A 125,260-nucleotide genomic window follows, 5' to 3' on the forward strand; every position below is an offset into this window, starting at 1 on the left:
ACATCGTTTTTAACGACGAGAGCCACTCGCATGACTGACAGTAAAGAATACAACAGAGCAGAATGAACTGGGACAAAGATAAGTGACGATCTTGTGTGCATTGTCTTTCTAAGTGTACGTGTTCCAGTCAGCTATGCTTTTGTTCAAAATCATCCCCTACAGATTGAAATTGTGCAGATTTCCGTGATGTGGGAAACATGAAAACCTCCGTCCACTTTTTTTTGTACGATCGGGCCCTGGACACCCGACCTACCAGATCTAATCGGGGTAGATCGGGGTAATTCGTTCAGGGATCGGTTGAAATCGGGAGCATCGTCGTAATTTTTGAAACGTATTTTGCATTTGGGGGAGGGTAATATTGTATCAGATTATGTGTTATGTAATTTTTTTAGGCTATACATATGTTTTTGAACTGAATTATTAATTCAATAAGGACTATTAACAAATATTATTCAGTTTTATTAACGGTGAGCAATGAATTTTTCTGCAAAACTATTGAAGTACGATTTTGTGATTTCATATAAAAGGCTAATGTTTTCATTTTGTTTTGTTGTTACGAAAATTACCCGCCTGTCAAAATACTATGATTTTTTAAACAATTTTCTTTATTGCGAATAATTATTTGACTTTTATGAATAGTGTTTTTGTTGATATTGTAACATTTTTATAACATTTTGCAATGTTATTTATTACTTGTATGATTTTGATAAATACTATTACCAAAAAAAAAAACCCGACGTATCGCGACGTCGTGAGAGCATATCAGGGCATTATCAGAGACCGACCAGAAAATAGTTCCAATTAATTCGTTTACACATGGGATGTTCTCGAACAAAAGAATGGCTGGCAATGAGAAATGTTCGGATCAAATCGAGTTCATGGACGATCGGATGACTGGGTTATTTATACGCTGCTCGTCAATGTGGTATGGTTTTAAAAAATCCAGGTCACCTCTACAAGAGTTCATGTGACTGCTGCTTGTATTGAAACGAATGATAATAATTATGTTTCATAACCTCGTTGCATCATAATGAATAAATAGGATTCAGTGAGAAGCAAGACCTCTGGAGCTTTCGAAATCATGCCTATAGGCGCATGATAGGACTGATAGAAGTGGATAATAGAAAACGATTATTAAGTAGGGCCTACACTCTTGAACAAACGATTAGTCAAAAGTGACTAATCTTTTGGTCAGTTAGTAAATATGTGCCAGATCAATAAAATGGTCAATATCAACCCATATTCTCCTAGATTTTAATTTCTAACCAATAAATTGACTGACTTTGACCATATTCGTCGGTCGGACACTTATTCATCAACGGTGCCAGGTAAAATAGCAGAGGTAAATATGGCAGACTCTGAGGTAAAAATGGCATAGGTACAAATGGCAGAGGTAAAAATGGCAGAGGTAAAGATGGCAAAGGTAAAAATGACAGAGGTAAAAATGGCAGAGGTAAAAATGACAGAGGTAAAAATGACAGAGGTAATAATTGGCAGAGGTAAAATGACGGAGTTAAAATGGCAGAGGTAAAAATGGCATTGGTAAAAATGACTGAGGTAAAGATGATAAAGATCATCATATCAGTCACAATTACTGCCCTTGACCGGACTCTTGTCGACGAAACGGGCGGTAAGAACTGATTAGATATTATTTGTGTTGCTTTTCGTCATTTTAGGTGTATACGTTGATATGATTAAACTCAAATATTTTCTTGCCAAAATCATTTCAATCAGTGAATGATGAAAGGATTTATCTTGGTCAGTTCGTAAGTAGAACAGTGCTTCACATGCATACTCAACAATTTTTTTAAATGTTAATACCAATGTGTGCAGCCATTACTTCGAACTACTTGCATAACTTGGATAACAGAAAAATAAAACATTTTGAATAAAAGTAATTTTCTTTATTTCCACATCATAATGGATTCGAATAGGTATTGATATGATGCATATAGTTCAATGTAAATGATGCGATTATAGTAATTACTGTACAGTTTTTAGATCAATATCTCATTGCAGTTAGTCCAAGTGGATGTCAGGTTCCCAAACTATAGTGTCTATGGTAACGGTTACCGCATGAATTTGGAAAGGGATTCAAATTTGTGGGATGTTCTTATATAGCTGCCATTCTCTCGACCTGTTTTGAAGGGGAAGTTCGCCCTGATGAATAATAAAACTAGCAGAAAATATATTGGCAAAGAGTTGAGGAAAATCCATCAAAGATCAATAATTTTTTTTAGTCTATGACGTCATATATATAAATAATTCAGGAGCGGAAGTGCGATGATTTGTCTCTTGATATACTGAAAGATACAATAAAACCCATTTTCATTTTTTTAAAGACAAGTGGAATGCCTCTGGCCGTCTCACCTGCATCACGCGATTTAATATAGCAGCAGTGCTGATTTTGAAAACTACTATAACTCGCACAAGATGTTCAGTGATACTTGGTTACTCTTATTTCCACGTTTTATGAACTAGACCCATACACTTATAGAGATATGATGGTAATTCAACAAATACCCCCAACGTGGCCAAAGTTCATTGACCTTACATGACCTTTGACCTTGATCATGTGACCTGAAACTCGCACAGGATGTTCAGTGATACTTGATTACTCTTATGTCCAAGTTTCAAGAGAAAGATCCATCAACTTTCCAAGTTATGATGGTAATTCAACAGATACCCCCATTATGGCCAAAGTTCATTGACCTTTGACCTTGGTCATGTGACCTAAAATGCGCAAAGGATGTTCAGTGATACTTCATTACTCTTATGTCCAAGTTTTATGAACTAGACCAACACACTTTCAAAGTTATGGCGGTAATTCAACAAATACCCCAATTTGACCAAAGTTCATTGACCCTAAATGACCTTTGACCTTAATCATGTGACCTGAAACTTGCACAGGATGTTCAGTAATACTTGATTACTATTATGTCCAAGTTTCATGAATCAGATCCATAAACTTTTAAAGTTATGATGGTAAATCTACAGATACCCCCAATTCGGCCAAAGTTCATTGACCCTAAATGACCATTGACCTTGGTCATGTGACGTGAAACTCATGCAGGATGTTCAGTGATACTTGATTAACCTTATGTATAAGTTTCATGAACTAGGTCCATATATTTTCTAAGTTATGATGACATTTCAAAAACTTAACCTTAGGTTAAGATTTTGATGTTGATTCCCCCAACATGGTCTAAGTTCATTGACCCTAAATGACCATTGACCATGGTCATGTGACATGAAACTCAGGCAGGATGTTCAGTAATACTTGATTAACCTTATGGCCAAGTTTCATGAACTAGGTCCATATACTTTCTAAGTTATGCTGTCATTTCAAAAACTTAACCTCAGGTTAAGATTTGGTGTTGACGCCGCCGCCGCCGCCGTCGGAAAAGCGGCGCCTATAGTCTCACTCTGCTATGCAGGTGAGACAAAAATGACTGTCATTGATTTTTGTTATTACACCATATATGGGAAAGCTGCTCGCAAATGACGTCACCATTAAAATAAAATTCTAATAGCTTTTGAATTCTTCGATGGATTTCCTAAAACCCTCACCAATATCATTTTGATTTTTTTCTGCTATTTTTACAATAAACTTTGTGAGGTGATCCAAAGTGAGCTTAAAATGTGAATGTTAGTAGAGCGATTTGACATGAGAAGGCCACTCATGTAAATCCAGGAAAACAAAATAAACCAACCAAAGGGTTATCAATTTGGTGCAGACGATCTATCTATGATTTAAAAAATGTTACCCTTTCCATTAGTCAAACATTATGATCTTAATTTTCTTCTCAGAACCTTTCATATTTAATCTATGTGCATGCGGGTTTTTTTTGACAATTTTTTGCATGAGGGTTTAAGATTGGCAATTTTTACTTCTGCCGGTTATGCCATTACCATTTTTACCTCTGCCATTTTTACACCGAACCTTCATCAACGCAGTTTTTATGTTGATCAATCCTTTTTTTAGTGAAACCGGGTGGCCTATACCAGGAAAAGCACGTCAGTAGATGCAAACATTTTCTGACACCTACAAAAAGAGAGGGAAAAAATCATGTGTGACAGAGGTCACCACAATTCTTTTTTGAAAGCCTTTTCCAGGAGAACAAAATTCTGATTGCCAAAAGGGTACGTTAGTTCTGTGATGAGGGCATAGAGTAACAAAATCTCACATTCATGTTTGGGGACGTAACAATTAAGACGGTATCTTTGGAAAAGGTAGGTCAGACCGTCGGAGGGCAGTTTGATTCAAATCTGATACTCCATTTTTTCCCCAAGATATTAAAGAAGAAGAAGAAAAGGAGGAGGAGAAAAAGAAAAAAGAAGAAGGAGAGGAGGAAATAAATTTGAGGAAAGGGAGGAGGAGAAAGGCAAGAAAAAGGAAAAGATGAAAAAGGTAGATCCAAGGGGAACAGCAAAGGGACAGGAAAAGAAAGGGCAAACGAAAAAGAAAGGCAAATTGAGAGGGAAAATGAGTATCAGGATAAGAGAACCACAAACCCGACTCATCAGAGTATCATGCAGCGCTAGCTGATACGTTTTGACAATCAGACCTGGGGCCCGTTGCAGAAAGAGTTGCAATCAATCGTAACTCTAAAAATCATGCGCAACTTGATGTTCAACCAATCAACAGCGCGCATTTGGGACATGCGTTTTTTGACTTGCGTTTAAACGCAACTCTTTCTGCAACGGACCCCTGAAGGGACATTTTGAAAACTTTATGGAATGCACGAAAATAATAGGTACTTGACAAATCAAATGCGCGAGCTGAAAATGTTGATATTCAGACCATAAAACGAAAATTTTACAGAGCACTTTTTAAAAATCAATTTATAATATCAAACAAAGTAATGAAAGCTAGATGTCCGAGCTGAAATATGTTTTTGTATATTGACTTCAAAACTTGATATTTCAAGGTCCATATCAGCCTAATGATAAGACATGTATCTCATCGAACAAGCAATGCGAGCGCGAGCGAAACTTTTTGATAAAGATAAAGATTTTTGTTTTATTTTCCAATTCTTTCCCTCACCTAATTTCATTCACTCGTCTTCCTCCTCTTTTTTTTCTCCACTCTTCTTTTCCCCTTCTTTTCCTTTTTCTTCTTTCTTTCCCCCCTTTTTTCTTTTTATTGCTCCGCCAATAGGGGGGGGGGGGCGCCCCCTCGCCCCCTGGATCCGCCTATGCAAAGTTATATATGGCATTTTATATATTTGCATTTTTCCGGTGACACAGTTCTCGGCATGTCTTCATGAATATTCAATGAACAAACTGATGATGTAATTTCCCCACTTGTTCTTTTGTATTTTATTGAAGTAAGGTTTATTCATTTTCTTTCAAGAACCAAAAATATTGGAATTTATTCATTTTTTTCCTTCATGAACCCAAAAATATTGGAATAACAACTAATTAAGTGCATGAAATATTCCTTGCTGCATTATTTCATTATAAGGGAGACATATCATTCAAACATGTGTGAAAAAATGAAACAATTATGATTTCATGTTATATCATAAGAAAAAGGACAGTGGGGATGTGACATCATCAGCCCATCTAATGAATATTCATGACGATGTGCATATAACTGTTTTCACAATATATTGCTAAACTTTAAAATTCAATAACTTCGCTATTTGTTGTCAGATTTTGATGAAATTTTCAGCAGTTTGCGCTGTGAATTTTACTCTATTTATTGGGATATAAATATTTTAAGCCCGGAACATCCCTTTAATTTAAAGGAGGCATCTTACTCTCATACTCAAGGGCCTGATAAGGTACAATCCAATACAAATATTAGTAAGGACACTTATCTCAAAATCAAACAAGTTAAGAGACAGATGGTAAACAAATAATCCACATTGTATTCAAAATGATGCTTCCACGGTGACTTGGGATTTTGGGAATCCTCATTCTTGTCAAAGGAAATTTAAAGGACAAGTCCACCCCAATAAAAAGTTGATTTGAATAAAAAGAGAAAAATCCAACAAGCATAACACTGAAAATTTCATCAAAATCGGATGTAAAATAAGGAAGTTACGACATTTTAGAGTTTCGCTGAATTTCACAAAACAGTTATATGCACATCCTGGCTGGTATACAAATGAGGAGACTATGACGTCATCCACTCACTATTTCTTTTGTATTTCATTATGTCAAATATGAAATATTCTAATTTTCTCCTCATTGGCAAGTGATACAACGATTAATTCCTCCTTGAACATGTGGCATTAGTATTGTTTAATACTATATGTTTCAGTCAAGTTGGTCCTTATTGTCAAATCTAAAAAAAATGAAATATTGTATGATTCAAACAATAAAAAACAAAAGAAATAGTGAGTGATGGACATCATCGACTGACTCACCTAGTTGTGCATATCACTGTTTTGTGAAAAATAAGCGAAACTTTAAAATGTCATAACTTTCTTATCTTACATCCGATTTTGATGAAATTTTCAGCACTATGCTAGTTTGATTTTTCTCTATTTATTCAAGTCAGCATTTTCCTGGGGAGGACTTGACCTTTAAAGTTCCTAGCTTTTTTACGAAATAATTATTCAGATGCGCTGGAAAATGATGCATTTTTGTAATTCATGACATGAAGAAAATGAATTTTCATAAACAGATATAATTATATACCTAATTTGGATTTTGATATGAATTTGAATACATTTAGCGACGGAAAGCTTCTTGAATCAATTGACAGACTATTCCATAGTTTTGGGGCAGCAATAGCTAATGCCCCGTCGTCATGGGTCATGCATGAGAGTGACTCATTTTAAAGGGAGTATCTTGAAGAGTAATTTGTCTGTGGAGTTGCACAGAATTCGACTGTATTACCATGACTACTGTATAATTGGGATTTAAGTTTGAGTACAATTTGAAGCTTAATCAATAAATTATATATGATAATAATTACACTACTACAACTACTACTACTACTACTAATAATAATAATGATAATAATAATAATGATAATAATGATAGTAATAATACTAATAATGATAATAAAATAATAATAGTAATAATAATAATAATATGATAGTAATGAATAATAATAACAATAGCAATGAATAAAGTGCTTTGACCCACTGGTAACTGAAGAGGTATAGTTTATCCGAACTTTGGCTGAACTTTGACTAACGATAGACAAGACTTGTATGCATTTCGGGTTTGTTGGAACTTGGCCATCAAATCCTGCAAATCATCAGATATTTTAAGCAAACATTATAATCACAGCATGTGAAACCAATGTGATGCGCTTTTGCAGATGCGATTTTGCAGCATTTATTCGCAGAATATTTATATTTGCTGAATATTTAGAAGTTAGAAGTAAATATGTTGATTTTCATCCCGGTTTTACATACATTAATTTGTGATCTGTGTTTCAGTGTTCAAGTTTGTATCAACCTAGATTAACTAATCAAATTGTGTTAATAGCCGGCCCCTGTATTTTACTTATTTTGCTATATCACATGCTTTATGTATAATTAATTATCAGTCTTTGCCATTATTATTTATCTCTTCAATTGTCACATTTAACATGAATTCATTTACATATTTGTTATTATGTGAACATGTTAGTTTATTATTGATTCATAAATGAAATACAGAAACTCCTGCAAAAAATGTAGTTTAAGATTATCACTCAATATCCATGAACGAAATAAAAGCAATACATTTTCCAACATTGAAACACCTGTGTCTCCCCCCCCCGGGTATATACTGTTCTAGTGGAAGGTCTGAAAATGTAGAAACATGTAGTTCACTTACATATTGCCATTCCTTATAAAACGGAGAAAATATTAAGAGATTTACAGTAAATTACTGCACCAAGTTGCCAAGTAATTCGGTTTGTATCATCCTATAAATTTGTTATTCAAAGTTCATTTGTTGAAACCACACTCAACTTGGTTGCATTTCATATTGTTTTCATGTTTATGCGCTCATAGATGATGACAGACTTTGACCTGACAGCATACATCTTAGGATCAGCTGTCACAATATAGATTACCATCGATTGTTATGATTCTGACAAAGCTCCCATAAATATTAATTTCACGGCGAAACAATAATAACAGTAGCAGCCTTTATCAACTTAAGATGAGGGTATCAGTATCTTATTGACAATCAAATTCGTGAATAATAGAATATCGGACGAGACTTGTTTTGATTCGGAAGCTTTAAGACGAGAAAATGTGATTTTGACTCTCCTAAAATCAAATGGACATGGTACATAACAACCATTGACGTTTATTAGCTGACACTGGCTCAGGCACCCCTAAATCAACCTATTTTGTTGGCCTACAAGAGAATATTCATATTCATGGTATTTTCACTTCATAATCAAGATGTATCGCTCCCTGATTCGTCGAGTTTCATCCGTCGTCGATGGCATAACCAGAACCCAACAAAACCGAATAGGCAGGGCCATAGCATCGAGTGGATATCGACGGAAAGAAACTAATTCTCATAATGGCAACCTTGTTCGCTTCTCGTCTGAAACAGCAACATCCCCAGTGAACCAGGAGATGCCCAGACTTTATACTTTGAACAATGGAGAAAAGGTATTTTTTCCGGCGTACCAAATCTTTACATTAACTAGTCATAAATGGTTTATTTATGTATTCATGAAACAATATTTTAATTGACTCTCTCTTCGGCAATATTTATGATACAATTTACCTTATAGATCCGCCAATATTGTATCAGATGTATAAAATAAGGTTGAACAAAATTGTTAACAGTTTCAATCTTTATTCTTAATGTTAACCCTCATTAATAAAATTCAACATGAAAGAGGTAATGTTAATACTTACCCCCCCCCCCCGGTGTATCTTATTCTTATTTTCTTTTATTTTTCGAAAGGTCTCTCCGACTTTTTCAAAAGAAGAGATGGACAGCCGTATAATGATGGTAAGGAAATACATGGAAGAAAACCATCTCAGTGGAATCCTTTTTACCTCAATGCATAACGTTAACTACTTCTCAGACTTCCTCTACTGTTCCTTCGGTCGTTCCTACGGCTTGGTCATCACCGCTGACAAGGTAACGAGCATCTCTGCAGGAATCGACGCAGGACAACCCTGGAGAAGGACAAGCACTGGTGGTAACGTCATCTACACCGACTGGCACCGGGACAACTTCTGGGTCGCCGTCCAGGAGGAACTGGCCAATGTGCCTTCGGGAAAGATCGGTTGCGAATTCGACCACATGACGCTGGACAACATGGCGAAGCTGGAAAAGGCCGTTTCTGGCAAGGACATCGTTGACGTCGGAACGCCCATGATGATGCGGAGATTGATCAAGTCCGATGAGGAGATCGCGTTGATCACCGAGGGGGCGAGGATATGTGATCTCGGAGGAGATGCGGTGGTCGGTGCCATCGCAGAGGGGGTTGGTGAACACGAGGTGGCCCTCCGGGGTACTGAAGCAATGGTCATGGAGATAGCTAAGTCCTTCCCTCATGCAGAACTTAGAGATAGTGAGTTACCAGTATCAATTCATCTGATATCAGTCATGTCGGTGTTTCCACAAGTCATGCTTTTAGGCCAAAGAGGACGTATATTTCATTCCCCTGTCTATTGAACTTTTTGGTTCCGTCATTATCCCACCGAATCTTATACCACACCGACGTCAATTAAACAGCCGTTATTGTGGGGGCGTCGTGGTCTAGTGGTTAAGACTCTCGTCTTTCAATCTGAAGGACGTGGGTCCGATTCCAAGCCTTGGGGTATTTTCCTTCAGCAAGATATTTACTCACATTGTGCTGCACTCAACCCAAGGGAGGTAAATGGGTATCGGCAGGAAGTAATTCCTCAAAGAGCTGTGCGCATCGGATTAGCCTGGGATTTATGTGAGCGCCTTGAGCACCTAGCAAGGTGGATAAGAGCACTAGACAAATCACATATTATTATTATTGTTTATTTCTTTTTAACGATATTGTATTTCAGTTCTATTTCTGACAAAATTGATTGTTTGATCTTATAGTAGTATCGGCCGTTAACTAGCCCTATTTAAAGTAAACAAGTAAACAAATGTTCTTTTTCATCATGTTCATTCTGCAGCATGGATATGGTTTCAATCAGGTATCAATACGGATGGAGCACATAATCCTGTGACATCGCGCAAGATTCAGAAAGGTGACATTCTTAATCTGAACACATTCCCAATGATTGCTGGGTAAGATATTATTTCTTGGTACTGACACATCTGTAGCGTAGGCAGGGTATGAGTGATTTTGGTTTTAAAAATGTGAAAACGTGCAAATCAGGAAGCGAAGCGACCGAGCTGCTGCTTATATTGAAGAGTTAGACGACTCTCCTTAGCAAGTAAAAAAAAATCACTAAAAATGTAGGTTTTCTTAATTTCGAGGCCGATAGGTGAAATTCCTAACAAGACTTTCTAGCCCTGAACATTTTCTCCATTATCGAATTATAATTTATTAAACAAATAAATAATTCAAAATACTATTGCATATGTTCTGCATTGTGTAAGCAGTGGGGATGGAGGATCGGCCGATCAGCTCTTGACCCAGATAGCCTTAGAATTCTACTTTTTATATTGCAGTTTTACTGAAATGAATTCCACCAAAAATATATTGTGCACCAGATTCGTAAATAATTAATTGATCCCCCGCAAAAAGCCAAACCAAACCAAACAAAATTATCGAATAGTCAGCTTCACTCCCTTGCTCAGATGCGTTCCTAAATATCTCACATCACCCCTATAAACACTCCTGCCATGCCTGCGTTTGATTAGAATTTTATCGAATAAGGTAGAGATCATTTTCAAATTAAATTTCTGTATAGAAAGACTTTTGCATCTCACTTGCTTACAGGTAGAGAAGATTTAAAAAAAAATGATTATCGTCATTGTTATGGTACTGACATCCTCATCTCATTAATTATATCCATATTTTGCAATTATGATAAAGCTATTACACTGCTTTAGAACGAACCCTGTTCTACGACCACGTCCCCTCTGATCGACACATGGTGGTATGGGAGAAGAACTGCGACATTCACCGACGTGGTATGGCTCTCATCAAGCCAGGTGTTCGAGTATGCGACATCGCAGCCGAGCTCAATGACGTCTATCGGCAGTACGATCTTCTCAAGTATCGGAGCTTCGGGTACGGTCATTCCTTCGGTGTGCTGTGTCATTATTATGGCAGAGAAGCAGGTGAGGATGTTGTCATAATGCTACCATCACACTAACGAAACCGACTCCATACCGACCAAAGTAATTGGGTCATTTCGAATGGTAGATCATCGGTCGGTACGGAGTCTGTTTTCGTTGGTATGACTGTTCTGTAGGGATGTCTCACTCTCTTGAAATCCCGGGGAGCGATTCATGAGAGGACTTGCTGGATTTTTTCTTATCCGACAAAGTCCATTTATCCGACTTTTACCATAGTAACAGTCAGACGCTTGAGCTTAATTCTTAGTCAATCAAAATCAAGGAGTTTTTAGATCTGACTTCTTCTCAGACGACATCAAAATGAAACGACGGAACCTGTTCCTGCTGTACGTCGACCATAATTGTCCAGAGTCGACTACAATTTCTGGCCGGGTCTCTGACAATGTCTGATGAGTCGCGTGGAATTAAAAAGCAATACCGTTATATTATCATAATCTATAGCAGCCGTCTGCTTCGTCTCGAAAACAACTTCTTGCCACCCCTGATTGGGGGGTCATGGAAAAGTCAAAGTTGTCTACAACGCTTCCATGACCTCATAATCCGAGAACCATCGGAGAATCAGGGTGCCAAAGGGAACCACTGTTTTATTATTTTTTTAAAGAGGGCTGATGTATTTGATATATGCTTCAACAATTCAAGACAAACAAAAGGATATGTCTCAGGGCTTTGTCCGGTTCACATTAAACGATCCGGCTGATTTAGGAAAAAGTTTGTAGTAGACTAAATATGGTGAATATGGCCAACTTTTTGAAGGGAGAAGGGGGAGAATATAATCCTAAAGAAACCCTATTGTATTTTAAGGGATAATGGAGAGAATAAAGAAAACCATACTGCATTTTAAAGGGAAAATGGGGAGAATATCTTAAGGAAACCTTATTGTGTTTTTAAGGGATAATAGGAAGTATATAATCCTAAGGAAATCATTCTGCATTTTTAAGGGATAATGGGGAGAATATCCTAAGGAAACCTTATTGTGTTTTTAAGGGATAATAGGAAGTATATAATCCTAAGGAAATCCTTCTGCATTTTAAGGGATAATAGGGAGAACATAATCCTAAGGAAACCCTACTGCATTTTTAAGGGATAATGGGAAGAATATAATCCTAATGAAACCCTATTACATTTTTAAGGGATAATGGGAAAAATATGATCCTAAAGAAACCCTACTGCATTTTTAAGGGATAATGGGGGAGAATATAATCCTAAGGAAACTCAACTGTATTTTTAAGGGATAATGGGGAGAATAAAAGTATGATCCTAAGGAAACCCTACTATAATTTTAAGGGATAATGGGAAGAATAAATGAAACCCTACAGCATTTCTAAGGGATAATGGAAAGAACATAATCCTAAGGAAACCCTACTGCATTTTTAAGGGATAATGGGAAGAATATAATCCTAATGAAACCCTATTACATTCTTAAGGGATAATGGGGAAAATATGATCCTAAAGAAACCATATTGAGTTTTAAAGGATAATGTGGAGAATATAATCCTAAGGAAACCATACTGTATTCTTAAGGGATAATAGGGGAGAATATAATCCTAAGGAAACCCATCTGCATTTTAAAGGGATAATGGGGAGAATATAATCATAATGAAACCCTACTGCATTTTTAAGGGATAATAGGAAGAATATCCTAAGGAAACCTTATTGTGTTTTGAAGGGATAATAGGAAGTATATAATTCTAAGGAAATCCTACTGCATTTTTAAGGGATAATGGGAAGAATATGATCCTAAAGAAACCCTACTGCATTTTTAAGGGATAATGGGGGAGAATATAATCCTAAGGAAACTCTACTGTATTTTTAAGGGATAATGGGGAGAATATGATCCTAAGAAAACCCTACTGTATATTTAGGGTATAATGGGGAAAATATATTATCCTAAGGAAACCCTACTGTATTTTTAAGGGATAATGAGGAGAATATAATCCTAACGAAACCCTACTGTATTTGTAAGGGATATTGGGGAGACTATAATCCTAAGGAAACCCTACTGCATTTTTAAGGATTAATGGGGAGAATATAATCCCAAGAAAACCCTACTGCATTTTTAAGGGATAATGGGAAGAATATAATCCTAAGGAAACCCTACTGCATTTTTTAAGGGATAATGGGGGGAATATAATCCTTAGAAACCCTACTGCATTTTTAAGGGATATTGGGAAGAATATGATCCTAAGGAAACCCTACTGCATTTTTAAGGGATAATGGGGGAGAATATAATTCTAACGAAACCCTACTGTATTTTTAAGGGATAATGGGGAGAATATAATCCTAACGAAACCCTACTGCATTTTTAAGGGATAATTGGGAGAATATGATCCTAAGAAAACCCTACTGTATTTTAAGGGATAATGGGGAGAATATAATCCTAAGGAAGCCCTACTGCATTTTTTAAGGGATAATGGGGGGAATATATTCCTTAGAAAACCCTACTGCATTTTTAAGGGATATTGGGAAGAATATGATCCTAAGGAAACCCTACTGCATTTTTAAGGGATAATGGGGGAAAATATAATCCTAACGAAACCCTACTGTATTTTTAAGGGATAATGGGGAGAATATAATCCTAACGAAACCCTACTGCATTTTAAAGGGATAATGGGGAGAATATGATCCTAACGAAACCCTACTGTATTTTTAAGGGATAATGGGGAGAATATAATCCTAAAGAAACCCTACTGTATTTAAAGGGATAATGGGGAGAATATAATCTTAAGCAAACCCTACTGTATTTTTAAGGGATAATGGGGAGAATATAATCCTAAGGAAACCCTACTGCATTTTTAAGGGATATTGGGGAGAATATAACCCTAAGGAAACCCTACTGCATTTTAAGGGATAATGGGAAGAATATGATCCTAAGGAAACCCTACTGCATTTTTAAGGGATAATGGGGGAGAATATAATCCTAACGAAACCCTACTGTATTTCTAAGGGATAATGGGGAGAATATAATCCTAAGGAAACCCTACTGTAGTTTTAAGGGATAATGGGGAGAATATAATCCTAAGGAAACCCTACTGTAGTTTTAAGGGATAATGGGGAGAATATAATCCTAACGAAACCCTACTGTAGTTTTAATGGATAATGGGGAGAATATAATCCTAAGCAAACCCTACTGTATTTTTAAGGGATAATGGGGAGAATATAATCCTAAGGAAACCGTACTGTATTTTTAAGGGATTATGGGGAGAATATGATCCTAAAGAAACCCTTCTGGATTTTTAAGGGATAATAAGGAGAATATGATCCTAAGGAAACTCTACTGCATTTTTAAGGGATAATGGGGAGAATAAAGGAAACCCTACTGCACATTTAAGGGATAATGAGGAGAATGTAATCCTAATGAAACCCTACTGCATTTTTAAGGGATAATGGGGAGAATAAAGGAAATCCTACTGCATTGTTAAGGGATAATGGGGAGAATAATATATTCCTAATGAAACCCTACTGTATTTATAAGGAATAATGGAGAGAATAAAGGAAACCCTTCTGCATTTTTAAGGGATAAAGGGGAGAACATAATCCTAACGAAACCCTACTGCCTTTTTAAGGGATATTGTGAAGAATATGATCCTAAAGAAACTCTACTGTATTTTTAAGGGATAATGGGGGAGAATATAATCCTAACGAAACCCTACTGTAATTTTAAGGGATAATGGGGAGAATAAATGAAACCCTACAGCATTTCTAAGGGATAATGGAGAGAATATTTTCCTAAGGAAACCATATTGTGTTTTAAAGGATAATGGGGAGAATATAATTCTAAGAAAACCCTACTGTATTTTTAAGGGATAATGGGGAGAATATGATCCTAAGGAAACCCTTCTGTATTTTTAAGGGGTAATGGGGAAAATATAGTCCTAAGGATACCCTATTATATTTTTATGGGATAATGGGGAGAATATAATGCTAATGAAACCCTACTACATTTTTAAGGGATAATGGAGAGAATATAATCCTAAGAAAACCCTACTGTATTTTTAAGGGATAATGGGGAGAATATAATCCTAAGGAAACCCTCCTGCATTTTTAAGGAATAAGACTTAAAGAGGAATAAGACATTATTATTTTTCTAAATATATTGTCAAAATGTGTCACAAATTTAATTATACTTATTATTGTAAAAATAGAAAAATCGTGCTGCGTACCCCACTGCTTTCTCCTACTCACTCGCAGTGTAATAGCTCCACTGTTTGAAGTACATTTGAGTGATATTTATATGCACCTTTCGCCATTTATATACAATCGATACTGTTCCTTCACAGTTTATCAAAATAATAAGCATGAGATCTGTCCGTCATTTATTATTTGCGTTCTTAAGTATTCTTTCTATAGGATTTGAATCTATATCTATACATTTCATAGTGGTCCGTTTCATTAAGACTTAAATGAATGCTCCGGGCTGAAATTATTTATATCTAAATAAATAGAGTAAAATTCACAATCAACAAATAATGAATGTTATGAGTGCAGTGGACAGAATACTTAATGAGGTGAAAGATGAAATGATCCATTCAACGAGGCGTAGCCGAGTTGAATGGATCATTCATTTCACCTTTCCCCGAATCAAGTATTCTGTCCATTGCACGAATGGAAATAACATTCATTATTTGGTTTATATGACACCTAAAAAATGTTCTTTTTCATATGAATTTTATGAATTTCGATGTAAAATATGCGAGCTCGGTCTTTTGATTGTCGCGTACATACAGCATGCGCGCTGCAAGCACGAGTGAAAGTAATGACAGTAATGCACTGGCGTAAATCCGTGTTGATGGGTGGGGGGATGACTGAAATATTTTGGCTTTTTTTTTGCAATCATGTTTTTAGATATGCAAGGAATTGTCATTGATATGTCCACAGTGGCTTACCGTGGGTCACGGCATTTGGGAGGGGGGCACCAGCAAAATGTTTGAATCACTGAGTGAGCGCGCTCAGTTGCCAGTTATACTGACCTAATAGAGACATTTTCTGGACAATGTCATTAAACGCATATGCATCTCACTGATCAAATAATGCGAGCGCGAAGCGCGAGCTGATTTTTTTATATTCACACCTATAAAAAGAGACATTGTAATCAAATTTGTGTAATCATGATAGGTACCTGTCTCGCTAAACAATACGAGCGCGAAGCGCGAGCTGAAGTTTTCGTATATTTTGACCCCAAACAGCGAGATTTTGAGGAATATATTTTAGGAATCCATTAAGAGTATGCATATCTCACCATAGTCATCTAATGCGAGTGCCAAGCGCTTGCTGGTTTATAAGAATTACATCTGAACACATGAAACACTTTGTAGTCATTGCAATCATGATTATCATACGCATCTCACTAATCAAATATTGCGAGCGCGAAGCGCGAGCTGAAAATTTAGATAATTCAGACCTGAAGTGGGGCATTCTAAGGTTTCTTTGTAGGAATTAACTAGGACCATACGTATTTCAATATCCAAATGATGCGAGCGCGAAGCGCGAGCTGAAATTTTTTGATATTTAGATCAGAAGAAGGGACATTTTAAGGACTGATTTTAGGAATTCATGAAGAGCAGACATATCTCACCAATCCACTAATGCGAACGTAATCACGGACAGGAAATGTTTCATATATACGAAGACCTTAACATGGGGCAATCACTTTTGAGTCATGAAAAAGAAGCATATGTCACTACATAAAACAATGATAACTCAAGTGCTAGGAAATATATTTGGTTTATATTGACTTGAAAACGGGATGTTTCAGTACAACAGGATTATATATCTCGTTCACAGACAATGCAAGCACCAGGAACAATGAATACGTAGGCCCTGGGCAAATAATGTTTAATGAAGTTATGATAAAAATGTTTCTTATGTAATATGTAACATAACATAATTATAATATAACATTATAATGAATAATATTTTCTTCTTTCCCACTATACGCTTCTCTTCCTTTCTCCCTCGATCTTTTCTCCTTTTCCCCGTGTTTTTTTTGGTCAGCCGATTGGGGGGGGGGGGGGGCACGTGCCCCCCATGCCCCCCCCCCCCGTAGTTACGCCACTGTATGTCCATATGGCAAATACCCCTCTAATATTTTAATCTTTTTTACCCCATGATGGTGTAATGGTTTTATTAGAGATTACATTAAAACAAAATTGACATTCCATCTCAATCCCTTCCCAAAGACCCCAATATTGATGAATTGGAAGAAACGGGAGTTTCTCTTCATTGTTATAATAAGGGCATAAGTATTTCGTTTGGAAATGGTGAACTGGCTCTTTATTTGCATTTTATGATTCAATAATATTGTTTTATTTGTTAAACGGTATTTCAGGAAGAATTTTCACCAATAAAACAATTATCTCTTGTGATTTTTTTTAATTTCTTTCGTAAAAAGTGGGGGGATGTTTGTACAGGCCACCCCCCTCCTCGAAAAGTGGGGGGATATATACCCCCATCCCCCCCGGGATTTACGCCAGTGCAGTAATGACAGTATATTTATTCTCAGATCACCCCAACGGGTATTGGAGAACACAACAACATTTGAAACATATTTACATTTGAATTTTAAACATATTTACAAAAAATATAAATGATCAAAAAATACAAACAAGAAACCCACATATTTCACTGGGTGGTTTTACTTGTAGTACCTGCGCGGTCTCAGTGCGCGCGTGCAATAAACAAAATCGTATGGATCCAAAATTGCACGATGTATGGATCCAAAATTGCACGGTTGATGACGTCATTGTAAAGTGGGCAGAATGATCGATATCAAACAACCAATCAAATCACAAGGATCTATCTAGGTGTCATATAAAGCGAAATGATGACAATTTCATCAAAATCTGATACCAAATAGTGAAGGTATTGAATTTTAAAGTTTAGCAATATATTGTGAAAGCAGTTATATGCACGTCGTCATGAACATTCATTAGGTGGGCTGATGATGTCACATCCCCGTTTTCCTTTTTCTTATTTTACTACATGAAATCATGATTGCTTCATTTTTCATACATGTGTGAGTGATATATGTCTCCCTTATAATCTAATGAACTTAAACAGTTTTTATTCCAATATTTTTGGTTCTTGAAGAAAAAAATTGAATAAACCTAATATCTTAATTTCTTATAATAAGATACAGAAAACAAGTGGGGATATGACATCAGTTTGCTCATTTAATATTCTTGAAGACATGCCTAGAACTGTTTCTCCGGAATAATGCAAGTCTTTAAAATGCCATAACTTCGTTATTCCTTGTCCGATTTTGATCAAATTTTCAGTGTTTTCTTTATCCGATTTTTCTTAATCTGTTCAAATCATATTATTTTCAGCCTGGAGTACCCCTTTAACGTGGTAGCTTTGCCATTACAGCTGATCCTTGCCATGGTGGTTGTTATCATAATGGCAAAGATTTATGGAACGACACCATGGACACAACAGCCGATCAAATCCATGTCATGATTCAGAATCGTTCATTAAAGGACAAGTCCCCCCAACAAAAGTTGATTTGAACAAATAGAGAAAAATCCAAAAAGCATAACACTGAAAATTTCATCAAAACCGGATGTAAAATAGGAAAGTTATGACATTTTAAAGTTTTGCTAAATTTCACAAAACAGTTATATGCACATCCTGGTCGGTATGCAAATGAGGGGAATGATGACGTCACTCACTCACTATTTCTTTTGTATTCTATTATATGAAATATGAAATATCTTAATTTTCTCCTCATTGGAAGGTGAAATAAATTTTCTTCCTCCATGAACATGGGGAATTACAATTGTTCTAACATTTTATGGTTCAGTAAAACTGGTCCTTATTATCAAATCTGTAAAAATGGAAATATTGTATAATTCAAACAATAAAAAACAAAAGAAATTGTTAGTGGAGGACATCACCGACTCTCTCATTTGCGTGTTGCCGAGTTTCGCATATAAACTGTTTTGTGAAAAATAAGCAAAACTTTAAAATGTTATAACTTTCTTATTTCACATCTGATTTTGATGAGATTTCAACGTTATTCTTGTTTGATTTTTCTCTATTGATTCAAATCAACATTTTTCTGGGGGTGGACTTGACCTTTAAAGGGGAACGAATTAAACCATTGGAACAAATAGGCTTGTGTCGAAACAGAAAAATCAAAGAATAAAAACAAAGAAAGTTTGAGAAAAATCGGACAAATAAGAGAAAGTTATGAGCATTTAAAGATGGCAATCACTAATGCAATGGAGATCCTCCTATTGACAATGCGACAAGGATGTGTGATGTCACATGTGAACAACTTTCCCTTTGATGGACTATAAAATACCCCCCAAATGTCTCTTTTTGCTTTTTCTTATGGTGATACAAACTATATCCATGGTGTATTTTTTTTAATCTGTATTACATGCCCTCCTATAGAAAGAACACGTAATCTACTGATAGATGTGATAAAAGAGGCAGTTTAAGTGAAATATATATACTAAAGTAATGGGGAAAGTTGTTCACATGTGACATCACACATCTTTGTCGCATTGCCAATATAGGAGGATCTCCATAGCATTAATGATCACAATATTCAAATGCTCATAACTTTCTCTTATTTGTCCGATTTTTCTCAAACTTTCGTTGACCTGTTTATTTGATTTTTCTGTTCTCACACAACCTACTTGTTCCAAAGGTTTCATTCTCCTTTCATTGATAAATACTTTATATGTTACTTCTATTCCAAAGCTCTTGAAATTCGTGAAGACATCAAGACAGTATTGGAACCCAACATGGTGATCTCAATGGAGCCTATGGTCACCATACCGGAAGGCCAGCCAGGCGCAGGAGGATACCGGGAACACAACATTCTGGTAGTCACACAAGATGGTGCCCGAAACATCACTCATTTTCCGTTCGGCCCCGAACACCTTGTTGTGAAAAAGTGATAATCATGCAGCACAAAATGTAATGTGAATGTATTGTCTTATTCTATATGCAGTTCGAACGATCGTGACTGTCCCATGACTTTGTAAAAACGCAGTTTTAAATGTTATACAACGATGCTTTCTATTTGAACTTAACAGTAGTTGTTTAACAGTTTAAACACGTGTTTAAAATTATATCTTAGGCAATTAATGTTTAATCTTTGATAAATCTTCAATGAAATAAGCATGGTTATTTTAAACATTTTCTGTAAACTATGTAATGTTCATGAAGTAAACAGCGTTGTATAACAATTAAACTGTACGTTTTCATTGTGTCTATGAACCCGCGTCGGGGATGTTTAAACATGTGTATACTTACAATGGAGATATGTGTCGGCATTAGCAACATGGTGAGTTACAATATATCCAGTATATATGAAGGGATTTGGCGAGAAAGTGTTGCCCGTTACAGCGAAACATTAATTCCCGCTACACATATTCAGCGAGTTAGAGGCAAACAGGGTGAATATATATTCAGGGAGTAGGCCTATACTGTTGTAAACTCATTTCATTTTTTATTAGGGGGCCTATTATATATAAATTTAGGATGTAATTTAGGTTTGAGTATAAAAAGTTTTGGATCAACTTAGGGGGAAGTGGGGGGGGGGGGGGAATTAGCCCAATAATCAAGGCCGTACGCCTAGGCAAGTAAAATTTTTCGAAGAATCTCGAAAGCAAGGGAGCGAAGTGACCGAGCTTGTCACTGGGGCACTGTTTGCATTTTCATTAATCATGTTAATGACATTGAAGGATTTTTGTGCGCACTCTTGGTGGATTTTGTGAAAATTTTCACTAAAAATTTATGTTTTCAAAATTTCGGGGGGGGGGGGGCAGCTGCCACTTCTGCCCCCTGGCCCCTGCTGCGTACGGCCATGCCCAAGATTAAAAATTGAAAAAGAGGTAAACACGGTGATGGGATATGGTGCTAAAATTCCCTATTCTATTTAAATCTCCCTTCGCATTTAGTTTCACTCTTTCATTTAGAAATTAATGAGTTCATTAATAATGTTTCGAAACAAGCATAACGACAGTCGAGGAGCTATAACTGATTGAAATATAGGGGAAGAGAATGAGAATTTATTTCCAATGTTGTACATAATCGTCGGACGGGAAGTTCATAATTATAATTATGATAATTGCATTCATGGCAGCGCTGGTAGATCTATAACTACTATTGAATTATATACATGTGGCTATGTATCATATTCTGCATATCCTCAGATGAACTTGCTTAGTTGTGCAAATATATCCGCTTCTAGGAAGTTATTAATGACATTACAACAGCAATTATATGACAATGTTATTCTGTATAAAATCATGTAGATAAATCTAGAGAAATATGATTGATAAAATTGTTTTTGCTTAAGTTGAACGAATAGAGAATAAGTGAACGAAAAAGTCAGTCATGAATTCTGAATGCTGAGAAATGTGAAAAAGAAGTGTACGTACGGCATCAAGGTTTATTTCCAATTCCTCTATCATCATTTGGTCTACCATATTCAGTTCGTCCACTGTCCACATGGTCTAATTTCCAATTCGTCTACTCATCATTTCGTTTAATAACCAGTTGGTCCAATAGCCATTTAGTCCATTTGGTCTAATTGGACTAAGTGTTAATTGTACAAAATAAATGAAAAAGAAATGGATATTTGACCATCTGGTTATGAGACGAAATTGTAATTCACGAAATGGTGATTAGACGAAGTGATGATTGGACAAAATGGTTATTGGACCTGGGTTGTTAGACAAAGTGTTGATGGACGTAATGGCATTAGGCTTTAAAGGGATGCTCCGGGCTAAGAATATTTATATCTAAATAAATAGAGTAAAATTCACAAAGCAAAATGTTGAAAATTTCATCAAAATCCGATAACAAATAACGAAGTTTTGAATTTTAAAATTTGGCGATATTTTGTGAAAACAGTTATATGCACGTGTCATGAATATTCATTGGGTGGGATGATGATGTCGAACCCCCACATTCCTTTTTTTATGTCATTACATGAAATCATAATTGTTCCACTTTTTCATACATGTGTAAATGACGTGTCTCCATTATGATGAAATAAGTTGCAGCAATAAATAACTAATGCACTTAATCGGTTGTCAGTCCAATTATTTTAGTTCTTGGTAGAAATTTTTTGAATACACCTAATTTCATATAACAAAATACAAAATAACAGGTGGGGATAAGACATCATCAGCCCACCTAATGAATATTCATGAAGACATGCCTAGAACCGTTTCACCGGTATAATGCAAATCTTTAAAATGCAATAACTTTGTTATTTGTTATCTGATTTTGATAAAATTTTCAGCATTTTGCTTTGTGAATTATACTCTATTTATTAAAGTATAAATATCTTCAGCCTGGAGCATCCCTTGAATGAAAGTAGACCATGTGGCGAGTAAACGAGTTGGCAGTAGACGAATTGGCAATTTACCGACATAAAACTAAGTATTTTTAAAAGAAATATCAATAATGAATCGCATACACATAGACAATATGGCAATTCGTGAGGACAATGAATATGAATTCTTTCATGAATATATCCTATATGAGAGCTATTATTGATCACCATCAATGAAAAAGAAAATATTAAGATTAGGGCAAGTATACGATTGGTATCACCTTCCCTCCGAATTAAATGCAGCTAAGCTGTTGGAATTACGTTCCATTTTTTGTGTTCCCTGCAAAAGTGATTAACAACGGTAATGCCTTATTTGAGTACCCAATTTGTATCCGATTCTGATTATTTTGAATGTCGTAACTGTACATTTCTGTGTATATGCATACATATTATTCCAATGTTTCTCAGGCTCTTCGTTTTGGTGGAATCCATTTATTTTTGCTATCGGAAATCATGTCGTATAGAAAAGAATACAGAGAAACTATCGAAAAATTACGGTTTATTGTTTTGTATTAATTGGTATGATCTGGGATCGTTTCCCACAGACTTGAACGCGCATTGGCCCGTATTCTGAAGTCAGGTTTAACTTAGACCACGGTCTATAACTCTTTGCTAAAATTACACTCTTAAAACAAATCAGTCAAATTGACTAGACCAGTAGTCAGCTGGGTGCAAATGATAATGACAATCACTGTTTATCACATTTCTGACATATATTTGAGTCAGAAATAACTCTGTTCTAGTAAAATACGACTAGAAAATAGTCAGATATGACTAGAATAACAGTTGCACCCTGCTGACATTATTAACCAGTCATTTTTTACTGATTTGTTTTAAGAGTGTATGGGGAGCTGTTTGTCTTGTATATTTTTTTGTTTACTATTTTGTTTCCTGTTGCTTTCATAATGAGGAAAAATACTTCAGTTATCATTCCAAGACAACAGTTTGGGTGTCATATGAGTTAATAAATTGGATGTGTACTGTAATTTGCTCTCCATAGTTAAACCACAACTTTAAACCAGGGTTTAATTTAAATCCGAGTTCAGAATACGGGCCATTGTAGCTTTGCCATTATGATGGTAGTAACCTTGATTTTGATTGGTTGCTGAGATCTGTTACGTTACATTTAATGGTAAAACTAGTCTGTGTTATGAAAAGGGTTTGATATAATTCTTTTTCTCATTCTCTCTTATTTATTCATTTGAAAGTTTGATTAAGACCATGGAGGGTAGGACTACAAAATCTTAATTGAGTCAATAAAAAATTGCAACAGTAAAAAGAGGGACAGAGACACACATAGGGAGGAAGTGAGAAAAAGGGAGAGGGCGGTAGAGGGAGAGAGAGAGAAAGAAAGACATAATCAGGGTCGGGGTAAGGGAATAACATTGGCGTAAATCCGGTCAGACCAGGCCTGGGAGGGGGGGGGTAGCTTTAGCTGAAAATTACAAATTTGGAATGAACATGTCAAGTGTAACGTCTTTCAAGCGTTGTATGTGAGAAAATAATGGCCTTCAAATCTAATTCTAATATTGCGAAAGGATGTATGAGAGCGCATTTGAAAGGTTGCATGTTTCAGTCATTTAATGTGTATACTATTAAAGAGGAAGTTAATGGTTATTATCAATAGCGAAATAAAACCTAGAAGAAAAAAAAACCCGAAAGAAAAAGAAAGTTGTTATATCAAAGGGGGATTAAACAGTCGATTTTTTCAATGAAATCCTGTTTACTCACTAGTTAGAAATTAGATGAGAATGGGGGAAAATTGGATCATACTTATCAGGAATAAGGGTGCTTTGAAAAATGAATAGTATGCCCCCACAGACATGCGTATTTACTTCGAAAATGTGTAAATAGCACATCGATGAAAATGAAATGGAAAAAGGTTTCAGAAAGAAAAGATTTCGAATAATATTTAAGATAATGCAACATTCAGAATTCTCAATAAAATCCCATTCATATTTGAAATCCTTAAAAAGATCGTTCCATATAGTAAGGATTTATTTCAAGTCTCCTATAAATTAAGAAAGATACGGAATATATTGCTGTTATATCAACATAATTGATTTGATCAAGGTTATACTTTAACATTATTCTGGAGCATGGATTCAGACGTGTAATATTTGTGCAAACGTACTATCCCCCTTTCTTCCCCAATTTAAAGGTACCAAGACATACAGGGTCCTCTCCCGCCCCTGTCATTCATGCCACTTCATTGGTTTATGATCAGTTGTAAACATACTTGAAATCATATAACTTGTGATAGCAATTCTCTTGTTGTGCTGTGCGTATAACACCTTGGTCACATTTGCTCTACGGCGGCCGTACGTCGAGTCGAAAACAGCCGTTTTATTAAAGGACAAGTCCACCCCAACAAAAAGTCGATTTGAATAAAAAGAGAAAAATCCAACAAGCATAACACTGAAAAGTTCGTCAAAATCGGATGTAAAATAAGAAAGTTATGATATTTTAAAGTTACGCTTAATTTCACAAAACAGTTATATGCACATCCTTGTCGGTATGCAAATGAGGAGACTGATGACATCATCCACTATTTCTTTTGTATTTTATTATATGAAATACGTAATATTCTAATTTTCACCTCATTGTCAAGTGAAACAAAGATTAATACCTCTCTGAACATGTGGAATCAACATTATTTTAATAGTACATGGGTCAGTCAAGTTGGCCCTTGTTGTCAAATCTGTAAAACATGAAAAATTGTATAATTCAGACAATAAAAACAAAATAAATAGTGAGTGAGTGACATCATCGACTCTCTCCCTTTCATGTCACTAAGTTGTGCATATCACTGTTTTGTGAAAAATAAACGAAACTTTAAAATGCCATAACTTTCTTATTTTACATCCGATTTCGATCAAATTTTCAGCATTATGCTAGTTTGATTTATCTCTATTCATTCAAACCAACATTTTTCTGGGATGGACTTGACCTTTAATTTTGATGCAAACCACCTATATGTAGTTAGTACAAAAATGTTAAAACGGCTGTTTTCGACTCGCCGTACGGGCGCCGTAGAGCAAATGTGACCAAGGTATTATGTTTGCAATAAAGCCAAACGTATGAACGTAGCCAGGGGCGGATCCAGGATATTTAAAAAAAAAGGGGGTCACATTTTCCCGATGAAAATTTGACTAGCAAAAAAATATAAGGTTTTCACATAAAATTGAGTGTCATTTCGTCCGCGGAAAATTTGACAAGCCCCCGAAAGGGTCCTCACTATCAAGGGGAGGGGGGGGGGGCACGGGCCTGCTGTGCCTCCCCCTGTTTTTTTTTTTTTTTTGCGGTTCTTTTGCGTTTTAGGATGCAATAATTTGGCTAATTCGAGCATTTTAATTAATAATTACACATGTTAAAGATCAATCCACCAAATTTGATGACAAAGAAAATATTTTTTTTTTTTGTGTCTTGAAAAGTGTGCGTGTATGTGGGGTCACATTGCTATTCGGCACTTAAAAGATAAATGCAACTCTGTCAAAACAAGTCACGATATCATAAATCATGTTTTAAAGTTAATGGTTACACGGGCCTAATCACTAGAGGCAGGTCATAGATATTCATTCGACCCAACCCATTGCTATTTTTTTTATTTTGATATGGCTGATTAACAAAGTGTATGCATATGATTGTCCATCTAACACTGATTCTATTTTTGGTAATTATTGAAATTCCTTTTCCCAAATTGGGAAGAAATATCACCAATTTTGGACTATATTTTGACTGGCGGAAGGATTAGGGCTATTTTGCTGTTTGAGGTGATGAATCTGCTCCCCCCGACGGTGTCTTCAAACACGCCAATTTATTTTTAAAATGAGCCGGTCGAGGGACCCTTTTCTGGTCAGATATGGATTGCCAGATATATATCCTATCCACTGGTAGTAAACATTCGACCCCCGAATTTCACCCTTATTTTTTATGAATTTTTTAAAGTGCCAATTTAACACACGAGTCTATGGGGAATGATTTAGGCCTGTGATACCTGTACACCTTGACCATAGCCTATTACAAGGAGAATTCCCTAGTGGATGAAATACCTGCCCAAACTCTTCAGTAGCAGATTGCTTTCACTAGTATACATGTTTCAATCATCAAGAGGTCCAAAAACTGAACTTCATGGCTATATACAAGGCTACATAGGGGTATAACAGGTAACAAATTGTGATTAGTAACTCTGTGTTTGTGTACCTAGGCTAGGCCGTGTAGGCTGTGTGTTTGTCTCTGTGATTCATGTTGTCGTGTGTTTTCGTATACCGACGAGCGCTGATGTAAATCGTGTATAGCACCCATCACAAGATAGGCCTTGCATCAATTGCACTTGTGAAATTGGTTCATGGGGAAGGGAAGGAGAAGAGAAAACTTTAGAATTTGGCTGAAGAGTGGTGGATTCAATAGGGAGGGGGGGGTAGCTAGAGAAAAGCATAGTTAGTATGTTTGGGGGGGGGCTGAGAATGAGTGCTACTGCTATCTTGTTCAACTTTTACTGACTTCTAGCCAGACTAGCCCCCATCCATTTAGAATACAAGCCATCTAACCCCCCTCTCTCCCTGTCTCTCTCTCTCTTACATCCCTTGGCTTGGGCCCTTGTCATAGGAAGATGTGAATGTATAGTATGCTTGTATGTTGATTCTCATTTCTTTTTATTGTTATCTAATTTAACTCATGTGAATCTGGTATTTATATTGTGGGCAAATCTTGAATCCAGATATGCACACTATTCATATCTACAATTTGCATTATAGGATTTGGGCCCTACATTGCATCCATTGTTGAGCTACATATAGGCAGGTAGGATGTGTGTAAATCCATAGGGCACTAGACATTAGGAGTAACATTAAAATTGGTCATTACATAACACATCTGTATATTTCATGCATTTCTTTGTGATAAAGTGAGTGTACAGATGTTAAAGAAAAGCCAGGAAGGTAAATTAAAAAGAAACCTTCATGTGCCATACAATACAGGTTACACGGGCCTAATCACTAGAGGCAGGTCATAGATATTCATTCGACCCAACCCATTGCTATTTTTTTTATTTTGATATGGCTGATTAACAAAGTGTATGCATATGATTGTCCATCTAACACTGATTCTATTTTTGGTAATTATTGAAATTCCTTTTCCCAAATTGGGAAGAAATATCACCAATTTTGGACTATATTTTGACTGGCGGAAGGATTAGGGCTATTTTGCTGTTTGAGGTGATGAATCTGCTCCCCCCGACGGTGTCTTCAAACACGCCAATTTATTTTTAAAATGAGCCGGTCGAGGGACCCTTTTCTGGTCAGATATGGATTGCCAGATATATATCCTATCCACTGGTAGTAAACATTCGACCCCCGAATTTCACCCTTATTTTTTATGAATTTTTTAAAGTGCCAATTTAACACACGAGTCTATGGGGAATGATTTAGGCCTGTGATACCTGTACACCTTGACCATAGCCTATTACAAGGAGAATTCCCTAGTGGATGAAATACCTGCCCAAACTCTTCAGTAGCAGATTGCTTTCACTAGTATACATGTTTCAATCATCAAGAGGTCCAAAAACTGAACTTCATGGCTATATACAAGGCTACATAGGGGTATAACAGGTAACAAATTGTGATTAGTAACTCTGTGTTTGTGTACCTAGGCTAGGCCGTGTAGGCTGTGTGTTTGTCTCTGTGATTCATGTTGTCGTGTGTTTTCGTATACCGACGAGCGCTGATGTAAATCGTGTATAGCACCCATCACAAGATAGGCCTTGCATCAATTGCACTTGTGAAATTGGTTCATGGGGAAGGGAAGGAGAAGAGAAAACTTTAGAATTTGGCTGAAGAGTGGTGGATTCAATAGGGAGGGGGGGGTAGCTAGAGAAAAGCATAGTTAGTATGTTTGGGGGGGGGCTGAGAATGAGTGCTACTGCTATCTTGTTCAACTTTTACTGACTTCTAGCCAGACTAGCCCCCATCCATTTAGAATACAAGCCATCTAACCCCCCTCTCTCCCTGTCTCTCTCTCTCTTACATCCCTTGGCTTGGGCCCTTGTCATAGGAAGATGTGAATGTATAGTATGCTTGTATGTTGATTCTCATTTCTTTTTATTGTTATCTAATTTAACTCATGTGAATCTGGTATTTATATTGTGGGCAAATCTTGAATCCAGATATGCACACTATTCATATCTACAATTTGCATTATAGGATTTGGGCCCTACATTGCATCCATTGTTGAGCTACATATAGGCAGGTAGGATGTGTGTAAATCCATAGGGCACTAGACATTAGGAGTAACATTAAAATTGGTCATTACATAACACATCTGTATATTTCATGCATTTCTTTGTGATAAAGTGAGTGTACAGATGTTAAAGAAAAGCCAGGAAGGTAAATTAAAAAGAAACCTTCATGTGCCATACAATACAGGTTACACGGGCCTAATCACTAGAGGCAGGTCATAGATATTCATTCGACCCAACCCATTGCTATTTTTTTTATTTTGATATGGCTGATTAACAAAGTGTATGCATATGATTGTCCATCTAACACTGATTCTATTTTTGGTAATTATTGAAATTCCTTTTCCCAAATTGGGAAGAAATATCACCAATTTTGGACTATATTTTGACTGGCGGAAGGATTAGGGCTATTTTGCTGTTTGAGGTGATGAATCTGCTCCCCCCGACGGTGTCTTCAAACACGCCAATTTATTTTTAAAATGAGCCGGTCGAGGGACCCTTTTCTGGTCAGATATGGATTGCCAGATATATATCCTATCCACTGGTAGTAAACATTCGACCCCCGAATTTCACCCTTATTTTTTATGAATTTTTTAAAGTGCCAATTTAACACACGAGTCTATGGGGAATGATTTAGGCCTGTGATACCTAATGCCATTTTTTTACCAAGCTTGAAGAGCGCCACCTTAGGCTCAACACTAAAATAACTTCATCCTTTTTTCTACGGTACACACATTCTGATACTTCTTTTTCTCACACTCTACATCCCATAACAGCAATGACGATGATTTCAAATCCTGCATGCAGCCAACACCTCTCTACTCTTCTTCTAGCTTATCATGATATAGATTCTCTCGCAAGAAAAATCTATATTTCAAGGAAGTAATTTTTGTCTTTATTTATTTTCATGAAAAATAATAATTCAACAATTCCTCTCCCAGGGGCATTGATTTCATTTTCTGCTTGAATATAACATGTTTGTTTTTACACCATCCATCTTTCTTCATTCTTTTCTATGAATCTCATTTGAAAATTCAACATAGATTTTGGAGATGGCATATATATTGCTCCAAGCCACTTTGTGGACAAAAGCAAAGTTCATCAGCCACTTTGTGGACAAAAGCAAAGTTCATCAGCCACTGACACAAACTCACAAAACAATAGAGATAAACATCTAATCACCTATCAGCATAAAAAATATACAAATCGTTCGTGAGAATTAAGTGATTTATGGTTTTCATTTTCTTGATACCTCAGTCACATTTCCCCTACGGCGAGTAAAAAAACAGCCGTTTTAACATTTTTTGCACCAGCTACATATAGGTGGTTTGAATAAGAATGGATAAAACGGCTGTTTTCGACTCGCCGTAGGGCTGCCTGCCCGATGTAGAGAAAATGTGACTGAGGTATTATTTTCGATACCTTGGACATATACAGACAAATTGCAACATTAGGGTTTTTCCTCAATGTGGATGAAAGTGAATACTGGTACAGATGATTTCTAAATTTGATATGTTCAACATGCTCTCTCTCTCTCTCTCTCTAGTTGCCATTATCTTATTGACAATATGTTGCTTGTGGATTGGCATTGGTCAAGAGCCAGTCCTGGGACTAATCACAGTTCTACCACAGAAATCAAAATTCATCTGAGATTGACAGAAGTCACAACATTGATGACGGCATTCACATTACTGTTTTCACAAAATATTGTGAGACTTCAAAAATCCACTTTGTAATGAGATTTCAATAAAATTATTAGCATTTCACTCTAACTTTATTTAGATATTATTTTTGTCCCAGAGTATCCCTTTAATAAGAGTATTTTAATTCAAGAGTTGGAATAAACATTCAAGAAATGCCAAACAGCAATTTGTATTTTAGTAACATTAATCTCTGTACAAAATTTTACAAATATAGACCTAGTATTCAACATACTGTCTGCAACTCACGTAGGCCATGGATCAGTGCTTTGAAAAGAAGGAATAAAAGAATACTTGATGGACTACAAAGCAATTATGGTGCACTGCTATATCAAATTATCAGTTTTAAGGCATAACTGAAGCCCTTGAATATGAATTCAGAAGAAGAAAAAACACACACAACAAACAGCTGCAATCAGTGGCGGATCCAGGGGGGGGGGGCACAAGCAGGATGTGCCCCCCCCTTCCCCCTTGAGAGCCATTATAATGCTGTTTTTCCCCAAGTCTGTCCCCTCCTTTTGAAAAAGAGGACCCTTTGCTTTTTGCTTGTCAAATTTCTCGCAGATGAAATGACCTCAAATTTTAGGTGAAAACCTTTTTTTGTGCCCCCCCCCCCTCCTTTGGAAAATCCAGGATCCGCCCCTGGCCGCAAAAACATAAAAATTGAGTTACTGATATACACAAGGTATGAAGGTATAATCTTACAAGTACATGAGCTTATAAATCACTATTACTCTTTTCCAAGGAAAATACAAAATGCAAGGATATAAACTGTCTGTGATTACAGATGAGATCAACATTAAAGCAAATTTATGGAATTCAAATCTCAAGCTTCATAATGGTTTGTTTAATCTTCCACCTGAAATTTTTCTGATCGGTGACAGTAACTCCAATTCATTCTGAAAGTCCCCTTGACTTTCAGAAACCCCACTATAGTCTTTGGTACGCTTGGTTCCTCTAACCCGGTTATCCTGACCCTTGGTAGCAGCTCTAGATGTCTTTGAAGATGATCTCTTGCTTCTCTTGCTTCCACTGTAATCATCCACGGTTGCTCTGCTGGTTTCACTATCACTTAATGTCTGTTGGCTTCCATTTGCTTTTTCAAAGACACCACTCCTTTGCACATCCTTCCCAAGTCCTTGGCCACGTTCCGATCCTGGACCCATGGCTGGATTCCTTTCTTCATTCTTTCGAGAAGCAAGATTCTTGGCCGATCCACTTTGTAACCCCTCTTTGGGTTGGTGAGGGTTTGAAGACAGTAACCCTGGGTTGTTTTCTAGAATTCCTGCCATGGACTGAAGAGGGTTCTCTGAAGGATTGGTGTCCTCGATCTCGAGTGACTGTTCAATGTTCTGGATACGTTGATGCATGGCACACATCAGCACCTGCAACTGTTAAATGAAGTGGCGTGTTGTTTGTGAAAAGTTCCAAAAGTTCCGGGTTTTATGCGTATTGTCACAATTAAATTAAATTTACATCAACTGAAAAACACATGTATGTATTTATTTATTCATATATTTATTTCAAGGAATAATTTTTCTGGTATCGCATCGCAATTTGCTCCTCATTTTTGAAAGACTGCTATGCATAAAGTCTTTTGTATAGCATATTTTTACATATGACTGTACATTACTTAGTTGAGAGCTTTTCTCTTATGACCAAAAATACTATTCAAATTTGTAAAGCAATATTATTCCCTGTATTTATTTATCTTCTTTTTTTTTTTATTGGAGGGGGTGCAACCTTTGGGCCAATACATTTGTACATTAATTTAGAAACACATTTAGTACATACACCCTGATGTGAGAAGGTCGAGTGTGGAAATAAGTTCTCTTTTTGAGTGAAGAATACCCTTGTCTAGCTTGTCAGATTTTTCATCATGTCTCCATGGGGAAAATTTTTAGTAATGAAGTATTTTATATTTGCTTGTCTGCTTATCTTGATGGCAATTAGGTCCTTTTTTGGCACCAAAATATTTCTTTTGCCAAATAAGAAAATGTTTCAGGACTCCCAATTATGAAATCTTGGATTCCTCTCTGAGCTAAGCATGAAAATTACAATTTTTATTAAATTTTCATCATACTCTTTTTAAAGACCTCCCAACTTCTTATATAGCAACTTAATGGTAAATACCTTAAGTGTTGTTTCTTTCAATGTTTTCAGGTTGGTGAACTGTTGGAAAGGGGTATCTGACTCGGGGAGAGACGATGAATCAGTAGAACCAACCTGGTATCTGTGGTGTGAGATTAATGGGTTAATGCAAAAGATGATTGTAAACTTCAGCAAAAACTGATAGGCCTAATGAAAGGGTTTTGACTTGGATCAGATTTTACTCATTCACATAACACATAGGGAGAATGAATTTACAACTACTGTTATGTCTATGGCAAATTAAAATGAATTTTGTATTCTTTTCAAAATAATGTTGAGTATCAAAAGAGGATCGTGTGGTATCAGTAAATGTGCCTCTTTTTTCATTTGTTAAAGAGTAGTTATATTAGAAGTGTAAAACATGTGTGCATCTCTCATATTATGTAATGGACAGAAACACAAGCTGGCTGTGCCCCCCTTTTTGAGAGGCACAATTAAAATTTATAATGTAAATATGGCGTTCTAACACAAGTGTGCCCCCCCCCTTTTGTCATTTTTTGTGGACAAAATGACCTTAAATTTTGGGTGAAAATCTTTTTATTTTTTGCTTGTCAAATTTCCTCTGGAAAATATGCCACCCCCCCTCCTTTTGGAAAATCCTGGATCCGCCCCTAACAGAAAGAAATCAAAGGACAAATTGAAATGTTCAAAGTCTAATGACAACTTACACTGAAAGTTTGTTGACATCGATTGTGAAGTAATCTCTGAGGTCGTCCAAAGGTCGTGGTGTTGTCTTGTAAACCTTCCCAAGCACTGTTTTACATCCTCGGCAAACAAGTGGGCTGAAAGTACTACATGAAAAATATGAAGAGAATATGAACTTAATCATCGATACATGTATCTCCATTAGAAAGAAAAAAAATTGCATCTATAACAAAGTATAAATAATAAACAATGTATAGATCACAATAAGAATAAGAAGCATAAAAATAATCCTCATCAGGAGAAAAATTGGAAGAATGCAAATATAGGGAGAATAAGAAATGGAAAATAAGACGACAGTAGAGAGGGTGAAACAAAAAAAAAAAGATTAAACAAAAATGATGAAAAAGAAAAGGATTAAGAAAAAAATAAAGGGAGAAAAAAGGAACAAGAGTAAAGAAGAAAAAATGAAGTTACATGTAGAGCAAAAAGAGAATAAAGAAAAAGTAATCATATATAATCATAACGATAGGCCTATAAACTCAAATATTCATCAGTATAGATATTTTACTGGCCACACATAACACAACAGAGAATTATTAGAATTAAAACTAAAAAAAAGGCCTATTCAATTTATAAAAATAAAAAAAATTGAATACAAACCTTCCTTGGTCAATACCATCTGTTGATGTGATCAGCTTTGTTGATAATTCTACAGATGCATTCACACCTGAAGTAAGAAATCAAAGAAAAATGTAACGATTGCTTCTTGAATTCTATAACTAACCCCCCCCCCAAAAAAAAAAAACACCAACTAATGCTATAGTATATAGCATTATTTGTTAGCATTGTTAGCAAGCTGTATTCGGAGAGTGCAAGCGCGAATCAAGTTGGAAAACACTTGATCGGAAAGGATGGAAGTGTTTACTGTAGTGTTAGTCCCTTGTTTAATAGTAAGTCACAACCTATGCATGTTAAAATTATTGGTCAAAAAGGAGGGTGTTCACCAGTTGTATTCCACCTGCCAGTCATTAGTATTTATAACTGTAACTATTTACTAAAAACAGAAGAGAACGACAAGAGTTGAAAGTAAATCACAATAATGTAATTGCAACTTCCAAGGCCAAGGGGGGGGGGGGCTGACAATCGACAGGGATGTGTCACAGCCCTTTCGCAATAAATTTTGTGAGATAGATCCACTTTTTGTTTAATGACAAGATCATAATTTTGTCATTTACTCATTATAATTTTCCCAAAATGTTCTGCCCCCCCCCCCCATTTTGATTCACCATTAAAACGAACAATATATCTGCAGACCCTATCACTTATTGTAAAGTTATTATCAGATTGTATGAATCAAAATACTGAATTGACATAAGTGTGTAACTCATGACATGAGCAATTTGTTAAACTAAACACGAGAACGTGATAATGCATGCTCTCTTGTGTGCACGAGAAATCGCACGCGCCGCGGTCTTGAATGCTATACCGGTACGCTATTTACTCACTGTTCAGTGTGATAGATTTCAAATCATCATGAGCAGCGATGAATGCAATAGAGTCACTTATTATCACATTACAGTGTTGACACTGGAAAACAGCAGGTAGATCCTTGTTAGATTGATCATGTTCCACAGTCTCAGGATCAAGAGTGTATTTTCCCGTCACAGACTCCATTCTCGAATTTGAGCTTTTTTGACTTTTCGCGGATGTTTACAACTTTGTCTTCTTTCCAGTCTAAGGTTACATTATTAATGTAAATAACCAAATTTGAGTAGGCCTAGATCGAGTTTTTTCCGAGATATTTTAGTAAAGTTCAACTGACATTATTTTTTATTATATCAACCAAGGTGTGTATTTCTAAAGTTACAGGATTGTAGCTGTAAGACCACTATTTGAAAGAATAATGAAAAGTTCGATTTAATTTATAGATTCTCTCGTGAAGTTATGGTCTGACTCAAGTCTAGCACACTACGAATTTCTGCTACTCAGCATTTATGACACGTTCACGTCAAAAATAGAAATATTTAGACTCCTAACTTACTAGTAGTGGATCGTACTCCAAATGTGTTCATTTCCCCGTGGGAACTTTACTAAATGGCTAAATGGAGTAATTTAAATTAAACTTTTACCAGTCTTTGTACGCAGCAATCTGGGCAATAATTGAAAGATCTTTCTCGGCCGCGACTTCCGTCGGGAAACAATAGACATTGTCGCCTTAGGTTTCGGCGGAGAATCTTGTCGTGTGCCGCTGGGAGTAGCCAGTATCGGCAGAGGTTTCATGATGGGTGTGCCGCTTTATAGACTATCATCGTTTGTCTTACAGGGAAAGTCTTCATTTCTGTTACAGCCTCCCGTCTTCAAATATACAAGATTTTTCTCTTTGTATTCTGCACATTCTTCTGCAATTTGTTTGCCTTCCCAAAGTTGCCAAACACATGGTCATGGAAAATGCCGAGAAGTTGAGAAGAGTGCACAGATAAGGTGTGGGGTCATTCCCAAGACCACGTCCATGATGAACCAATGTAAATTTTTACTTCAGAACCAGCTTGTGTGCTATTATTCAAAGAAGTCGAAATCAAAACAGAAAATTTTAAGAGCTGATGGCACAGATGATGAAAGTGATTTGGACGAAGAGAATGGCTACAAATCTGATTCTGAAGATGAAGACGAGATTGAAGATGGTAGTAAGAAAGATTGGAAAGATCTAAAAATTAATGTACCATCTCGGAGGATAGATGCTGTTTTGAGTGCTGGGCTCGGAGTATCCAGGAAGTGAGTGATTAAATTTTTCATTTATTTTATTCGATCATTTTGAATATTGATGTCATTTTTTTATTACATCCCAATATGCGGTTCTACACTGAGTACACCACATAATACAGTAGATCTACATGAAGTTGGAGTTTGTTTAGCTTTTCATATCATAACTAGTTTCTACTATAAAGATGTTGAAATGGCATGAAAAATTATAAACATTCAATACACAAATACGAATTTATAGTTTGGAATAATATTGACTTGGACCATAACTATATCATTAAAACACAATTATCCTACAGCTACATGTACATGTATTTGGGCACCTATTCCTATTGTACCTGTGTATGGAGTAATAGGAAATGTAATTTGAATTCTAGAGTGTTTAAAGATTATTTTGATCATAATATAACTCTTTTATTTCCAGGAAAATTGAGGAAGCATTCCTGAATGCAAAACTGCTGCACAATGGCAAGAAGGTGATGAAAAAGAGTCGACAGGTAGGTATATATGTTTTAATGATTTTAATAGAATTTCAAGTCACTAATCTTCAAATAGACGACCATCATTTGTCCTCTTTTTTTATCTTGGTGCGAGGCCCGGAGGAGGGGGTGGGGGGAGGATTGCTGTCTCAAGATCACAAATGATGTGAAAAGAAACATTGAGATTGCATTTAGAACCACTCTGGGACATAATTTTTATGAGGATATTTATTGAGGCACATCCATAAAACAACTCTTGTGAACTAATTAATTTCTAATTATTTTGCCTTTTTGATTTGTCTGTCAATAAGGGTAGCATCGTGAAGGGGAGGGGTGCAAGAAGACCAGATGGTGGTTTTGTTTTCTGTTCTTGAGTTGGATTATTTCTAATTCGTCTAATGCCAATCCAATTGCCAACTCGTCTACTATCATTTGGTCTTTCATCAGTTCATCTACTCACCACATGGTCTACTTTCATTTAATCTAATGCCATTCTGTCTAATAACCAGTTGGTCCAATAGCAATAGCCATTAAGCATTTGGTCTTATTAAAGCTAAATGATAGTAGTTGCAGTAAACACTGATTTCGTGAGAAAGTCTATAAAACCAAGGTTAAGTATTACTATATCATCGTGGATCTAGATCTGGTACAGTTACATAAACTGAACTCTGTGAAATCATAAAATCTAAGCTGAAAAACGATCACACTGAAGATCGCCAACACAGATAGGCACACGTGGGACAGTGTATTATTATTGCTGGAATAAAGACCCGACGGAAGTGCCCGAATCCGGGCTTATTTTGCTTATTTCTCAGCAATTACACAATCTCTTCCAGAATCCTTTGGCACATATTTTTTATTCATACAAACAGACACTTGGGTGGTCATTATATTGGATTCTGTAAAAAGTCATTTTGAGATCGTTACCAAAACTGGCATTTACCTTTAAACTAAAGTGTTGATTGTGCAAAATGAATGAAAAGAAAGAAGGTATTAGACCAACTGGTTATTAGACGAAATGGTAAGAGACGAAATGGTGATTAGACGAAGTGATGATTGGACCAATATTGGACCAAATGGTTGTTGGACGAAATGTTGATGGGCGGAATGCATTAGACTAAATTAACCCTAACTAGGCCGGGCTTTTTTGGCTGTTCTGTGGCTGGGCCCCCCCTGAGATCTCGGCCGCCGATTGCGCGAGTGCCGCAAAAATTTGCACGCTGGTAGTGTGCGATGTAATCTACAAGGCTGTATGGTAAAATTTTCCAAAATAATGAGATTTTATTTTATATGAATTAATTATGCTAATTTATGCATAAATCATACTTTTTGCTCTAATTCACTAAATAAAGCTCCTAGAATGCTAATTTTTGGTAAAAATATTCTTTGTAGCATTCTTAACAATGGCAATTGAAAAAAACTTCGGTTTGGAAATCAATTTCTTATGTATTTTATTGTTTTATGAATTTCTTATGTATTTCTTTGTTTTTCAACCTTTTGTTTTTCTTTGTTTTTTTCACCAGATTTATTGCACAACCTTTTTGAAGTATAATTATCCTAAAATCAATTGCTTTCAGCTTTTTAAAGTAAAAATAATCATATCTTTATGAATAAGATGAGAAAACTCAATTTGCATTGACTTTGTACACAAAATCACGTTTTGGAAAAATTTTTGGTCTGACATGCACTTACAAAATGTTGCGTTATTTCGGAACCGTGTACCCGGGCATCGTAAATTTGGTCTCAAAAGATGCGCGAGACTTAAATGTATAAACTCTGCGAGTGGCGCGGTAAAAAAATTTCGCGCGGCGGAATAATCACAGAAAATGTTGAGGGGGGGGTTGATTCAACCCCCCCCCCCGGCCATTTTAGGGTTAAGTGAGTGGATGAATTGGCAATTTACCCTTGATTTTATGGGCTTTATCAAGTTGCATTTTACCCAGTGCTCATACTCTGCTCTATTCCTTTTATTCATCAATTGGTGGTGGTGGTTGGGGGGGGGGTGTCACCCAGGTGCCTGGGAATGATTTTCGAAGAGGGGATCCTGGATTGTTAAAAAATTGACAAGCCCCCTCCCCCTAAAAGAAAACCCAACAAGATCTTCATTCCACAATGAATGTGTTTTTTGTCAGCAAATTGTGCGGCAATTGCACACTTCAATCAAGTAACTATTAAAGGCAACTTGCTAATTATTTTTCTTGCAGGTACAAGAAGGAGATGTGTTGGATGTTGTGAAGGAAGACCGCATCACCAACAAGGAAGGAAACCAAGTGTCACTTGTCATGAGGGTGGAGATGAAGAAAATCAAGGAGGAAAAAACGTCAACGGACAGGACGCCTGTCAAGCTCCGGAGATGGAAACATCTAGAACTCCCAAGGGAGAAGTGATGTACCATTATTCCTTATTCAAACAGTAAAAAAAAATATGTCGAAATCACTGTTAAGAGAGAATTCATGCATCTTTTTCTTATTTTTCGAGTTGTATGTAGCCTTAAGTTTTGTATCTAATCAAGATTGCAGAATATGAAACATTTTGTTTTTACTTCAGAAAGTAGTCTGTCATCTTTGTACCCTTTTTAATATATTCTCAGCAAATTCAGTGACAAAATTTCATGCACTGATATGATTAGCCAGAAAAGTGTCAGAGGTTAACATTATTTACATATTTCTCTTGCACCACTTTTCAGGAATGTAGTAGGTTGAGGGAAAGGATTTTTAAATGTTTTCAAATTAATTTCATGCAGGAAAGTACATTATGAATTGAAATCATGAATGACTTGTTTTCTTCATTTATTATAAGTAGTAGTAATATAAGTTTTTTTTTTTGGGGGGGGGGGGAGTTCACCCCTATGTACTCTGAATGTGCTTTATTTGAGTTATATTTGTTTTAATTGATTAAATTGATCTAGATTTCTCTCTATAAAAGCATTTTATTTCATTTTTCTCTTGTACATGTAAACACTTAAGAAATCCATACACTTTTAGATTATCTACATTAAAGGGCAAGTCCACCCCAGAAAAAACTTGATTTGAATTTTTTAAAGAAAAATCAAACAACAATAACGCTGAAAATTTCATCAAAATCGGATGTAAAATAAGAAAGTTATGACATTTCAAACTTTGGCTTATTTTTCACATAACAGTTCTATGCTCAAGTCAGTGATATGCAAATGAGAGAGTCGATGATGTCACTCACTATTTCTTTTGTTTTTATTGTTTGAATCATACAATATTTCAATTCTTAGATTTGACAATTTGGGCCCTCTTGTTTGAACCACAAAATGTTAAAACAATCGAATTCCACATGTTCAGGGGGAATGAAACTTTAGGATATTTCATATAATAAAATACAAAAGAAATAGTGAGTGGGTGATGTCATCGGTCCCCTCATTTGCATACTGACCAGGATGTGCATATAACTGTTTTGTGAAATTTAACGAAACTTAAAAATAGAAAGTCAAAAGGGGCCTAAGCTTTTGATCCTAGCAGAATCTTCGTCAGAGGGAAACTTTAAAATGTCATAACTTTCTTATTTTACATCCAATTTTGATGAAATTTTCAGTGTTATGCTTGTTTGAATTATCTTTTTCTATTCAAATCATCTTTTTGTTGGGTTGGACTTGTCCTTTAATGGCAGGATTCCTGAAAAAAAAACAGACAAGAAAAAAAAAGAAAAAAAAAACCCACTGTACATATTTTACTATTATGAGAGTGGAGAAAATATGAAAAAAAGTGAAAGTTTGAAAGAAATAGGTCAAGAGATGAGAAAGTTATGGCTGTTTTAAAGTTGAGATCCCTAAGACTGTCAAATTGGCAACTTGGTAATTAATTTATGACAAGTGGTGGGGACAATTTTCCCATAGTATTTGGGATATATGGTTTTTCAATCGTACCTAATCCCCTGGGGTATCAATAGAAATATTGCTATCATACTAGTATTGTTTTATGTCTTTAAAAAAATTAAAGTACAATTTTTGAAAGAAAGTTTCTTAACTCTTAAGAGTATCGGAGCAAATGGAAGTGGTCTCTGGCCTATTGATGATGCCCATATAATTTGTATGGTTCTATTTCAAATAAAGTGATTACAGATTTTTAAACTTTTCGAATATTCAGTTTTCTTGTTCATGTAATATCATACAATATTTTGCTGATTTTTCTTTTTCCTCTAAAAACTCATTCAGGTTGTATATTGGTTGCATATGAATTTTAGGCTTTTGGTGTCTTGTTAACTTAAAGGGTATTATCGCAGTTTGAACCAAAAAATGTTTTCAGTTTAGCAATTAACCTTTCATGTGGCAGTTTTCTTTATTAGAACATATACATACCTACCATTGCATCTTTAAAGCCAAGTAAAAGGCATATTGTGGACATTATCACAATGTACATGTAAATATTATCAGTATAATTATTTACATTATTTTTTGGTGTGCAAACTCTAAATTATTTCAAAACTTTTTCAAAGTGAAAAAGTACAATAATAATAACGCTAATTTTCAACCAATATATTTCTGCAACTCCTGTAGGAACTTGACACCGACAGGACAGCTTTCTGCTGCATAATGCCTAGCTGGTTTAACCAATTATATAGGAAACATTTTAAATGGCTAAGTTAATCAGACTTACATGTAGTGGCTGATCTTATAGACCTAAAATTCTCTTGGACCTTAATTATAATCCTACTAGAAATGATTTGGAAAAAGAATTCTTGCTTGGATTTTTCTCATACATAATTCAAAGTTGTTCAACCCAACATATATAAGAAACAATATATTCACACTACAATACAAACTAAGTTAAAAAAAAAGTGGGTATTGGTAGCAAATAAATATATTTATTAGGAACTTCATATCATCACAAGGGTACACACTGTATATTGCTTGGATATTTGTAGAAATTAAAATGTGCAGGTAAAAATGTGTAATGTCCTTTGAAGGCCATGTTCTATATGGGTAGAGCATGGAGGGAAATAATATTTTACTAATAGATCACAATTACATGCATTTCAAGGTGACTGCTCTTGTGAAAAAGTATAGTTCCCCATTCACATTGTACATGATACTGTTAGCACCTATTTTGAATTCCAAAATCCAGTATTTGTGATCGATATGGCAAAAGAAATGATTTATCTCTTCAGAATTATGTTGCCAGACAGTAAATTTCACTCGTACATCACTGTAGGCATTTTGTAGTCAAGCAAAGCTAAATTTTGTAAAAAATGATTTGCCCCACTCAAACTGTTCATAATATAGTGAGGGACGTATGGCAGCCATTTGGAATATAAAAACAGCATTTATCACATACATGAGATAAGTAATGATATTTATGATATTTTGTTAGCAATCATCATGTTTTCACTCAAAGATCACATAACAAAATTTTACATACATTTTAGTGCTCACTTTCGTGAAAATGATTTTTTTTCTCATTCACACTGTACAATGTACATAATATGATTATACAGGGGTCAATGGCAGCAATTTAGAATATCAAGAAAATTAAAAAGGGTCCCCTTTTACCTTTATTTGCATACACAAAGGCAATATCAGTAATGCCAATGGGGGGGGGGGTGCAACCTTCAGAGAAATTCCTCAATTTTGAAATGTATTAGACTTTCTTATTTGAAAATTTAAATCATATAATATTAGAATCATTTTAGTTAGAAATTCAAAATAAAAGTCAAAAATTCTAAAAATTTACAATATCTACACAAAGTTCAACATAACTAATATAAAGTTATGGAATGTAGAAATATAGATTGGTAATACTGTTTAAAATGAAAAGAGAGACCACTATTCATTAATAACGAACTAGAGGGGCTCGTCATAATCATGATACCTGATGCATTATGCTCCACCAACAATACACTTTTGCACAGAGAGTAAAATAACAATGTGTAATAAATTACATGACTAGAAAATACATTTCAATATTGCCCACAGATAGTAAACAAATATATCAGGCTATGAGAAAGTATAGTGGAATTATTTATCCGAGGTTGGTCTGGCAATTACTATTTTTCCCGAGGGGCAAAGCCCCGAGGGAAATATAGTATTTTTGCCAGTCCAACCGAGGATTAATAATTCCCACTATGCTTTCGAATGAAACGCCTGATATATTTGTTTTATGTCCTACTTTTAATAATTTATGACCAAAATCTATGCGCTGAGCATGCAAAGTCCTGTTACTTGCGTTGAATTACCTACTTTTCTCCGAGCCACCGCGCTCAGCGGAACGCAGATTAGTGTCTGCGCTGACGCATCGCGCTGGACTTGCGCGCCCGGGAGAGAGAGCGCGCAAGCCGGTGCGCCGAGATATCTAGTTTTGTGAAATAATGACGTCAGAATATTGGTATATCCAAAAATATATCGAGGTCTGACGTCACGCAACATCATAGTTGAAATATATTCGGTCACATGATGCTACTTGAACCAATCACTATACAGGATTCAATCTATGTAGGATATAATAATGCATAGATAACTAGAATTATTGCAAAATAAATAAAAATATCCATATTTCATCATACTACATGCTTTTGAGACTATTCTTCTTGAGCACGATTCCTGCTTCAAGGTCTTGTGAGTGAAGAGCTTGGTTTATAATACGGTTATAAATATTTTAAACCAGGTTTGAATATTCCAAAATTTCAATATTTGGAAGGTTTGCAAAAGCAAAGGTTTATGCTGAAAACGGATGGGTTAAAGCTCATTTTGAATTCTAATACATTATAAAATGTATTGTATTTTTGTCAAGAATCTCGATCTCATGATTTACATAATCATTCTAAATACGTAAAAAAAATCAATTACAATTGATATTTCCATTCCCTTCAAATGAGGGTGGATAAAAATATGAATTAAAAAAGACAATTTTCAATGAATGTTAAATAATTATAGTCTAGTATTACAATGGTAATTACTAAATACAATACATAAACACCGTTTTCAAATTTGGGAGGAGCAGATTAGTCTAACTGAATCCATACCCCACTATTTAGTTAAAAATATTCACTTTCTTTTTCATCCTTGTGATGTGTTACAAAACTTCCTTTGTAAAAGTACCCATGATTAGAAGTAAAAACACAAGACATTGAATCTGTATAACTTGGAATACATCAATGATGCAACATGATTTTTGTAGCAAGATATTGATGAAGTTTCATCTAAAAAATGCATATCATCTATCTAGGCAGTCAATAAATTTGAAAAATATGAATGCTTGCTATTTATTGCACAATGTAAACTACAGCAGTGTTTACTCGACATTACCGACACACCCGATTCATGATTTGCCTACATACATACTACACTTCACACCAATCCTTGGTGTCAAGACCGCCCTAATTCACATGCACCATCCAGAATAGCTGGATATGCCAAGTATTCAGTCTTCTATGCCTTTATCTCCCTGACTTTGGGATTTACTACTACATAGGACATCTGATAAGATCTTGTGTTACATGTAAGCATAAGCAAGTATTCCGATGCTTATTTAGAAATTAGAGTATCTGCAAACTTGGATGTTGAAAGAGGAATTGTGACAGTTCCTCATCTTCATCATCATCATCATCAAAACCACCACTTGTTCCTAGGCAAGGACTTGTACCACTGGAAGAGAACACGGTTTCATCTGATGAGCAGGATAAAAGAGTGTCATCACTCTCATCACTACCATCATCATCATCACCATCTTCTTGGCATTCTTCCAGTCTGTTCAGCAGAGGATGGACCTGAGGGGCACATGGTGGCTGCAAGAGAAACTGGGATAATTCTATATCTTCACTATCTTCAAATGGACATTCTTCCTTCCATCCAGTTGACTTCCTATGCTGGGATGATTGGTCTTCGCTGTCTTGACTGTAGAGCCGTCTCACAAACCGGAATCGCCCTCTATATAGACCTGGAACACATATTTGGACCTCTTGGCTGTTTTCTGATGACTGTTGCATGGACTGAATCTTGGAAGAACACGTCTGCATTTCGTTGATCTCAGAAATCATTTGAGATTTCTCCTTACCCTGTGGATATTTAGAGGAAACAGGTTTTAGAACATTACTAGATGTAGAAGGCAGACTTCTCAAGGGTGATCTGGAGCAACTATTCAGCCTTTTAGGAGACTCTCTGACATCCACTGCCCTCCTTGGGCAAATGGATGTATCATTGTGGCTCAATCTGTCATAGTTAGAAGATGATACTGTTGATTCCTGTCCATCAGTAGCTAATCTCTTCACTTTGCTGCCTGTAGCCACACCTTGAACATCTTCGTTTAGGGTGTCACTTGAACGCTTCAAGTGGCTGCGGGGTGATGTGGAGTGGGGCTTTTTCTCATCACCATCTGTCCTGCACCTGGATGGAACTACCAAAGTTTGTTCCCTGGGAAGAACAGAAGTGAAAGGCAACTCTCTTTCATCCAGTCCTGGCGATGTCTCTTTTGCTCTTGCCTGTTCTCTACCATTCTCAATGGATGTTGGATCCCTCTTCAGCTGCATCTGCCCCCCGGCTACATCAGACTCTGAACTCATTGCAAGAGATGATCCCCTTGCACAAAACTTCTTGGGTTCTCCTGAACCCACTGGCACAGCACCACTGTTGATGGACGACACCTGTTGGTTGACCATAGAAGCAACAGTTCTGACTTTACGCTTCCTTGACAGTCTGTCTCGGTTGGGTTTGGCTATTAATAAGGACAAAAGAAAAAAAATATATGAGAATCCTGAATGGTTCAGAAATGTGAAAATATGAGAGTGGGCAACATATATCTGTATTGCTCAGTGGTTCTGCCCTTCACTTTATATTATTCTTCTTGAGGATATTATCAAAGAGTAGCTTGATTGATTTATGACTTATATATGTTCACTTTAAAATCCATCTCAACATTATAAGACCTCATTATCGTAATATCAATTACAGAAATTGTACTGAATTACAAGTATCTAAACCAAGTTCGCCAGAAATTATCAAGCCAAAAGAAAAATGCTGACATCCAAATGTGAACATGAAATATCAATCATTCACATTTAACATTGAATATACCATCCTTACCTCTGACTTCTGGCTGAATATCTTCTGTTGCTACTGGTGTAGGAAGATCCACTGCCATGGATTGATCGCCCAGAGGGACATGTCTTGATGAATTATGAGCAGATGAGGCTCCTGCTACAGGGTTGCATGCAGGCAATGTTCCTGATGAGATGTATGCATGTGAGGACCTTGGTGGTTGGTATCCAGGTGAGGGCCTTACTGACTGGCTACGACCATTTGAGGTTCCTGGTGGTGGTTGGTATCCAGGTGAGGGCCTTACTGACTGGCTACGACCATTAGAGGTTCCTGGTGGTGGTTGGTGTCCAGGTGAGGACTTTACTGACTGGTTACGGCCATTAGAGGTTCCTGGTGGTGGTTGGTATCCAGGTGAGGACCTTACTGACTGGCTACGGCCATTAGAGGTTCCTGGTGGTGGTTGGTATCCAGGTGAGGACCGTACTGACTGGTTACGGCCATTAGGGGTTCCTGGTGGTGGTTGGTATCCAGGTGAGGACCTTACTGACTGGCTACGGCCATTAGAGGTTCCTGGTGGTGGTTGGTATCCAGGTGAGGACCTTACTGACTGGTTACGGTCATTAGAGGTTCCTGGTGGTGGTTGGTATCCAGGTGAGTACCTTACTGACTGGCTACGGCCATTAGGGGTTCCTGGTGGTGGTTGGTATCCAGGTGAGGACCTTACTGACTGGCTAGGGCCATTAGAGGTTCCTGGTGGTGGTTGGTATCCAGGTGAGTACCTTACTGACTGGCTAGGGCCATTAGAGGTTCCTGGTGGTTGTTGGTGTCCAGGTGAGGGACCAACTGATAGCCTAAATGTACATCCAATAGGGTTTCCTGCAGATGGTTGGCAACCAGGTGAGGGCCTTGGCGATGGGCTACATGTACCTCTATTAGATGTTATTGGTGGTGGTTGCAGTCCAGACGAGGTCCTGACTGACTGGCTACATCCATTAGAGGTTCCTGGTGGTGGTGGGTGTGTAGATTGGTATCCAGGTGACGGCCTTACTGATGGGCTACATCCACTAGAGTTTCCTGCAGGTGGTTGGTATCCAGATAAGGGCCTTACTAATGGGCTACCTCTATCAGATGTTCCTGGTAGTGGTTGGTATCCAGATGACGGCCTTACTGATGGGCTACCTCTATTAGATGTTCCTGGTAGTGGTTGGTATCCAGATGAGGACCTTACTGATGGGCTACATCCATTAGAGGTTCCTGGTAGTAGTTGGTATCCATGTGAGGGCTTTACTGATGGGCTACATCCATTAGAGGTTCCTGTTAGTGCTATGGAGGGGTTACTTCTATTAGAGGTCACTGGTTGTGCTTTGTGTGTAGATGACGGACCTTCTGATGGGCTTCTCTTAGAGGTTCCTGGTGGGGCTGTGTTTGCAGTTGAGGGACCTACTGATGGGTTACCTCTGGAGTTTCCTGGTAGTGGTTGGCATCCATGTGAGGGCTTTACTAATGGGCTACATCCAATAGAGTTTCCTGCAGGTGTTTGGTATTCAGATGAATGCATTACTGATGGGCTACTTCTATTAGATGTTCCTGGTAGTGATTGGTATCCAGGTGAGGACCTTACTGATGGGCTACCTCCATTAGAGGTTCCCGTTGGTGCTATGGATGGGTTACTTCTATTAGAGGTCACTGGTCGTGATTTGTGTGTAGATGAGGGACCTACGGATGGGCTTCTATTAGTGGTTCCTGGTGGGGCTGTGTTTGTAGTGGAGGGACCTACTGATGGGCTACCTCTGGAGTTTCCTGGTAGTTGTTGGTATCCAGATGAGGGCCTTACTGATGGGCTACATCCATTAGAGGTTCCTGTTAGTGCTATGGATGGGTTACTTCTATCAGAGGTAACTGGTCGTGCTTTGTGTGTAGATGAGGGACCTACGGATGGGCTTCTATTAGTGGTTCCTGGCGGGGCTGTATTTGCAGTGGAGGGACCTGATGGGCTACCTCTGGAGTTTCCTGATAGTTGATTGCAAGCAGGTGTGGCTCGTGCTAATGGACCACCTCCACTTACAGGGACCACTAACGACATGCACCCAAGAGAAGATGACCCGCATCCAGCGTCAAGAACAGATCTTGAGGTTGATGGACCATTGGATCTTGAAAATGACTCACATCCAGAGACTGGAACTGCTCTTGAGGTTGAATGGCCATTGGATATAAGACTGTTGGCGAGCTCTTCACATCTCCACTGGTTTGGTTGGTGTTGACCAGATGCAGGAGTAGCTTGAATTGAACCTGCTGGTAGGAGTAAAGGTGATCTCCTCACAGACCATTCTTGTGCCTGACTCCTCAGGCATGGGCTTGATGCTGAAACTCCTAAAGAAAACCAAATAAAATGGGAAAACAAACTAATTAGTGCTATTTTAAAACAGACTTGGCCTTTAAGAGATATCTGAACAAAAAAATAAAAAATAAATCATAATATCATTATTTTTCAAACTTACATATATTTTCAGAGTCACAATTCTGGTACTAAAACAGAAATCATAATCGGTTCATGATTGTTTAAAAATGAAATGCTCCCAAATATGTATATGTAAAGATAATAAATTGTTTTCAGTACTGGATCACATGCCGATCACCTCTCACTACTACTATTGGCTACAGTGGATGGCAACTTTTCAGGGATTTGTAGTAAAGATACTAGTTCAGTCTACAAGGATTCATTAATTACCTGTGTTAGACCCAGAGAAGTTGTTTGGTGCTGGTCTTTCTGGTGTTCTTGGATCCGCCTGTCCAGGATAATTACACCTTGAGAACTGTAGGATATCAAAAGAAATTTGAACATATTGTAAATTAGTAAATCATAAAACAAAAAGAACCCTTTAAAACAGAATAATATAATGTTGGTAATTTTTTTGGTAGAATATATAATGTACTATTGAGAGGGTTAAAAAAGAACAAGTTTATTTAAATAAAGTAGTGAGAACATCATTGCTTTATAACGAGGTATTCTCTTGGGGGTAAACAAATACATTCAGAATATGCAATTATTGACAAAACATCTGCTAGTTTAGAAAATGTAGTAATAATAATAATAATAATAAAATGTAGTCATAATAATAATAAAAATAATAATATCGATTATCAATTAATTATAATGATAATAATAATATAGGTATATTGACCTAGGGAAGCCATTTCAGTTCTGAAAACTGTTCTCCCAGTGGGCCCTGTTATTATTAATGTAAAGCCTAATTGCTAAATAGAAATAATACATGAAACCAGTGGAACGTTTCATGAAGGGACTTGAAGGATAAATGTACAATTCTCGCTACCCCAAATAGGAACAAAAATCTCATAATGCGCGAGACGAGATAATTTTCACTCCGTCGGGTCGTCATCACCACTTCCGGTTTAGAGTCATGCTCGTGCGAGGTTCGCGATACTGAGTTTTCCACCACGCTGAAATCGATGCCAATCAGCGTAATATGTACAGAGTATAATACTTTTTATTACATTTGGTCAGTTTTGATTCCATTTGAATTATAAATAAAAATAAAAAATATATTTCATGTGAGAATAATTTTTATTCATGTTTTTATTTGGTTATAAAAAAATCAAACAAATAATGAATATCTTAAAATTTTGCATTTAGCGACCGGCCTGACATCACGATCGTATTCAACTAGACACTAAATATATTCAGCATTCATTTCGTTCAATTTTTCGTCGACCACAAAATGGATAAAAATCAGTTTCGGAACTTAAAAAAATCTTAACTGACAGATGAATACCGTGCAATGGAAAGCGTCAGGCAGAATTAGTGACTTTATATAGCAGAAAAGGCTGTACAACTGTTAGTGAAAGAGAGGGTTGTGATCACGAACTTTCCGAGCGAAAGCTACGTTGTGTTGTTGTGCATGACGGCACTGTTGATCTAAATTGCAAAACAGTGCGTTGGACTTCCGAACAGGAAGTTGTAATACCGAAAAAGCTATCCCATAATGCAATGGACGTTACAGGGATTTTCCCGGATCTCGGCGAAATCGCTATTTGGGGTAGCGAGAATTACTGTTTTATCCGACAGTTACCTTAGTAGCAGTGCTTCTCAGCCAATCAAAAATAAGGAAAGTTTCAGATCTGACAACGTGTCAGACAAAATTTTTGATAAAATGATACTCTGGAGCTACACACCATGACAAACTTTTCTGATTTACAAGTGTATTCAATTCACCAGAACCCCGCAAATTGAGGGGAAAATAATCAGCACTGTGAAACAATCATTATTGATTTTCATCAATTAACTCATTGTTTCTAAAGGGACTTTGAAATAATGTACATGGAGTACATACCAGGGGTTCAGCAAGGTTCTCTGTTAGGAACCTTGCTAGACTTGTGAGTCTATCTCTAGGATCCTGCTTGATGACTGTGTGTAGGCGGGATCGTGTCCCGATGATGATGCATCCTTTGCGCCCTCTTGTGATGGCAGTGTAGAGGTGCTGCCGGTTCTCGTAAGAAGAGTTCGGACTGAGGACGTAGACGATGTGGTCTGTCTCAGAACCCTGAGTTATAAAAGAAAAAACAAGAATAGGGGAAAGCGGGGTAAGTTGTGACACTTTTTGCTTGTTAGAATTGATATGACAAATAATCTTGTAGAAATAAGTAGCTCACATTAAAATTCAATTCTCAGGATATATTTTTTACCTATATATAACTTTCTAACCCCATAGTGAAAGTCATTGTCACCTTTGAAAAAAATTATGTCAAATGGATCAACTTGCCCCATCTGTGGGGTAAGTTGAGCCACAAAAACTATGTACAAGATGTATGGGGGAAGAACCAGCAAGTAATTTTTTAATTTAAAGTCTCTCACTTGCTAATTCTCTATAAATATTGACATCCTCTAATAGTAAAAGAAATGTCATGTGAATTAGCTCCTTTCTGCCTGCATATCAATGGCTTTTTAAGGTTTTTTTTATTTATATATATACATGTACATTACCATAACAATTACCATGGCTCAACTTGCCCCATGTTGGCTGGCTCAGCTTACCCCAGTCCGAACTTTATGCAATATTTTCATATCCACACATTTCTTATGCATCCATCATGTAAAAGACTATGAAAAGAATGAGGATCCATACCTGGACTAACAATGTTGTTCTAAAGTCTTTATTATATGTAAAGACGTGTGTGGGTAAAAAGCACTAATATATTTCGCACCCTTCTTTTACTTTTGGGCTGAAATTTGTATTTTTCCCTCTAAAAAAAGTACTTTTTGTTTCTACGTTGAAAACAATGTGGTGGGGTTAGGGGTTGTGCAATGGGTCATCAATACATGACACCACCACAATGTCTGACTCATTCATTATTGGCCTTGGGGTGGCGGCTCAACTTACCCCGCCTTCCCCTATAGGGTGGTTAGCTGAGTAAAAGATGCCAGCCAGATAGTTATGAAACATACCATTTGAATTTACATGTCTTAGGAATTAGCAAAAGGAGCAGCCATTCAACAATACTAACTAAAGTTGGAATGTATCCATTGATAACACAAATTTGCGGTAACTTGGGAAAATATTATGCACGAGTGAGAAGTATACTTGAGGATTTGTTGTTACACCACTCCTGTGAAGAAAAATATATTATAATTGAGAATAATTCTAAAAACTTTGAAATACTTTGGCAGTACTTTTGTTTGTAAGTTGACATTTATTTTTGTTTACTCTTAGCAAATTGAAAATAAAATGAAATGAAATAGTGGTAATCTGAAAAAAATTGTATGCAGGATTTACCAATATTGCAACATGTTATATATGCATACTGGCTTTCAACTACATCAACCCCAGGTGAGAGGCATCCATACATCTTAATAGCAATGTAAATGAAGCAGGGCTGAAACAGGGTCCCCACAGGTTTTTGAAAACAGAATTCCATGACCTTTCCATGACTAAATTGCTGCTTTCCATGACTTAATTCCAGTGACATCCCAAGTGTTATGCAGAATTTGGGATGTCATAAAACTGGGAGAAATATAAATCATGAACACCGATTAAAATAGCAGAGTATGGTCAAAGAGAGCTGCGAGACATGACAAACTAGAAAGCTGCCATGGCCAAGAGGTAAATGCAAATCCATGACTTTTCACAAATTTTCCAAATTCCCTGACTTTCCATGACCACAAATTTTCCAGGATTTTCCATGACTGTGGGAACCCTGTTAAATTAATCTAAGATCGTCCAAGATCATTTGTGGATGATTGGCTTCAATGTCCCATTCACTGGCAATGGATATGCTCTTTTTACTTTTTATGCTGTAATATAAAATGGGCCTTTTACAACTTGGATCTGCACACTGTTTTAAAAAACAAGTAAACAGTAATACCATGTTGTGTTTCATAAAGAATTAAAGTGTGAATACATGTACATGTTGTACATAAATTCCTAGTTATGTTTGGTATTAGAAACGTTGCAGAGGTTAATTTGGGCGTTTCATAAAACTTATAACATACAATAACAGATTTGCTCTAACAGTTAAAAGCTACTGAAATCCTTCTATCTGGTTAGCTGATGGTAGATCATGGTACAATTGTTATAGAAATTGTGCATTTGTTATTATAACAAGTCTTTATAAAAACGGGATCCTGATCAACTTCACGGGATAATTGTCTGACATAAGCAGGGCTTTAAGTCATATTTAACTCTTTGTGAAACATGAACATTTATGCTGCACAAAAACACAAATATAGAAGCAACCACCTGTGACGTTAGGATTGGTCTGATTAAAGAAAAAAAAAACCCAAACAGAACATATGTATTGCATTCATAGCCTCAAACCTGGATTCACAGAGAGTATTAATTAGTAGAAGGTTGAGGAGAAACATTTAAGCAAACTTGTGGAGCAATTCATGAGCTCTATATCACACCAATTTTTTTTTAATATTAGCTTAAGTGTTTGATATGCATTTTAACATATTTGCTACACATTTAAAATTGGCAATTCCCTACAAAATAATCACATCACTGTACTCACTAGCTAACTTACTTCCCATAAATCAGCTAAATAAATACCCAACACTGGTTTACACAATGCCCTGCCAATGATAACAAAATTATTCTAATCCACAAGAAACATAAAAAGAGAGAGAGAGATATCAAATTTGACCTAACCAAAGAACCTTTCTCTCACAAAAGTAGGACTCATAATTTACAATGATAACCACACTTCCTTGGTATATTCATGCTAACCCCAGCATGGGGACTTTGATTCTTCGTCTATTCATTAACTTCCTGTGTTTTCTATTTAATGAGTGTACTGGAAGAAAAAAGGTGCATAGATATATTTTTTTTCTATGCATTGACTTTCTGAGTTCACAATGTTCAATGAGGGTGTATTGATTTTATTCTTCTGTTCATTAACTTCCTGTGTTTCCTGTGCACTAGATGAAGAGGATGGGTGCATATATTTTTGCAGCATTGACTTCTGAGTTCACAATGTTCAATGAGGGTGTATTGATTTTATTCTTCTATTCATTAACTTCCTGTGTTTTAGTAATTAATAATAATAATAATAATTGGTATTTATATAGCGCTTTATCAATCTACGACTGTCCAAAGCGCTTCACAATTATTATTACCCGGTCACTGGATTCATAGCATTTCAAGCAGCCTGTTAGGCACAAACTTGCTAAACCAACCACAATGACGGTTGTTTCCTACCGGTACCCAATTAGCACCTGGGTGAGAGTGGCAAAGTGTGGATTGACGCCTTGGCGAAGGACGCTAGACCATGGTGGAATTCGAACACACGACCCTCTGATTACAAGGCGAGAGTCAGAACCGCTACACCACGGCGCTTCTATTCAATGAGGGTGTATGTATTGAGTGAAGAGGTTGGAGGTGCATAGATTTTTTTTCCTATGCATTGACTTTCTGAGTTCACAATGTCCAATGAGGGTGTATTGATTTTATTCTTCTGTTCATTAACTTCCTGTGTTTTCTGTGCACTAGATGAAGAGGATGGGTGCATATATTTTTGCAGCATTGACATCCTGGAGTACACAATGTTCAATGAGGGTGTATTGATTTTATTCTGCTATTCATTAACTCCCTGTGTTTTCTATTCAATGGGGGTGTATTGAATAGGTTGGGGATGTTAATAGATGTTTTTCTATACATTGACTTCTTGAGTTCAACTAGGATGTATTGATTTTTTTCTCCTATTCACTTGAACTTCCTGGTTATAGTCAATGAGGGCCTTTCAAATATTTTTTTTTTCACTGATCTCCTGGGATTTCTTAATTTAATTGTTATGTATAAAGATGAGGGTACCTACCAATTTTTGTAGTACAAATGTGCATTTAGAATAACATGCAAAAGGGGTGTGGCAGTGCATTGGTGAAAATGAAATGTAAGAGGAATTAACACCAATAATGGAAAAAACATTACATTTCCAAGGAATGGAAAATTTGTGGAACAGAAAATTCAAAAACGAATAAAAGAACATAAAAACATGAGCCCCCGCCCCCCATAAGGGGGGGGGGGTCATCAATTACTTATATCACTATTAGCCCACAATTCCAAGCAAAACACCCACATTTTTAAATCATGTAATCTGAGTTTGTTGTATAAAATCTATGATTACGGTATCTTTCAAGAATTCTTTGATTTTGTTTGCTGCTGAGTATTTTGACCATATGGTAAAAATACCATAAAGTAAACTTTCATTCATTGGATACAGATTAGTACTACAGGCTATGGAATAAGAATATTTCAGCATTATATTCGTGCCTCTGCTAATGCGAATGCTACCTCTAAACCGATGGATATTGATAAAACTTCAAAGTTACTTTAAGTATGGATGGTCAATATTTACATCTTAGAAAAATAACGTTAAAGATTCAATTTCAATTACATATACCTTGTCCAGAGCTGCCAACCTGAACAAGAATATTTCGATATATTAAAATATGAAAACCAGTATTTTAGTGAGGAATGAGTATTTTCAAAGAAATATCACAGGGAGGCGCGATAGCTCAGTCGGTAGAGCGGGGGATTTGTATTCTGGTGATCCGGCACATGGTGCGTTAGTGCCCTTTGGTAAGGCATTAATCCTCATTACCAGGTCCCTCGGAGAGAACCTTTAAGCCGTTGGTCCTCCAGTGCACAGGGAGGCACGATAGCTCAGTGGGTAGAGCAGGGGATTTGTATTCTGGTGATCCGGCACATGGTGCGTTAGTGCCCTTTGGTAAGGCATTAATCCTCATTACCAGGTTCCTCGGAGAGAACCTTAAGCCGTCGGTCCTCCAGTTGCTTGCTTACAGGACTCCATGCTTTCTTAGCAATCAGGTAAAAAATAATCACCATAGGACAACACATAAAACTGAAACTTTATATATCAATATGTGCATGGTTTAGCTCCAGGATACGTGACCTCCCCTATTGAACAACGCCGTGTATGTCCTGGCTTGTGCTCATCTGGTACTGGTGTCACTCTTCATGTACCCATCACACACCTAAGGGGATTTGGAGATCGTGCCTTTTCTTCTATTGCTCCATGCCTTTGGAACTCCCTCCCGATCACTTTGTGAAATTGACAGCATAGAACTCTTTAAACCGTCTCTCAAAACTCATTTATTTCAGCAGATGTGTAGTGATTAACTTATTGGATGAGCCTGTGCCTATAAATGTTTTTAACAGATATATGGCCCAATATAAATGCTGTGGATCATTATCATCATCATCATCAATATTTTGCAAGTATTCTCATTTTTCAGTACTAAATACTGAATATCCGTACTAGTTGGGTAGCACTGCGTGTCTTGCCTGAAAAGTTGGCCAATTTGGCCTTGTTGGCTCATTTGACAGACTGGGGAAACCCAGCATATGTAAGAACATCTCTGAGGATCACTGGAAATAAACTTACCTGGTAGGTATTGATAGTCCGAGCCCAAGCATACTCTATCTTAAACTTTCGTATCAGATCTCTCAAGTCGACCTCAAACACCTTCCCTTCTTCTTCATCCAATGACTGCAGAGTAACGATATCCCTCTTCTTGTTCTTTTCCTCCTCTACCCTCCACTGATGGCAATAACAAACAAATATATTTTTATTTGGTTTCAGGCTTTGAAAACTCTTGTCAAGATAAAGCATTATTAAATATTTTCTAAGAAAAAAACAAACTTTGATCATTTTTACTGAGGAGTTTAATAAAGAGAAGAGAAAACTTATGTGGGATGAGCTTTTTGTGCAATATCACCATCAGATAACTAGTACAACTTCTTATCAGTACTGGTACACAAAATGTAGGTAATAATTAATTCATTAAATGAAAAAAGAGAAATACCTCTTTTCACTGATAAATCAAATCATCTAAGAAAGTTTTCCCATGACAACTAATTCCTCTTTTAAGGAAACATGCTATATAGAATTATCCATATTATATTATGTAACATCAGCATCAAAATGAGGGATGGCAAAAACAAAACTGTGTGTAATAGATAATGATGATGATGGGGATAATAGTAATAACTGGCGTTATCTAGCGCCCTCTATCGAGAAACCATAAAACCTAATCTGAAGTTAGTCCTCTTCATTCACTCACATTTTTGATGAAGAAAGTGTCTCCATTATTGATGCGTCTGATTCTACAGCTATCATCCCCATTATCCTTGCTTGTGCCTGCCTCACTGTCCCTCTCTCTGTCTTTCTTCTTCTTCTCCTTGGCCTTTGGATCATATTCCCCATGGACTACAATAGTGCCGTTCTTTCGAGCACAGATCTTGTCGTGGATGTGGAGGTCAAGCCTGCCTCCTTTCTTATACGGGGCATGGGCAGCGTAGCGACGGCAGCAAATCCCATTGATGTCCTTGACGTCAACGCTGAGCAAGATTAAACAAATGTAAAGAGGAAATATAATTCATATTGCAATGGTAGAGAACCACTGAATCTCTTTGTTGCGAGATTTTGTGGCCATAGATTCCATATTTCAACCAGACTCTACGGTGGAGTAAAAAACAAAATTGACACCTTAAAAATCCCAATTTTAATCACTAGTCTATGTATTGCTGGATCAAGTATCTTCTCCCAAATAATTTAATATCATATTCATGTGGTATGTCTTCACACTTGGATGATCAGTAGGTATTCTTTGCAGTGATGTAAATTTTGATTTGCGTTAAAGTAAGGCAAGACTGCAATGAATTAATCCAGAGGCCAATGATGTCATAATCCTACATGAGTTAGTCAACATATTTGCAAATCTCTTTTTAACTAAATTAACTTGAGAATTGATACTAAAAAGTGTTAATTAAACAATTATAATGTAAATTACTGAAAAGGGATTTAGAAATGGATTTTAATACAACCCTTGATTATGACATCATTGACATCTGGATTCATTCAATGCAGTCATGCCTTACTTTGGTTCAAATTGAAATTTACATCACTGCAAAGAATACCTCCTGATCATCCATGTGTTAACACATACCACATAAATATGGTATCAAATTATTTGGGAGACCATACTCTTTCGGGCCATATATAATAATTACGTGTTCATGACATATTTTTTTCTTAAATTGGGGATTTGTGAAGTGTCAATTTTTTTTTACTCATTAAAAATCAAGTTATGGTGTGACACTTTACTCCACACATGACATTTATCAATAGACCAAATTGATCCCTTTCCTTTAAATGTACATGTATGATCTATTTCCAACTTTATTTTCAAGATTTCAATCTGGTTTCTATAAATTTATGAAGAACTTTGAAATATCATCATCATCATCCAATAATGCTTTCAGAAAATGGTACAATTATCTTCAAAGTAATGATCTCAAACAAATATCAGGGTTGTTTTGTGAATTTGTTGTTGAGAGGTTAACAGTTTAATCCCCTTAACAAAATCAAACTCAGTAAACAAATGGATTTATTTCCAATTGATCTAATACCAATTTGTCCACTATCCACATGGTCTAATTATCATTTTGTCCACTCACCATTTCACCTAATAACCATTTGGCCAAAAACCTATTAGTCCTTATACCATTTGGTCTCATTGTGTTAATTGGGTGAAATTAATTAAAAGAAAATGGGTATTAGACCAACTGGTTACAAGATGAAATGGTCATAGACGAACTGGTGATTAGACGAAGTGATGATTGGACCAGATGTTATTGGACCAAATGGCCTTTAGACGAAATGTCGATTGACGAAATGGCATTAGACTAAATGAAGGTAGACCATGTGAAGAGTGGACGAATTGGCAATAAACAAATCGGCAGTTTACATGTATGTAGAATCACTGATCTTGACCAAGTAATATCAGTAAGTCAATTTACTGTATAGTAAATGTATACAGATTAGATTTTGTACACCTCCATAATACATGAAACTTCTAAATTAAGCTTGGTTAGGTGTAAGAATTGAATATTTGGCATGTCTAGCTGCCAGGCTTGCATACTTACTTTCTGAATGCGACAAACTGTGAGTTTCTGTCATCTTTGAGTTGGGGCTTGCTTTCGAGCAAGGTCTTTATCGTTTGATCTAGACCTACAGAAAATGGGAAAAGGGAAAGAAATCTCACAATCGAACCATGTTGTGTATAATTAGCGTTTGGCTGGATCATATCTGAAAATTTAATTCTAGATAATTTGGATGAAGGGAACTTCAAAATAACACTCTGAAACACTGATGCCATTCTGACATAACTGGCATATGTGTATTCTACTGAGATTCATATATCTATATATACACACAGGTCACTATATGCAGACCTTTAGCATAAAGCAGGGGTGAACAATGATAAATTGTAAAGAGAATCTGCACAACATAGATGCCAGCATGAAGCTCCCATTACCACCATACCAGCAATTGTCTCAACAATGACTCTCTACTTCTTTTTGCTCAACACCTGACTATTTGGTTTTCTGTATGCCATCCTGCAAAAATGAACATGAGACTTCCCCTACCATCACTAATGCACAGGTATCACTTACCATTTCCAGCTTGACGTGCTGAGGTGTCCAACGATTCAAACATGTCAGGTTGAAATTGAAGGTCGCTCCGTTTCTCTTCGGCAATTTTCCTCGAGTTCTCATTGATAAGTCTGCCGCCCTCATCGGTCCTGTGGTTTTTCTTTAGTGTATGGATACAGTCACTGTTGGTTTTCTTAAACACTAGCAAGAACGAGGAAATTGTGGATGCAAAATGAGCAAGACAAAATTGATGTTTGATAGTAGCGCAAGAAAATTATCATTAGCAATTTATAGAGATACATTGTAATTTGCAAAAAAACCCAACAAAAAACAGAGGGTGGAATGTTTTACAGCCAGCATTAATGCACCAATTAAGAATCTTTTTTTTTTTTAATACCACATTGAATTATAAACAAAATTAAGAATTTTGAATAAATTTAGAATATTATCTAATGAAATTTTAATTACTTTATCACCACAATGGCGGATATTTTCTGAATACTGGTAACTTTAACCCAAGTTGAATCTCTGGGGACCATAGAAAATTTGTTTCACTTAGAAAGGGTTTATAACCTATGTTTCACATAACATGGTTTGAATTATTTTGCAAATAGGTTTGCCTATGGGATGAAATATCAATCTCTATTAAAGACATTCAGGTGAGTGTCTCATTAAGCTGAAGTTATAAGCGACTTTACGAGTGACCGGTGATTCATTCCTAAGGGCTAAATCCACACTAATGAAAATTTGGTTCTCAAAATTTACCACGAAAAAGGATCACCAGTCGTTTGTAAAGCCACTCGTTACTTATGAACAGCTTTATGTAACACCTACCTGAATGAATAGCTTATTGGCTTCTGAAAAAAAAACAGGGCCCCGTCTTACAAAGAGTTATGATTGATCCAATCAATCGTAACTCTATGGAAATCCAACAGTGTCATGATTTTTTCTACAGGAAATTTGCACAATGTCCTTTGTAAACAAAGAGAAGCACAGTGAAATTTCAAGAAAGCAATGAATGAATATATACATCAAAGCTAGAAAATATTTTGAACAAACATGCATGATAGATGTTGACGTTGCTGGCCGTCCATACATGCGATTGATTGGATCAATCGCAACTCTTTGTAAGATGGGGTCCAGATCTGATAGAGTACCTTTTATAATGTCTTGAAGGAAGTTTCCGGGATCGATGGAAGGAAGCTGATGAGGGTCTCCAAGGAAGATGACCTTCTTGAGACTATGTCTAAGAAGTGAACTCAAGACTCCTGACAAGACAGAGATTGGAACCAGACTGCATTCATCAACGACAAGGATCTCAACCTTCTTGTAGATGAAGTACTCTGGTTCAGACATGCGGGCGGTACCCGAAACGCTATGAAGCGTCTTCGCTTTAAGACCGGTGCGTCTTCCGATGATGGAGGCTGCACGGCCGGTAGGGGCCGTCAGGAGGACCAGTGGTTCATCCATTGCCTCAATTCTTACTCTATTTCTGTTATCGTTGCTCTCGTCCTCTTCTTTGTCTTTCTCCTCCTTCTCCTCTCCATCTGAAGCCTCATCAGTAGCTTCCTGGTTACTTTCTTGTGCAGCTTCATTGAGTAAAAGAAAAATAATATTGAATTTCAAAATGCATCCAATACAGCAGAAAAGTTTGCAGTAGTTTGCAAATTACAATGATAAAGATGGGGAGTGTTTCATAAAAAGGACTTGTCAGATGTTTTCTCTGACAAGTCCTGTTTTCTCCGACAGTTAACACAGTAACAGTGGTTTTCAGCAAATCAAAATCAAGAAGTTGTCGGATGTTGATGAAACCCTCACCAGGGGAGTGTTTCATCGGCATTTTTGGCCGACAAATTGGCAGATCTGACAACTTTCAATAATGTTCATTGTCTAAGAAGCAGTGTTACTATGGAAACTGTAGGATAAAATGGTACTTGTTAGATAAAACGTATGACAAGTCCTTTCATGGAATGCTCCCCAGATCTGCAAACTTTACTGATAAAATGAATTAAAGAACTGTACTTAACATTCCATTTTGCCTTCTCATGCAACTCTATTCCACAAGGAATTGATCCATACTAAGAAAATTTCTTAATTGAATTCAAGTATTTTATATTTAGCAAGCCTAAATTCTTACTAACAAGCAATGTGACTTCACACTATTGTTGCTTAATAATGCACAATTTAAATCAATCGCACCAAAAGAACTTGATTTCGTACAAATTAAGCCTTCGATGGTTAATCGAAGCCTTGGAATAAATATCAAGATATTACAAAAATACGAGTCAGAATTCTGGAAATTGGTGGTATTTTACGACAGGGCAATTCCATAGTCAACATATTTGTACGTCCATCCCCCAATATTTTCATTCTTCCTTCATTTCATAAACTGTTCAAGGCAATTTAATCTGAATGCAAAACAGGAAACAAACACAAATTTCTTCAGGAAGTTTCCACAAGACATTAGACATACATTAACCTTATCTTAACTGGGCTATTTCGGACCAGTATATACTGGGGGGGGGGGGGGTCAATTTGACCCCCCCAGATCTCGGCCGCTGATTGCGCAATCGCCGCGAAAAATTTGCACGCGCGCAGAGCCGGATGTAAACTACAAGACTGTGAAGTCAAATTTTTTTACAATTTCTTGTTTATATTTTTTATTACCTAATAACAAATAAGAAATATGAAATTTGCCCTAAATTTGTTTTTTTGTGTATTTTTTTACCCTTTAATGCAATTTATATAGCTACTAGATTGCTAATTTTTGGTGGGAGTATCAATTATTACATTTCTAACAAATATCTACAACAAAATTGCAAGATTTTATTAATTTCTTATGTATTTTTGTTTTTTATTGTTTTTTTCCAATGAACTTTGTCGGGGACCCTTTTGCGATCATAAATAGCATAAAATAAATCTATTTAAACCAAAAAAGTAAAAATAATCATACATTTATGATTTTTGGTTGAAAAACACAATTTGCATTGACTTTGTACACGGAATCACGTTTTATAGCAATTTCGGGTCTGACATACACTTACAAAATGTTGCGTAATTTGGGGACGGCGTACCCGGGCGTCGCAAATTTGGTCTCAAAAGATGCGCAAGACTTGAAAGTAAAAAGTCAGCAAGCGGCGCGGTCAAAACATTTCGCGCGACGGCGTAGTGACAAAATTTGTTGGGGGTTTAGTAAGGGTTAATGTACCTTATGGAATCTCTCTACCGTAAACATAGAAGTCGTTGTGTCGGTGCAAGAACATCCTTAGCACCACATTTTCGCGGCTTGCATGCGTGCAGAAACGCTATTTATAACGCGCATATTGTGCAATGTGTAGGCGTTTTCGCACCGGTGAGGTGCGCGTAAGTGGGGGCTAAGGGCATTCCTGCACCGACACAACAAAGTTACATACTTGTTTTTATAAACTTGATTTTATTAATGATTGAATAGCAGCCCCGGTGCTACATGTACACGTGTGAAGCACTGATTAAGTCATCAAGTACATGTAGTTACATTATTAGCTCTTGATTCAAGCTCCGAGAGCTAATGATCCTCTAATGTATATATAATCTCTGCAGATTGTAGCAATGACAAATTTTACGTAATGTTGACAATGACGAATAAAATCACATCAAAATCAAGTGAATTATTAGAATCATCAAACCTTTCTCTATCTCAAGCTTCATTTTATTCTCCCTGTCTTCGAGGTACTTGGTAACAAAGGAGGCTACAACATGAGTCTTGCCACAGCCTCCCCTGCCGAGGATGATCGACACGGGAGACTTCCACATATGCATGACAGCCGGGAGTTGGTATTCATCGAGGTTGAACTCTGAGAATTCTTCTGTGGGTGGGGTAGACTGATTGGTAACAGTTTGGTTAAGCAGATCTGATACCAGTGCATATGCAATCTTCTCCTCATATCGGCGATATTTGGTCCAATGGTACATTGTTTCAAATTGGGGTATTCTTCTGCAGACAAAGGGGAGAGAAAGGCAACAAAATCAGATAAAGATAAAAATTTAGCAATTTGTTAGAATTTTCAATAGCATTTATTATTCATTTTGAATCGCATTACCTCCATATTCAATTACATGTATTCAAATAAGTAAAATGAAAAGAAAATCATATTGTTGCCAATTTGATGAGCAAAGCAAAACAAAATTTACCATATGCAATTACACATCTGATGTATGTAAAGCTACTGACTGAAACTCTCTCTTCTGCCCACGCCAATTTATCAACATTAGCACACTTGTCAATATAGAAAGCAGCCGAGGCAGATCAATGAAATGCCAGTACAGGCAATCTTGGACTTGCTCTACATGAAAGAGATACAAATACCATCCTCATAAAATTTTCAAATACCTATATCCCTAAGTATATGAGAATTCATGAATGTATAAAAATGGTTTCATTTATTATGAAATCAGCAAAGCAGGTAAGAGAGCTTAATCAGTTTAAACTTTGAACGAGAACACTATAATACACCTGAATGTGCAAAGAAAAGGGATAATATGAATAAAAAACACCCCTCCAAAAATCAAACCAAACATACTTTTCGATAGTCACCACCTCTCTCTTCTGAAGCTCCACAAAATGATCCTCTTTGATGCGATCAAACGTAACATTCCGACAGGCATCTCTATGCCAAGCTTTTCTCATCATGTCATCCTTCACAAATGTGTGTTTTCCTTCCCTGCATAAGAACTTGACCAAGTCATAAACCTTCAGGATCAATGCCATCGTGACGGATAAAGGTAATGGTCTTTTAGTTTGTCTGGATGATGAGGTCCCTGCATTGTCCTGGTGAGCAGTGGATGTAGAGGGTTCATCATGGTGGCACTTCTGGTTACTGGGTGGTTTGGAGGATGGGCCTTGTTGTGTAGAGTCTTGGGTGCATTTGAAGAGGTTGGCTGGAATCAAGCCAGCTTTCACGAAGCCTTGGAAGGAAGCCTCTAACCCTCCCCAGCCGTGCTTTTGCATGGTCTGTGGTTTTTAATAAAGAAAGTGTGGGACAGAGAGGGGGAGAAAGGGAAAGAGAGAGAGAGAGAGAGAGAGATAGAGAGAAACGAAGATAAATACTGTAAACATGCATGATTTATGTACTGCTCCACTGTCTTTTCACAGGTTCTTTTACTAACAAATAAAATTTCATCCAAATTCAATCACCTTTATACCTCGGTCACATTGTCTCTACAGCGGCCGTATGGCGAGTCGAAAACGGCCGTTTTAACATTTTTTGTACCAGTTATATATAGGTGGTTTGAATAAAAATGAATAAAATGGCTGTTTTCGACTCGCCGTACGGCTGCCCTAGAGCAAATGTGACTGAGGTATTATAGGAAATGACATTGTACGATAATGAACTTTAACCAGACTTGAACGACATGAACACCTGGGGCCTGTTGCATAAAACTTTTTACCTGAGAAAACTTGGCAAAAACTGAAAACTAAGGTTAGTCTGATTTCTGCCATTGACTTTTACACAGGGCAAAAACTCTGGTAAAAAGTTTTATGCAACGGGCCCCTGTATTCACTTTTATTCAAGAACAATAAAATAAACTCATTCATGTTATTTATCAATCACAGTTGGACATATTTCATAATATCTCATTGTTCAGTACAGGCTCATCGTTATCTAGCTTTATCCAATACAACCTCTGCATTCAGGCACAGAGAGGCAAATCTAGGACCTCTTCCATAACGGACTGGTGATAGGAAACCTCAAATTTGAGTGGCTATTGAGTCCTATTACCATGGTACATGTACAGTAGTTACCATAATTACTCTTTAAAGGAAAAGTTACGCATTGAAGATCATCTCACAAACATCTTACCGTATAAAACCCTAGGTCTTCTGGGGAGTTTTTGAGCACCGATTCAAGCATTTCCAGGTCGCTCAATCTATCTGTTGACAGGATAGCCAGTGCTTCCTTCTCCATCAACCGAGGGAGCACTCTGAAGAGTACCGGACACTTGTAACATCTGTAGAGGTACCGTAGGTCAACTGCGTAGAAACAGTTTGAAGGAATATGAATGCAAGGATGTGATAATGAAAAGTATTAGAGCAGGGTGAGCACTAATCAACATTGTATTTTGTTATGATTTTGAATTCCATGGGTGCTTAATTAAAGAAAAATCTTTAAAACATAACACAAGACAAGATTCCTCCTCTTCAAACTTGTTATGAGCCCCCCCCCAAAAAAAAATAAGGTTAACAAATTTCTCTTTTATTCCAGGTGATGTGTGATTTGGACACTATTTCTTTTCTTTTTATTTCACCATCACAATCAGAATCACTTGCATAAAAAGATGCATTTGTTTCATGCTGAGCACTTTAATACCCTCTGCATTTATTTTCATGAAGCCACATGTGACGAGTTTCTGCAATCAATTTTTCTTCTTCAAATGTGCTGGATTTAAGTTTTGGGTAAGGCTTATAATATAAACTATTGTGTATTATTAACCGTATCAGACATCTGAGCAGGGCAACTTTAATATATCATTGCCTGCTTAAGACTAGGATCAAGTGGTCGGTCAATAAGTTTCCATTTGTTTAACCACAGACAAATTTATTGCCCACTCAGGAAAGTCTATGAGAAAATGCGTGGAAAAGTAGCGGGCAATAAGGCAGAGCTAACATCCGGGTATTCTATGCGTTTTTGTACGCGGCCTTGAACCACGCAGTGCTGTACGTCAAGTTAGACAACACAGGATACTGCGTCCCCAGGCCAGTGATGCGCCGTACGTCAATTAAGGCCCAGTCTGCTCAACATAGATTCCCATTCTTAAACTGTAAAATATCAAAATTTTCACGATTTTTGCTCTAGATGTCTGATTGGTTAATAATAGCAATATTGACTGGCCTGGGGGCGAAAGGACATATAACGCCCTCACTAAATTGATATCATCCTCGTCTACGACTTGAGCGATATGAATAAGAGTTTGGGCGATATATGTCGTATCGCCCCGAGGCCAGTCAATATTGCTTCAATGTACATGTACACAGCTGATGTGGCATTTAAGTGCAAATAAGTATATACTCCCTAAATATTTGGATTGGAACATCGTATGCATACAAAACTGGAAGAGATTACTTTCAAGATCAATCACACAATACAGAATTCACAGATGTGGATATTTTTGTCCGCTAGTCACTCACATTTGGATTGCTTCTTCTCCTCCTCCTTCTCCCGGTCATGAGGTACACCACGAAAGCATTCGTTAAATGGATCGAACCGATCGATCATTGTCTTAGCTGCCCGCATCAACTGTACGTCGGCTACTACCTCCATCTTCAGGGCTTCTTCCAATGCCTTGAAGAACTGATTGAAGGTGAAGTTCTTCACCTTATTCTTACTACGGCACTGATTGAAGTAGGTCAGAAAGGCTTCCTTCATCTGGTCCCCAGGGCTTGGAAAGCCCAAAGCATACCTGAGCAGCTTGTCCAGGATGACCTCGCCATTCTTCCCCATCTCCATTCGGAGTGAGTATGTAGGTGTCCCCTGAACATGGTAGACATTGTTCACCAAAATAGCATCAAAGGAGATGATGAACCAAGGTCCATCCAGCAGGAATTTTCCCTTGACTTTGATCTCTTTGTTCTTGCCCCCTTTCTTTATCATGGTACCTGAAAAAAATGTTATAGGTAGTTGTAAGGTAACCTTGTCTAAAATTGAAAATCAAAATCACTGAAAAATAAAAACCATTCATTCAATCTTGACTACAATCCAATGGTTCGGGTAGGAATATCCAGAGAAATCAAGTAGTCTACGATTTTAAGATCAGGGTACCATCAAGACTTCTTCTTATGGGAGCCCATGTCATAAAACTTAATACCACAATGACAAACTTGCCATACAGTTAGCTCCTGAAAATTTCTTAAATCTCATTGGTTGATAGTAAATTTGGTATATACAGTAAGCATTGAGCATTAATGTTATCATAACAAGACTTTGTGAAGTCTATCGGGACCCTGGTATATGTATCAAATTTGGTAGTTGACTGGTAATTTGGCCTACTGTGTGTGATTTTGCATATATTGTGAATACCCAAAAAATAATTTGCTTGATAATTTTAATATATCGGGAGTATGAATTCATAGATTCAATAAATTTTTTTTAAACATCTCTCCAAGTTACACGGATGCTTTGATATTAAAAATTCTCAACATGGCTATCATAATGTTCAGACATTTCTCTAATCACTGAAGCGTAATAATCATGACGTTTCTTTTTTTTTCTAAATGATGAGATGAGATACTTTTGTTTACAATAGATTCTGATACTTTGATGGAATAGTAACCCATGTATCATCTGTCATTTTGAATACAGTCCTCAACAAACCATGCATCAAGCCTATCGGCCAAGACTGGTTTTTACTTACGCTCCCTTGTTGGAGTGGATATACACTCAAAGTCTTCATTGAACTCATTAAAGTCATCCTCGTCATAGATATAGTTATCCTCATCTTCGTCATTAGGTCTCCCCTGTGGTCTTGATTCAGAAGAATTGTATCTAGGGAAATACCCAGAGATTTTGACTGTTGGGAGGTCCTTCCCGTCTTGCTTCCCTTGTTTAGGCAGGGGCATGATGATTTCTTCTACATGTACTTAAGAGTTAGCTTCAAAGAAATAAGAAAAGTATATTATTTATTTAAGATCTGATGATAATCCATATCTTTTATTTTTGTTTGCTTCCATCAAATTTCAGTTAAAAAGTACACACAAAGTAAAACAATAATTCAGAGATACTGGGAAAGAAGATGGCAAGAAGGTTTATAAAGAGCTACCACCTAACTCCAACCTAAGTAAGCATATCAAATTAATTTCTGTTTCTCTCTTTATGGTAACTCCCAGAACTCAGCAGGACAGCTTTTTGCTGGTAAACGCCAAGCTGGTACATCACCAGTTACATAGAGAACTTTTGACGTTTTTACATCTAAGTTAACCAGGCATGGCGGCCAACTTTATAGACAGTACTCACTCTTGGGTCTTTCTTATTGAAGTGGAGACAATGACAGAGTGGGGATTTGAACTCAAAACCTTGTAATTATGAGTCCAATGCTCTAATCACTAGACCACAACTTATTCATAATACTACAATATTGACGAGCACACACTTTTAACCTCAACAAGTGGAATGCCTCTGGCCGTCTCACCTGCATCACGCGATTCAATATAGCAGCAGTGCTGATTTTGAAAACTACTATAACTCGCACAAGATGTTCAGTGATACTTGGTTACTCTTATTTCCACGTTTTATGAACTAGACCAACACACTTTCAAATTTATGGCTGTAATTCAACAAATACCCCAATTTGGCCAAAGTTCATTGACCCTAAATGACCTTTGACCTTGGTCATGTGATGTGAAACTCATGCAGGATGTTCAGTGATACTTGATTAACCTTATGTATAAGTTTCATGAACTAGGTCCATATATTTTCTAAGTTATGATGACATTTCTAAAACTTAACCTTAGGTTAAGATTTTGATGTTGATTCCCCCAACATGGTCTAAGTTCATTGACCCTAAATGACCTTTGACCTTGGTCATGTGACATGAAACTCAGGCAGGATGTTCAGTAATACTTGATTAACCTTATGGCCAAGTTTCATGAACTAGGTCCATATACTTTCTAAGTTATGCTGTCATTTCAAAAACTTAACCTCAGGTTAAGATTTGGTGTTGACGCCGCCGCCGCCGCCGCCGCCGCCGTCGGAAAAGCGGCGCCTATAGTCTCACTCTGCTATGCAGGTGAGACAATAAAAATTGACAAAATCATCAAAATTGTCATGGGAAGCAGCGTGTATTTGTCTTATAAAAGACGTCAGACTGTGAAAATTTTCAGGAAAATACGAGCTTGCAGCAAATCTATATGGCATGTCTATGACTTTTCAACTGACATGTATAGCTACCTCATTTCAAGTCAGGCAAGTGGTACATTTTTTTTAAATGTTCAACATCAAATGAATTTGTCATTTTCAAGATGTTAGAAAATTACAATTGACCAATAAAAATGGGTGTTCATGAGGGTCTAAAGACTGACCAATAGAAACTGGAGTTCATGAGGGTCTAAAGACCTTTGACATAAAATCGATCCGGTTTTATTGACTAATCAAATAAAATTGATTACTACATATAAGTGCAAGCCACCAAATTTAAGGCCTAAAATGTTAAAATCGACTCCACTGTGAAATTATTGATTGAATCTCTGTTAGAGATTTCCTTTCTTAATACATTCATCCCACCGCTGCCACCAAAATAAATACATGTATAGCCTTGTTAGTGGGAGGACATGTGGATGAAATAGCAACTTACAAGTTTAAGTACAACATGTAAAAGTAAAAGTTAAAGGACAAGTCCACCCCAACAAAAAGTTGATTTGAATAAAAAGAGAAAAATCCAACAAGCATAACACTGAAAATTTCATCAAAATCGGATGTGAAATAAGAAAGTTATGACATTTTAAAGTTTCGCTTAATTTCTCAATTTAACAGTTATATGCACATTTATACTGGCTGGTATGCAAATGAGGAGACTGATGACATCATCCACTCACTATTTCCTTTGTATTTTATTATATGAAATATTCTAGTTTTCTCCTCATTGTCAAGTGAAACAACGATGATTCCTCCCTGAATATGTGGAATTAGCATTGTATAAATAATACTATATGGTTCAGTCAAGTTGGTCCTTCTTGTTAAATCTGTAAAAAATGCAATAATGTATAATTTAAACAATAAAAAACAAAAGAAATAGTGAGTGATGGACATCGACTGACTCATTTGTATGTCACTGAGTTGTGCATATCACTGTTTTATGAAAAATAAGCGAAACTTTAAAATGTCATAATCAACTTTCTTATTTTACATCCGAGTTTGATGAAATTTTCCGCAATATGCTGGTTTGATTTTTCTCCATTTATTCGAATCAACATTTTCCTGGGGTGGACTTGACCTTTAACGGTAACCTGCACTGGATGAGTGCAATGTACATGCAGACACTGTTCATATCAATAGTGTAATGCCTCCATGTATAAGTCGACATATGGCAGCCTGCCAGTCAATCCATTTGATATTTAGGCCTATGTATTGATTGTACACCTACATGAGCCTAATGTTCCAAATAATAAAAGGTCTTGTTGCCATCAACCCAAAAACTTCATCCAGCAAACCAACCGGCAGACTAGAGGAAATGCAAGCTCCGGCGTCTACTAGTACTAGTCAAAAGGGATGCTCATAAATACAGCTTCTTCCTTCGAACTACTAAAGATTGGAACAAGTTAAACATGGACACATTAATAAACTCATTGGACTCTTTCAAATCCAAAATCACTCAAAGACCTAGTAAGTGACCTGGGGCCGATTGCACGAAAGGGTCTTTCCAAGGACCATCTTTCGTGTCGCCCATCTTTTATGATACGCCATGTGAAACGCATTTCAAATAAATTATCTGCAAATATATTTTATTTGTCCGTTAAAATAAACAAAATATTTGTTTATAAAATGATGTGATATCTCATGAAATCGTATAAATTTTGATTTAAAAGCAAGCTTACAAATTTTATTTGTTTATCATAAATTTCAGAAACACCCCGCTTATAGCGCATCATAAAAGATGGGCGACACGAAAGACGGTCCTTGGAAAGACCCTTTCGTGCAATCGGCCCCTGCTTACTTGGTGATCTCACACTCATCAATAAAGTTGGCGGAGTACAGCAAGTCTGCATATGCCACTTGTTCACTGAATGAGTGGCATATGCCGACTTAACCCAAGACAAGACAAGACCTAGTTCAATCTTGGGATGTTTCAAAACAAGTTTAGATCAAACCCTCTTTCACAAATTATATCTATTCTTTCAAGTTTATGAAAATAAAGTAACTTTTCTATCAAATTTAAACATGTTAATATAAGGTTAGATAATGTAATTTAGTGTACCTAGGCTACAATGTACTATTATGCAACAAGGTCCAAATCTAATGTCTATGAATATAATCTATAGATCTAGAAATCTATATATGTAGATTTCTATTTCCAAGTTTTTTTTTAATACACTGTTTACAAACAATAGAACTTGACTAAACAAACTTTTTATAGTGTAGACATAGTAATTATAGTGTAGACCTAGTTGTACATGAATGAGTGAGGGGAGTGAGCTCAGGCTGGTTGCTGTCCATCCAAACCACACTTAAAAATGTCATAACACTTGTTATACCAAGGTTGTTTTACCTGACTGCTAAGAAAGCACGAATGCCTGTGAGCAAGCAACCAGGGGACCAACGGCTTAAGGTCCTCTCCGAGGGACCTGGTAATGAGGATAAATGCCTTACCAAAGGGCACTAGCGCACCACTTGGGAATCGAACCAGTCAAGTAAAAAAAAAATAGCCAAGCTATGTTTAGTTATTAGAAGTGGTTCATCAGTGTAACAAACTTTCAGACAAAGTTGTGTCTGCACCTACAGTGGCTACCTTTAATTTTAAGAAACGATTGATCGAGAGCCCTTCCCTTAGGATTTGAGCCTTTTGAGGGCTTATCTACCAATGATCACCAAGTACGTTATACATGTACATGTACCAACATGACCAAGTACTATAACTTACTGAATATGTGAACAAGTGAAGGTGACGCTGTGCCGCCTGTAGTGTAAGGCTGTAGCTGGTAAAATCTGACTGATGAGTAGTCCAACATCATGTTCCGGGAACTCTTGCCATAATTTCGATTGTCTTGTCAAATTTCCATGGATCTCAGCAGCTCGCAATGCACAGTACTCGATCTACGTGCTGTTCGAAAAACACAATTTAAATTGTTTGTCGTTTTGTTACCACACCCGATTGCACCAGTCCCTTATTGTCGGAACCACCAATATGCATCACTGCACTTACTCAAAGTTCCCGCCGCACCGCGCCCGCATTAATTGTATTTCCTACCACTACCAGTCAACACTAGTCTTGAGAATAAAGACCCTGATATTCACGTCTTTTTCTGTGTGTGTGAGGCCTGTGTGTGTTTTTTTTTTACAATTCACCTTTTCCTCATTTTGAAATTTAAAAGAGCAACTCCAACTTTTTGTTGACACCTTTGTACCAATACATGCATGACTGATTGAATTGGAGGACAAGGGGTATGGATTTAAGTTTTGACTTTTAAGTGAGCTAAATCCAGAACACGTTTATTCCAAAAGGAGCTAAATCCACTACCGGGTAATCCACTACCGGGTAATTTAAAATTTGTCAATTTTACCACTAAACATAAATGGATTCAAATTTGTAGGTTCATGTTGTGGGTACAAGTTTACATCATCTCCGCGAATTTCGATGAAAATTACAGAATTTTATTATTTTTAATGAATTTTTTTTAATTTATCTCATGTGGGAAAAAGTTTAACATTATTTAATCAACTTATACAAAAAAAAAACAGCAGTGGATAAAGGAAAGTGGTGTAGTGAAAAACCTTGATTTACAGGAAAACGCCAAAAGTGGATTTATTTCCTTTTGTAATAAAACTCTTCAAATTAAATATGGAATAAAGGCTAGAAAAAGACCCAATAAGGCGAAGTTTTTATTAACAACACAATTCCATTTTCTTTAATGGATATAGCCATATTTTCTTCTGTTTAGGAAGAAAATAACATACTTTTAATATACCAATACTTGGCTTATATCAATTTTATGTAAATTATATTTTTTACGAGTGTGAGATGATTTTTTTTTAGTATTTTGGAAATTTTTGGTGTTGGCATCGCATTATTTGTTCCGTAAAATACATTTCGTATTTATATTTGCAATAATAGTGCTCATTAAACTTTGGGTTTAGGTTTTAGCCCGCGCTTCGCGCTCGAATTATTTGTTTAAATGAAGTATGTTTCCTGTTTTCCATTACAATATGTTCTTTTTAATGTCATGTTTTAGGTCAGTAGGCCTATATAATAAAATTCAAGGCCGCGCTTTGCGTCCGCATTATTTGTGTCGCAAAGTATGGACAGAATTTTATGATAACAATAAAAGTGTTTAAAAAATAATCTTCTTTATACCGGTAAGTCGCTTCGCATAAGCATCATAAGGCACTCAGTTTTTAAAAAAATGTGCTTGAAATGTATATATAAAAATCCGTCAGCGCGCGATTTGCGCTGTTACCTTTCATTTTAGTGAGATTTGTATCTGTTCAAGAATTTCTTCAAATCGTTGAAATTATTAAAAGTGAAATAAACATGTACAATAACGCTTTGAATTAATGACGAAGTATCATACATGTATACGTAAACAACAACAACTTCAGCAAGAGCAAACGGGAAAATCGGAGACATGCAGGGGGGAGGGCGGGCCGGGGGAGGGAGGGAGAGAGATAAAGAGGGATATAGTTGAGAATTAACGTTCAGTCGATGGTTCAGGTTTCAGGGTAGGGGCGACTCCAGGAATTCTTCGAGATGGGGGGGGGGGTGGTCCTCAGGGGGACGTCATTTTCTATATACTTTCTCCATCCTGATTCATCAATTTTGAAGAAAAAAATGGGGGGGGGGGGGAGTCGCCCGTGCCCCTTCCCCGTTTCAACGTGATCTTTATCTTGATTATTCTCTGGAAAGATTCTCAGAATCCCGGCCTAAACCATGTCCCTGTCATATCCAGATGGACCCGTTTGTGGTCATCACGGGCCACTATTATTCTTTTGAATTTGAAATTTCCCTTCTTGTTAAACTTTTGATTGATTTGACTCAAAGCCATTGACCCAAAGCCTTTAAATCTTAATCCGTAGTCCATGCGGATTAAGAAACATCGATCAAAAGTAGCACAAAGGTTTAAGTTTACTCGCTAATTTTTCACGAACTTGAACTACGTGGAAGGTGATCATTATCTAGTCACTTATACCTTAACATGCCAGGCAACTTTTACACGATTTGTAATGTGATCATTTCATGTTTATCATCATCATTGCTTTTGAACGTGAGTATTATGATCGTCGCTATCATCATCGAGATAGATTGTCTTTAAAAGTGATATTGTATCATTGATGGTAGTTGCGTGTTTTTTTTTTCATATATGGTAACCATGATAAAGAAGAGTAAACGACATGAACGAGAGTGGATTTTCACTATGAGATTATTTTTTCTGCCGAAATATGTTTTATCAGAGGTGGCTATAGTATTGTGTCATCTTCATCTTAATTCTCGTTTCTTTTTTTAAATCAATATAATTGTTATCATTATTTCATTATTGTTGTTTATTATTTTTATTGCCATTATCATTGTGGTTTTCTTCTTTATTTAAAGAACCAATTAACTTATTGTTTACTGCCAACCACGGTCGACCCCCAGAGACCGGGGGGGGGGGGGGTACATGCCATTACAAGGAGGGTGCACCTGCCATTACAAGGAGGGTGCACCATGTACGTGTTCACCTTGTGATTTTCCGGTACTTTGAGGAATATGAAGTTATTCGTCAGTTTATGATTTACGTTTTTAAATGTTGATGTCACTGGAATGGTCAAATAAAAGAATACTTTGAAGTTTTAAAAGCACTTAGAATAATGTTGTTTTTCACGATCGGGCGATGTATATAGTGCAAAGGGTATGAAAATCGCCTATAGGCCTATCAAGAAAGAGCCATATTTTAAAACAGATTTTGAAGTGCGCATGGTGCGTAAAAGGGTATATAATATATATATATTTCACCATATAATGAACACTGGAGATTTGAGGTATTATTTAGCACCCTGAGATCGAGTGATAATTCATTTTGAATGGATACGGGGTGTCCACCTTCAAAGTTACATCATCAATATCAGAATTTCGACAACAGTATAAGAATTATAATTGTAAATTGTCATGTTTGTGTAACATTTTACCTCAAAACTATTGATTAATGATGATGGTCCTGACCAACAAATTTACCCCAACCTTACTCACGAAACCGGAAGGCTCATGCCAATATTCTAAAACCTAATAAACTTTTGATTTTTAATTATAAAGGTAGGAGTATATTATGATGTAGCTTCTTTTTACTGGCTGTTTATTTTGTGGAATACAGGATATTACGCAGTCCAAACAATCTCATCATAACGGTATATGTTCTCTTACGGGAAAACAAGATAATTCAGAATTTCAGACAGGTGCCATTATGATTTCCGAACATGCCGACTCCGATATCTGTGGAAATCATATTATTTAATTTAGTGTTTCTGAGCAGACCCGCCAGTCGTGGTATAGTAATAATGTCACGTGTCACGCTACAGTCACATAAACGAAACCGACTCACACCGACAGATGGTATGTCATTCGTATATTGTAACAGTTTTGATCGGTCAGGAGATGATTTCGTGGGTGTGACTAGAGCACAAAACTTCGTCATCAACCGCTTTCACGACTGTGAAAATGACGGAAAATTAGATTTGCTTTTTCTTGTATTTTTTTACAGAACATAAAAAAAAATCATTATATTTTACAGAATGTTGAGTATATATAAATGAGGGAGCAGACAGAGCTAAAGCAGCATTATTGTTTTCCATCTGAAAATATATGCCAGTTTTTTTGGATTTTCTTTTCTCTTCTGAATCATTTAGATTTCGCGCCGAAATATTATCGAATTTTTATTTAATGTATCCGGTGCATATCAACGATGTAGAGAGGAGCCTGCTTTTTTAAAACATTGATATTGCCTTTGTACTCTGCTTTTATATTTTGGACAGGAAAATATCATCATACCATCAGAGACTAAGCTACAACATAGAGGAGAGGAGACACAATCATCTTTAAATGCAGTTTAAAAATCGGGAAACTTTCTAACCTGAAGATTTGTCTGGAATTGATTTGCGATTAACAATAAATTTGAACTTAAAGAAGATGAATTCAGATGTATCACCTTCAAGATCGATGAACTCGCAGTTTTTCATTCTTATCATGATGACGATAAGTCATCCGTTGCCCATTGGAAGCCGAGCCGTGATCGATTGGCCACTCGTAGCCGGTGACCTGACCTCGATGGATGTCGATGACCACCGTCAAGTGAGAAGTGTTTCTTCGATACAGAGGTCGATGACAAAAGCAATGTCGAGCACCGAAGCCGAGGAGTCAAGAGAACCGTGGCAAATAAATCAAAGTAAGGATATTCATTAATAAGATTTTTACTTTTAAAGTCGACATCAGGAGCTATATTTCGGGGAAATAAATCTGGGAGCAAGCCTTCTCCCCTATACACAGTAAAAAAAAATTATACAACGCTGTTTACTATATGAACCTTACAGTAATATTGTTTAAACAGTTTAAACAACTGTTTAAATCTTAAGCAACAAAGTTTAATTTTCAATATCTAATTTTCAATAAATTAAACATGATTGTTTAAACGGTTAAACAAATATATACTGTAAGGTTCATATAGTAAACAGCGTTGTATAAAATCTTAAACAGCGTTTTTACTGTGTACAAAAACGAACAAAATGGAGACCCTATGTTAGCAGTAAACTTTGAAATAGATTTTATTTATAGAACTCAAACAGGACAAATCTTTAAAGGAATTAATCAAATGGAAGTTATGTTCACGATTATGTTGAAATATAAATCATCACAATAATTGAATAGTAATATTGGAGATTTTTACAGAGGACTTGGGATCACCACCCCCCCCCCAAAAAAAAAAAACCCAACATGATTGCGAATTTGCGTCGACGTTCTTTATCTTGGCTATATATTTTTTTCTTGTTTTGAAATCTTAAATTTTCAGAACATAATTTGCTGGTAATTAGTTTGATGTTTTTTTTACTAGGAATTTTTAAATGAGTCTGTGTTTGCTTGTTTGGTGTTTGACTTAATTGTTCGTTAAAGGCCAAGTCCACCCCCAAAAAATATTGATTTAAATAGATAGCGAAAAATCAAACTAGCATAACATTGAAAATTTCATCAAAATCGAATGTAAAATAAGAAAGTAATGACATTTTAAAGTTTCACTTATTTCTCACAAAATAGTGATATGTACAACTTAGTGACATGCAAATGAGACAGTCGATGATGCCATCACTCACTATTTCTTTAGTTTTTATTGTTTGAATTATACAACATTTCATTTTTTTTATACAGATTTGACAATAAGGACTTGCTTGACTGAACCATATAATATTACACAATGCAAGTTCTACATGTTCAGAGAGGAATTATTCGTTGTTTCACTTGACAATGAGGAGAAAATGAGAATATTTCACATTTCATAAAGTAAAATACAAAATAAATAGTGAGTGGATGATGTCATCAGTCTCCTCATTTGCATACCGACCAGGATGTACTTATAACTATTTTGTGAAATTAAGCTAAACTTTGAAATGCAATAACTTTCTTATTTTACATCCGATTTTAATGAAATTTTCAGTGTAATGCTTGTTGGATTTTTATATTTTTATTCAAGTCAACTTTTTGTTGGGGTGGACTTGTCCTTTAAAGAGCCCACCCCGCCCCTTTAATAGAAAAAAATGGATAAGGCTAATGCAATATCACCATCAGTACATGAGTCTCGCTACCACACACCGGATGACTAATAGCTTGTTTTCCTTTGATGTAAATTCAATCAATTACTTTATCAAGTTATCAACGTTGGCATGATAGACAAACTTTCACATTCGCTATGTTTTCCGCGTAATGGAAGTCACTCGGATAAACCAATTAAACCATGATGCAGACTGCAAAACTTAATTTACAATTCATAATTTTGCGACTGTTCTTTCTTGGAATGTCCATCAGATCACTAAAAACTCAATAATCTATTTTATTAAAATTTGATGTTTTGATTATTTTTCCAATGTTTTCTTCCAGATATTTGTCCACCGCCCCTTTCACATTTGTGCAATATTCAGCTTCAAACTCGAAATGGTGAAAGTAAGTTGAAACGAAATTCAGTTGGCATTTACATATATAGGGATTGGATATAAGAATAAGGAAGTTATAGATTTAGATCAATATCTCATGAAGTAGCCCTTTAGGGCATGATATATATGGGCGATATATCGATATTGACTTTTTATTATATTACCATCGTTAACTATTTGATATTTGTTACTAACATTTTTGACTCATCGTAGATTCATGAACTTTAGTTATAGCTATATAGCTAGTTAGATAGAAAGAGAAAAATATTAGAGAGGGAGAGAGCTTGTGAGAGAGTGAGTGAGTGAGAGGGGGAGAGAGGGAGAGAGACACAGAGAGGGAGGGGGAGAGACAGACATACATACAGAGGGAGAAGGGGGGGTGGGAGGTGGACTGGAGTGGTGGGTGGATGGGATTAGTATTATAAGAAAATAATCAATAATACTGACAACGGTGATAACAATATTATTAAGGATGAATGATATTTAACAGAAAACAGAATAAACCCAATGAATAAGTCAGCAAAATAAGAGGATTCGTTTCAAGTTCTATCTATCTATCAAGTTCATATTATTTTTTTTACAGCCCAAAGCTCTTTCGTCTCTCCTTTCTTCGAGGGTGACATCATACTGGACTGGGACCAGAGAAGACAACTGGGACTGGCGAGTATGCGTCAACGGTCGTCTCGATCTCGATCACGTCGTGCTATCATCGAAGGCCGTGATCGTCGATGGCCGGACGCCATCATACCGTACACAATAGATCCGGATTTCAGTAAGTATATACGGTCCATTTGTGGATAGACATGATAGAGATCTCACTTAAGCCACTTATAGGCTGAATAGAGATCCCGGGGGTGAGGGAGGGGATGGGAGTGAAGTAAAACCGTTGAATAACGTAGGAAACGTAATGTATATATGAACATGATGAATCGAGGCGAAAATTCACAGGCATTTCATTTCGAGGGCAACTGATTAAACATTTAAAAGCAACGAAACTCAGGAACGTCCTGGATTCATTAGATTCTTGCAATAAATAGGCAGAATAATATACTAAAGTTAAAGGAGTTTTAAGGCTAGAACGAGGAAGAGAAGAAGAACAAAATATGAAACAAAACGATCAAGAGCAATTAGAACAACAATGACAAAAAATAAGATGATAATTTATAATGATGATGATGATGGTGGTGATGATGATGATGATGATGATGATAGATTCTTGTATAGCGCCGGTATCCGCCACTGCTGGGCACTCATGGGGATGGGGAGGGAGCAGTCATATTCTGTGATGATACAACATGTTTCGGTAAATATACTTTTAAATAATGAAGAAAATATTCATACAAGTCATGTCATTCCCCTGACCAGTGGCGTATCTGAGAAACATAGTCAAGATGGGCAACATTTTCCTGACCAATAAGCAGGAAATTTAAAAAAAGGTCAAAGGTCACCGTCATTTTGGGAAGCACATTTACAAAAAAAAACTGAAAAGGCAACAAAAAAAGTAATTAACAATTATGCAAAAGGATAGGAGGGATGCACTTGTTTATCACCCCCCCCCGAGCTCCGGCATGATATCGACCCTTCACCGTTCTTCATTGGGCCCATGAAAACTATATAAATATGATATCATGATATATAGTCAGATACTATATACTGTTCCTTTTGTTTACACAGATCATGAAACTGTTCGACTGATCAAATCGGCCCTACGTCACTGGCAGCAGAATACGTGCATCAGATTTGTTCAGAGGGAATCATCTCACCAAGATTATCTCAGATTCGCTTATTTTCCAGGGTAAGTAAAAGACCATTGGTACACTGTAAAAACTGTGGTGTTAAAACTGACACCAGTGGGTGTTGATAGAGGACCACACCCTCTGGTGTTAAAATTACACCCTAGAGATTGAATATAACACAAAAGAGTGTACATGTAACAACCAAAGGTGTTGCAATAACACCTATAGGTGCTAAACTAACACTGTAAATTTAACACCGGTGTAAAATCACTGGTGTGGTCCTCTATGTACACCGGTTAACACCGCAGTATTTGCTGTGTATATTTGTAACGATTTTTTTAACTATATACAGTGCACTTTTTTCTTTTTTGAAGTTTCTCATTTCATGTTATCTTTCTACGTGCAATTAATATTTTCCCTGTTATTCTTCTTGTGTTTACATACTTCACCCTCCCCCGTTCTCCCTCTTCTTACTTCGTTTTAAAAGTAGTTCACTGAATATACATTTCCCTGTGTACGCTCAATATGTCAATGCGTTTTTGATGAACAAAGCATCTTAAAAATTCATTTTTAAATCCTTGAATATATATACACGAATTTGAAATGGAGATCAGATGGATAACATTTTTGTTAAGAACGATGTTCTGAAAACTGATGGATAAAATATTCAACACGTGACATTTTTTTCTAACACTAAGTTTAAAAAAACCAAACCACTCTTCAGTGTGCGTGGAAATGCCAGTAGTGTAAAGCGTCATCAAAATTAGGGGGCGTATGGTGTTTACGGGAAAAAATCGAAAGGGAGCGACAATTATGTCCTTTTTATAATAAAAATCTAACTTGTAATAGATTTTACATAATACAAAGAAGCAATGTCATTGCCTTTTTTAATATCATTTTATCTCATTTAAAAAAATATTTTGCTTCTCGTTTTTCTTGGTCGTGGTATTTTAATTGTCAAGCGCCCCGAGCCTCTATATGTCAGTGTAGACTGCAATCGTTATCTAAAAGAAGATTATCTATTTTCTTCCTTATGTTGTAGATGTTGGTCATTCATTGGTCGTCAGGGAGGGGAGCAGTTGATATCCATGGGACCAGGGTGTAAGGTATTCAGTACTATCGTCCACGAACTCGGACACGCTATCGGATACTGGCATGAACAGGTAGGCATCGGTCAATCGTGCTCCAACTTTCACTGATTGTTAAAATGTCTTTGCATATACTATCTCACCTGCAACAACTTCGTTCATGCTCTCCAACTACGTTTGATACATCGTGAGACAACTGGTTATTTCTTCTACTCAATCCTTCACCACGATGAACCTCTTCCACATCAACTTCGTTCATGTTTGCAATTACCATTAAACTTTTAAAAGAGGGCAATATGACCGTCTTTAAAGGGGTGCCAACATTGGCGGCATAGGCGGTGATTACAAAATTCGAAAATAAAAAGAGGGCACGTCCCTCATCATCCCGGGATTGTCGCCAATGATCATATAGGATTTACTCCAGTGTGGGTGGAAATGCGAGATGGCAACCACCACGTTGGTAGACCTTGGTTGAAAACTTTAGGACATCTCTCTTCACTCTCCTCTCTCTCTCCCCTCTCTCTAGACCCCTTCTCTCTCCTCTGATCCGGGCATTCCCGTTGTGTCTAAAACTTATCATGTGTCATGATTATGCAGGACTTTCCAACCCGACACCACTGTCTTTGCTTGCTAGCTCATAGGGGGGGGGGGGGAGGCAGAATAGCGACAATAATGTAAAAAAAAATGTCCGGCATACACGAATGAAAATAAAAAAGGGAGATGTTCTCAAAATAGACGACACGCACTCTGCCCCCTGATACGCGCCTGCTTTGTCATATTCCATCACGATTCATTTTCAAGTTTTTTGTTTGTTCGTCTGTAGAGTCGTCAGGATCGAGATCAGTACATCCAGATAGTCCAGCGGAACATTGCCCAAGGAACAGAAGAGAATTTTAACAAGATCGACGTCGACAACGTTACCTCCCTGGGCTACCCCTACGACTTCGCGTCCGTTATGCATTACTCCGCCAACGCCTTCAGCGCCAATGGAAAGCCAACGATACGGATGAAGAAGAGATACCGCGAACTCCTCCCCGAGGTCAGAGCAAGCATGAACCGACCTAGCAATGGGCTGAGTGAGCTGGACATTGCCCAGACTAGAGGGTTGTATGGGTGCAATGTTAGAGCAGCCAGGAGACAGAAGAAAGGTATATAAGTTATATTTAATTCAACTATTTTTTGCTAATTTATTTGAATGTTAAAATATGGATTTCTGAATATTACACCCACCGTGAATAAATCATACATTCCTTGATAGGAACTATGGTTGTTTCAACCATGGACCTAGTAGGTCCATGTTTCAACTAAAAGTCACTTAGTGTAACGTTCATTTATCATTATCTTTACAGTCCTTGCCATTGCGGAACGGGTGGGGTGGCGTCATTAAAATTAGCAACTGGCCTTTATTTGTATTGTGATGAATTGGCTAATGTCCCATATTTTAATGTGTATTAAAATATCAATAAACAAAATCATAACCAGGATAATCCTATAAATCAGCATTATAGAATCGGAGGTGGCATTTCAGGGGTCGGGGTCGGGGGGGGGGGGGGCAATCACCCATATGATTTTTTTATAGTGATAAAAATAGAAAAAGGAAGATAAAATTTTAAAAATAGAAAAGGGAACATATCATTAGAGGTCCTTGTCATGTAATCATATATTACTCCTATAATTCAATTGAGAACAGGGTCCCATAACACAGAGGTTAGCAATTGATTGTAAGCTTGATTTTTATGATTTATTGTACATTGTAGTCAAAGCTTTGTGTTACGGGTCCCAGATCATATCGGTCATCTCAATTGCCCCATCAAAATACTCAAGAGCCACCCCACCCCTACATAAAAGTAAACATTTGATACTATCCATTTTCATTCTTTACCAGAGCCTTGCTTCAATAGCGAAAGCGGCGACGGACGCGATTACCGCGGGAATGTGGACTTCACCGAGAGCGGCATCACCTGTCAAATATGGACGTCGAAATACCCACACGAACACGACTACGTGTCGGAGGACGACGCCATCAATGAGAGTATGGGTATTGGACATCATAACTTCTGCCGGAATCCTGGGGGACGCGAGAGACCATGGTGCTTTACCACACTAAAGGACACCGTCTGGGAGTATTGTGATATAAAAATATGCCCATCTTCATAACACATGAATTTAGAGGCTATATATATATGATAGAAATACAAATAAGATAATTGAACATCACCTGATTTCGTGGTGCGCCAAAGGTACAGATTAACAGCTGTCAAGTTATTGTTTGAAAAACTTTGGCATTCCTGAGATATCCCTGTGATTCTGTTTGCTTAGATTCCTTTTTTTTTTATTGCCACCACTTCTTTCACCATATCTTCATATAGAACAACATTGTCTTTCTTTCAAATACAAGTTTTTCATATTTTCTTTCTTTCTTTTTAACTTTTCCTCGGACCATATTATTTCTATCATTCCTCATATTCTCTCCCTTGCTCTCTCTCCAAGCCGTTTATAATTTTTCATGCCAACTATTTCCCCTTACCTTTCCCTCTCTCTTCTTCCATTTCCTTCAGACCCTATTCTGCCAAATCTTCTCATTCTAGTCTCTCACATTCTCTCTTAACCTTCCTCCCTCTCATTATCCTCTCTCACTGACTCTCTCCCCTCTCTTTTGTTTTTCTTACAACTTCTCTTGCACTACTCTCTCCCTCTTTCTCAACAAAGTTAACTTCTTAACTTTCCTGTATCATTAACCCATTTGATATGTTCCTTATTAGCTTTTGCTGCTTCTGTGAAAGACCCTCCCCCCAGAAAAAAGGGGGAAAAAAAGACAGCATAAAATTACTCTTATTTTAAAAGCTTAACTGTATATTCAATTCAATATGTTATAACATATATTATTTATTTGCACTAGCACCACACATTAATCTGAAATAAAACATCATTTTGTACATAATTCCATTCTGTCTTGTTGATCTGTTCTTGTATTCACCTCTAATTTAAAGGGGAATCCAACCCAAATAAAAACTTGTTTTTATAAGAAAAAGAAAAATCAGACAAGTTGATAGGTGAAAGTTTGAACAATATTGGACAAACAACAAGAAAGTTATGATTTTTAAAAACTTGTAAATATTGGTAATCACTATACCCATGGAGACTTCAAATTGGCCGCATATGGGATGTCATAGTGATGTAAGGCAAGGACTACTCTTCCATGTACTCCAATACATATTGTGGCTAAAATGTCATTTTCCCAAAAAAAATTATTTCAAATTATATTTTTCTTTCATCATGAGGACATAAAACAATATACCTGGATTATAATTAGATTACTGCCCCAGGGGAATGGGTACAAATCCCTGATAATAAAGTACATGGCCTATGGGAAAGTTGTCCTTGCCCCTTGTCATAATTTACTTACCCAGTTGCCAATTTGAAATCTACATACTTATTAGTGATCTCAATTTAAAAGCAGCTATAACTTTCTTATCCCTTGTCCGATTTCTTTCAAACTTTCGCCATTCTATTTAATTTATTTTTCTCCTTCCCAACACAACATTTTATGGCAAAGGCTGGATTCCCCTTTAAGGCCACAGAGTTTTCCCTTATATGGGCTACTATCACTAGAATGGTATATGAATCCATAATTCTTTGCTGAGTTCTGATTTACCATCAAATAACTTAATCGAATAATGATGCCATATTAAACGGGAAAGAAAAATAAATAAGAAATATGTAACAAACATGAATCAGAACACATGAAATTATCATACAAATGATACCACATCATGGCTTGGACTTTGTAACACGATTAGCGATCAATCGCTAAATTAACTGACCAGTAAAGATCAATTTCACACACGCATTAGGCTCAAAATACTGACCAGGAACCAATCAGAAGCATTCTTTCATATTCGCTATTCGTCACTTGTGGTACAGGGCCCAGGCGTATGGTTGAACTCTTAAAGGACAAGTCCACCCCAACAAAAAGTTGATTTGAAAAAAAGGAGAAAAATCCAATAAGCAAAATGCTGAAAATTTCATCAAAATCGGGTGTAAAATAAGAAAGTTATGACATTTTAAAGTTTCGCTTAATTTCACAAAACAGTTATATACACATCCTGGTCGGTGTGCAAATTGGCAGACTGATGACGTCACCCACTCACTATTTCTTTTGTATTTTATTATATGAAATATGAAATATTCTAATTTTCTCCTCCTTGTCAAGTGAAACAAAGTTTATTTTCTCCCTGAACATGTGCAATTACCATTATTTTAACAGTTTATGGTTAAGTTAAGTTGGTCCTTATTGTCAAATCTGTAAAATTTGAGATATTGTATTATTCAAACAATAAAAAACAAAAGAAATAGTGAGTGATGGACATCATCGACTCTCTCATTTGCATATCGCTGAGTTGCGCATTGAACTGTTTTGTGAAAAATAAGCGAAACTTAAAAATGTCATAACCTTCTGATTTTACATCCGATTTCGATGAAATTTGCAGCGTTATGTTTGTTTGATTTTTCTCTATCGATTCAAATCAACAATTTTCTGGGGTGTACTTGACCTTTAACAATTTCTCACTAAAACTCATCAAGATTTTACAAAGGAAATAAGCATTAGTTTGGATTATGATTTACGATCTACTTTTCTAGGTGGCAGGAAAAATAAAACAAGATCAACTTTGAGTGCAAAAATTTTGTCTGTGATAGATAATCAAACAATAAAAATAGAAATAAAGAAGTATAATTATGACCAAACTTCTAATTTTTATCCATTATGGTAAAAAAGCATGTTGTAATGTGGTTGCAAATGCAGAGTATGGATAAAATGCTGTGTTGAGTTAGTAGACCTACATGTAAATATAAGGGTTGTTGGTCAAATGCAAGTAAGGATGCCACTTTATAAGCATAACGTTCCTTATGAAAGAAATCAATAACCAGATCATCAATGAAAGGATTACTCTTTAGTAGAGCAGGTGCTCTTTGTTCTGTTGTTACCTATTCCTAGAGCTTCTGGCAAATTAAGGCCTATTGAGTTGAGTTACAATGTAGTTAATACATAATAAGATGGTGTGGAACATCACCCATATCTCCCCTCTACTGCTTCCAGAGAAAATGCAATAAGCTCAGTGCATAACATGTGATCATGGAGTCCGCCTTTGTTGAATTTGGGGGATCACAAAAATCGGTTTGACTAAAAAGAATTTTTTCTTGGAAGTACATTATATCACGCTTTACATAATCTGGTACAAATGATTGATTACAATCTGGTAAGGTCAACACATTCAGACTTAATTAAAGCAGATTGATGCCATAATAAATGAATAAGACTTTCCTATTTATATGAAAGTGTCTTGGTGTTTGCTATATTTGTTGATATGGACCTCCGCATAGATGAAGCTGTGTCTGGGGGTAAAATCTAGAATTGTTTTGAATTATGGATTTCATTAGTAGCAGGGGATTTATGGAATTTACCCAGCTGAAATCCACGACTACCATGTGCCTCATGAATATGAAACACAAGGTTACTTTGAACTCAGCGTGGTTGTAATCTTTTAGGTTTTAGTCCCCTCGTTTAAAAATAGCCAAGGCCTATTGAGTGAGTACATTATCACACATCTTGGTAGTTGCAGATGTCTCATCATGCACAAACTTAATCATTTTTGATGCACTAGGGTCAATACTTATTACTACATCCCTCAAAAGAAGAAGAACAGTGTTTGGTCTTCTGGTTGCTTACTAATGCTACAGTCCTAATGGTAGTAAATGGTAGTTATTTTTTAACCCGATTGCTAAGAAAGAATGAATTTTTGTAAGTAAGCAACCAGAGGACTGACATCTTAAGGTCCTCCCCAAGGGACCTGGTAATGAGGAGTAATGCCTTACTAAAGGGTACTTGCGCACCAAGTGGGAATCGAACCTGGGTCACCAGAGTCCGAAACCCCTGCTCTACCGACTGAGCTATCGTGCCTCCAATCAGTCGACAAAACAGACTAACCTGGTCGAAGCTATTTACATTATGTCCAATGGCGTACCAACGATCTCTTTTGTGTTACTGCTAAATAAAGAACATTCAAGTTTTATTTGCAGCCACTATGGTAATACTATTTTCTCTAAAGTAACTGTTACGTCGTTCAACAACCCATTTTGCCAATGGAATCTGCCATCTGAAAGTCATCTCATCTTCCTCACCTTACTGAAGATCCTTGCTTCACCGAGTCCTGAGAACTGCACCTGACAGAATCAATGATTTTCGTTGAAATCATCTCCTTGGAATAACCTTTGAGGAATTTACTTCAAGATCCCAGAATTTCACCCCGAGTTGATATTCAAATTGCTCCAACAGTATGCTCAGTGAGTCCTGAGAAAAACTGTTCCTGACTGAATCAACTATTCTAGGTTTTGATCCTCTCCTCCGGATATTTGATTTATCAGTTTTCTTCAGTTGCATGATTGTAAAATCCCAGGTCCAGGATTTCATCCTGAGCTGATGATATCCAAATTGCTCCAACAGTGTGCTCAGCTGAATATGGAGATCCATGCACTGGCTCATAGCTAAATGGTCATCTGAGGTCAATGATTACCATCACCTAGCCATATTGACAGTCTTCTGGAGCTCTCTGAGAGATTGCCGGCCTTGCGTCAGCAACATCTTAATCACCATCTACATAAAAGAATAATAATTTAGGAGCATTTCATTAAATTTTTCATCTTTAAAAAGAAATCAGTGATCAAATTTTCCTGAAGCACTAAGAGAATTTACAAATAGAATTTTCATATCAATTACAACCAAATGTTGAATTGGGGAATATGATTAATTGAAACTACTTTCAAATAAAATTTCTTCCAGGAAGCCTGCAATTCAACACTCCCAATCATCCAAGGCAGTGACAAATTTTGATAAGTTTTTGTTCATTTGTTGTATTTGACTTGTCAAATTCTTCATTGCATATTGTGCCTTGAAAACTCACAATAACCATAATAAGAACATTTACCTCATCTTTGTGATGTTGATTGCTGCGGAACTCTTCCTTTGCCCAAGCTTTAACCTCTTTCTTCTGTGCATCATCAGGCATAGCACGTAGAGCTCTGAAAACATCTCGGTAAAGTGAAATCACCTGCTGACGCAGCATAAACTACAGTCAGAGAAAGTGAAAAGACAATATAAACAAAAATAAAAACGAATCAAAACAAAATGAGACCCGGGCCTGGACTGCATCTCTGGTCAAATACAATCATTTGGGCTGGAACACGTTACAACCTGCATCAAGTTTGGTAAACTTTATTTTTTCCCCTAAAAGTACAATTCAACGTTAAATGAAATGAAAGGAAAGGACATGAATTTAGGGTTTTGAAATTTGAGAAATAAACTAGTCACTTTGATATAAAAAAAAGAGCGATGCACATATGCAGTCTAGGTATAGCCCAAGATAAGTTAGAACAACTAGATCGGCAATAATTGCTTACAATATAGTATAGGCCTAGATCTAGTCGTCTAAAAGTAAAACTCTATGATGCTGCACTGTTGAAATGTCTGGCACAAGTTCATTGGCCATCAAGAGCAGGATTCGAACCCATGTCATGACTTTTAATTTTATTTAAGATCAAATCTTGGATGAGTGATCTTATTCTAGTATAAAATTCACTGGAAAAAGGCCATGATTCATGAAGATGTTAAAGGCAGCAAGGTTTCTTCACATATCTTGCAGAAAGTTTAACCATGTTAACAATTAACTAGAGTCTAGTAACAGGAAGAATTTTAAGCTTAGAAAACTAAGCCCAGCTATAGACCCTAGTAACTTAGTTGAGTCCGAGTACTCTTAGTGTTAGTCAGTATGTTTGTTTTGGTAACCACATCCAGGGTGACCAGACGTCCCGTATTTTCCTCCTTTGTCCCTGCGTCCCGACAAACCCTTCCCAGGACGCCTATTTGTCCCGTATTTCAGAATATTGAACAAAGTATAATTAATACATACAAAAGTGAAGAATATTCATCAAATAACCAACAGATGACGAAGTAGAGATAACAATAAAATTGATAACTGTTAACTTTTGCAAGTTCTAAGGTGATTTTCTGGCTACCTAATACATTGCAAACGAACTGGCCTCCTGCCTGTGTGTGGCAGGCTACTATAGCTAGGCATGTTGGATCAGAGCAGATTCTCAATGGTGCAAAAAATCTCACACGATAAACGGTTTTTCCACCAAAATAATCACAAAATCAGCAGGAAATTTGTATAATTATATTATGGATTCTCAGATTACTGATTTGTTGATGTAAGTTTTCATAACTAGATCTAGTTGTTTCAGTTTTCGTTTTGAGTCTTGTTGTGATCGGTGCGAACTTGTAATGGGATGAGAGATGCCTGTGTGTGATGCTGTGAAGTTTGACAATGTTTTATTTTGAATTTTATTCAATTTCTAAAAACATTTTTTTTTTTTTTTTAATATATTCCAAAAACCCAAAATATAGATTTTTGCTAAAATGATTGGATTTTTTTGTCTGCTTGAAGTTTGAACTTTTTCCTTTCTTTTTTTTCATTTTTCTTTCTTTTCTATCCTTCTTTCTTCATCCTTCTATCCTTCCTGCTTGCCTTTTTTTGTTCCATCTATCTTTATTTCCAATCTTTCTTTTTCTGATCCTTTCTCTCTCTGTTCATTTGTCTTTCCTTCTTTCTCTTACTTCCTTCTTTTTTAAAGTTCCTTGTTTTTATTTCCTTCATTCTTTCTTTCCTTAAGTTCTTAACACTGCTTAAAGTTAAACTTTTCTTTGCTTCTTTCTCCGCCTTCCCCCCTTTTTTCTTTTCGTTCTTTCTCTCCTTCCATTATTTTCTCTTTGTTCATTTTCTCATCCCTTCATTCTTTCATCCCTCTCTTTAATTCATCCTTTCTTTCTTTCATTCTTTACTCTTCAGTTTTATTTTTCCCTTCCAATTCTTTTCCCTTATTCTAATTCTTTCTTTCCTCCCCTCCTGATTTCTTCTTTCTTTCAAAGAATGAAGGAAACATCTTTCTTTCCTTCATTCTTTAATTCTTTCTTCCTCCTTTTTTTTCTTGCTTTCATTTTTCCTTTCTTTACATGTTTGTTCCAGGTCCTGGAATTGGAATCCAGCCTGATCTCGATCTCCAGCGCATGCAGAGAGAAAAACACAACAAAAAACACAGTGGATGGGACTGGGAAAGAGAAATCGGTTAACATTAACACAGTCAGTAGTCAACATTAAGTAAAGGAAATCCACTGACCATTGTACAATAACAACAATAATGATTCAATGGTCAAATGACGTATTCACATAGTCTCTAATATGGAAGTAGTAACTCTACCTGCTTCAAACTCATCGCAGCGGGTGGGATCCTGGAGGCTGCCATCTTGAATTGTTATATAATTTTCCCTAGCTGAGAGGGCGCACAACTTCGGTGACCCTGGTCGAAGATAATAAGAGCCATCCCCAGCGAATATGATTTTTATTTTCTTTTTTTTTTTATGGGATGGGGGTAAGGGGATTTTAGTAGCGTTATTTGCCTCTCTGTTTCAATGGCCTGCGCATCTGAGCTCTTATTCTCATTTTCCTCTTCGTCTTAATTTTTTTCCACAGCTATTATTCCATTGTGTTTTCTTCTTCTGACATCACCCCTTAATTCTAGGCCTTAAAGAAAGAAAGAAAGAGACATAAAGAAAGAAAAGAAGGAAGAAAGGAAGGATCGAAGGAAGAAAGAAATATAGATAGATAGATAAATAGATAGATATATAAATATATTGATAGATAGATAAATAAATAGATAGATAAATAGATAGATAGGAAAGTAAGAAAAACCAAACAAACAAACATGATGAATGACCCAAGGACTTATTTGTTAATTTGACCCAGCCCAGTTGTCTATGTGGTTACCCCAAAAATATTTTACTGGTGATGAAAACAGCGCAGCTTATTAGATAAATGACAAAATTAGTAAGCCCCCTATTCTATTCATAAAAGTGACACTTTGTTACTAAACTTATTTCACTGAGTATATATCTCGCATTTGTTATATACATAGACTTGTAAAATCTTTGCATTATAAACCCATCTTTTTATCCTAATTCATTCTTTCTGCGGTAAGCTTAAACTACTAAGTAGTATCATCACCGTCACCACCACCACCATCTTCATCATCATCATCATCATCATCTATCATCACCATCATCATCATCATCATCATCATATCATCAACATCATTATAAATTATCATTTTATTTCTTGTATTATTGCTGTTCTATATAATTGCCCTTGATCATTTTGTTTCTTGTTTTTGTCTCACCTGCATAGCAGAGTGAGACTATAGGCGCCGCTTTTCCGACGGCGGCGGCGGCGGCGGCGGCGGCGGCGGCGACGGCGATGGCGGCGGCAGCGGCGGCGTCAACACCAAATCTTAACCTGAGGTTAAGTTTTTGAAATGACAGCATAACTTAGAAAGTATATGGACCTAGTTCATGAAACTTGGCCATAAGGTTAATCAAGTATTACTGAACATCCTGCCTGAGTTTCATGTCACATGACCAAGGTCAAAGGTCATTTAGGGTCAATGAACTTAGACCATGTTGGGGGAATCAACATCAAAATCTTAACCTAAGGTTAAGTTTTAGAAATGTCATCATAACTTTGAAAATATATGGACCTAGTTCATGAAACTTATACATAAGGTTAATCAAGTATCACTGAACATCCTGCATGAGTTTCACATCACATGACCAAGGTCAAAGGTCATTTAGGGTCAATGAACTTTGGCCGAATTGGGGGTATCTGTTGAATTACCATCATAACTTTGAAAGTTTATGGATCTGATTCATGAAACTTGGACATAATAGTAATCAAGTATTACTGAACATCCTGTGCAAGTTTCAGGTCACATGATCAAGGTCAAAGGTCATTTAGGGTCAATGAACTTTGGCCAAATTGGGGTATTTGTTGAATTACAGCCATAAATTTGAAAGTGTGTTGGTCTAGTTCATAAAACTTGGACATAATAGTAATCAAGTATCACTGAACATCCTGTGCGAGTTTCAGGTCACATGATCAAGGTCAAAGGTCATGTAAGGTCAAAGAACTTTGGCCACGTTGGGAGTATTTGTTGAATTGCCATCATATCTCTATAAGTGTATTGGTCTAGTTCATAAAACGTGGAAATAATTAAGAGTAACCAAGTATCACTGAACATCTTGTGCGAGTTATAGTAGTTTTCAAAATCAGCACTGCTGCTATATTGAATCGCGTGATGCAGGTGAGACGGCCAGAGGCATTCCACTTGTTGTTCTTATTCCCATCCTCGTTCTAGCCTTCATTTAAACTCCTCTAACTTTATTATATTGTTCTACCTACTTATTGTCATTTTGGCTTATTTCGTTCCTTTTCATTCCTTTCATTCGACAAAAAATATACATATATAGTAAAAGCTCAACACAATTTGTATCTTTGCTCTACGTAATTTATTAATCTATACACTGTAAGAACGTTGTTTAAAATATTTTAAGCACGTTGTAGAATTTTAAGCTTTTAAAACTTTTAACTTTTTAAACAACTGTCAAAACTTTTTAAACAAGTTTTTTTTAAAGTGTAAAGTTTAAACAACTTGTTGTTAGAGTGACAGGCTTAAACAATGTGCTATTTTTTTACTGTGTATAGCAGCATACAACCAACATGACGAAACAGCTGAAATTCACAATGGTGTGTCATTGTTAACCAATGCATGAAATAGTTATTTGACGCCATAATAATGATGACATTTCACAATGATCCCCCACCCGGCGTTTATGATTTGCAAATTAAACATTCATGTGTTAAATTTACTCATTTAAACCATTGTTGAAAACACCTTTGTGAATTCGGGTATATGTATATTGAATACGAACATACTAATATCTGTTCTTTTCAATATGGTATTTGATTTAACCAACACACTATACGTACAATTACATGAAAGGAAAAATTGAAACAAACAAAAACGAACGAATTAATATGTAAAAATAATTATGAAAAAGTTCGTACTTCTCAACTTAATTTTTAGCTGGTAAAGACAATTTGCTAGCTTACGGGAGATTTTACAGAAAGTCAAAGAATAAAAGTGTTTCTGAAATATAATGATTATGGCGTAAGGAAGAAGTCCCTCGAACACGTAAAAAGGCTTATGATGAGGGAACTAGACGTACATTATAACTCAGGAACAATGTATTCGACTAGAATAGTACTGGGTCGAGTAACAATTGTGTGTATATATTTTTGTCTCATTTGCGAATACGAGGAAAAAAGTTTGCTTAATCGTTACGAGTGAGGGGGGAGGGGGGTGGTCATTCTCCGGCCTTATCATCTCTATAGTCAGGAATTCCCGACATATTGGAAGTCACTGAATCTAAATGACTAAACAATTGGGAGGAGGTACACAGGAAGTATGGCATTATGCTGACAACCAACTGAGTTTGAAATACAGAAAATGATACAGTATAGTCTGAAATTACCAAAAATGAATACTCCTAAAATATTTCCAACTGATTGTACATTGCATATATTGTTCAAGAATAAATATGACTTATTATATGTACATCTTAACCATTGTATTAATTACCTTACGTTAGAATATACATAATCACATTTAAACCCTCAATCTTGATCTCTTTATCTGGTGACACGTCCGGGATTTATTTCGTCTAAGATATAGGGTTAGGGTTGAAATAGGGATATATGTTATATTTAGGACACGGTTCAAGATAGAAAAAAACCCAGGGTTGAAGTTGGTTATTCGATTAGTGTGTGGAATTTACAGCGGAGAAATTGTCGCCCGAGCAAATGTCATGGAATCCCTTTATCTCGCATGAAACCTGCAGTGCAGTTTCGGCGGGTCGCCTCGATGTAAAATGCACATTTCCCATAACTTCACTATACTTATCTTCTTTCATACATAAAAAAAACCCAGTATATTTATGAAAAACAAAATGAAAAAAGCTTATGTAGATTATTTGGAAGGGTCTCGTGTCATGTCGTCCTCATGTTTCAGCTTTTTACGGCTTATGAGTGCATCGATCTTCCTCTCCATTCGATCGAAACGATCGCGAATACTTCGGATCTCATCGTCTCTCTTCGGGTATTCGCTGGCCGTTCGGCTGTTCGTCGTCATCATCTTTCCATCAATAGATTCCAGTCGCTGCTTCATGTGAATGTACAAGTCATCATTGGTAAGGCGCTCCTTGAAGTAACCTCCCTAAATATGAGGATTAAAACAGTAGTTAACTTACACAACTCGCCTTCCATACATGAACTTAGTTTTGAGGAATCGAGGAGTCAATATTCGTCACAATCGCCCTCTTCGTAGTCATCATTATCATCATCATCGCCTCCACAATCAATATTATCATACGACCGTTATCAGGAGCGCTTCCAGGGGAGGGGTAAAAAAGACTGCATGCCTCCTTTTGGAAGGCCTTTTCGAAAGGCATAATATTGTTCGTCCTTGTCCGAACGTTTTTTTTTTCGACGGGAAAGTGGCCTAAAGAGTAGTGAGCTTTGGCAATATCACCCCCTTTATTATGGTAGATCCAAGATCCATTCCTGGGGTGCGTTTCATAAATGGACTTGTCTGAAGTTTTATTCGACAGTTACCATAGGAACTGCACTCTTCAGCCAATCAAAATCAAAGAAAGTTGTCAGATCTGACAACTTGTCGGACATAAACGTTGATGAAACGCTCCCCTGAAATTAACAAGCACCATCACCACAAGCACCACCTCAACCATTAACAAAAATAGTAAAAAAAAATGGTAAAGCGCTCCATGTGTAATTATCTCGATTATTCCCATTGTTATCAACATTAATCATTATTTTGCTTTTTTATGTCATAATTCCAACCTTCCCCCATAACTGCCTCACCTCTGCAGCAGTCCTCTCGGAGACCAAGATCGCGTCTTTGACTACCCTCCTGTCCCCCGTCATCACTCTGCACCCACGCCTCACCCTCGGGCAGCATCCGTTGTTAGGGTAATACCGCTTCTTGGATCGCATCACCCGCCTCCAGATACAGACCGGAAGATACTGCTGGACCTCCATGATAGTCTCCACCTGATTCATTATGAAAATAAAGGGAATGTTTAAAATAGTTCACTGCAGTCAAACAATGCGTGATGAATACGAAATTAGGGTATTTCCCTTCAAACTTTATTATCCATTAATCGAGTGACTGATCTAGGGAGGGAGAGGGGCATATTGGAAAAGTGGCCCGGCTGAAACCAGACAAATTATTTATTTATTTGTTTATTTATTTATTTATTTATCTATTTATTTATTTATCTATTTATCTATTCATTTATTCATTCATTTATTTAATTATTCATTTATTTATCCGTTTATTCATTTATCCTTTTTTTTGGTGGGGCACTTGTTATAAAAGAAACGACAGGAAAATGCACCATGAAAGTGTTTTTGGGGGAGTGGGGGCGGGGGATTTCGATTGTTAAAGTTTTCTTTATAAATCATGCCCCTGCATTGTGAATCCTGGATCCACCACTAAAACCAATCACCTTAATTCCTTATCAGGAAACGTCAAAAGAATCGAATTCAAGTGACAAGATGAATATATCGATAATAATTATAGTACATACGAAATAAAAATCTATGATTAATATTTGACCTACTCGCATGGCAAGACGATGGTACTTGGCCTTCCGTCTGATCTCGTGTACGTCATAGACAGCTAAACCAATCTGTACGAGACAATGATAACAAAAGCTTATCAGAATCATTCAAATTAATCAGAAGTCGATATTAATTATATTTTCCATGAAAAACACCAAAAAGTAGGAATAATAACAATAATAATAAATGAGGCTGTACAACCATCAATGATTTGTCATGATAATTCAAATATAATACCAATGTTTTTTAAATATTGCTTCAAACACGTTGACAAGATATACTTAGAACAGATGTATTGTATTCACTTAAAAAGGGGGAAAAATAGAGAAATGCTGAACATATTCCGGGTACAACAGTAATTAAAGTATATTAATGGTGTAATCAGGGGCAAAATGAGGTGCGGACATGGATGCGATGTATTTTCGAAAGGGTGATGGCAAGAGTTTAATCGACCACAAGTATTACAATGAAATCGATAATGACGCTGAATATTCGGGGGGGGGGAGGGTGCGAACTTGCGGTGGTCTTCAGACCCCCTAAAAAGGGCGATGCACTGATAATATATTTCACTATACATGTTTTTAGAATCGCCAAAGATTCAAGCATATAAAAGGCAACATACCAAAAGATTGACGACGACGATCGACATCACTGCAACAAAGACAGCAAACATGACGTAAGTGATGGCCTTGTAGAAGACGGATGTCAGGAAGAAGTCATCTTCGTCAACATCCAGAGTATTCTCCGTTCCTAGGTAGTTCTGTCTGTGGAAGATCCCAACGAAGTCAAAGTCACCTAACATCATGGCCATGGTCTTCACTAGGGATTGCTCAATGCGGTTGAATTGAGGCTGTATAGGGGAGGAGTGTAAGAGTAAGATATGTCAGAAATATGCATTCTCTGAAAACAATGATGACAATAACAATAACATGAAACATTTATATAGCGCCTAATACAATGTTTACAATCGCTGCAAGCTATTGCTCTGGCGGCTTTATTAAGGTTACCAATGTTTGGTTCGAGCTCGAGCATTCAATGAATTTCTTCCCCCGGCACACATGTACTACACCTTGATCATGTTGATCGCGAAAATGGTAAATGTAGATAAAAGCCGAGTGCCCCGGTGTGATTTGAACCCCGGGCCATGTGGTTCCAAGTCCGAAGACTCATTTGTATCAACCTTTGAGAGCCATTTCTTTCGAAAATTCTACCCATCTTTAGGGTTTTTACGAAAAGATTATATTGGCGACAATATTGAAAAGATATTGGTTTGATCCACGTTTCTGTATTTTTCACTGTCATTACAAAAATAACAACGTAAACCCTTACTGATTTGGCCTATGTGAATTCATTTGACTACATCTTTGAAAAGAATATGATAGTACATTGTTTAAAAGAACACATGGTAACTTCCTGTTCTTTCAGTCGAAAACGTTAACATTCTTAATTTAAAAGTATGACCTCGTTGTGTAAGTGTGTTTATCAATCTATTTTATGTTTTAATATGAATGAATTCAATAAAACTGAATGTCTTATTACCTGATTAAGGAGCAACATGTAGAAAGCAAGGGCAAAGGCCATCAGAAAACAGAACAAAACCAAGATGAATTTTAAGAAGCTTCGAAGAATATCTGTTGGATCGAAAAGTCAGAAAAGGAAGGAAAAGGTTGAGAGAAACAATTTAACATTATTTTGAGAATGTGCCCTGCGGTTGCAAAGTATACATATGCAGTGAAATCATGACTAATATCACATTTTCAGCAGCAACTACATATACAATAAGTGCTGTTGATGGTTATCTTATAGGTTCCTTAGTCACCTAAAGTACACATATATCCTGATGACGATTGTAATTCAAGGTTACCATGGTAACTAAACTTACCCATGAACATGAGGACATAAAGACCAATGAATGAGAATCGTCTGAGGAACATAATGAAGTTGATCCATGCAAGGCATACTGCTACTGAACCACACTGCCACTGCCATCCCTGTGTCAACATGTCAATGGAGATAGATTTTATTCAGAAACTGGGAATCCATAAGTTTAAAAAGCTATCATTTATACAGTACCGAAATGTGACGTCAGTTGCCATGGTGTCATGGCGGGCTGGTTCTAAACAGAGTCGCACCTGACGATCGTCTGTACACATTTGTATGACTTTGGCTCGTCTGAAAAATAGGTTGCAAGCGTTCAAATTCCGATAGCAGCCATTTTCTCCGATGATATGTATGAGAAACACACGCTTATATTCGGCGGGTTCATTTGTTTAGAACCAGGCCGCCATGACACCATGGCAACTGACGTCATCACTTTGGTACTCTAGTTACCAAAATAAAGAAGAACATTTAATCCCAAGCAATTAAAAGCTCATGCTTCCATTCTGGACGCTTTGCTGCGTAAACGAACCCCCTGCGTTTAGAATAATCATTCGATTTTCCCCAAAATTACACCAGGGCCCGCTGCATAATAGTTACCATTATGATAAACTTTGCCATTTAATGGTAACTTGAGAGGAATCCTTGATTTTGATTGGTTGGTGATCAGCGTTACCATGGTAGCTACCATTGGATGGCAAAGTTACCATAACAGTAACGTTTATGCAACGGGACCCAGATACAGGTCGATTCCTGTCTAATGAAACATTGGGAGCGAAGAAATAGCAGTATGCAATCACAATTTCTTTACCATCTGAAAAATATGCGAATGATGCATTACAATTTACGTATAAGCTCATGGAAACAGGCAGTATCGAACAGTTTCCCACTTACACATAAAAAGCACGTTATTTGTGAGTTTTCATTCTCCAAATTTGATATTTTCTTAACCATGCTTGGGTATTGCCGAAGACTTCAGTTTTATAGTATCATTGGGAGGGATCCGATAGCAGCCATTTTCTCCGATGATATGTATGAGAAACACACGCTTATATTCGGCGGGTTCATTTGTTTAGAACCAGGCCGCCATGAAACCATGGTAACTGACGTCATCACTTCGGTACTCTAGTTATCAAAATAAAGAAGAACACTTAATCCCAAGCAATTAAAAGCTCATACTTCCATTCTGAACGCTTTGCTGCGTAAACGAACCCCCTGCGTTTAGAATAATCATTCGATTTTCCCCAAAATTACACCAGGGCCCCGCTGCATAAAAGTTACCATTTTGATCAACTTTGCCATCTAATGGTAACTTGAAAGGAATCCTTGATTTTGATTGGTTGGTGATCAGCGTTACCATGGTAGCTACCAATGGATGGCAAAGTTACCATAACAGTAACTTTTATGCAACGGGACCCAGATACAGGTCGATTCCTGTCTAATGAATCATTGGGAGCGAAGAACTAGCAGTATGCAATTACGTAGTGGGGCTTCAACACAGACTTGCTGCAAAATACAATTTCTTTACCATCTGAAAAATATGCGAATGATATATTACAATTTACGTATAAGCCCATGAAAACACATAAAAACAGGAAGTATCGAACAGATTCCCTTTTGCCGAAGACTTCAGTTTTATAGTATCATTGGGAGGGATCTTACCATACGCAGTGAGATACTTGGTTGATATTCACTCTGTCCAGCGAAAGGTATGACGAATAGAATAGCCAAGATATACACGGACCATTCAACAAGCTTCCGGAATCGGAAATAGGACAGTCTCTGGATCACCAGAAGAATAAGCTACAGAGAGGATTAAAATGAAATGGATTTATAATTGTTATCATCATGGTAATATTTTCCTGTAATAATAATCGATTGATACTTACAGAGAAATGAGATGGAACTCATAGCGCGACATATTAAGATAAAGTAGCTATGAACAAAATCATCATAATGGAAAGCTGCAAAAGCTGCTTCCGGGACCCCAAAATATTCACACCTAGCGATTGCAAAGTACGATTTCATATCTGTTAGAGAGCAAATGTTTTGATATTAATACCCTGTAATGGTGATATGAATGGGCAACTTAGTGTGAGCGGTGCGGAGAGATAGGTTCGTAAATACATAATAACATCACATTTTCTTGTTGATTCTTTACCTCACACAGGAGATGTAATACTACCAAGACCAGTATGACCCAGTGACCACTGACCGCAAAAACAACCAGAGTGTCCTGCGGAATACCGTCGATCCAGCGCTGCTCGCCGTCACCGAACCACTCGAGATCCGTCCCGTTGGCAACGTCGGCATAGTACTGCGGTGCAACCGCCGTCACGTAACCAGTTAGCATCACCAGGAAGATGAAGTAGATGATGAGTGACGGCCAGAAGACGTAGCGACCGAGGGTAGACCATTTATGGTTCAGAAGGCTGACGACTAGGGGATGGGTGAGGAGGTCGGTTCGCTCTGATTTCACCTAAAATGAAACAAGTCAACTGTAAGTAACGACCATGAAAGACCCGTCTTTAAGAATACAAGTAATGGATATACTGGTGGTTTATAGAATGTATAGAAAGATATGGGTTTTAACTTGAGTCAAAGTTATGTTTTTCCATACACGTATCGTAATTCTTAGCGTGCTACATGAAATAAAAAGTAAATCCAAAATAAAGATCCGCAAAGATACATCTATTATATATTTAAGAAGGCATCTTATACATGTAAGTGTTACTTACCATGGCAATCAGGGGATGATTTTTCACCATCCTTGCAGAGCTACTTGAATAAGGTCTCATTTTGGCTCTCAAATGACCGTCATCGTCGTACGCCGTCATTATCGGAACTTCTTCTTGTTCATCATGTAACTCTTTGTAGCTGCCTATGCCCTCTGGCTTCTGAGCTTCGATGTCGCCTTCATCAACATTTAATCCGCCGTTGATCTTACCACTGTCATCCGGCTGGTCGGTGAATGACGTCTCCTTCTCAACAGCACCTTCGTCATCATCAGCTTGATTTTCGTCGATGACTTGGTTATCGCCATGCTCTGATTCACCATGTTGTGTTTCGCCGTCTTCCTCCTGTGTTTCACCCTCTTGCAGGGTGTCTGTCTCAACGTTGGCGGGCGTAGATTGTGTTTCGGTTAATGGTGTTTCGTCCTCTATGCTGTCGTTATTGTTGTTTGTGTTAGGCATATTTTTATCTGTCAGGAAGAGATAAGAAATATATGGGGGAAATGAAATAGAAATTTAACGAATCATAGCTCTGTAACGATATCGAATCCGGATGGACAGATAATTTAGTGTCTGCTTACCATTTTCAGTGCATATTAGATTGTGAAATCCAACATTAATAAACATTGATAACATAACAAATTGAAACGATAGAAAGAGATTGAAATACATATCGATGTATAGATATTTGATAGATAGATAGCTAGATAAAGAGAGAACAAAAGAGAGAGTGTGAGAGAGACAGAGCATTAGTGAGAGGGGGGATAGAGGGAGGGGAGAGGGGAAAGGGAGGGGAAGAGGGAGAGGGAGGGGAGGGGAATAGTGATGATCACTCACTGTTATTTCCCCAGAGTGAGAACGAGTCCTCCATGAATTCGTAGTAAAATTCAATCCAGAATTCTTCATCTTTACGGTCAGCATATGGAGAGACTTCAATACACTTGTCCATTACAGCTTGAGCTACATCTGAAAAGATAAATGATGAATAAGATGGAGAATCTTTAAAATAAACATGATGGGAGAGTAATCTCGAACTTTTCCTAATCACAGTATTTCCAAACATTTTAATTCAGTTAAGAATAATGACTTTTTATTACTTCTTTCATTCTGTCGACAAAAAGAAATCGACATAATTCTTGTGATGGTCCACTTACGGTACCCGTGGGGAAGGGCATTTCTTGAAAGGACTTGTCAGATGTTTCATCCAACCATGTTTCGTTTTTACCATAGACACTGTTATTCTCAGTCAATCAAACTCAAGGAAGGAAAGTTGTGAGATCTGGCATCTGACATGTTCTTTCATGTCTCATAACTTTATTTCTTTCCTCTCTTCTAACCCTCTACTTTTCTCCCTCTTTCGCCATGTTGTCTCTTCATTTACCACTACCTAAAAGTCGAAGGGAGCGTTCGTCCCCTGCTTCCTCGAGCCACCACCCATGAATGGTGTCATGTTTTCTTACCTGGCATTTTCTCGATGAGTTTCTTCATTGGGGTTGACCTGTCTTTATGATACTCATCCCACGAGCTTGATGACATTATCTGTTTCCAGTCGCGATGACTTAGCAAATAGTATGCTACGTTCCTTTAACACAAACGGAAACGCGGTATAAGTAAACCAGCTATGAATGATTATATTCGAGCGGAAATGCGGGTGACCATATTCAATGATTAATTCTCTTAATGTTTTTAGTATCATCGAAAAATTATGAACCCACTGACTTGCTCTCGAAACACACATCAGCGTAGATTACATAAGTTCTGCTTTAAACAAAACTAAGCACAATCTACAAAACAATGAAGGCAGGAGGTTAGAATATGAAATTTACGATTCCCATTTAAGTATTTAAGTATCTTAAAACCTATATTTTGGTGATTAATCTATGGATTAACGAGGTATGTAGACTTATAAAAGGTAAAAAAAGAAGTACTGATTCATTTTGAGAGGGTTATAACAGTGGTAGCGGGAACGGAGATAATTTGACGGGAAAAATAGGGTGACGAAAAACTGGATGATGGAAAGCTGGAAGGCAGAAAAATGTGACGAATAGGAGGGGATATGAAACCAATTTGGCATCAAAATAAACAGATGACTAAAGGGATGTCAAACCAGTAAATGGGTGAAGAGAAAGAGAGTGACTACCCTTATGGCGTAACGGGGTGGACAACATAGACTGACTGACTAATAACAGCTTCAGAATAAATTTCACGAAAGGTGGGATGGCAAACCATATGGTTTATCGGCAATGGTGGTGAAGAGGACCGGAATGACTTGTAATAAAACATGATAACTGACTGACGAAGGAGGGGGGGGGGGGGGGGACCGGACAAACTGATCAATTGGGTGATGAAAAAGTGGATGAAAAATTACGATGTCAGAACAAATGTGACGAAAATGGGGATGGCAAACCATATGGCATAAGAAAATTAGGGTGACAAAAAGGGATGGCAAACATAGGGGTGACGAATAGGGATGGCCAACATAGGGGTGATGGAAATGGATGGCCAACATAGGGGTGACGAAAAAGGGATGACCAACATATGGGTGACGAAATAAGATGACGAAAACAGGGATGATAAATAAGGGATGACGAAGCAAGGGGTGACAAATAGGGATGGCCAACATACGGGTGACGAATAGGGATGGCCAACATAGGGGTGACGAATAGGGATGACCAACATAGGGGTGACGAAAAGGGATGACCATCACAGGGGTGAAGAAAAGGGGTGACCAACATATTTCGCCACCCCTATGTTGGCCATCCCTTTTCGCCACCCCTATTTTGGTCATCCCTTTTTCATCACCATAAGGGTGCCGAAAAGGGATGACCAACATTGGGGTGACGGAAAGGGGTGACGAAAAAGGGATGACCAACTTAGGGTGATGAAAAGAGATGGCCAAACATAGGAGTGACGAAAAGTGATAACTTACAAAGGGGTGACGAAAAGGGGTGACGAAAAAGGGATGACCAACATATGGGTGACGAAATAGGATTGCGAACATGGGGTTGACGAAAAGTGATGACCAACATAGCGGTGACGAATAGGGATGGCCAACATACGGGTGACGAAAAGGGATGACTAACATAGGGGTGACGAAAAGTGATAAAATACAAAGAAGTGACGAAAAGGGATGATGAAAAAAGATGACAAACATAGGGTGACGAAAAAGGGATGACCAACATATGGGTGACAAAATAAGATGACGAAAATAGGGTTGATGAATAAGGGATGACAAAGAAGGGGTGACAAATAGGAATGGCCAACATACGGGTGACGAATCGGGATGGCCAACATAGGGGTGATGAATTTGGATCGCCAACATAGGGGTGACAAAAAAGGGTTGACCAACATATGGGTGACGAAAAAGGGATGACCAAAACAGGGGTGAAGAAAAGGGGTGACCAACGTAGGGGTGGCGAATAGGGGTGACCAAAATAGGGGTGACCAAAAAGGGTGACCAACATAGGGGTGACGAAAAAGGGATGACCAACACAGGGGTGAAGAAAAGGGGTGACCAACATAGGGGTGGCGACTAGGGGTGACGAAAAAGGGATGACCAACTTAGGGTGACGAAAAAGGGATGACCAACATATGGGTGACAAAATAAGATGACGAAAATAGGGTTGATGAATAAGGGATGACAAAGAAGGGGTGACAAATAGGAATGGCCAACATACGGGTGACGAATCGGGATGGCCAACATAGGGGTGATGAAGTTGGATCGCCAACGTAGGGGTGACAAAAACGGGTTGACCAACATATGTGTGACGAAAAAGGGATGACCAAAACAGGGGTGAAGAAAAGGGTGACCAACGTAGGGGCGGCGAATAGGGGTGACCAAAATAGGGGTGACGAAAAAGGGTGACCAACATAGGGGTGACGAAAAAGGGATGACCAACACAGGGGTGAAGAAAAGGGGTGACCAACATTGGGGTGACGGAAAGGGGTGACGAAAAAGGGATGACCAACTTAGGGTGATGAAAAGAGATGGCCAAACATAGGAGTGACGAAAAGTGATAACTTACAAAGGGGTGACGAAAAGGGGTGACGAAAAAGCGATGACCAACATATGGGTGACGAAATAGGATTGCGAACATGGGGTTGACGAAAAGTGATGACCAACATAGCGGTGACGAATAGGGATGGCCAACATACGGGTGACGAAAAGGGATGACTAACATAGGGGTGACGAAAAGTGATAAAATACAAAGAAGTGACGAAAAGAGATGATGACAAAGGATGACAAACATAGGGTGACGAAAAAGGGATGACCAACATATGGGTGACAAAATAAGATGACGAAAATAGGGTTGATGAATAAGGGATGACAAAGAAGGGGTGACAAATAGGAATGGCCAACATACGGGTGACGAATCGGGATGGCCAACATAGGGGTGATGAATTTGGATCGCCAACATAGGGGTGACAAAAAAGGGTTGACCAACATATGGGTGACGAAAAAGGGATGACCAAAACAGGGGTGAAGAAAAGGGGTGACCAACGTAGGGGTGGCGAATAGGGGTGACCAAAATAGGGGTGACGAAAAAGGGTGACCAACATAGGGGTGACGAAAAAGGGATAACCAACACAGGGGTGAAGAAAAGGGGTGACCAACATAGGGGTGGCGACTAGGGGTGACCAACATAGGGGAGACGAAAAAGGGATGACCAAAATAAGGGTGACGAAAAGGGATGACCAACGTTGGGGTGACGAAAAGGGGTGACCAACACAGGGATGATGAAAAATGGATGACCAACTTAGGGTTGACGAAAAGGGATTGCCAACATAGGGGTGACAAAAAAGGGATGACCAATATAGGGGTGACGAATGGGGATGACCAACACAGGGGTGACGAAAAAGGGATTACCAACATAGGGGTGACGAATAGAGATGACGAATCTAGGGGTGACGAAATCATAATACCAACAAGTTATAGGGTGAGGAAAAGTTAATGTCAGAAGACACTTGCGACAAATTAAGAGAGTGGTAGAAAAGAGGAGTGAGAACAGATAACTTTATATAAATCATAGACGGTGTAATTGCAATGTAAGCTTAGAAAACAAAAACAAAATGAGATGATTTATTTTAAGTCATCATAAGACGGAAACGGTTTTAGAAAATACTGATGACAGGGAATAGGAATGACAAAAATGTTGATACATGAGGATAAATTGGGAGTTAGAAATAAAGGGAGAGGGGTAAGAACAATAATAAATCCCCACGGGGGTCAGTTTATTGCTGAGTGGGCTACTCTGGTTAAATATATTTGAAATTAGTGCTAAAACACATGGGTTACAAAGTAGGAACAGGAAATTTAAGTTTGTTTTTTAAAGCGAAATATCGACTTAAGGTATTCAGAATGGACGTACTCATTTCCACCATCAGTGGCGTATTCCATACTATTTCGACCTCGATGATCACGACTCAACAGGTCGACATCATGTTCGACGAGTTGTTTTAAGGCATCAAGATGACCGCCAATACACGCCAAATGGAGCGGGGTGACCTGGAATCGGTTGCGTCAAAAAAGTTAAAGAAAGAAAAAAGAAGGAGAGAAAAAAGGAATGACAATTCATCGACAATCATAAGAAGCGAAATGAAAATACCGTCGTTTGATATAAATTTGAATTATTTTCTTTGAAATAATTCAATTAGAAATTGTTATATATCCACAGTGAAGGTTCCAGTTTTTTAAAATGAAATCTATGCTTCATCTTAACATTAACATCAATTAACTAAAAAAAAAAAACATGGATGTGTGTAGGAGCATTGTTAGGGCCAAGTCTTAGCTTACCCCATGTTTGTCGGGAAAATTGATATCGGCCCCAGCCTTGATCAGCGATCGAACTGGCTCGGTGAATCCGTTCATGGCAGCCAAATGAAGAGCTGTTCTTTCATGTGCCATCTTGCTGGATCTAAATGGTATGAATTATACATGAAATAAAAAAAATGAAGTGACGAATAAAGCTCAGTATTATTAATCATCGATAAAAAAGTATTGAGAATGAAAGAATTAGACGTAAAGACAGGCAAGGATTGACAAAGGGGAAAAAGATGGAAAGTGATAAAGAGGCTTAGTGACAAAACCGAGAGTTTAAACGTGGGGGGTGAGAAACAAGAGAAGAAAGGCGAAGGAATGACAAGGTAAAAGGGAGAGGAAAAGAGAACGAGAGACAAGGTAAACTTTGAGAGAACGTTAAAAAATGTAAGAAAAGAAAAGTAAAATTTTGTGATAAGAAAAATAATTTGGTGAGTATTATGAGCCTTTGAAAAGACTACTGATCTTATTAATATATTTTTTTTTCAGGGCGGCTTTTACATTCCACAAAATATTTCAACGTGATATCATTGATGTTAAAGTCACCTGGTATTATCCGTGACATCGTCGGCATTGATGTGGTTGTTGTAACCCACTTTGACGGGGTCAATGGTTGTGGCATTTACCGATGCGCTAGCTTTGGTAAGCTCCTGGACCACGCCATCGTGGCCGTGCTCAGCGGCGTGATGGAGCGGTGTCTTTCCGTCATCGTCGTAGAAATCGACAACCTCTGGTTTCCAGCGAATCAAAACCCCGAGCGTCCTCGATTTTGTGTAATAATACGGATAATGATTTAATTAATTATTTGTTTGTTTGTTTATTTATGCGAATATCTATGGTGTTTATATAAATGTATATTAATTGAATTGTTGTGCAGTATAATCTATGTAAATAATGTATGTATATTTTGTAAGGCCAACAGAGTGAATTTCCATTGAGGACAATAAATTAATGAATCTGAATTAGGCATTGACGTAACTGGTTGGATTTAACCAAATAAAACAGATGACGTTTCCTAGTTAATGATCAATATTAACTTTTTATTGAAGAATATCAACGATCAGTTTAATAGGATGTGCATTTTTTACTTTCTTTGACAGTGTTTAAAGACCATAGTGAGCTCTGATCACTCCAAAGTTACCAAAGTGTGATATTCAATATAATCAATTATTCATTTCACATTGAAATAGTTCATTGTTCATGTACATAATAAAGGCCTCCTTTCGGATTTACAGAAGTTTCAACCTTGTAAATACTTAAAAAGCTCTTACTCAGTATGTCCATTCATTGCAGCATGTCTCATGTACTTCTTGATATCGTCATCACTGACGTCATTTAGCTTCGACTTGTACCTCAAAAGAAGCTGTAAAATAAAAACATAGTGTGAGAATGAGTAGAGTGACTCTAAAGACTAAGTTTTAATCCAATAAATCTTTCTTCTACGTTATACGTATTTTTTGTGTGTACCATTCCCCCGATTTTATAAATTACTTCTTCTTCTTCTTCTTTTTCTTCATCTTCTTCTTCTTCTTCTTCTCCTCCTCTTCCTTCTTCTCCTCCTCCTCCTTGTCCTTCTCCTCCTCCTCCTTCTTCTTCTCCTACTCCTCCTCCTTCTTCTTCTTCTTCTTCTCCTCTTCCCTCTTCTTCTTCTACTCCTCTTCATTCTTCTTCTTCTTCTCCTCTTCCTTCTTCTTCTTCTGCTCTTCCTTCTTCTTCTTCTGCTCTTCCTTCTTCTTCTTCTTCTTCTTCTTCTTCTTCTTCTTCCTCCCTCCTCCTCCTCCTCCTCCCATCTCAACATATAATTTTCCTGTCTATTTATACCTTCAATACTTTGGCTCTGTCTTCAATAACCACCCATTCAATAAATTCAGCCAATGATTCCTCCTTCTCTTCGCTGATTGGTTGGGCAACCGGTTCAGGGACTTGTTCGACGTTGAATGTAGCAATGCTGGTCTTATCATCCACCACGTCAGGCGTGGTGGGCTCATGCTGCTCAACCACGGGATCGACTCCACCATCTTCGTCGACATCAATACCTTGGTTTTCTTCGACATCATCTACCATTTCGTCTGCTGCCATTGATTCGTCTTTGTCGATCCCTCCCTGAACTGTACTGCTGTCTCCATTGACGTCGTCGTTTGCTTGATCAGTGATATCCATAAGCGATCCATCGATTCCGTCTCTTTCGTCTTCTCGGTCATCATGCCCGCCATCAATCACAGTCACATCGTCCTCTTCCTCGATGACATTGAGTTCGTTCCCATCTGCAAACCCAGTCGATGACTTTCCACCCTCACTGACAATGGTCACCGTGTCGTGGTTGTCTTTGGTGGACGATTTTGTTAAGCCTTTACTGTTGTAATAGCGGTCTAGAAGAGCGATGATGACGTCAAAACTCTCTGCATTTGCTGCCAAGTGGAGAGGGGTATGGTAGTCGACGTCGGTCTTTTCAAGGTTAGCCTTCCTGGTAATGCAAAAAAAACATTTATAGAAGTTATTGTTTTCAAATTGAAACGTTCAGATACACCATATATTTCAACAAAATATTCTGTAATATTCCTAAGAAAAAACTTGTTAGCCTTTGATAGGTTTCTTATAATTACTAGCTTGCTCCGGCATAGTTATCAATATTATCATACTGTGATGTCTTTTTTGCTAATAATTTTATAATATCGTTGATGTAGAATTGAATAAGTTTGTAATAATCTCGTTTTTCCTGTAACACATACTCTTAAAAATACATAAAAAGCTTACATAAAACAGAAAAAAGGACAAGAATTTTTTTTTCTGTTTATCCCTGGCGAATACAGTAAATAACAATGCTCAGTAATTAAAAAAAAAATCATATCAATCTTTCGTCGTCCTCACTTTTCCACTAGGTATTCCACGACGGCTCTTTGATTGGCAATGCACGATAGATGCAATGGTGTACGAAGATCCCAATTTGAACTGTCTATTTTCGCACCTCTTTGGACCAGGAGCTCCACTAGATCAACGTGCCCGTTCGAAGAAGCGATATGGAGAAGAGAATCATCGTTCTCACCGCGGAGGTCGAGCACATTGTCGCGGTCATCGTGGGCTCCATTTCCAAAGTAGTGTTTCTCGATCTCATCGTGTGTTTCTACTTTACGAGCTTATATAAAATGAAAACATGAATTGATATGCTTTTAGACTATTAACATGTAACAGAAATTCATCACCACCACAACCATCATCATCATCATAATCTTCGTCATCATCATCATCATCATCATCAATATCATCATCTTATTTCTCATAGCACACATGGATTAATACGCATACGTAATTAAAAACTTGGAATGTAGATCCAATTTATGTTTTATGATATGTTTTCAGTTCGAGAGTGACAGACTCGTTAGATCACTCACGTTCATCAAGACATTTCCTGATGAGGTCTGTATGGCCCACTCTTGCAGCTTCGTGAATGGGAGCTACCCAGTTCCAATTAGGCTCGGTCACCAACTACGGAGAGAGAGAAAAAAGAGACATAAGGAGGGAGAGAGCAATAAAGAGAGGGAGGGGGAGAGAGCAATAAAGAGAGGGAGGGGGAGAGGGGGCGAGAGAGAGAGAAGGGGGCGGGGACTTGGGAGGTAGAGAGAATAGGAATGGGAGAATATTTATAATTACATGCCGTATATCATTGATTTTATTGCAAAGTCACAAATAAATATGAAACAAACAATGCATCTTGGATTCCTCAATGTTCAGTGACATTAAACACATTGCCAGATTCCACTTCAACAGAATATCTGAAAATACCTTCTCCACACTTAAAAATAATCTTATGGTCTAATGAATTAGAGTGAGATATGAATATAGAAGATGATTTAGGTAAAAAAGAACACGAAGGTCTATTCTTGCCCACTGATCTCACCTCTATCAGATGTCCTTTAGCCTTAGCTCTATCAATCATCCTATCTGCGACGATTCTGTTTCCTTTTCTCAGAGCGATGTGGAGGGGTGTGTCGAAGTTCTCGTCCCAAACTGTCAGATCCGCCTTGTGCTTGATGAGCTTGAGGGCGATGTCAGTCTGGTTGTTCTCGCAAGCGATGATCAGGGGCGTCCGATGGCGACGATCTTCGGCCTGTATAAGCATGATTAGGTGATCGATTACGGATGAAAATAGTTCATCCAAAGCCATACGATATTTGCAAGAACGTTACGCACAAATGGAAATCTGAATTGTATTATTGATGTCATAAGCATCTTCTGATAAAGTGCTAGTGAAAACACATTGCACATTAAAAAAAAAACCTTAATAAAGAAAGTATCAGTTTACATTATGTTTTCTTTATTTGGTATCTTTTCCCCAAGTGGTTTTTAATATCTCAATTAAAATATGATAACCTTTAAAACACACAATGGACTTCAAAATTTCGCTTATGTAATAAGAAATTAAGGATCTGGGTCAGACAAACGGCTAAAAACCTGGAACTACTGGAGTTTGAGAGTTGGATCTCAACTAAAATATATCTTCATAATCCCTTTCTAGTAATGAACGAAATGGGTGACTTATGATGCATGCCTTGATTAAAAACCCAAAGTGATTCACATCATTAGAAACCCTTACTCTGTTTGTAATATTGCAATCGTATTGCAGATGTGTTGCAGATGTAACCCATCATGCACAATATTTTGCTTCTTGGTATTTACGCCTTCTTCTGTCAAGAAACCTGGTAAATATTTATATAATTTTCATTATGAATGGATTTTGTTTGAAGTTGTGTGAAAATGGAATAAAATAAATGTTTATATGAATGAAAAGGATGAGATTGGTAGTAATGTATCATGCTTTCTTACATTTATGTCGATGTCTTTTCTGGAGAGAAGTTCTCTGACACCCTCTACGTTGCCATTAATCACAGCTTGATGAAGTGGAGTGAGACCCTGGGAGTTCCTCACATTGATGTTTGATCTCTTCTTTCGGAAAGGAGGGTTCAGCTTAGGTTTCACGTTCTAAAAGAAATACAAAATTGATAGAATTCAGATTGGACTAGGGTTAAACCCCGGGGTAGCTGTCCACCACCCCCAATCAGTTACATCGAGAGCTGTTGGTCATGTGTTTTTATGCATGTGCCGTGGCCGAGTGGTCTAAGGGGCCTGGCTATACATAGAAAGTCCGGGGTTCGATTCCCGGCCGCGACACCTTTGCCCGTGAGCAAGGAATTTTATCTACAATGCTCTTTCATCCTGCTTTCAAATAAATGGAAATGCTATATGCATTATTGGTAACTAGGTGTGCTCTTGTTAAAGTTCTCTGACACCCTCTACGTTGCCATTGATCACAGCTTGATGAAGTGGAGTGAGACCCTGGGAGTTCCTCACATTGATGTTTGATCTCTTCTTTCGGAAAAGAGGGTTCAGCTTAGGTTTCACGTTCTAAAAGAAATACAAAATTGATAGAATTCAGATTGGACTAGGGTTAAACCCCGGGGTAGCTGTCCACCACCCCCAATCAGTTACATCGAGAGCTGTTGGTCATGTGTTTTTATGCATGTGCCGTGGCCGAGTGGTCTAAGGGGCCTGGCTATACATAGAAAGTCCGGGGTTCGATTCCCGGCCGCGACACCTTTGCCCGTGAGCAAGGAATTTTATCTACAATGCTCTTTCATCCTGCTTTCAAATAAATGGAAATGCTATATGCATTATTGGTAACTAGGTGTGCTCTTGTTAAAGTTCTCTGACACCCTCTACGTTGCCATTGATCACAGCTTGATGAAGTGGAGTGAGACCCTGGGAGTTCCTCACATTGATGTTTGATCTCTTCTTTCGGAAAGGAGGGTTCAGCTTAGGTTTCACGTTCTAAAAGAAATACAAAATTGATAGAATTCAGATTGGACTAGGGTTAAACCCCGGGGTAGCTGTCCACCACCCCCAATCAGTTACATCGAGAGCTGTTGGTCATGTGTTTTTATGCATGTGCCGTGGCCGAGTGGTCTAAGGGGCCTGGCTATACATAGAAAGTCCGGGGTTCGATTCCCGGCCGCGACACCTTTGCCCGTGAGCAAGGAATTTTATCTACAATGCTCTTTCATCCTGCTTTCAAATAAATGGAAATGCTATATGCATTATTGGTAACTAGGTGTGCTCTTGTTAAAGTTCTCTGACACCCTCTACGTTGCCATTGATCACAGCTTGATGAAGTGGAGTGAGACCCTGGGAGTTCCTCACATTGATGTTTGATCTCTTCTTTCGGAAAAGAGGGTTCAGCTTAGGTTTCACGTTCTAAAAGAAATACAAAATTGATAGAATTCAGATTGGACTAGGGTAAAATCCCGGGGTAGCTGTCCACCACCCCCAATCAGTTACATCGAGAGCTGTTGGTCATGTGTTTTTAGGCATGTGCCGTGGCCGAGTGGTCTAAGGGGCCTGGCTATACATAGAAAGTCCGGGGTTCGATTCCCGGCCGCGACACCTTTGCCCGTGAGCAAGGAATTTTATCTACAATGCTCTTTCATCCTGCTTTCAAATAAATGGAAATGCTATATGCATTATTGGTAACTAGGTGTGCTCTTGTTAAAAAAAAGTGATTCGGTTCTCTTTTCGCCTCCCTGGCACAGGTGAGGCCAAAAAAAAATAACTGGAGAACATAAAGGGTAGGTCATAAAGATGCTTTTAAGGCAGGGGGGGGGGAGTGAAAATACAAGAAAAAAAAATAACGTGTGATTAAGAAAGAAAGCAAGAAAATTGAGAATTTAAAGAGGCGAAGATGAGGTCATGTTGTCTCCGTCATTGGGATGAAGGTTTGAGGAAAATCCATGAAAGATTAAGTAAGCTATTTGAAATTTCAATTTTTGACTTGTGACGCCATGCAAGCATATGCCCCATATGTTATGTATTATTAAACTATATTTGTTTTCAATGGATCATGATGACTAAAAATTATTTCAAGAGCGGTTGTGAAATTATTTGTCTATTGATATACTTAAGGTACAATAAAAACTGCTTTAATTTTTTTTAGAAAATGAAATTTCACTGATTTTCTACTAGCTGTTGGAATATGACGTCACGAAACAAAAAAATAAATCTTTGATGGATCTTCATCAAACATTCACCAATATTGTTTTGCTTTTTTTACAATAATTTTTTTGTCAGGGTACACCCCCCTTAAACGTAATGAAAAAAATAGTGTCTTGTCGTGTTACCACAGTCGGGGTTAACCACTTATTTTCCTCTTTCTAATAGACATACAGTTTACCAGGCTTTGCTGACGATAATCTAAATTAGAATATCTTTCTTTTCACACGAATAATGCAAACGCTAAATATCAATCCGCTATTCACAGACTATTAATTCCAAGGAATTTCAACTATTATATCCTGATCTTTGGAACACTGAGAAATAACTTACTGCTAGTCTGTTTTCCATCCTTTGATGTTTTATCCGACAATTTAAGCGGTTCATTGAGCTTCTTTGTCCAAAGATTAGTGTTGATGTTATGATACAATGGTATTTATTTTGCTGCTGAAATAATGAAAGTTATTCGTTTGTTTCATCGTACCACTGAATGGTTATCCAGTCTGGATAAAGTATGTCTTGATAAATAAATTATTTTGAACAAAATCAAACGAGCAAAGCAAAAAAAAAAAAAAGAAAAAGAGAGAAAAATCCATCTGAATTGGATAGAGAAAAACAGAATAATGACATTCCAAAATTTTGCATGTCACCATAAATCCATTTACATGTAATGAGTTACTTCATGATGTTTCATTCTTTCTTATTCATATTGTATTTTGTAAAATACAACTACAAGTATTCAAGCACTTTGCTCCAAGCCTCAGTGGCGTAATGAGCCAACAAATTGTGGAGGCCAGACATAGCGTATTGGGCAATTTTTATACAGAAATCTGAATTTGTGATAGATTTTTACTCAATATTCTTAATGTAGTATCATATTCTATTTTTTCTTTCCCTTTCCTCCTTTTTCCCATTTACCCTTGGTCTTGACTTATTATTATTATTATGTTATTTCCTTTATTCATTTATTTATTTATTTTATTTATTTATTATTATTATTTTTTATTTATTCAATTATTATTATTATTTTATTATTATTATTATTTTTTTTTTTTTATTCAATTATTTATTTATTTATTTTTATTATTATTATATATATATATTTTTTTTTTTTGGGGGGGGGGTTCCGTGCCCCTCGGCCCTATCTGTACGTCAGTGCCAAGCATGTAAGAATGTGATCGCCTACTGATCTAATGTTTAACTTCATCATTGCTTTAATTCATTTTTAACAGGCAGGAAATGTTTTATACGCATGTATTCAGTATTGAATTTAATATATTGGAAGACCATTGGCATCTGCTAATATTCTGTTCAAAACAAAAACACGAAACAATACAAAAATATCCAATATGTAATAACAAAAAATAAAGTGGAGACATGACGTCATAATCATTGCTGATTACATTATTCATGCATACAATGGTTGTTTTAGCCGAAAAAAATGTTATTTTCATAAACTTTGTTATCCATTAATTATATTCTTTATTTAATAATCAGTGTTTTGTCTATTTATCATATTTTTACTCTACTTGTAAAATCATGTAATTAACAGACAAAGGTACCCCTTCGAGCACGTTCATGTCGTGTTTGTGAATATAAACGAAACTGATTGTGGAGACAAAGTTGAGGATATTAACATAATTATGAATATGCAGTCGACATTATTAATAATCAAAGCTGTCAAGTGGTTATGCTGAAAGCACTGTGCACACAAATATAATACCATATTAAGATAAGAATCATTAATGGTTTCAATAAAAAAATGTCGGAACCTCTAAATTAAAAATGTGAACCCCGTTTTACTAGGTCACACAATGAGCTCTGCATGAAAAAAAAGCAACAACAAGAATTCACTTAAACCGTCAATCAATTTAATTTTCTTCATAAACGATTATGTAAATGGTCAACCATTCGGAACTGTTTTATCTCTTGTCAAAATGTGATCACGGAGATATATACTCCATGGTATAATGGTTGTGAGAGGCGTTTCGCAATATGGAAACACTATATTGATTAGAACAATCGTCATGCTTTGGTGAACTCTTTTTTTTTTTTGCTAATTCATTTTCATAACTAACTCACTGTGGGCAAACTGATTGATGGTATTCCTTTGTTTGTTTGTTTATTGTTTACGGAGCTGTTTTGCTTTTCTAAATCCTCGTAAAATCAAGAGTCAACTCCCACTCTGTTTGCGGACTGATCATTAGTATACAGTTATATAGTTGGTTGTTAATTGTACATTCAGGGATTTAATGTTTTGTAGTTTATCCTTAATCAATGCTTTTCTCCTCCTTTTGAAATGGAAAAAAAATAATGTTTACATGTCTCATCCATTTTTTCATTCCTTCCTATTTTCCCTTTCTTTCCTACATTTATATTATGAATAAGTACTTGATGATATATTCTTTCATTTCCAATGGTGATCCACATATTACTTTTAATTGACCTCCAGCTCTATCACATCTATTAGATACTACGTATTTTATTTTTATTCTTAAATCAGTCTCATAATGACCAATTATGTAATATTTATAATGCCCATCAGTTAATTTGTATTTGATTTATATCAATTTGTATGATGATTGAATGTATGTATGAATGAATGCATGGATGAATGAATAAATAGATGGATGGATGAATGAACGGAAGAAATGAATGAATGAATGAAAGAATTAATAAAATTTTCTACTGCCCACCAACGAAATCGACTCCACAACAGACAGATGGAGAGAGAAAGGGGGGGGGGGGGGTAGAGAGATAGAGGAGAGATACAAGGGTTCGTTTTTGCGGCATTATTCTTCCTAATCCTGAGAATTATTACATAAAACTTTAAAATAGAAGTTTAGTGTCTATGAGGTACTAGTATGCTATTGTGAATAGAAACTTTACATTGATCATCAGACATGATAAAAACCAACTCTGAACCATTATAAACAGGAATACAAAGAATTGATACGGGACAATCGTGGCCACACGTGTACTGCTGATGTATGATGAATTTTGCAACATTCGCTGAGTAGAGTGTTTCTATGGTAACAACATTTCTTTATACGGGTGTTTTCTCCCGGGCATTATACGTCTGACATCTTGGTGCCCCCTTTTTCATGTCAGACACACAATCTCATGCACCGCAAGGAGAATGAGAACAAAGGGGATACGATACTCGATGTTGCCCCGGGAGTTTGAACCCCTGACCCTGGCACCTAGGAGATATTTAATGTACTATATATAACGGGAGTAATGTAAGGTTGGGGGAATCCTGTGCAAAAATCTGTCATTTGTTTGTTGAATTTTAAATTCACATTTAACTTCTCTGGTTTGTCTTCGTCATTGTCGTTCATCTCCTTATCAGTACCACCTTGTTGGCCACTCCCCACTCTTCATCACTTCTGCATCTTTATCCTTCTGTTTCCTTTAGCTTGTTTTCTTTTCTATCTTACAATACATTCATATCAGGAGCCACGGAACAAGTTCAGCCCCACTTTACTTTTTTATAACCATGTACAATATTGATAATATGCCATCAAGTTGTGATGTCATGCATGTTCCCCTTTCAAAATCGTACGGCGCCCCTTGCACACTCATCATCGAGTCATCATGGACACTGACTCGATACTTGTGAGCATGGACCTAATAGGAGGCCATGTGGTGAGGAACAACTGACCAACGCCTGAGTAGAAAACGATGATGAATTTGAGTAAATAAGTGACTTACACCACCCACCACTCCGCCAGATACTCTTTAATATTTTTTATTTGAAAAAAAAATGAACCCACCTGAACCTTCGCTCTGAGTGAACTTTTTTTCTTCCTCGGTCGATCATCGTCACCTGATGATGACGCCGTTGACGAGATGTTCCTCGATCTCGATTTCCTCTTGGGCATGATCTTTGAGATAATCTTCTTCGCCGATGAAGACATTGTTTTATTTTGTTCTGTTCTCAGACCATTAAAGAGGTTACGTTGTTGTAGAAGCTATCGTGAATAATGGATCATCGTAAAACTAAAGTTCAACTCCTTTGCTATAGTGTCAGTATTACTTTGGGCTGTAACGAATATTTGCAGACGAAACTCTGATTTACAAGTCGTATGTTAGCTTTATTAATGTTCTTAAACAATCATCACTGATGAATTAGCAATATGGATTAAGAATTACAGATAAGCTTCAAAATCTTTCATTGTCTTCACCAATATGACCAAGTCTAAATGAGAGAGAGAGACATGTGAGCCAAAATTCAACCAAAACATGGACGACCTATTCGCTTGTATCACAGCCGATATGAATGTCTGGAAGCTTGCCTTTCGCCGAATCACGAACTCCGATTGCTGTACATGACAATGTCGTATGGGAGTAAAAGTTCGTCTTCACTGCAAGAAAGCTGACAAGCCAATAGCTCGGTCAAGTTCAAGAGCTCCCGTTTTAAAGTTGTAGGAGCTCACTTTGTTAACAGCAGCACCAATCCAACGTAGATCAACAATTTGGGTTCTGGTTGAATTCCATCTAGGTAATGACTTCATGCTTGATGAAGTATTCGCATCCATCTTTTTATCGAAATTAGCTTGTTTATTTCACCTCTGCATCGTTGATCACCGGGTGGGGGCGAGAAGAATTGGACAGAAAATATGCAAAACATCTATTATCTTTGTGCCTTTTAACTTGACTCTATTATCTTTGTGACGTCATGTATATTATCAAATTCAAACCACGCACTATCAGGAGAGGTAAACAAAAAATAGGTTGAATTATTATTCCTTTTTGGGGCAACCTATAAATGCCGTAGAACAACCGACCTTGAAATTAATATTTTCATTTTAAGAAAGTCTGTTGTCTATCTCTCATTCTTTTACTTTCTTCGAAAATTTCTATTTGGAAGACATATTAGAACATTCCTTGGAATGGAGACATTTTAAATCATTGGAAATATCAATAACTGGACCACGCTATTGTAAAATCTTTCGAACTTTTTGGACTCGAGCCTCGAATGCACTTTGTGTCTACAAAAGATAACATTAAAGCAATTCTTACGATTAATCCTTAATTTTATTAAAAAGTACAAATGGAATGTGATGTTGACATACCAGAACACCGCAAAGTCACTACTCACTAACCCATCAATTTATCCAGAATTGGTTGCTTTGTTAACTTCAATCTACTACTATTATTTCCCCAAAACAATGCACTTCTGTCTCTTCAAAATAATGGCAAAAATAACAATAAAATATTCAATGATAACGCGTCAACGATTTGACTTTATTTTTTTTGAATAGTCAACATGCACAACGATTTTATTCTCTTATATTTTCCTGCGTTCTTAGATAAATGAATAGAATAGATAGATAAACAAACAAATTCATCATAAATCGATTACATGTTATGAATAATATCATTTCAGTGAAGGCTTAAATGACCGAAATTACCACGTTTGGAGTAAGGTAGGCGCCCAGATGTAAAAAAAAAAACCAAACTACTTACACTAAGCTTTGCTCGATGATAACGGGCAAGAACTTTATTTTCATTTTGGCTTTATTTCCACAAACATGAGACGTTACAAAACTTTGATATAATTACACAACTCAGCTGAACAATCTTAACGTGGTACATACGATAAATACGAAGCATAGATAACAAGCATTTCAAATTAATGTATGAAATACATAAAACGGAAATGTGAAGAAAATCTGAGATATGTCAGAAGCAGAATTTTTTATATTTAAAAAAAAAAAATAACTTTTAAGATTCCTCTTTAATGACATGGTGACTTGCAGCAAGGGCGTAATGATCCACCAATTTTGAGGAAGCCAGATATTGCTTATCAGGCAAAAATTTCGACATCTTTTATCAGAATATTTTGACCTAATGTTCAGAAAATGATATCAACTTTCACACTTCACTCTTTTCTTTTCTCTCCTTCTTTCTGTTCTTGTTGCTTGGTCGTTAATTTTTTTTTTTTTTTTTTTTTGGGGGGGAGCCCCAAATCATGATATTGGCAACTACCGAGGTGACGGGGTTCAGCAGCCAATCGCAATCAAGCTTTCCATGGTAAGTTGTTATATTGGTAAAGTTACAATAATTATCACTATATATGAAACTGGCCCCAGGATGGGGTTATGACAGGATGAGATGGGTTTCAAATTTGGGGAAAAAATCTCCAGTGCTATCGCATTATTACGATTCTTTGTACCATTTTATCAAAGAATTTAGGTCAGCCACTTTGGCATACAACAATAACTTATACGTGGGTATTTTGGCATTATGCCATTCGAATTTCAAAGTCAATTTAGTAGCAACAATAAATGTAATTTATTCGATTTATTGGCATTTCGGTGGTTGTTACCATGGTTACAAACCGAATAATGACATTAACTTTTTTTTTAGAAAGAATTTGTCAAAGTAAAGCTTGGAAGGATTTTTATAGAACTGATAGGGCCGTGAATAAATTAATGTGGAGGTGAATTTTATCCAAACCACCTAATTCTAAACAGCGTGCTGTGAAGACCTGTTTTTTTTTATATATAGGTATATATATTTTTTATACAAACATGATGAATATCAACACATTTCTTTCCTTGAGAAGTTTGATATTCAGAATTTTATTTCAAAGGCAACTCATATTTTTAAAGCAATACATGATGTTTCATTCAAGCTGCAATTTCTTTTTTTTTTCAATAATCATATATAGATTTGTTTCCGTACTATTAATTAGTAAGCCTTCTTAGGCACAGTTCTCACATAACTTTCTTGCAAAAGGTATTTCCTAGCAGAAACGCAATACAGTAAAAATGCTACATGCAGGGGCGGATCCAGGTTTTTTGGAAAGGGGGGGGGAGTACATTTTGCCGAGGAAAATTTTGACAAGCAAAAAAACACGTTTTAACCAGAAATGAAGGGTATTTCGTCCACGAAAAAAATTTGACAAGCCAAAAAACAAAAAATGTTTTCACTTTAAAAAGGTGGGGGCACACTTCTGTTTTAACGGCATTTTTACATTACAAATTTTAATTGTGCCTTTCAAGGGGGGGGGGGGCAAGGGTCGGCTGTGCCCCCTGGATCCGCCAGTGGCTACAAGAACTGCAAAATAGTTTTGAAAGGCATATTGGAGTATCTGACATCCTTGACACACATTTCCATATATGACACACTTTAGTAACACCTAAACTTAATTAGTCGTGTTAATCGTTTGCAAATAATGATGAGTGTAAATGGAATGCTGATTCGAGAAAATATATTATACCATGAACTAATCGTTTGTAAACACCAGATGCATTGTTACACGACCATGGCCAAATGGGGTCGTTTCATGAAGATGTTCGTAAGTTACGTGCGACTGGTGAATCGTTTTGGGTATACCACTCAGTTTGATTCAATTCAATTCAATTTCAATTCAATGTCTTTATTTCCATATCAGTAAAAAAAAAAAAAAAAAAAATCATATTTACAACACATAACATTATAAATGCATTTCTAGTCATTAAATATTTACATACATAAAGAGAGCATAAAAAAAATGCATTTCATAATTCATGTACAATAATATAGTAGATGAGGAAAAAGGGGGGAACTAAAAAGCGAAGCTTGTGGGTTAAATGTTCCCCCCAGGAACAAAAATTCAGTAGATTGTGTACACAAAGAAGATGATTAAAAAAAGCGTTTAAACAGAGTAACAAAGCAAAAACAAAACAAACACATCCACACCACACAGTCAATCACACAGGCATGGGGGGGGGGGGGGAGGTATTTGTGCCTAGTCAATTGTGCCTGGAACAAGTCACTCTAAAATTTGTAAATGAAGAGAGAAAAAAAAAATAAAAAAAAGTTTCAAGTGAACCAGCCACAAAGAGTGAGACGCATCAAATGCCGGTAAAGCACAATGTACATACATATTATCCAATTATTAGAGAGAGAGAAAAAAATATATATATTTAGTGACTATAAGTGGATAGCAAGCTTGATTTACATTTTTGTTTAAAAGAGTTTAAATAGCTGCATGATGTAACATTCACATTCAGAGTATTCCATATCCGAGGACCTTGATGACGGATTAATCTCAGTGAGCGATCATTTTCTACATTTGAATAGTGTAATTTTGAACTTTGTCGGGTATTGTAAGAATGAATATGCTTATTTTGTTGAAAAAATGAAGATATATTGTTAGGTAATATTGTTTTTTTTAGTTTGAACATTAGAATAGCAGTTTGGTAAGTATGAATATCAAAAATATTCAACGTTTTAAGTCTAAAGAATATTGGTTGAGAATGGGCAAGGAAATGAGAAGATGTACAAATTCGTAAAGCCTTTTTCTGAAGTTTGTGCAAGGGTTCAAGTTTTGTTGAACCTGTCCCTCCCCATGCAATATTACAGTATTGTAAATAAGGAAGGATTAAAGAATTGTATAGCATTATCAGATGTTTTTCGGGAAGAATAGATTGGAGTTTAAATAAAATGCCTATACTTTTTGATACTTTCCTACATATTTCCAATCTATGCTCACTGAAATTAATCTTATCATCAAGGGTGACTCCAAGAAATGTAACATTTCTGGTCATTGTAAGATTGACATTATTCATAATTAAGGAAATATTCAATTGATTATGAACAGTATTTTTGTTTGAGAAATATAAAAAGTTTGTTTTTTCATAGTTGACAATAAGTTTGTTTGCATCAAACCAGTTAGTAATTTTAATCAGTTCACTATTTGTTTTGTTTATTAAATTAAAAAGATTATGATCTGATGCAATAATTGTGGTGTCATCAGCAAATAAGATAAACTAAAAAAAGTCTGATAATTTACTTAAATCATTAATATATAGTAGAAAAATCAAAGGACCGAGAATTGAACCTTGAGGAATACCTGAAGTAATATTTGTAAAAGAAGAGGAGCAATTTTTGAATAAAGTGTACTGAGTTCTATTTGTTAAGTAATTATGAAACCATTGTAATGGAATACCTCGGATACCAAAATTCTTCAGTTTGTACAACAATATATCATGGTTTATAAGATCAAATGCTTTAGTAAGATCAAGAAAAATTCCTAAGGAATGAAGACCATTATTCATCTTTGTCACTAGTCGATCCTGTAAATCAACAGCGAGAGAGGAAAATCAGAGGAAAATAATCATATTGACAAGAATCTGAATACAAATTTGTAACATTTGATTATTGTTTTAGAAAATTCAGTCTCATCGAATAAGCAGTGGGCTAGATATATATCATTTAGCACGAGAACAAATTACCATTTTCCTGGTGGAATGGTTTGCCGGTGGGTTTAATGATTCTCGACTGGAACAGTGCATTGAATTCGACTGCTCGCTCGTCCCCGGACTCCTCTTGCTTTTTGTCTACTTTAATCCCGTCACTCTTTCTTTTTTAAATGACAAGTCCATCCCAACCAAAAGCTGATTTGAATAGAGAAAAATACAACAAGCACAACACTGAAAAGTTCATCAAAATCGGATGTAAAATAAGAAAGCTATGATATTTTAAATTTCGCTTAATTTCACAAAACAGTTATATGCACATCCTGGTCGGTATGCAAATGAAGAGACTGATGGCGTCATCCATTCACTTTTCTTTTGTATTTTGTTATAAGAAATTTGAAATATTCTAATTGTCTTCTCATTGTCAAGTGTAACAACGATTAATTCCTCACTGGACATGTGGAATTAGCATTGCTTATGGTTCAGTCAAGTTGGTCCTATTGTCAAATATGTAAAAAAAAAAAGAAAGAAATATTGTATAATTTAAACAATAAAAAACGAAATGAATAGTGAGTGAAGGACATCATCGACTTTTTCATTTGCACGTCACTGAATTGTGCACTGTAAAAAAATTTGGGTAAAATTTTAACCAGCACGAGGGTAGTTATGTGTCCAACCAATCTGGGGCAGTATTTTACCCAATGCGGGAAGCATATTGTCCAGTAAGGTTAACAAATAAGCAAGAATCACTTAAGAATGGGCAAAATTTTCATCACACTGGATAAATAAAAATGCCCAAAAGAAATGCTCAATGTTGGTTGGACACATAATTACCCTCATGGAGCATTTTTACCCAATATTTTTTAGAGTGTGCTTATCACTGTTTTGTGAAAAATAAGGAAAACTTTAAATGTCATAATTTTCTTATATTACATCCGATTTTGATGAAATTTTCAAAGTTATGCTAGTTTGATTTTTCTCTATTTGTTCAAATCAGCATTTTTCTGGGGTGGACTTGATCTTTAAATTCGGATGCTTACAAATGCATCCTATCATCACCACCACCACCACCACCACTTTTCCTATTTTACTTTTTACTTTACCTTTGCCTTTTATTATGCATGTTTACTCTTTATAATGAGTTATTTCATGTTTTACGTACACCTGTAAGTTATACACAATTCAGCCTTTTGGCTGCGAAGTGCAATAAAAATAACACATTTTCAATTTCGATTAATGATCTTATTTCCATATTTTTTTTTTACTCAGCCGAACGTAAAATGAGCATCATGAGATATATATCAAGTTAACGAAGAGACCTTTGGCTTCACAATAATGTTATGGATGTTTCTATATAAAATTTTAATTGTAGTTAAGAAGTTATGGTCATTGTATAACACCGACAATATTGGTTCCAATTTTTGTCTGGGATGCAGGTTGTAGGGGGTGGGTAAAAGGATTGATGAGACAAGATACTTCTTTTACTGGACACATCGTGACGTCATGAACATGAAAGAAGGCGTAGAAATATAGCAGACGTCACTTTTATCTAACATACGGTTATAATATATCACGTTTAGGGTCCCCACTGGTGTGTATGCAGTATAGCCCCATCTTCGGTCATATCGTGAGAATGCTTCTAAAAGTACAATTATCAGAATATAGACTAACTTTCTGCCTTTTTATGGCAAATTCTAAAAGGGGGCCTACAAAAGATAATTCATTTTACTAGCCACCCCAAAGCAAACAAGTCACCAGGTTGCTGCAAATAGCCAGAATAGTAATTTAATCTTAAATTAGGCCTTTTTAAAAATGCTTATCTGACAGCCATACTGTCAAAATTTAAAGTTGCAAAGTTGAAAAAAAACTAGTTAAAAGAGTTTCTTTGACATATTTCTTTTGTGTGGATTGATTGAGGGTTTCACTGAGATAACACAGTGTGCATAGCTCGTGTTTGAGTGAACCCTGAACTTCAGACGTTGTTTTCGCCTTACCTTTTTGAAGCTCTCGCTTAGTATCTTCTGCATTCAATCAGGTACTTGTGTTGGTAATTGTCGGTCAATTTTGAGAAGTTATATAATCTAAAGCTTGGGATGTACTTATTAAACTCAATAAACATATACAAATTCATTTTTTGCGAATTATTGCTGGTTTTGGGGTAGTTGGTCACACACTGTAAAATAAATGAAGTGCTAATTTAGCACTTACAGTGCTTGTATAGTGACTGCACTACGAGTGCTGATTTTTCTAGTTCAAATTTAATTAAGAAAATCAGCACACGTAGCGAAGTCACTGCTATACAAGCACTGTAAGTGCTAAATTAGCGCTTCATTTTTACAGTACAAATGCACTGACATAGCAGTCCGCCTCGCTCACTGCATAATACATTGATTGTTTTCCTACTTCTTTGGGAGCCTTCAAGTTTCGGTATTGGGCCTATTTTCTCCTCAGAAAAATTCTTAAGTGATTGTTTAAAACTTCCAAATTCATTTATAATAATTTCAAATCTATAATAGCAGTAATAGTAACGATTACAATGGATTTGGAAATGTATCTTAAATTTCTCTGTGCTTCTATGCAATGGAAAAAAGTCAGGACCAAAACAACCCCGCACTATTCCACAGTATTCGGTCAAAAGTGTTACAATGACAGTCTATTGAATCATTCTCATTTATCTTTCTCCTTTAGTGATCATACGTGAAAGGGGTTGAATTCTAATACTTACATCATTGCAGCTGATTAGTATATGTAAGGATTTTTTAAAATACAAACATAACTAATGACACTAATCATGGAAATCGCGCTTTTGTTTGAATGACGGTATCACAATCACAACAATATAGCTCATGTTGTAGAACAAGTTTGTTTTGACAAGGAAAGTATAAAGAAGACAAATTGAGTACGTTGTCTGTTTGGCCAATAAAGCAAATCCACAGAAAGCTTTATCCCATTTCAAGGTATGGTAGAATCACTTCCGTGTTTTCACTGGACTGAAGATTCATTCATCAAGGATTCAAAGTGCTCCTCAAAGTAGGACCATTCGATGAATGTTCAGTAAAGACATTTGCACAGGTCAGATCTATTTTTCTTTAAATATGATTTTTTAATTGAAATGAATTAAATATGAAAGCAAAGGATGATAAGGATGTCATCACTGCATTATGACCACAGTGACATTGATATAGGTCGAAACCAAAATGGGACAAGTGGGCCTACCTGTCTGTAGAAACAAAACCTTGGAAGTACATGGACACATTTAGGTATTCTTTCATGACTTTTACTTAGAATAAACACTACGTCAGTCATTGGCGTACAATGGTGGTGGTGGTGGGGGGGGGGGGGGGGGGGGCTACGACCATGGAAACGAAAGAAAAAGAGGAGAAAGGGAAAGAAAATGAAAGGGGATGGGTGTCATATGATATCACTTAACATGCTTAAAGTGATGGTCCAGGCTGGAGATATTTATATCTCAATAATTTTTTTCCACAAAGCAAAATGCAGAAAATTTTATAAAAATCGGATAACAAATAACGAAGTTATTGAATTTTAAAGATTTGCATTATTCCGGTGAAACAGTTCTAGGCATGCCTTTATGAATATTCATTAGGTGGGCTAATGATGTCTTATCCCCACTTGTTCTTTTGTATTTTATTATATGAAGTTAGGTTTGTTCAAAAATTTTCTACCAAGAACTAAATCAATTGGATTGACAACTGATTAAGTGCATTTGTTGTTTATTGCCGCAACTTATTTCATCATAATGGAGACACATCATTT

At 36.8% G+C, this 125,260-nt stretch overlaps 7 protein-coding genes across 14 annotated transcripts in view; 3 read left to right on the top strand and 4 right to left on the bottom strand.

Moving 5' to 3' along the window:
• The window catches only part of LOC129258934 (creatinase-like), a 24,814-nt gene extending 1,749 nt beyond the window's left edge, over window positions 1–23,065 (top strand). For 2 of the 4 annotated variants that reach the window (XR_010293380.1, XR_010293381.1), the window contains exons 2-7: window positions 8,364–8,579; window positions 8,881–9,496; window positions 10,080–10,194; window positions 10,949–11,196; window positions 19,921–21,927; window positions 22,536–23,065. Coding sequence is in view for 2 of the 4 variants with exons in the window: in XM_054897181.2 (XP_054753156.2) it covers window positions 8,364–8,579; window positions 8,881–9,496; window positions 10,080–10,194; window positions 10,949–11,196; window positions 19,921–20,120 (1,395 nt within the window). In the remaining 2 variants the exon portion in view is untranslated. Of the gene's footprint in view, window positions 1–8,363; window positions 8,580–8,880; window positions 9,497–10,079; window positions 10,195–10,948; window positions 11,197–19,920 lie in introns of all 4 variants that reach the window. The other 2 variants (XM_054897181.2, XM_064098500.1) reach the window with 1 other exon arrangement.
• A 6,623-nt stretch (window positions 23,066–29,688) lies between these two features.
• On the bottom strand, window positions 29,689–35,032 carry LOC129258933 (uncharacterized). Of its 2 annotated transcripts, XR_010293382.1 has the most exons (6): window positions 34,807–35,032; window positions 33,962–34,028; window positions 33,325–33,447; window positions 32,639–32,738; window positions 30,228–31,896; window positions 29,689–30,057 (listed from the first exon to the last, which is right to left on the bottom strand). XR_010293382.1 is itself a non-coding variant. In XM_054897180.2 (5 exons), the coding sequence occupies exons 1-5, from the start codon at window positions 34,973–34,975 to the stop codon at window positions 31,339–31,341; spliced, it is 1,017 nt and encodes a 338-aa protein (XP_054753155.2). In that variant the 5' UTR covers window positions 34,976–35,032; the 3' UTR covers window positions 29,689–31,338. The 2 variants fall into 2 exon arrangements, 1 of the variants encoding a protein (XP_054753155.2); XM_054897180.2 differs by having other exon boundaries at window positions 29,689–31,896.
• On the top strand, window positions 34,812–40,717 carry LOC129258386 (mitochondrial transcription rescue factor 1-like). 3 transcript variants are annotated; one of them, XR_010293383.1, is made up of 4 exons: window positions 34,856–36,073; window positions 36,486–36,558; window positions 38,745–39,545; window positions 40,177–40,717. XR_010293383.1 is itself a non-coding variant. In XM_054896670.2 (3 exons), the coding sequence occupies exons 1-3, from the start codon at window positions 35,580–35,582 to the stop codon at window positions 38,925–38,927; spliced, it is 750 nt and encodes a 249-aa protein (XP_054752645.2). In that variant the 5' UTR covers window positions 34,812–35,579; the 3' UTR covers window positions 38,928–40,717. The 3 variants fall into 3 exon arrangements, 1 of the variants encoding a protein (XP_054752645.2); XR_010293384.1 differs by having other exon boundaries at window positions 34,862–36,073; window positions 38,745–39,541; window positions 40,212–40,717; XM_054896670.2 differs by having other exon boundaries at window positions 34,812–36,073; window positions 38,745–40,717.
• A 631-nt stretch (window positions 40,718–41,348) lies between these two features.
• Window positions 41,349–71,388, bottom strand: LOC129258932 (uncharacterized). Of its 2 annotated transcripts, none has more exons than XM_064098502.1 (15): window positions 71,113–71,388; window positions 66,895–67,131; window positions 65,672–66,139; window positions 64,347–64,516; window positions 63,066–63,496; window positions 62,172–62,479; window positions 59,664–60,095; window positions 58,528–58,707; window positions 57,997–58,081; window positions 56,133–56,409; window positions 55,454–55,609; window positions 49,885–50,094; window positions 48,264–48,348; window positions 45,581–47,905; window positions 41,349–45,212 (listed from the first exon to the last, which is right to left on the bottom strand). In XM_064098502.1, the coding sequence occupies exons 2-15, from the start codon at window positions 67,097–67,099 to the stop codon at window positions 44,038–44,040; spliced, it is 6,507 nt and encodes a 2,168-aa protein (XP_063954572.1). In that variant the 5' UTR covers window positions 67,100–67,131; window positions 71,113–71,388; the 3' UTR covers window positions 41,349–44,037. The 2 variants fall into 2 exon arrangements, with proteins under 2 accessions (XP_063954572.1, XP_063954571.1); XM_064098501.1 differs by having other exon boundaries at window positions 71,103–71,383.
• Window positions 71,389–73,299: 1,911 nt separating this feature from the next.
• On the top strand, window positions 73,300–82,968 carry LOC129258931 (zinc metalloproteinase nas-6-like). Its single transcript, XM_054897174.2, has 8 exons — window positions 73,300–73,450; window positions 75,192–75,601; window positions 77,302–77,364; window positions 77,938–78,126; window positions 79,029–79,149; window positions 80,133–80,253; window positions 81,002–81,326; window positions 82,064–82,968. Exons 2-8 carry the CDS (start codon window positions 75,346–75,348, stop codon window positions 82,333–82,335), a joined length of 1,347 nt encoding a protein of 448 aa, XP_054753149.2. The 5' UTR covers window positions 73,300–73,450; window positions 75,192–75,345; the 3' UTR covers window positions 82,336–82,968.
• A 78-nt stretch (window positions 82,969–83,046) lies between these two features.
• Window positions 83,047–89,595, bottom strand: LOC129258381 (LYR motif-containing protein 2-like). The gene is made up of 3 exons (XM_054896666.2): window positions 89,491–89,595; window positions 87,162–87,302; window positions 83,047–86,830 (listed from the first exon to the last, which is right to left on the bottom strand). The coding sequence occupies exons 1-3, from the start codon at window positions 89,533–89,535 to the stop codon at window positions 86,753–86,755; spliced, it is 264 nt and encodes an 87-aa protein (XP_054752641.2). The 5' UTR covers window positions 89,536–89,595; the 3' UTR covers window positions 83,047–86,752.
• A 2,015-nt stretch (window positions 89,596–91,610) lies between these two features.
• LOC129258380 (uncharacterized) lies at window positions 91,611–116,495 on the bottom strand. The gene is made up of 21 exons (XM_054896665.2): window positions 116,066–116,495; window positions 110,073–110,228; window positions 109,147–109,356; window positions 108,641–108,734; window positions 108,120–108,384; window positions 107,073–107,715; window positions 106,523–106,614; window positions 105,798–106,013; window positions 105,228–105,348; window positions 104,803–104,939; window positions 100,894–101,015; window positions 100,271–100,399; window positions 99,440–99,903; window positions 98,863–99,180; window positions 98,364–98,504; window positions 96,706–96,814; window positions 96,363–96,454; window positions 95,446–95,673; window positions 94,823–94,891; window positions 94,062–94,250; window positions 91,611–93,396 (listed from the first exon to the last, which is right to left on the bottom strand). The coding sequence occupies exons 1-21, from the start codon at window positions 116,207–116,209 to the stop codon at window positions 93,151–93,153; spliced, it is 4,185 nt and encodes a 1,394-aa protein (XP_054752640.2). The 5' UTR covers window positions 116,210–116,495; the 3' UTR covers window positions 91,611–93,150.
• Between the last annotated feature and the right edge of the window lie 8,765 nt (window positions 116,496–125,260).

The sequence above is a fragment of the Lytechinus pictus genome, chromosome 4 (genome assembly GCF_037042905.1).
Source record: "Lytechinus pictus isolate F3 Inbred chromosome 4, Lp3.0, whole genome shotgun sequence".
In the NCBI taxonomy this organism is placed as follows: domain Eukaryota; kingdom Metazoa; phylum Echinodermata; class Echinoidea; order Temnopleuroida; family Toxopneustidae; genus Lytechinus; species Lytechinus pictus.

What these genes read in the sequence shown, in the direction of transcription:
- LOC129258933 (XM_054897180.2), bottom strand. Translation starts at nt 34,975, where the DNA reads ATGGAGTCTGTGACGGGAAAATACACTCTTGATCCTGAGACTGTGGAA. An exon ending in GAAATCTATCACACTGAACA is followed by an intron (nt 34,029 to 34,806) that starts GTGAGTAAATAG and finishes TTCTTACTTCAG; the next exon opens with GTGTGAATGCATCTGTAGAA. An exon ending in GATGGTATTGACCAAGGAAG is followed by an intron (nt 33,448 to 33,961) that starts GTTTGTATTCAA and finishes TTTTTCATGTAG; the next exon opens with TACTTTCAGCCCACTTGTTT.
- LOC129258386 (XM_054896670.2), top strand. Translation starts at nt 35,580, where the DNA reads ATGATGGGTGTGCCGCTTTATAGACTATCATCGTTTGTCTTACAGGGA. An exon ending in GGGCTCGGAGTATCCAGGAA is followed by an intron (nt 36,074 to 36,485) that starts GTGAGTGATTAA and finishes TTTTATTTCCAG; the next exon opens with GAAAATTGAGGAAGCATTCC. An exon ending in TGATGAAAAAGAGTCGACAG is followed by an intron (nt 36,559 to 38,744) that starts GTAGGTATATAT and finishes TTTTTCTTGCAG; the next exon opens with GTACAAGAAGGAGATGTGTT.
- LOC129258932 (XM_064098502.1), bottom strand. Translation starts at nt 67,099, where the DNA reads ATGCCCCTGCCTAAACAAGGGAAGCAAGACGGGAAGGACCTCCCAACA. An exon ending in GAAGCTTGAGATAGAGAAAG is followed by an intron (nt 60,096 to 62,171) that starts GTTTGATGATTC and finishes TACTCAATGAAG; the next exon opens with CTGCACAAGAAAGTAACCAG. An exon ending in AGAACCTTGCTGAACCCCTG is followed by an intron (nt 48,349 to 49,884) that starts GTATGTACTCCA and finishes GATATCCTACAG; the next exon opens with TTCTCAAGGTGTAATTATCC.
- LOC129258931 (XM_054897174.2), top strand. Translation starts at nt 75,346, where the DNA reads ATGAATTCAGATGTATCACCTTCAAGATCGATGAACTCGCAGTTTTTC. An exon ending in ACCGTGGCAAATAAATCAAA is followed by an intron (nt 75,602 to 77,301) that starts GTAAGGATATTC and finishes GTTTTCTTCCAG; the next exon opens with ATATTTGTCCACCGCCCCTT. An exon ending in TCGGATACTGGCATGAACAG is followed by an intron (nt 80,254 to 81,001) that starts GTAGGCATCGGT and finishes GTTCGTCTGTAG; the next exon opens with AGTCGTCAGGATCGAGATCA.
- LOC129258381 (XM_054896666.2), bottom strand. Translation starts at nt 89,535, where the DNA reads ATGGCAGCCTCCAGGATCCCACCCGCTGCGATGAGTTTGAAGCAG. An exon ending in CTGCGATGAGTTTGAAGCAG is followed by an intron (nt 87,303 to 89,490) that starts GTAGAGTTACTA and finishes CTCTGACTGTAG; the next exon opens with TTTATGCTGCGTCAGCAGGT. An exon ending in ATCAACATCACAAAGATGAG is followed by an intron (nt 86,831 to 87,161) that starts GTAAATGTTCTT and finishes TCTTTTATGTAG; the next exon opens with ATGGTGATTAAGATGTTGCT.
- LOC129258380 (XM_054896665.2), bottom strand. Translation starts at nt 116,209, where the DNA reads ATGTCTTCATCGGCGAAGAAGATTATCTCAAAGATCATGCCCAAGAGG. An exon ending in GAAAAGACATCGACATAAAT is followed by an intron (nt 109,357 to 110,072) that starts GTAAGAAAGCAT and finishes ATGCTTATACAG; the next exon opens with GCCGAAGATCGTCGCCATCG. An exon ending in CTAAAGGACATCTGATAGAG is followed by an intron (nt 108,735 to 109,146) that starts GTGAGATCAGTG and finishes CTCTCTCCGTAG; the next exon opens with TTGGTGACCGAGCCTAATTG.